At 44.5% G+C, this 126,175-nt stretch overlaps 1 protein-coding gene across 1 annotated transcript; it reads right to left on the bottom strand.

The window, feature by feature from the left end:
* Positions 1-34,455: 34,455 nt before the first annotated feature.
* Positions 34,456-98,920, bottom strand: TTC21B (tetratricopeptide repeat domain 21B). Its single transcript, XM_073646121.1, has 23 exons — positions 98,894-98,920; positions 94,713-94,811; positions 90,619-90,811; positions 84,994-85,091; positions 84,557-84,757; positions 83,157-83,286; positions 78,635-78,792; positions 77,552-77,776; positions 75,638-75,876; positions 73,466-73,538; positions 71,900-72,010; positions 71,677-71,815; positions 69,530-69,636; positions 67,173-67,361; positions 65,755-65,865; positions 60,666-60,747; positions 55,200-55,350; positions 51,939-52,100; positions 50,202-50,397; positions 48,586-48,810; positions 46,321-46,441; positions 44,986-45,053; positions 34,456-35,597 (listed from the first exon to the last, which is right to left on the bottom strand). The coding sequence occupies exons 1-23, from the start codon at positions 98,918-98,920 to the stop codon at positions 35,520-35,522; spliced, it is 3,183 nt and encodes a 1,060-aa protein (XP_073502222.1). The 3' UTR covers positions 34,456-35,519.
* Between the last annotated feature and the right edge of the window lie 27,255 nt (positions 98,921-126,175).

Here is a 126,175-nt window from a genome sequence, read left to right as displayed (position 1 = left end):
GCTCTGCCGTCACTTGCCGTGACCACCCGCCTGCTAGCCTAGAGACTTCAGCCTGCTTGGCCGTCACTTGCCGTGACCACCTGTTAGCCTACCTGGAGGCTCCTGCTGTCACTTGCTGTGACCTCCTGCCTGGTAACCTAGAGACTCCTACCTGCTCTGCTGTCACGTACCGTGACCACCCGTCAGCTAATCCAGAGACTTCTGCCTGCTTGCTGTGTCCATCCGTCATACCGGTCAGTCCCAGCCATCTGACCCGTGGGAGCCACCTGCTCTCTTACAAGGTCGTCCACAGAGTAGCACCTGGTCCCTCTGCTCGGATCCTCCCTTGTCACGGAGTCGTTAGCCGCCGTCCTACCAGGGTCGGTTCGGGTAGATACTTAGTTACGCCCCTCTGGGTCCCTCCTTGCACCGCGGCACAGAGGTTCCACCACCCGGACCCGTAACAGTTTGCTCGTGCCATGGAACCCGGTGGCACCCAAGCTCCATCGCTCTCTGACCTATTCCAGGAGGTGTCCCGTCAGAGATCCCAACAGGAGACCATCCTAAACTACCTGCGGAGTGTCAACTCCTGCCTGGACACACTGAATGTTCCACCTGCGTCTGCTGCGAGTCGTACGACTCCCGCTCCGGCAGCACCGCTGTCCACCCATACCATGGCATCCAGCCCCGGTCCCCGGCTTTCTGCACCGCCTCGTTTTGGTAGAGACCCCGCCTTGGCTCGAGGTTTCATAAACCAGTGCACCCTGCACTTTGAACTCTTGGCACATCAGTTTATCTCCGACCGGGCCAAAGTGGCATTCATCATGTCCCATCTCACTGGGGAGGCACTGGCTTGGCTAAATCCCCTGTGGGAGAGAGGGGATCCCCTGGTGTCCGACCTGTTGTCTTTCCTCTCTGCTTTCCGTAAAGTCTTCGATGAACCGGGTCGAGAGACCTCATCAGCCTCCTCTCTGCTGCGTCTCCACCAGGGAAGTCTCACCGTGGGCCAATATGCCATACGGTTCCGCACCCTCGCTTCTGAGCTTGCCTGGAATAATGAGGCCCTGGTGTCCGTCTTCTGGGAGGGTCTTTCCGGTCGGATTAAAGACGAGCTTGCCGGTCGGGACATTCCTACCACCCTGGATGACCTGGTGTCACTAGCTGCCCGGATTGACATCCGGTTCCAAGAACGCACCAAAGAGACCACCCGTGAGAGAAGGTTTCCCCGCCTTGCTCCTACTTTCCAGAGACCTGTCTCCTCATCTGTCACTCCCCGGGTGCACTCACCCGACCCCATGCAGATCGACCAGACCAAGATGGTCAAATCTCGCCAAGAGTCACGCCGAGCCGAGGGGAGCAGTTTCTATTGTGGCAGTAAGGAGCACCTGATCCGTTCCTGCCCGGAGAGACCGGGAAACTCCAGTGTCTAGGTCCGCTCGGAGAGGTCGCCCTAGACAAAAGTAAGCCCTCTCCAACACTGACTTTGTCTGTCTCTATCTCCTGGGGAGAGAACCGTCACTTTGAACTCGCCCACCTGGATTCTGGAGCTGCTGGAAACCTCATCTCCCAATCCCTGGTTGAGAAATACCGTATTCCCACCAAATCTCTGGCTGAACCATTGTCAGTCGCCTCCGTGCATGGAAGACTCCTTCCGGTGATCATCCTGCTCGTCACGGAACCCATAACCCTGCAGGTGGGAATGCTGCACTCTGAGAAAATCTCCTTCCATGTGCTACCTGGACTCTCTCACTCCCTATTGCTAGGCCTACCTTGGCTCCAGACACATGAACCCGTGTTGAACTGGCAATCTGGTGAAGTACTCCGGTGGGGGCCGGACTGCCATAAGACCTGCCTGGTTCCGGTTCGCCCGGTTCGTCCACCACCTACCACAGCTAATTTACCTGGTCTTCCGGCTCCTTACTGGCCCTATGCAGACGTCTTTGGTAAAAAGGAAGCAGAGACATTGCCACCTCATACGCCATATGATTGCCCGATCGACCTGGTACCTGGTGCCACTCCACCCCGTGGCCATATTTACCCGTTGTCTGCGGCCGAAACCCAGGCCATGTCTGAGTACATTGAAGAGAATCTGGCTAGGGGATTCATCCGGAAGTCTACCTCCCCGGCTGGAGCCGGATTCTTCTTTGTCAAAATAAAGGACGGCTCGCTACGCCCCTGTATTGACTATAGAGGACTCAATCAGATCACGGTAAAAAATAAATACCCCCTGTCACTCATCTCCGAGTTGTTTGACTGCCTTAAAGGCGCCAGGATCTTCTCCAAGCTGGATCTACGTGGAGCATATAACCTGGTCCGTATCCGTCAAGGAGACGAGTGGAAGATGGCATTCAATACCCGGGACGGTCACTATGAGTACCGTGTGATGCCCTTCGGTCTCTGCAATGCTCCCGCCGTCTTCCAAGAACGGGTCAACGACATCTTCCGTGATCTTCCTTACTGCTGCGTGGTGGTATACCTGGATGATATCTTGGTCTTCTCTCCGGATCTTCCCACACACAGGTGGGATGTTCGTCAGATCCTGCTTAGGCTCAGGCAGAACCACCTCTACGCTAAATACGAGAAGTGCCTCTTCGAGCAGACCTCTCTTTCATTTCTGGGCTATGTTATCTCCCAGACAGGCTTGCGGATGGATCCCGAGAAACTCTCTGCTGTCCTAAAGTGGCCCCGTCCGGAGGGGTTGAAGGCGATACAGCGATTCCTGGGCTTCGCCAATTACTATCGTCTCTTCATTCCACACTTCTCGTCCCGGACTGCTCCCATATCTGCGCTCACCCGTAAGGGGGCAAATCCCAAGGTATGGTCGCCCGAAGCCGAGGAGGCCTTCCTTTCCTTAATGCAAGCCTTCTCCTCTGCCCCAGTACTGCACCGTCCGGACTGCAATAAACAATTCTACCTGGAGGTTGATGCTTACTCCTCCGGAGCCGGAGCGGTGCTCACCCAAAAATCTTTTTCCGGGAGAATGGTAACCTGCAGCTTCTTCTCCAAAATCTTCTCCTCATCTGAGCGCAACTACTCCATAGGAGACCGAGAATTGCTAGCCGTCAAACTGGCGCTGGAGGAGTGGCGCTACCTGCTTGAAGGGGCTCTGTACCCGGTGATCATCTATACGGATCACAAAAATCTGGCATATCTCCAGAACGCCCAGAGACTCAATCCGCGTCAGGCCCGGTGGTCTTTGTTCTTTGCCCGCTTCGACTTCATCCTACATTTCCGGCCGGCTGACAAGAATGTCTAAGCCGATGCCTTGTCCCGATCCTTCCTGTCCTCCAATCAAGAGGAGGAGCCTATGCACATCATCGACCCCTCCAAGGTGATGAATGTGGCCCCCTTGGATGTGACTCGTCTTCCACCCGGTAAGACGTTTGTAGCGGTTCCAGACCGTGAGAAGGTTCTTCGCTGGGGTCATTCTTCTAAACTAGCTGGCCATGCTGGCCAAAAGAAGACCTTCCTGCTCATTACCCGGCATTACTGGTGGCCTACCCTGCGTAAGGATGTGGTAGACTTAGTCTCAGCCTGTTCATCTTGTGCCCGCAACAAAGTTCCCAGACATTTACCAGCTGGTCATCTCCTGCCTCTTCCCGTACCTGCGGCCCCGTGGCAACACATTGCTATGGACTTTATTACCGATCTCCCTGTTTCTGCCGGTTGTACAGTCATTTGGGTGGTCGCGGACCGCTTTTCTAAAATGACCCACTTCATTCCTCTGCCTGGTCTCCCGTCTGCATCAGAGCTAGCTAAGGACTTCTTTCACCATATCTTTCGTCTCCATGGCCTACCCCTCCACATCGTGTCGGATCGAGGGGTTCAGTTCACCTCACGCTTCTGGAGAGCTACCTATAAACTGCTGGATGTCACCCTGGATTTCTTCTCCGCTTACCATCCACAGTCCAATGGTCAAGAAGAGCGGATCAACCAGATCCTTACCAGCTACCTCCGGCACTTTGTCAATGCCCACCATACTGATTGGGTGGACCTCCTACCATGGGCCGAATTCTCTTATAACAATCATGAGAGCGAATCCACTTCCATGTCCCCGTTCTTTATAGTCTATGGCCAACACCCCCGGATTCCGTTTCCCGTCTCCGCTTCTATGGACAATCCTGCTGCGGAGTCCCTGGTCAGTGATTTTTTCACCATTTGGGAGAATACTAGGTCCGCACTTCTTCAGTCTTCCGAGCGGATGAAGAGATTTGCTGACAAAAGACGTCTGGATCCGCCTCAATTCCGTCCGAGAGACCAGGTTTGGCTCTCCTCCAAACATGTGCGGCTCAAAATACCCTCCTACAAGCTGGGCCCTCGGTTCATCGGTCCATTTGAGGTCCTTAAACAGATCAATCCAGTGGCCTACAAGTTGAAGCTTCCACCCACCTTATGCATTCCCAACTCCTTCCACGTACCTCTCCTCAAATCTGCTGTCTTTAACTCTTTCTCCAATAATTCAGGTACTCCTCCTGCTCCGGTTTCTGCTGAGGACGTTTTTGAGGTAGAGAATATTCTGGCCACCAAGAGGGTAAGAGGGAAAATGTTTTTTCTGGTGGATTGGAAGGGGTTTGGTCCAGAGGAGAGAACTTGGGAACCCAAGGAGAACATCCACGCCCTGCTTCTCCTTGAAAAATTTCTTGCCAGCCTAAAAAAGAGGGGGCGTAAAGGGGGGGGGGGGTACTGTAGCATCGGCGTCTCTGCCTCCTGCCAGGCAGAGACGTCGTCCCTCTCACCTCCCCGCTCCCCGCACGGCATCCTCCAGCGCTCCTCTTCCTGCGGCTGCCGGCGCGCGCCGTCCTGAGGAGTCCCCGGCCAATTGCCGGAGGACCTCCCATATATAAGGCACCTCCTCCAAAATGGAGGTGCCCGAGCAAAAGTTGTTGCACAGTATCCTTACCTCTGCTTCAGCCCTCAGGTCCCATTGCCAGCCTGACTACCAGTCCTGTCTGCCAGCTTGTCTACTCTCCAGCCCGACAGTCTGTCTCCGGTCATCCGCCAGTCTGTCTATGGGCAAGTCCACCTGCTTACCAGGAAGCACCTGCCAGTTACCTGCCTGCTACCTGCCGTGCCTGCTAACCTGCTCACATGGGAGCGCTTGCCTGTTACCCGCCTGTTACCTGCTAGCCTACCTGGAGGCTCTGCCGTCACTTGCCGTGACCACCCGCCTGCTAGCCTAGAGACTTCAGCCTGCTTGGCCGTCACTTGCCGTGACCACCTGTTAGCCTACCTGGAGGCTCCTGCTGTCACTTGCTGTGACCTCTTGCCTGGTAACTTAGAGACTCCTACCTGCTCTGCTGTCACGTACCGTGACCACCCGTCAGCTAATCCAGAGACTTCTGCCTGCTTGCTGTGTCCATCTGTCATACCGGTCAGTCCCAGCCATCTGACCCGTGGGAGCCACCTGCTCTCTTACATGGTCGTCCCCAGAGTAGCACCTGGTCCCTCTGCTTGGATCCTCCCTGGTCACGGAGTCGTTAGCCGCCGTCCTACCAGGGTCGGGTCGGGTAGATACTTAGTTACGCCCTTCTGGGTCCCTCCTTGCACAGAGGTTCCACCACCCGGACCCGTAACACTGTGATTGCAATTGATAACACTCCCTTGAAATGTATTACTCACAAGGTTGCAAAGTTCCCCTAACTATCAATGGAGTTCACCAAGAAATTTTGGACTTTGTTGTGTTGGATAATTTACCCTCTCCAGTCGTTCTAGGTTTGCCTTGGTTAAAACTGCACAATCCTTTACTGGACTGGTCTATTAATGTGATTAAGTCTTGGAGTCCGAAGTGCTATGATAAATGTTGTAATGGTTGCATTGCGGCAGTGGAAAAAGGGGAATTACCGATACCTATTCAAGATTTTTGGAGGTTTTTTTCGGAGGAGGAGTCGCAAGTTTTATCTTTTCATAGGTATTATGATTGCGCCATTGAGTTTGTTCCGGGAGCTATTCTTCCCAAGAGTCGCTTGTTTAATCTGACTATCCCTGAAAGAAAGGCCTTGGAGGAGTACATAGAGACTAGCCTGGCTGCTGGTCACATTAGACCTTCTAAGTCGCCTGTGGCAGTTGGATTCTTCTTTGTTAAAAAAAAGGACGGGGGTTTAAGTCCATGTCTGGATTTTCGTGAAACTAATAAGATTACCGTACGCAATTCCTACCCATTGCAGTTAATTCCTGACTTGTTTAACCAGTTAGTGGGGGCCAAGTGGTTCTCTAAAATTGATCTCCGGGGGGCATACAATTTGTTACGAGTGAAGGAGGGTGATGAATGGAAAACTGCTTTTAACACTCCGGTAGGTCATTTTGAGAATCTGGTGATGCCTTTTGGTCTTACCAATGCACCTGCATTTTTTCAGAACCTTATTAATGACATCCTGAGACCTTTGATTGGTAAGAATGTGGTTGTGTATTTGGATGACATTTTGATTTATTCACCAGATCTAGAGTCCCATTGGCAGAGTGTACGTGAAGTTTTACAGTTATTGAGTGATAATTCACTCTTTGCTAAGCTGGAGAAATGTGAGTTCTCTGTGCAGAAAATTAGTTTTTTGGGCTACATTGTCTCCAGCGAGGGCTTTCAGATGGACCCTGTGAAGGTTCAGGCTGTGCAAGAATGGCCTAGGCCTATTGGTTTGAAATCTATACAGAGATTTTTGGGTTTTGCCAATTATTACAGGAAATTCATTAAGAATTTTTCTGTAATTGTTAAACCTCTAACCGATCTCACCAGGAAAGGTGCGAATACGGCCCAGTGGACTACTGAGGCCATTGAAGCGTTTAAGTATCTCAAAGAGTGTATTCAGTTCTGCCCCTATCCTTATGCAGCCTGATGAGACCAAGCCTTTTTTGGTCGAGGTCGATGCTTCATCGGTGGGGGTCGGAGCAGTTTTGTCTCAGGAGAACAGGGATGGAGTACATCCTTGTGCCTTCTTTTCGAAAAAAAAAATTCGGAAACCGAACTGAATTATGATGTTGGAAATTGGGAGTTGCTGGCTATTAATGTCGAGTTTGAATATTGGTGTCATTTTTTGGAAGGCGCTAGATTTCCTATTCAGGTTTTCACAGATCATAAGAAGTTGATCTATCTGGATGCTGCCAAGCACTTGAATGCCCATCAAGCTAGGTGGGCACTTTTTTTTTCTCTGTTTCATTTTTCTGTTACCTATATCCCTGGTACTAAGAATGTTAAAGCCGATGCTTTATCTCGCAGCTTCTCTCCTACGGTCGGTGCCGAGGAGGAGAGCATTTTACAGAAGGGAGTTGTGGTGGCGGCATTGGACTCCATTTTGGAGGATGGGATTCTGAAAGCTCAAGATGATGCCCCATCTAACACTCCCCATGGGAGGTTGTTCGTGCCTAGAACCTTTAGGAGAGATTTGTTTGTGGAGTGTCATGAGTCTCGGTTGGCAGGTCATCCAGGAATTTCTGAGACTAAGAGACTTATCAGTCGCAGTTTTTGGTGGCCTGGATGGCAGAAAGAAGTCATCAAGTGGGTGCGTCAATGTACTGTGTGTGCTAGGTCAAAGGCTTCACATACTCCTGCTGCGGGGTTGCTTTGCCCTCTGGAGGTTCCTAGTGTGCCTTGAACGCATTTCACAATGGATTTTATTATTGATCTTCCTGTGTCTGAGGGTTTTACTGTCATCTGGGTGGTCGTGGACCGTTTTAGTAAGATGTATCATTTGGTTCCATTCATTAAGTTGCCCTGCGCCAAGACACTCGCTAAGGCGTTTGTTAAGGAGATTGTCAAGCTTCATGGCGTTCCCACGGATATTGTTTCTGATAGAGGACCTCAGTTTGTGGCTCGCTTTTGGCATGCTTTTTGTGACAGGTTGGGAGTCCATTTGTCATTTTCGTCTGGTTATCATCCTGAGTCTAATGGACAGACTGAAAGAAAGAACCAGGATGTAGAACAGTTTTTGCGTTGTTTTGTGGCAGACAAACAAGAGGTGTGGTTTGAGTTTCAGCCTCTCGCAGAATTTGCTCTTAACAATCATACGTCCTCCTCTGCTGGGTGTTCTCCTTTTTTTTGTTGTACTAGGAGACATCAGTCTTTTGGTTCGTTCTCCAAATTGGGGTCGGCGGTGTCGGAGGAGGAGAATTTTTCTGGTGATTTGGAGAGAGTTTGGACTAATGTACATTGCAACCTTCAAGAGGCTAACAAGAAGTCCAAGAAGTATTTTGACAGGAAACGTAAGGAGGTTTTGTTTACTGTGGGTGACATGGTTTGGTTGTCTTCAAAGAACCTGCAGTTGAGGATTCCCTCTAAAAAACTGGGTCCTAAGTTTGTGGGTCCATTTAAGGTGCTTCAGGTTGTTAACCTGTCTGCTGTTAGGTTGGATGTCCCTACTTCCTGGAAGATTAATCCTGTGTTTCATGTTTCATTGTTGAAAAAGGCTGATGTGTCAGATAGGGATGCCACTGTCACAGTTCCTCCTGTGGTGGAAGATGGCGAATATGAAATTTGTCGTATCTTGAATTCTAGATGGCATAGAGGGAGATTACAGAATCTTGTCTCCTGGAAGGGTTTCGGTCCCGAAGACAACTCCTGGGTAAGGACGGATGATGTCTCTGCTCCTAGGCTTGTTAAAGCTTTCCACAAGAGGTTTCCGGATAGGCCTGGGCCTGGAGGATCTGGAGGATCCTCATAAAAGAGGGGGTACTGTTAGAACCCTCCTGTTTGTTTTTTTCTATCTTGTGCTTTGCGGTCACGTGACCATCTGCCTTTATATTCCAGCTCCGCCCTTTTGGCTGTGCTGGACTTCAGTGTTTGACTGTCTCTCTAGCCAGGTGCTTCGGTGCCTTTCTCTGTCAGTTTCTTGGTCCTTCTGGGACCTCTAGTACCTTTTTGTTAGTTTGTCTTTTTGTGTTCTGCAACAACTTCTCTGTTTAGGAGGTGTGCCATTTTTGTCCCAGTCCTTAGTTCTTTTAGGGACCCCTCCCCTTATGCTATAGGTCTTCGTTCAGACTAGCCGAGGACTAAGACGGGTCTGTTCGCTAGGAACAGGCAGCCCGCTACATCGTAGGGATTCAGCTTAGTCTTACTGTAGGGACAGCTTTCCCCTATCTTTCCTTAGTACATGTTGCAGATCATAACAACTATACTGTATACATTTGGAGGTGCACAGAAAAGTACAGTATAGGCCATTAGTTAGCAATATAAGGCCACATTCATAAAATCAGTATTTTAGTCAGTATTTATAAGCCAAAACCAGGAGTGGGTGAAAATGCAGAAGTGGTGACGTGTCTCTATTATACTTTTTCTTGTGATTGCTCCACTCCTGATTTTGGCTTTCAAATACTGATGTAAAATACTGAAAGTGTGAACGTGGCCTAATAGTTGGCAATTTTGGCATACCTTAGTTCAACCTCCACCTCAATAATTTATGACAAATTTTGATGCAATCTCAAATTGTGCAAGGTGTCACAATTTAGGTGAGAAAATGCAATTACGCCATTGTTTTTCGGCCTTATTTCAGGTCAGTATGATTACAGTGATACCAAACATGTAGGTCTTATACACATATATTCTAAAAAAAGCAGCACCATATAAAACTGATATAACAAATGCGTGCAAGCCTCAGGGTACCGACCCAGTATCCCTCATTACAAACAGAGTGATCTATAAAACACGGTGGACCTACACCAGCAGATGACATGGCCCCCCAAACCATCACTGATTGTGGAAACTTCACACTAGACCTCCAGCAGCTTGGATTGTGGCCTCTCCACTCTTCCTCCAGACTCTGGGACTGGGACCTTGATTTCCAAATGAAAATTGGAACTCTGGGACCTTGTGGAGTGTGTCAATGACTGCCTTCTGGACATCTGTCAAGTCAGCAGCCTTCCCCATGATTGTGGAGCCTACTGAAACACACTAAGAGACCTTTTTAAACGCTTAGGAAGCCTTTGCAGGTATTTTTGTTAATTATTCTAATTTCCTGAGATAATGACTTTTGTGTTTTCATTGGTTGTAAGCCATAATCATCAACATTAACAAAAATAAATACTTGAAATAGATCACTCTGTAATGACTGTATATAATATATTAGTTTCACTTTTTGTATTGAAGAACTGAAATAAATTAACTTTTTGATGATATTCTAATTAAGTGAGATGCACCTGTATATATACATACATACGTACTCACACATACACATAGTATATATATTTAGTTAAAATACTGCCAGAACTTTGTAAAAAAAAATTGGTTTGTATCGCCATTTTCTGACACACGTCCATTTTTTTAGAATTTTATAGCTAGGACATCAATCAATTCGAGGAACTCATATGTTTTTTTTTATTTTTTAACTTAAACTTATGTTGAGAAGAGGAGGCTGGGTGATTCAAACTTATATATATTTTTTTTAATCCCCCCAGGGGTGGGGGTTGAATCTGCGATCGTTTGACCGCTTGCTCTGCATATTGCAATAATACGGTATTGTACACTGCTCAAAAAAATAAAGGGAACACTCAAATAACACATCCTAGATCTGAATGAATGAAATATTCGCATTGTATACTTTGTTCTGTACAAAGTTGAATGTGCTGACAACAAAATCACACAAAAATCATCAATGGAAATCAAATTTATTAACCAATGGATGCCTGGATTTGGAGTCACCCCCAAAATTAAAGTGGAAAAACACACTACAGGCTGATCCAACTTTGATGTAATGTCCTTAAAACAAGTCAAAATGAGGCTCAGTATTGTGTGTGGCCTCCACGTGCCTGTATGATCTCCCTACAACGCCTGGGCATGCTCCTGATGAGGTTGCAGATGGTCTCCTGTGGGATCTCCTCCCAAACCTGGACTAAAGCATCCGCCAACTCCTGGACAGTCTGTGATGCAACGTGACGTTGGTGGATGGAGCGAGACATGATGTCCCAGATGTGCTCAATCAGATTCAGGTCTGGGGAATGGGCGGGCCAGTGCATAGCTTCAATGCCTTCATCTTGCAGGAACTGCTGACACACTCCAGCCACATGAGGTCTGGCATTGTCCTGCATTAGGGGGAACCCAGGGCCAACCGCACCAGCATATTGTTATGGTCTGCAACATAAACTAAGGAAAGATGGGGAGAGCTGTCCCTACAGTAAGACTAAGCTGAGTCCCTACGTTGTAGCGGGCTGCCTGTTCCTTGTGAACAGACCCACCTTCGTCCTCGGCTAGTCTGAACGGTGACCTATAGAATAAAGGGAGGGGTCCCTAAAAGAACTAAGGACTGGGACAAAAATGGGATACCTCCTAACAGAAGTTGTTGCAGAGCAAAAAGACAAACTGACAAGAAGTACTAGAGGTCCCAGAGGACCAAGCGAACTAGAGAGAGATAGGCACAAAAGCACCTGGCTAGAGAGACAGTCAAAACAACACTGAAGTCCAGCAAAGCCAGAAGGGCGGAGCTGGAATATATAGGCAGATGGTCACGTGACCGCAAAAGACCAGATAGAAACAAAAACAAACAGGAGGGTTCTAACACATATGGTCTCACAAGGGGTCTGAGGATCTCATCTCGGTACCTAATGGCAGTCAGGCTACCTCTGGCGAGCACATGGAGGGCTGTGCGGCCCTCCAAAGAAATGCCACCCCACACCATTACTGACCCACTGCCAAACCGGTCATGCTGAAGAATGTTGCAGGCAGCAGATTGCTCTCCATGGCGTCTCCAGAGTCTGTCACATGTGCTCAGTGTGAACCTGCTTTCATCTGTGAAGAGCACAGTGCGCCAGTGGCGACTTTGCCAATCTTGGTGTTCTGTGGCAAATGCCAAGCGTCCTGCACGGTGTTGGGCTGTGAGCACAACCCCCATCTGTGGACATCAGGCCCTCATACCACCCTCATGGAGTCGGTTTCTAACCGTTTGTGCAGACACATGCACATTTGTGGCCTGCTGGAGGTCATTTTGCAGGGCTCTGGCAGTGCTCCTCCTGTTCCTCCTCGCACAAAGGAGGAGGTAACGGTCCTGCTGCTGGGTTATTGTCCTCCTATGGCTCCCTCCACATCTCCTGGTATCTGCTCCATGCTCTGGACACTGTGCTGACAGACACAGCTACCCTTCTTGCCACAGCTCGCACTGATGTGCCAGCCTGGATGAACTGCACTACCTGAGCAACTTCTGTGGGTTGTACCGTAGACACCGCCTCATGCTACTGTACGTCTAGGGGTGAGAGCAATGGCAAAATGAAAAAGTGACCAAAACAACAGCCAAAAAGGATGAGAACAGAGAAATGGTCTGTGGTCACCACCTGCAGAACCACTCCTTTATAGGTGGTATCTTTCCTATCATTTCTACCAGTTGTCTGTTCCATTTGCGCAACAGCAGGAGAAATTGATTCACAATCAGTGTTGCTTCATAACCGGACAGGTAGATTTCACAGAAGTGTTATTGACTTGGAGTTACATTGTGTTGTTTAAGTGTTCCATTTATTTTTTTGAGCAGTGTAGTATATTGTGAAGACGACAATCTCCTATGAAGCCTGGCCATGAGCTGGGCTTCATGGGAATCATGGTTGCCAACCATTCAGAAATTCCAGAACAGGTCATATATATTGGTAACTTTTTTGCCCTGCTCGTAAATAAAACATTTAAAGGTGCGCATGATTTCTTTGAATGCAGACATTGAGTTCATACCAGAATTATGGGCTGCAGACATGTATCACTTATAATCATAATGATTTATTATCGGTTCTCAATGTGTCAATTAAAAATATCATCTGTCCGTGATTTTTTTCATAATCCGTCCAGAAAAAAATAAAAAGTCAAGTTGGCAACCCTGCTGGGAATACATAGACATCGGTGATGGGGGACTTTAGTAGGCCTCTGGCTGTCATGGTAACCCATCAGGTGGAGGGTGGAAATATCGGTGCCTTATGGATAGCTATCATTTAAATGTCGCTGTCAGAGATTGCTTTCGCAAAAAAAGCTATTTGATTGCAACATGTGAATGTGCGCTAACAATTATTCTGCTTCCTGTACAGCCGCAAAGCGTGGAGGAGTTTCCTATTCACGACCATCGCTGACAAATTTTCTGTAGAGATGAATGATCTTTAAAGGTTATAAATTTAGCATAAAGCAGAATAAAATACGTGCAATTATTAACAGAATTATTGAATTGAATTCTTCACGGATTTCCCTTTAAGAAACCAACATTTCTGCTCCTCTTTTTCGAGGCAATCCTGGGCATACCGTATAATATGGGAAGTGCCGGAGCAGATCACACCTGGATTGTGTTTCCATGGAAACACCACACTTGAGTTTCAGCGAGCGGTCGGACTAAATGAATGAACGGCAAAGAGAGAGAGAGGAATAATGCGTTACTCCCTTTGCTCAGTCAAAGATGGGTGGGAGGGTTGCTAAGCAACAAGACACCATTGACTGGAGTCCTTTGAGATTAACAAAGCTGACCCACTCACAATTAGCCAACTTCTCAAAATGAAAGTTTTTTTGTTTTTTTTTAGTGTGTAAGTAGCCCCGGATAGAGGGGAGAATAAATGGATCAGAACAGGCATACAGGAGACGCTGAAATTATTATTACCTCTGATTCACATGCAGATATTGGAGTTTGCAGGACCCTGGGCCGGCGGTCAAGTCAGTGGTCAGTAGCCTGCGGACCTCCTCCTACCTGCCACCATCCCTGGCACCTCTCCAAATTAGTCAGCTCGGGGTCAGGCATACAATGATATCGTACCTGGCCTACTAATCAAAAGAGGCGCAACTGATAATGGCAAGTAGGAGGACATCGGCATGGGCTCTGAGCCGATGGCCATGGACTACCAGGGTTCTCCGAATCATTTTGCTAAACTTTAGCAGATATCCATCTGTATATCATATCTCCAAGCCCTCAGGGACAAGAACGAGGGACACCTTAAAGGGTATTCCCATCTCCAAGATCCTATCCCAGTATGTAGCAGGTGTAATAATAATAATAATATTAGCAAATACCTTCAATTAGAAATGTAGTATAGTTTTTCTGATTCTCTATGTCTTTTTCCTCATGTGCAGACATTGCAGGACCTTAAGTGTCCATGGTTACGACTGACAATATATATATATATATATATATATATATATATATATATATATATACATACATACATACACTCACACACATATATCTATATATACAGTACAGACCAAAAGTTTGGACACACCTTCTCATTTAAAGATTTTTCTGTATTTTCATGACTTTGAAAATTGTACATTCACACTGAAGGCATCAAAACTATGAATAACCACATGTGGAATTATATACTTAACAAAAAAGTGTGAAACAACTGAAAATATGTCTTACAGTTATATGAAAAAGTTTGGGCACCCCTATTAATCTTAAGCTTAATGTTTTTTAAAAATTGGTGTTTTTGCAACAGCTATTTCAGCTTGATATATGTAATAACTGTTGGACACAGTAATGTTTCTGCCTTGAAATGAGGTTTATTGTACTAACAGAAAATATGCAATCTGCATTCAAACAAAATTTGACAGGTGCATAAGTATGGGCACCCTTATCATTTTCTTGTTTTAAATACTCCTGCCTACTTTTTACTGACTTACTAAAGCACTTTTTTTGGTTTTGTAACCTCATTGAGCTTTGAACTTCATAGCCAGGTGTATGCAATCATGAGAAAAGCTACTTAAAGTGGCCACTTGCAAGTTGTTCTCCTGTTTGAATCTCCTCTGAAGAGTGGCATCATGGGCTCCTCAAAACAACTGTCAAATGATCTGAAAACAAAGATTATTCAACATAGTTGTTCAGGGGAAGGATACAAAAAGCTGTCTCAGAGATTTAACCTGTCAGTTTACACTGTGAGGAACATAGTAAGGAAATGGAAGAACACAGGGACAGTTCTTGTTAAGGCCAGAAGTGGCAGGCCAAGAAAAACATCAGAAAGGCAGAGAAGAAGAATGGTGAGATCAGTCAAGGACAATCCTCAGACCACCTCCAGAGAGCTGCAGCATCAACTTGCTGCAGATGGTGTCACTGTGCATCGGTCAACTATACAACGCACTTTACACAAGGAGAAGCTGTAAGGGAGAGTGATGCAAAAGAAGCAGTTTCTGCAAGCACGCCACAAACAGAGTCGGCTGAGGTATGCAAAAGCACATTTGGAGAAGCCAATTTCTTTTTGGAAGAAGGTCCTGTGGACTGATGAAACCAAGATTGAGTTGTTTGGTCATACAAAAAGGCGTTATGCATGGCGTAAAAAAAACACAGCATTCCAAGAAAAACACTTGCTACCCACAGTAAAATTTGGTGGAGGTTCCATCATGCTTTGGGGCTGTGTGGCCAATGCCGGCACCGGGAATCTTGTTAAAGTTGAGGGACGCATGGATTCCACTCAGTATCAGCAGATTCTTGACAATAATGTTCAACAATCAGTGACAAAGTTGAAGTTACGCAGGGGATGGATCTTTCAGCAAGACAATGATCCAAAACACCGCTCCAAATCTACTCAGGCATTCATGCAGAGGAACAATTACAATATTCTGGAATGGCCATCCCAGTCCCCAGACCTGAATATCATTGAACATCTGTGGGATCATTTGAAGAGGGCTGTCCATGCTCGGCGACCATCAAACTTAACTGAACTGGAATTGTTTTGTAAAGAGGAATGGTCAAAAATACCTTCATCCAGGATCCAGGAAATCATTAAAAGCTACAGGAAGCGACTAGAGGCTGTTATTTTTGCAAAAGGAGGATCTACTAAATATTAATGTCACTTTTCTGGTGAGGTGCCCATACTTATGCACCTGTCAAATTTTGTTTGAATGCAGATTGCACATTTTCTGTTAGTACAATAAACCTCATTTCAAGGCAGAAACATTACTGTGTCCAACAGTTATTACATATATCAAACTGAAATAGCTGTTGCAAAAACACCAATTTTTAAAAAACATTAAGCTTAAGATTAATAGGGGTGCCCAAACTTTTTCATATAACTGTATATTCTAGGTTCTTCAAAGTAGCCACCTTTTGCTTTGATGACTGCTTTGCACACTCTTGGCATTCTCTTGATGAGCTTCAAGAGGTAGTAATAGCAGGATTGGGGGTGAGGGGAGCATGCATACTAGGATTGTGGGATAAGGGGGCCACACATACCAGGATTGGGGGATGAGGGGGCCACACATAACAGGATTTGGGGATGAGGAGAACCATGCATACCAGGATTGGTGGGTGAGGTTGCCACACATACCAGGATTGAGGGATGAGGGGTACCATACATACCAGGTTTGGAGGATGAGGGGGTCACGCATACCAGGATTGGGGATGAGGGGTGCCATACATAGCAGGATTGGGGGTGAGGGAACCTTGCATACCAGGATTGGGGGCTGAGGGGACCATGCATTCAAGGATTGGGGGGTGAGGGGAGCATGCATACCAGGATTGGGGGGTGAGGGGTACCATGCATACCAGGATTGGGGGGTGAGGGGTACCATGCATACCAGAATAGGGATGAGGGGTACCATACATACCAGGATAGGAATGTGGGGTACCATGCATACCAGGATAGGGATGGGGTACCATGCATACCAGGATAGGAATGGGGGGTACCATGCATACCAGGATGAGGGATGGGGTGCCATGCATACCAGGATGAGGGGTACAATGCATACCAGTATGAGAGGTACCATGCATACCAGGATAAGGAATGGGGTGCCATGCATACCAGGATAGGGATGAGGGAGCCATACATACCAGGATTAGGGATGAGGCATGCCACGCATACCAGGATGAGGGATTGGGTGCCATGCATACCAGGTTTCTGGGATGAGGAAGCCATACATACCAGTATTGGGGATGAGGCGTGCCATGCATACCAGGATGAGGGATGGGGTACCATGCATACCAGGATGAGGGGTACCATACATACCAGAATAGGAATGCGGGGTACCTTGCATACCAGGATAGGAATGCGGGGTACCATGAATACCAGGATGAGGGATGGGGTGCCATGCATACCAGGACTGGGATGAGGGGTGCAATGTATACCAGATTTTGGATGAGGGGTGCTATTTATAGCTGGATTGGGGATGAGGGGTGCCATGCATAGCAGGATTGGGGATGAGGGGTGCCATGCATAGCAGGATTGGAGATGAGGGGTGCCATGCATAGCAGGATTGGGGATGAGGGGTGCCATGCATACCAGGATTGGGGATGAGGGGTGCCATGCATACCAGGATAGGGATGAGGGACCATGCATACCAGGATGGGGATGAGGGGTGCCATGCATACCAGGATAGGATGGTGGGGACAGGATGAGGGCAGCACAATTACCAGGATGGGGCAGCAAAAATACCAAGATGGGGTCAGCACATGACGTGCCCAGGGGATGGGGACGACTCGGCGTCCGGGCCTTGTTGTTGGTTTTGGGGATGCCACGGTGGCCGGCTCCCGGGGCCGTACCCTGGGGTCACTCTTAAAAGCAAGGAATAATGGTGGAAAGGTATATGGGAAAGGGGAATGTTCGTGACGCCACCCGTCGTGTCTGGTGAGGATCACCAGCGCTGCTACAGTCCTCTGAGGCCGGTGATCAGGCAGTTTAGTTGGTGCAGCTCCCCACAGGTGGAGCAGGGCCTCGCCAGCGTAGGAGAAGGGATGCAGGACAGAGGGGACCCAGCCGGGTCAGAGGAAGAATAGGCACATGCACGACAGTTCACTTCAGTACCTTTACTGGTAGTGTTTCAGGCACGTTCCAGGGCACTGTAGGGTGAAGGGTGCATATCGGGACTCTCCCCAGTGAGCGGGTGTAGGGCCTCCTGTTTCTTGCTTTTTCCTGATAAGTTTATGACCTGCCAGGAGCTAGGCCTAACTTGGTCTCTGTCTTGCACCGGCTGACCTGGTGGTAGGGCCTTCTGTTGGAATTCACACTCCCTGGTCTCTTGGGCCTCAGTGACTCCTGACCCTGGTAAGACAGTCAGCTTTTGGTGTTCCTGGGACATATAGTTCGCCAGGGGTTCCGGTTGTTTCTGCTGGTCGTAGAGATCCCTGCAGACGCGGACCCGGTGTCCGGTATATGGTCTTGGGGTGAGCTGGCTAAGCTCCTCTGCCCCCTATGTAGCTCGCTTACTCCACTTGCCTTCGGCCATGCTCGGGGCCCTCACTAGGCTTCACACTGGCAGTAGGCCTCGCTACTGGTGAGGCATCCAGGACAGGGCATCGGCGTTGGCGTTCTTGCGGCCCGCTCCGTACTTAATAGTGAATTGGTAGTTTGACAGCCGAGCCATCCATTATTGTTTCATGGCTCCTAGCTTGGCTGTTTCTAGATGAGTCAAGGGGTTGTTATCAGTGAAGGCAGTGAACTTACTGGAGGCTAGATAGTGCTTGAACCACTCGGTGATGGCCCAGACGAGGGCCAGGAAGTCTAACTTGAAGCTGCTATAGTTCTCCGGGTTCCTCTCGGTCGGGCGGAGCTTCCTGCTTGCATAGGCGGTCACCTTTTCTCAGCCATTCTGCTTCTGACTCAGTACAGCTCCTAATCCTTCGTTGCTGGCATTAGTGTACAGCAGGAACGGTTGGCTGTAGTCAGGGTACGCTAGGATCTCTTCGCCAGTCAGGATCCCCTTCATCACCTCAAAGGATTCAGCTTGCTCCTTACCCCACTGGAACGGGGAGTTTCTGCCTCTCCCGGACTGTCCTACCAGGAGATCTTGCAAAGGCGCCACTTTCGTGGTATAGTCCTTCACAAACCTCCGGTAATACCCGACTAGTCCCAGGAACTGATGTACCTCCTTGAGGCTCTTCAGCTCCGGCCATTTCTGGATTGCAGTGACCTTCTCCGGGTTTGGTGCTACTCCCTCTGGACTAACGATGTGCCCCAGGTACTGTACCTTTCGCTTGAACAGGTGGCACTTTGAGGGCTTCAGCTTCATCCCATACTGGGACAGCGACTCAAATACCTCCGCCAGGCGCTTCAAGTGGTCCTCATACGTTTTGGAGTACACTATCACGTCGTCCAGGTATAGTAGTACAGTCTCGAAGTTGCGGTGTCCCAGGCAGCACTCCATCAATCTCTGGAACGTTCCGGGGGCGTTGCAGAGTCCAAACGGCATGCTATTGAACTCGCAGAGTCCCATCGGGGTGGTGAAGGCAGTCTTCTCCCGATCCTCCTCAGCAACAGCTACTTGCCAGTACCCACTAGTGAGGTCAAGGGTGGAGAAGTAATTTGCAGACTTTAAGGCAGCCAGGGATTCCTCTATATGTGGTAAAGGGTATGCATCTTTATGTGTAATGCGATTTACTTGTCTGTAATCTACACACATTCTGATGCTTCCGTCCTTTTTCCTGACTAGAACTAGGGGAGCTGCCCAGGGACTACATCTATCCCTTACTACCCCTGCCTTCTTCATGTCGTGCAATATCTCCTTCTGGTAGTGTGCTGGTGGTATAGGCCTGTAACATTCTTTGATGGGTGGATGGTCACCTGTGGGGATATGGTGTTGAACCCCCTTAATCCTCCCAAAGTCAAGTGGGTGTTTACTGAATACCTGCTCGTATTCCTGAACCACCCGGTGTACACCCTGCTTCTGATGGGCAGGAGTGGTGTCTGTCCCAACATGGAGCTGTTGACACCAATCCTCCACCTGGGTTCCCGGGTCATTATCCTTCACTTCATCTGGTGAGGTTAAGGACTCCGCCATGTGTATGGAGTTATTTAGTGTTTACAACTGGGCAACAGTGGCGTAGCATGGTACTTTAACCTCGTCCTCCCCATAGTTTAGGCGGCTCTTTGCTCGCCTGTCTTAGAGTACATGTCCAGTATACCGCATATTTTCCTTTTAAATCCAGACAGGGTATCTGGTTTGCCGCTGTACTGGGGGAGCCACTTCGCTCCAGGGATGTACGGTAGGGCCATGGGTATGACAGGGGTTACAAGCCCTGCTGGGGGAGTGGCTGCTTCGGCCTGCTCGGCGCCGACCGCGGGTTGAACATCAGACCGGTTAACCGGTATTCCAGCATTGTGCTGTCCTTCGGACATTCTTTTCTTCCGGTAGGCCGCAGCTCCGCAGGGTACGGTCTTCCTTCAGGACCTTGCGTCGCTTGCGTCCTATGTGTGAGCCTAGGGTGTGCCGACGCCAAAAGAGCGGTGAAGAGTAGCGAGGCCTACTGTCAGTGTGAAGCCTAGTCAGGGCTCTCAGCATGGCCGAAGGCAAGTGGAGTAAGCGAGCTACATAGGGGGCGGAGGAGCTTAGCCAGCTCACCCCAAGACCATTTACCGGACACCGGGTCCGCGTCTGCAGGGATCCCTAAGGCCCAACCGAAACAACCGGAACCCCTGGCGAACTATATGTCCCAGGAACACCAAAAGCTGACTGTCATACCAGGGTCAGGAGTCACTGAGGCCCAAGAGACTAGGTAGTATGTTCTCCAACAGAAGGCCCTACCACCAGGTCAGCCGGTGCAAGACAGGGACCAAGTTAGGCCTAGCTCCAGGCAGGTCATAAGCTTATCAGGAAAAGGCAAGAAACAGGAGGCCCCACACCCGCTCACTGGGGAGAGTCCTGATATGCACCCTTCACCCTGAAGTACCCTGGACCGTGCCAGAAGCACCACCAGTAAAGGTACTGAAGTGAACTGTCGTGTGTGTGCCTATTCTTCCTCTCACCCGGCTGGGTCCCCTCTGTCCTGCATCCCTTCTACGCTGCCCTGAGGCTCCGCTCCACCTGTGGGGAGCCGCACCAACTAAGCTGCCTGAACACCGGCCTCAGAGGACTGTCGCAGCGCTGGTGATCCTCACCAGACACCACGGGTGGCGTCACAAACAATTTCCCCTTTCCCATACACCTTTTCCCCCATTCCATTCCTTCCCTTGCTTTTAAGAGTGACCCCAGGGTACGGCCCCGGGAGCCGGCCACCGCGGCATCCCCCAAAACCCACAACAAGGCCCGGGCGCCGAGTTGTCCCCATCCCCTGGGCGCGTCACTTTATTCATGGTCAATTGGGACTGCCGAAATACAGGAGAGTTGTACTCTGGCAGTATCATAGACAATGAATGGAGTTGAGGTTGACCATATGTTCTATTCAGGCCATCGGTGAGACCTCCAGTGATCAGCAGGTTATTATTTCCTATCCTACGACAGAGAAGTTCTGGGGTGAAACTGACAAGCGTCTCCAATCTCATTATAGGATCTGTCACCAATATTAAATTGTAGGGGTCTGACTCTCAGCATCCCTGCCAATCTGCTGTTTAAAGGGGTTGCAAGTGCCTTCGTTGTTTACACTACTCCATACAAAACGCTGCCATACTTTTAGCAGCTGCTACTAAAAAGCATTGTATTCTAGCGTATGGCGTAATATAAACAATGTTAAGGCTGCAACACTTGGGCCCCTTTAAACAGCTGAGGGCGCCAAGAGTCAGAACACCACTAATCTAATTTTGATGGCTAATCCTAAAGAACTGGAAAACCTGTTTACAAAAAAAACAGCAGGGAGAGGAGGTGGTTGAGCAAAGCAGAGCAAGCCAATTAGTATTTGAAAGAGGGAGAGTTTGCAAGGGAGAGATCACAAAGGCAGTAAGAGGAATGAAGTCAGTGCAGAATCTGCAAAGGGAGGGGAGCGGGATTACACGCAGACAGAATAAGTGCAGAGAGTGGAAAGAACCTACAGCAGAATCTGCTGGGGAGGGAGGGGAGAATTCACACGGACAAGCAACATTAATATCCATGGCACAGAGATCACACAGGGCCTGTATCTCAAAGGGAAAGTAGCACAGGAAGACAGCTGAGCTAGTACATAAGAGAAGCATCCTGGCTTCACAGACCTCACATCCAGCATGTATTACTGGGAGGGACAAGCCAGAAATTCCTGAACAACCTGTAAAAATAGGGCACTTTTTTGCTCTGTTCGAAATAAAAATTAGATGTCTCTGATTTTTTTTTTTAAGCTGGAGAGACTTCTACAGATATTTATTGTATTTATTACCCTTTTAGGGTTTGTGCACACATTCAATATTTGGTTGCAGAAATTTCTGCATCATTTGTGCATCTCTTGTCAGGAAAAAAGCAGCAGCAAAAAACAAGTCTTTTTGATGCATTTTTGCATGCTTTTTTTAAACTGCGTTTTTCTAGCATTTTGGAATGAAAAAACGCTGAAAAAACTGACATGCTGCCGATTTTTTTTGTGCACCAAATCTGCAAGTTAGAAATAAGCAACATGTGCATGAGACTTCAGGGTTCTCATTGACTTTGCTAGCATCAGGATTTCCATCAGGTTGTGTGACAAATCTGCAATAAAAAAATGCATCAAAAAACGCGGCAAAAACGCAACATGTGCACATGTTTACAGTTCACAGTGAATGTAGCTGATGTCTTCATATAGGAATTAGGTCTATAGATATGCATCACTTAGAATCTTAATGATTAGTAGGGTCACCTAATGTGAGCGTAAAAAATATTGTCAGTCCATGACTTTTTGAGAAGTCGTCCAGAAAAAAAATAAAAAGTTAAGTTGGCAACCCTGGGACAGGCTGACCTGAAAATGATCTGAAACTAGTAGAAGGCAGCACAGGTCACAAATGTTTCCAAATGTGTTAAATTTTCTGTTACTGGTCGCAAATCGGTGTGGGATTTTTCAATTTAAAAAAAATCGAACAAACAAAATTGCTGCTCCTAAATAGTCACGCAACAGCAAGTTGCACAAATGTTTTGGAACACCCAAACGCAAACCTGGGCAAAGTGCGTCCCGTGGGTCACATCCGGCTCAATGGCTGCTCCAGTGCGGCTTGTGGACTTAGACAGCAAAAAGGTTGACAACAGTAGCTATCATCCTCGGGATGCAGATAGCGGTGAATACATCGGTGGAGGACGGAGCCGCTGGCTCCTTCTTCCTCCAATTAGGGTATGCTACCGAGACAGCAGACCCGATAATGTCACATTGTGTCTGCTGTCCGGAGAGTCAGGGCACTGGAGTAGAGCGCCGGGGGAGCAGGAGCGAGGTGAATGTGTTTTTTTTTATATGTGTATTGGATATGTGCCTATATATAGGGGCTACGTGAGTGCTCATACTGAATATAGGGGGCTATGTGGGGGCTTATACTGTATATAGATGGGCTATGTGAGGGCTCACACTGTATATGAGGCTACGTGGGGGCTCACACTGTAAACAGTGGGCTGTGTGTGGACTCCTACTATACATAGGGAGGCTATGTGTGGGCTTATATGGTATATAGGGGGATGTCAGCATACTTAATTCTGCTCAATATTATGTGATACAATTAATATTAATATAATATTATTATAAAATGTTAATATTAATATTGAGAATTTCAACCTATTGGTTTGGCCTTCCACACAGTCATGGTCTCTCATGTGGCCCCTTGAGAAAATTAATTGACCACCCCTGCCCTAATGCGTATCAGAGCACTGAAAATTAATGAAGATTGCATCCAGAATGCAATATTTTTTAACTTAAAATAACCACTAAAATATATACATGTATATAAAATTATTATCAAAGATGCCCATAAATGTTAAATTGAGCCCTAATATAATTGAATCGTGAAAGTTGCTCCGATCTCAAGTTATCAATACCGGTCTTGGAGCCCAGCAGCTGCGCTTGACTCATGATACAGCTTACAGCGTGGACTTATCACTTATGTGTGAAGGGGGTTGGAAGACTTATTTTAATAGCTAAGCCAGCCCCCTTCCCATCCATGCTTCAATCATGACAGAGAAGTCTTTTCTGTTGAAATGACCCAGTCAGGCCCCTTCATACAAAACCCAGGGAGAAGGTGGAAGTTCTCTCAAGTCAAAGCCAAGCAGGAAGTGGCGCAGCTTGGACTTAATATTGAGACTTAAATGTTGAGAGAGGAAAGGTTTCTTAATTTGTGTATATTGATAATTTATATTATTATAATACTGTGTAAAACTTTTTTTTTTTTTTTTTGCTTTTAACTCCTTGTAAAAAAATGCTTGTGCATCTCCAGAATCATCAATGTGTGGCAATCTCAGTGCCCACTGATGACTTTATGATCTGGTCTACTGTCATGAGGTCATTGGTGCTTCAGTGATGAAAAATATCAAGTTTAGGGCATCACCTTACTACAATTAAATTGATATGTAGATAGTGGTTGTAAGTATGCCAGAAAGAGGATGATCTCAATCCTCCATAAGGTCCAAAGGTGAAGAGAGCGACAACAGCATCCACTGTAGCAAAAAATAATGTATAAATAATTCGCAGAATACAGGGAGACAGCAACGTTTCGATCTCACAAAACAGATAGGTCTTTATCCAGTCATAGCTGATCCCACCAATGTTTCACTGCAGATCTAGCAGAGCTTGGAATGCTGAGCTCTGTATGACCCCGCCCACACCACTGATTGGCAGCTGTGTCAATATAGAGTGTGTACAGAAAGCTGCCAATCAGTGGTGGGGGCGGGGCTACACAGAAAAGTTGACCAGGAGGCACGAGATACCTAGTCTTGGAGTGATAATCTCCTGCTGATAAAACATTGATTTTATTGAAACAGCAACATGCAGCCTATTAAGTGATACATCACTGGAATCAGGGTCTCAGCCCTTACATCATTCTGCTCTCAGATTACTTAGCAAAGACATACTGACAGTGCCCTTTAATGCCCCAGGTATAGCACAATTATGTTTGCAGCAAGCTTTCAAATCAATTAAAATTAATAGATAGGGGCTGCCTATAGGTTGTACAATACCCCTATAACACAATTATTGCTTTTGTAGCCATTTGGATTGTATACATGAATTCCTTTTTAAAAATATATATATATAGACGGTGTATTTTCAACTAATTACAGGGCAGCATACATCACAGGTGAGCCCTAGTAGGTGTTATGTACAGTATGTGCCTCTAGATCAGGGTTCCCCAACTCCAGTCCTCAAGGCCCACCAACAGGTCATGTTTTCAGGATTTCCTTAGTATTACACAGGTGATGGAATTATTGCCTGTGCAGGTGATGCAATTATCACCTGGGCGATACTAAGGAAATCCTGCAAACATGACCTGTGGGGGCCTTGAGGACTGGAGTTGGGGAACCCTGCTCTAGACAACACCCCATTCCACCACCAAATGTTAAAGCTCCAACGAGACATCTATATTGGCTAAATGTTTTCATCTAGTTCCATGAATACCGTGTAACCGCACTTTCAAGTACCTTTTCAGAATAAGCCGTCCTATGTGTACAAAGATTCAGGTCATTACATTGACATGTAAAAGTTTGGGCACCCCTGGTCAAAATTACTGTTATTATGAGGAGTTAAGCAAGCTCAAGATGAAATGATCTCTAAAATAGCTAAAGTTAATGATGACACATTTCCTTTGTATTTTAGGCAAAAAAAACATGTATTGTCATTTTTTACATTTTAAAAATTGCAATAAAGGAAAATGGGCCAATGCAAAAGTTTGGGCACCATTGGAGATTTATGTATTCAGATAACTTTGACCAAGGCTTCAGACCTTAATTAGCCTGTTAGGGTTATGGCGTGTTCACTATCATCATTAGGAAAGGCCATGTGATGCAAATTTCCAGGCTTTATAAAAACCCAGTCTTCACTAACCTTGTGCCAAAGAACAGCAGCCATGGGTTCTTCTAAGCAACTGCCCAGAACTCTGAAAATGATGGAGGCCACAAAGCAGGAGAAGGCTAGAAGAAGATAGCAAAGCGTCTGTTAGAACCTTCCTGTTTGTTTCTTCCATCTTGTGTTTTGCGGTCACATGACCATCTGCCTTTATATTCCAGCTCCGCCCTTTTGGCTGTGCTGGACCTCAGTGTTGTTTGACTGTTTTGCTAGCCAGGTGCTTCGGTGCCTTTCTCTGTCAGTTCGCTTGGTCCTTCTGGGACCTCTAGTACCTTTTTGTCAGTTTATCCTTTTGTGTTCTGCAACAACTTCTCTGTTTAGGAGGTGTCCCATTTTTGTTTCAGACCTTAGTTCTTTTAGGGACCCCTCCCCTTATGCTATAGGTCTTCGTTCAGACTAGCCGAGGACTAAGGCGGGTCTGTTCGCAAGGAACAGGCAACCCACTACATCGTAGCGATTCAGCTTAGTCTTACTGTAGGGACAGCTTTCCCCTTTCTTTCCTTAGTACATGTTTAAGATCATAACAGCATCTTCAAGTTGCCCTTTCCTCAGTTCGAAATGTAATTATGAAATGGCAGTTAACAGGAAGATTGGCGATCAAGATAAGGTCTGGAAGACCAAGCAAAATTTCAGTGAGAGCTGCTTGTAAGATTGCTAGAGAGGCAAATCAGAACCCCCACGTGACTGCAAAAGACCTTCAGAAAGATTTAGCAAACTATGGAGTTGTGGTACATTGTTTTACTGTTCAGAGACACCTGCACAAATATGGCCTTCATGGAAGGGTCATCAGAAGAAAACCTCTCCTATGTCCTCACCATCAAATTCAGCATCAGAAGTATGCAAAAGAACATCTAAACAAGCCTGATGTATTTTGGAAACAAGTTCTGTGGATTGATGAGGTTAAAATATAACTATTTGGCCACAATGATCAAAGGTTTGTGTGGAGAAAAAAGGGCACAGAATTTCAGGAAAAGAACATCTCGCCAACCATTAAGCATGGGGGTGGATCAATCAGGCTTTTGGGGTTGTGTTGCAGCCAATGGCACGGGGAACATTTCACAGGTAGATGGAAGAATGGATTCAATTAAATTTCAACAAATTTTTGATGCAAACATAACACCATCTGTAAAAAAGTTGAATATGAAAAGAGGATGGCTTCTAGAAATGGATAATGATCTTAAACACGTCAAAATCCACAACAGACGACCTCAAAAGGTGCAAGCTGAAGGTTTTACAATGGTCTTCACAGTCCCCTGATCTGAACATCATTGAAAATTTGTGGCTAGACCTCAAAATAGCAGAGCATGCAAGACACCCCAGGGATCTCACAGAACTGGAAGAATGGATGAAAATCCCTCAAACAAGAATTGAAAGACTCTTGTCAGGCTACAAAATGCGTTTACAAACTGATACTTACAAAAGGTGGTGCTACTATATATATATATATATATATATATATATATATATATATATATATATATATAGCCTAAAATACAAAGGAAATGTGTCCTCTTTAACTTTAGGCCTTTGGGCTCATTAAAGTCCATTTTTTTTCAAAAATTTCCCGCTGCCTCTTTATATTTTTTATATATCTATATCTATATATATCTATATCTATATATATATATATCTATATATATAAATATCTATATATATATATATATGTATATATATATATAGAGCCTAAAAAACAAAGGAAATGTGTCCTCTTTAACTTTAGGCCTTTTAGAGATCATTTCATCTTCAACTTGTTTAACTGTTCACAATGACAGTAACTTTGACATGGGGTGCTCAAACTTTTACAGGTTTTTAGTAATGTTCCCTCTTTGTACTACAAGTTCAGCAGTTTGCCTTTGTGTATGCAGCCTTTTTGCCCCTCCCCTCTCCATAGACTTTTATAGGCAGCAGGTGTAAGTTGATCCCTCACTGTAAGACAGGTGTGTTCAGTTTTTGAGAGTGAATAATCTAATCAGAACAGGGAGATAAGAAGTGGCTGATAAACGGGGAATGGGTTATTATTCTAATAAGATATATTACAAAGTTTCTAATCTTCACTTATATGGCTGAAAAATGAAAATAAATGAAAGCGTAGGTACGCCTTAATTTCTTGACCAAGCAGAAATTCATCACAAACCACAGACCATACCAATTACAGAGAGAATAAAGAACAGAGAAGGAGCAGGCAGGAGATTTGTTCATAGGATTGCCTGCCGGGGTCCCATGTGATCCATTAAGAAATCTGATGGAGAAGTCATTAATCCTCTTGGATCATCTGTGCTCATAAACATGAATTTACAGATGAACAAAACAAAACTGACAACACAATAATTAAGAGTGAAACTGAGCAATGAGACCCTCCATCTACTTATGGACATATAGATGTTGGGACTTGCATAACAAAGATGTATATAACTTGTAGGCATAGAAGAGCATCAATTTCTTGTATACATTGCACTCCTGGCATCGTGCCCACAGTAATGTAATAAAAAAACATAAAATGAATCCACATCCTACTTGGCGTCGTTCCCAGAGTTTTATTAGAACCACTTTACCAGGGATGAGTAACCTTCTGGTAACTGCTCAAGTGCCAGTTGTGGATCATGTCTCCAGAGCTACAAGCTCAGCAAGATCAATTCCTGGGTCACGGCAACACTCGCTCGACGTGACCAATATAGTGACACCCAATACGCTGACTGATACATACTGACACGCCAACAGATACATGCCACAGACCAACAGATACACGCCACCCAATAGACTGGCCGATGCATGCCACACGCCAACCTATACGCTGACAGATGCATTCCACACGCCAACCTAAGTGCTGTACGATACATACCACCAACCAATCAATACATGCCACCAAATACGCTGACCGATACATGCCACATACCAACTGATACATGCCAACGAAGACACTGACCAATGTATGCCACATGACGACCTATATGCTGACCGATACATGCCGCCAGTACGCTGACCGATGCATGTCACCCTATACGCCGACCAATGCATTCCACACGCCAACCTATATGCTGACCGATACATGACACCCAATACCCTGACCGATGCACACCACAGACCAACCAATACATGCCACCCAATATGCTGAGATACATGCCACATACCAACTGATATACGCCAACCAAGGCGCTGTCTGATGCATGCCACATGATGACCTATATGTGGACCAATGCATTCCACAAGCCAACCTACATGCTGACCAATACATGCCACCAATATGCTGACCGATACATGCCAAGTTATACGCGGACCAATGCATTCCACACGCCAACCTATATGCTGACCGATACATGCCACAGACCAACCAATACATGCCACTCAATACGCCGACTGATACATGCCAACCAATATGCTGACCGATGCATGCCACGTGCCGACCAATATATATCATAAACCAACAGATACACGCTACTCAATACGTCGATTGACGCATGCCACCCGATACACGTCACCCAATACACTGACCGATGCATGCCACACACTGACTGATATAATGATCGATACATGTCCCAAGTTGCCCAATACTTCATACATGATGACACGCAGACCAATACACTGACCGGTGCAAGCCAAACGCCATTCGGTACTCACTACCAAATACTCCACGTCAGCATGTATCGATCGGAGTATTGGGTAGTGTGTATCGGTCGATACGTCAGCATGTATTGGCTGCAGACTGATACACGCTTCACCATATGCTGACTAACAAATATCACATGCTACCCAAAACTACGATTGATACATGCTGCAATACAAACCGATACGAGTCACTCAATACTCCAACTGATTGATGCCGACACGCAGGCCGCTACACGCCAGACAATGCGCCGACCGATACACCGGATTAGACACTCATTATCGAGGCGTTCCAAACCATTACATGGCACAATGTGTCCATGTGGCTTCATCCTACTGAACATGATTGAATGCACGGATTCCTCCAAAGTACGAAGGTCTATGTTTATGAGGCTTTATTACTATAGTTATGCATGTATAAAATGTAATATAAGATCAGTGCAGAAATAATACACACATATTATCTATCTACAGGTTAGTTGATAGATATACTTTAGCTGGGAATCAGATCACTGGGATCCCCACCTATTATGAAGCCCCAATATGAATGGAATGCTAGTGAGCATGTGTGACCACTGCTGTAGAAGTGATGGTCGCACATGCTCACTAATGCTCTATTTATACATGGGACTTCGGCCTCTGTAGCCAGGCCCTCAAACAATTATACATTTATTTTCAATCCTATGTATGGGTATAAATATTATTTATAGGACAAACCCTTAAAGGGGTGTTACAGGATTAGGAAAAAAAGGAACTGTTCATGGGTTTTGTTTGTTTGGTAGTCAACCACCAATAACTTGAGAATTAGAATGAAATACCAGATGCTGCCCATGGGTGGAGCTGTCTGAAAAAAAAAAAATCAGACCTGTTTTCTTATCTTGGACAAGCTCTTTAACCCCTTATTGGCTGCTCATTGTTTTAAAAGTGTGGGTTTAAGCTTGCAGCGACGCTTTTTGGCATTGCTGCATTAATATTCCTGCAATCTATCAGGAGTCAGATACATAGGAGCACTCAATCAGCGCAGTGTAGTGAACAGAAGCATGGGCATTGCCTATATTTGTACTGGAGCAAGCAATGACATTGACACAGGCTTTCTGCCATGAATAGCAGGGCTGGTGGATCTAATCAGCCCCAGAGCTGCTCTGCCACTGACAAATATATATATATATATATATATATATATATATATATAGCCTTTTTTCATATTTTTGTTAATAGTTTTTTTTAGGGGGGAGGGGTGGTGGTTAGTATACTTATTATTACGAATTTGATATACACACACACACACATTAGGTATTCATATATCAATTCACCTAACGTAAAACATGAACCATATAAAGAATGGATTAAAAAAATTCCAAAAATAGTTTTTACTTTGTAAATGTTTTTTTCCCAGCAATATGCGCTCCTGAAGGATGATGATGAAACTAGAAATTCGAATTCAAAGAGAATTTTTATTTGAAACTAAAATACTCCCTATAATCCCCTCGTCTCAAAAATTGTTGTTAAAAAGTTACAGGGAAAAAAAATATATATACAGTTAGGTCCATATATATTTGGACAGAGACAACATTTTTCTAATTTTGGTTCTAGACATTACCACAATGAATTTTAAACAAAACAATTCAGATACAGTTGAAGTTCAGACTTTCAGCTTTCATTTGAGGGTATCCACATTAAAATTGGATGAAGGGTTTAGGAGTTTCAGCTCCTTAACATGTGCCATCCTGTTTTCTAAAGGGACCAAAAGTAATTGGACAATTGACTCCAAGGCTATTTCATGGACAGATGTGGGCAATCCCTTCGTTATGTCATTCTCAATTAAACAGATAAAAGGCCTGGAGTTGATTTGAGGTGTGGTGCTTGCATTTGGAAGGTTTTGCTATGAAGTAAACATGCGGTCAAAGGAGCTCTCCATGCAGGTGAAACAAGCCATCCTTATGACGGTAACAGGTTGCAAGCTTTCGAGGCTACTCAGAGGTCTCTTCATCAGGCTAGTATAATGCAAAATCTGAAGAGTCACATATTTATTGTCCTGTGAGGTCTGGTCCAGGGTTGTGATGACCCCACAGGTCTGATGAGCACATTCCTTAGTTGATGTAGAATGAAATAAATCCATGCGACCGTCCAACGTACCTGGCATTATACTAGCCTGATGAAGAGAGCTGAGTAGTCTCGAAAGCTTGCAACTTGTTACCATCTTTTCTGTTAGCCATTAAAAGGTATCAACCACTCAGGACTCTCAAATCTAAATATTTTTTTAAAAAAGTTAAAAATAAATCAGTAATGTCCCCCCCAAAATAGTGCTGAAAGTTAAAAGAATATCTCCTGCATAAAACATCACTGAAAAAAGAAAAATAAAGTTATGCCTGTGAAAATGTGGAGAGGAAAAAATGGAAAAAAAAAATTGGCTGGTCATTATCGCCTTTTCAAGGCAGGTCATTAAATGGTTAAACAGAAGCTGCTACGGCAGGCCTTATTAAATGAGGATATTAGCAAGAAATCCTAATATTATTATTGCAGTGGTCACAATTACACCCACTGATCAACTCCAAAAAGAGGCATTAAATGGTCTAAAAGGAGTCATGTGATACCCCTGGTGGTCAGAGGCCGGCCACATCCACCATGGTTGAGCTTCCACAAAACACAGAAAATCCTTTATTATAAGGTAAGGGGATCAGCGTGTTATTACATTTCTCCTATGCAGAAACAGTAAATCAGAAGTTTTACCAAACTTATAGAATAAAGGGCAAAAAAACAGGCTACAGCTCCCTCTACTGGACACACTGGATTTCTACACAAACATGATGTCAAACAACAGCAAAAGGACCCCACACAATGCCGGCCTGGAATGAAAAGCGTGTGCGAAATAATATTTTGTGAAAATACATGCCGAGCAAGATTAGCCAAATGCTAATACAGTCTGTAGCTGCGCAATGATGCAGTGTTACATGATGTTATGCCAGCGAAATTAAGAGTTCTGACGTAAGTTAGTTTAAAAAAAAAAAAAAAGGAACTTTAAAAGAGAAAAAATTTAATTAAAAAAATATTTTAACTTTTTTTTTACCCTCAAAGAAACAGCAGCACTCTAATCCAGGGGTTGTGTCATTTATTGAAGCTTAGCCCACTTACTTGAGAAAATTCACCAATTCAGATCAATGTACAGGAAACACATTGTCTCTTTCCATAGAACTGTATATTTTATTTTTGCGTTTACTAAAGTTTTTGCAATGGAGTCCCCCAATTCAGACATGCTTTGCAAAGGAAGAACGAGAAGTATCTGCTGTTTAGAGCGTCTATAGGGAACGATATGAATATTCCATATTTCATAACACAAGTCATAATAAATGCACTTTGTAATATTTATAATCAGTAAACAAACAAAACAATCAGATAGATCAGAAAGTCCCATCAGGTCAATTTTTCTTCCCTCTCCTTCTTCTAAGAGCTATAACTTTTTATTTTTTATTTTTCTATCCAGATAATAATACGAGGTCTGGTATTCTGAGGGACGAGCTGTAGTTTTGAATGACACCATTCATATAACCATACAATGTACTGGAAAGTGGAAAACAAATTGTGAAATTGTAACCCATCGCCACCCCCTCCAAAAAAAAAAAAAAGAAAATCGCAATTCAATGTTTTTTTTGTTTAGTTTTTTTTATTGCGCTTATTGTGCAAAAACAATAACCTGACAATACAATTCTCCAGGTCAGTACGAGGAGGACGATATCAAATTTGTTTTTACTTAAATGGGCAAAAAAAAAGAAGTAGAAATTAGTAAAATAAATAAATTAATTAATTGGTTGGTGTCGCCATTTTCTGATCAATGCAACTTATTTTTCAGTGGATGGAGCTGTGTGAGGGATTGTTGTTTTGAATAGCGATCTGTCGCTTTTATCTATACCATTTTGGGGGTACATACATTCAATGCTTTGATCGCTGTTTATTGCTTTTCTTTTTTTAAGGGCAGGAGCGGCAACTGAAAAACAGCAATTCTCAAGTTTCACATTTTCTTTACGGCGTTTAATTAAATGAATATTTTTTATAGATCAGACTTTTACAGACAAGAAAATCAATTTTTTTTTTTATTTCTAAACTGGGAAAAGAAGGGGAAGTCATTCAGACTTTTAGATCTTTTATATTTTGCAAATCGTTTTATTTTTTTATTTATATTTTTTTCACTTTTTTAGCCCTCTTAAAGATTGTACTTGCAATACTTCAATAATTTGATCTATATGTTGCATATGGTCAAAATAAGATTTTCTTATAAAGCTCGGGATGGGCTTTACAGGAGGACCAAGATGGCAGTTATGGGAGCCTTCAGCAGGCCCTGGCCGGCAGCTCTGGATGGGCTTTACAGGAGGACCAAGATGGCAGTTATGGGAGTCTTCAACAGCCCTGGCCGGCAGCTCTGGATGGGCTGTATAGGAGGACCAAGATGGCAGTTATGGGAGCCTTCAGCAGGCCCTGGCCGGCAGCTCTGGATGGACTTTATAGGAGGTCCAAGATGGCAGTTATGGGAGCCTTCAGCAGGCCCTGGTAGGTAGCTCTAGATGGGCTTTATAGGAGGACCAAGATGGCAGTTATGGGAGCCTTCAGCAGGCCCTAGTAGGTAGCTCTGGATGGGCTTTATAGGAGGACCAAGATGGCAGTTATGAGAGCCTTCAGCAGGCCCAGGTCAGCAGCTCGTGATGGGCTTTATAGGAGGACCAAGATGGCAGTTCTGGGAGCCTACAGCAGGCCCTGGTATGTAGCTCTGGATGGGCTTTATAGAAGGACGAAGATGGCAGTTATGGGAGCTTTCAGCAGGCCCTAGCCGGCAGCTCTGGATGGACTTTATAGGAGGACCAAGATGGCAGTTATGAGAGCCTTCAGCAGGTCACAGCCGGCAATGACAACCTAGCAGCACTCATTGATTTTGTTGTGACCAAGTCCATTGAAAAGTCACTGTGAGATATTGACAGCGGAATGTAAATAGTTAAACAGCAGTGACCTGAGTTAGCTCCGGACGCTGCGGTCACACGCTGGCTGTATAACACAGCCGGCATCTGCTGGGTATGTTGCAGGTTCAGTTCCTGAGCCCGCTCCATACATCTGCACCAGAGTAGGATGTGCTTGTGTCACATGGGGCTGGGTTTTTTTCCTGTTAAAAAACTTGACATATTTTATCCATGTGTCAGAAGTTTTGATCACTGGGGACTGACACCAATAGCGGAAATGAATGGTCAGAAGCGCTCTGCTGATATTTTTTTTAGCCGTGGTGTAAATGCCGCTGTTCTCCTGAATCTGGCATGTTTTTTCTTTTGTTCTTGTGCCTTTCTGTTTCTGAGATATGGCCTCTTCTTCCTATATTTAAATTTGCTCTGTTTACCAAAGGGGGAGTGGTCATGAACACTTTACTCAGTGGACGTTTTTACGAGGACCACGCCTTCTCTGCTAAAGAGACCAGATTTAAATACATGGAAGAAGTCGCCATATCTCAGGAACGTAGAGGCGCAGAAACAGAAGAAAAACGTTGTCACATTCAGGAGAGCGGCATCATTTACACCAAATGGAAAAAAATTACAAATTTATTGAAAGTGACAGTTCCTCTAACTGTGCAATTCATCTCATTCCTCACACATATATCACCTTATTAGGAAAACAGGCAGCGGCGCACATCCCACAGGTTCTAGTTACTACACATCTCCAATTTACAGTTAGCATGTAAAGAACAGCTACTTTCCCTTTTCATTGACCTTTTTGTCCCAGAAGCTTAATCAAAATCATGAACAAATACTCATGATTCCCTATAGCTGACATCAAAAGCCAACTTGCAAAAAGGAGCGATCTCATTGGCAGCTATAAGCGCCTGCTCCACTTTTGTTTTATACTAGGTATACCTCGCCCCTGGTATGTTTGGGTAGAAGAAGAGGAGTTTAAGCTAAATGTTTTTTTCTGGCTGGGAGGAAGCTTGCTGTAGCAGAAACCTTACCCCACTACCATCAGCAATAGGGACCACGAGAGCTAAGCCATGCCCCTTTGGATAAACCCTATTGCTTAGTCAATTTTTTGACGGACTACGTCTTTCAGCAGTTTACAAAGAGGTAGCGTCATTCTGTTTTTCTCTTTCTTCTGGTACATTTTTAGACTTCTTACTTTTATATATGAAGCAGCACAGTCCTATATGTGACTTAGGTGAACACCTGCCACTGGTAATATAGTCAATAATCTGAAGGGTCTGAATAGGAGCCTGTACATGGTACTACAAGCCCCATAACTGAAGCTGTGATGTACATTACAGCTGCCGATGCCTTTATGGTGCTAATCTCTGCTTATACCATGTGGCAAATGTCCAGATAGTTATTTTTCTGTAAGTAAACTCTTGATAATTCTTTCTAGAAGTTCTCTAATATTTCCTCAAGTGCGCAGCGCAGCTCTGGATTTGTCAAGAATGTCTTTTCTTATCTTTGGGTAAGTTGGGTGAAGTTCTAAAACCTGTGGAAAGAAAACAACACATGGTGATTTAAAATAAAATTAAAGTTTATTCTTTAAATGTATTTTTTTTTAAATAAATTTGTCCAGCATGGAAAGCTCGCAAATCACTTTATTAAGAGGATTTGTCTTCATTACTGTAAAAAAAAGTGGCTTCCAAACCCCCTGCTTTTCCCCAGTCTGTTTCCCTGCTGTTGGCTGTAATGATATCAAAATGTGCTAACTTAAGAGTACAGATGATGGCAGTGAAAAGGTTAGCACCTGTGTCCTCCTTTGAGTGTCATTCTTAAGACCACATTCACACGTTCAGTATTTGGTCAGTATTTTACATCAGTATTTGTAAGGGAAAACCAGGAATGGGTGATATATACAGAAGTGGTGACGTGTTTCTACAGTGGCATGTAAAAGTTTGGGCACCCCTGGTCAAAGTTAGTGTTATTGTGAACAGTTAAGCAAGCTGAAGATGAAATGATCTCTAAAAGGCCTGAAGTTAAAGATAACAGATTTCCTTTGTATTTTAGGCAAAAAATATATATTTTTAAATCTTTTACATTTTAAAAATGACGAAAAAGGAAAATGGACCAATGCAAAAGTTTGGGCACCCTGCATGGTCAGTACCTAGTAGCACCCCCTTTTGAAAGTATCACAGCTTGTAAACGCTTTATGTAGCAAGACAAGAGTCTTTCAATTCTTGTTTGAGGGATTTTCATCCATTCTTCCTTGGAAAATCCTTCCAGTTCTGTGAGATTCCTTGGTCATCTTCCATGCTCTGCTATTCTGAGGTCTAGCCACAGATTTTCATTGATGTTCAGAAGAGGGGACTGTGAGGGCCATTGTAAAACCTTCAGCTTGCGCCTTTTGAGGTCGTCTATTGTAGATTGTGATGTGTGTTTATGATCATTATCCATTTCTAGAAGCCATCCTCTTTTCAACTTCAACTTTTTTACAGATGGTGTTGTGTTTGCATCAAGAATTTGTTGAAATTTCATTGAATCCATTGTTTCCTCTACCCGTGAAATGTCCCCTGTACCATCGGCTGCAACACAACCCCAAAGCATGATTGATCCACCCCCATGCTTAATAGTTGGCGAGATGTTATTTTCCTGAAATTTGGTGGCCTTTTTTCTCCACACAAACCTTTGCTCATTGTGGCCAAAGAGTTCTATTTTAACCTTTTCGGTCGCCAGAACTTGTTTCCAAAATGTATCAGGCTTGCTTAGATGTTCTTTTGCATACTTCTGATGCTGAATTTTATGGTGAGGCTGCAGGAGAGGTTTTCTTCTGATGACTCTTCCATGAAGGTCATATTTGTGCAGGTGTCTCTGAACAGTAGAACAATGAACCACAAAGCTAGAGTCTGCTAAATCTTTCTGTAGGTCTTTTGAGGTTAAGCGGGGGTTCTGATTTTCCTCTCTAGCAATCGTACGAACAGCTCTCACTGAAATTTTGCTTGGTCTTCCAGACCTTATCTTGACCTTCACTGTTCCTGTTAGCTGCCATTTCTTAATTACATTTCAAACTGAGGAAAGGGCAACTTGAAAACACTTTCCTATCTTCTTTTAGCCTTCTCCTGCTTTATGGGCCTCCACCATTTTCATTTTCAGAGTGCTAGGCAGCTGCTTAGAAGAACCCATGGCTGCTGTTTTTTTGGCATAAAGTTAGAGGAGACTGGGTTTTTATAAAGCTGGGAAATTTTCATCACCTGGCATTTCCTAACGATGGTAGTGAACAAGCCATAACCCTAACAGGCTAATTAAGGTCAGAAACCTTGGTCAAAATTATCAAAGCACACAAATCTCCAAGGGTGCCCAAACTTTTGCATAGGCCCATTTCCCTTATTGTAATTTTTAAAATGAAAAAAAAAAGACAATATATATATTTATTTGCCTAAAATACAACTGAAATATGTCATCTTTAACAATATGCCTTTTAGAGATCATTTCATCTTCAATTTGCTTAACTGTTCACAATAACAGTGATTTTGACCAGGGGTGCCCAAACTTTTACATGCCACTGTATTATACTTTTCCTCTGATTGTCCCTCTCCTGATTTTGGCTTATAAATACTGATGAGAAATACTGACCAAATACTGAAAGTGGCCCTATCAAAACAATCTCCTACAGAAGCTTTCCTCAGAGTTAGTTAGACACCGGTGCTAAGCTGGCCCATCACTGCAATCATCTGTACTCCAAATGAGCACGTTCTCATATCAATGCATCTAAAAGCAGGCAAACAAGACTGGGGAGTCCCAGGGGTTTGAAAGCAACTTACAAGTATTTTTTTTTCCAGGAATGAAGACAACTTCCCCTAATAAAAGTGTTTTGCAAAGTTTCAATGATGGAAAAAAATATAAAAAATGTAAATAAAAGTTTAGTTACTCTGTCTTTAACTATACACTAGACTTAATAACTATACACTAGACTTAATAACTATACACTAGACTTAATAGCTGTCTACAAATATGTCAAGGGCTGTCACATTGTAGAAGGATCATCTTTATTCTCATTTGCACAAGGAAAGACTAGAAGCAATGGGATGAAACTAAATGGGAGGAGACACAGATTAGATATTAGAAAAAACTTTTTGACAGTTAGGGTGATTAATGAGTGGAACAGGCTGCCACGAGAGGTGGTGAGTTCCCCTTCAATGGACGCCTTCAAACAGAGGCTGGACAGACATCTGTCTGAGATGATTTAGTGAATCCTGCTTTGAGCAGGAGGTTGGACCAGATGACCCAGGAGGTCCCTTCCAAGTCTACATTCTATGATTCTATGATTCTACACTATGCACAGTGAAATTTTCTTCCTCTGTTCAAAAAATCTTGAAATATCCTAAAAGTAGTTTGAAAACCAAAATGGAACCAATAAAAATGACAGATCATCAACACTCCACCAACATGAAAATAAAAGAGTCATAATTATCAAAATATAACAATAAAAAAAAAAAAAAAAAAATCATTAGCCACGCTGTGACATTTTGGGACAAATCACACTTTTTTTAATGCCGAAAACTGATTAAAAAGTATGGGCCAGGGGCGTGGCCTGGCCGGGCATGTGAGAAGACGTGAGGCAGAAGAGCTCCTATAACCCTGTCCTATAATCCTTCCTGCCCGAGGGAATCATTGCTTCTAAAAGATCTCACCAGGTGGCCTGGGGTCTCAGGAGTGCGGGGGAGCAGTCGGTGGTGCAGAACGAGATGACCCGGCGAGATAGCAAGCAGAGGCAGGCGGCTGGCTCATCACAGCACGAGGGCCAAAATGGAGCCGTGGCCTCTGAGGCGGGAGCTGAAACTCCAAGACAGCGGGAGAAGCGCATGGAGGTGGTGAACAGGCTCTCCAAATATGCGCATGGCGGAGGAGCTGAGGAGCCTGCACCCGACCGGAATGTGCAGACATTGAAGAGCACGGTAACTGAAGGGGATGTGGAGAGGGCAGCGGGGGAGGCACATGAGAGGAATGTGCAGGCTGCTAAAACAACAACTCCCCCCAGCAGAGAGGCTCAGGTTACCAGTGGTGCTGACTCACTGGCAGAGGATGATGAGCCTACTTTAAAAGACGTGCTGCTGGCCATCTCACATAGTAAAGCTGATCTCACTGAACACATAGGGTCTGTGAAAGTGGACATATGTCATATACGCCATGACATGCAGAAAATGAGGGAGCGCCTCACTGCAACAGAAGGCAGAGTGGGGGATTTGGAGGATACTGTGTCTCCTATGACTAAAACGCTTAAAACAGCTACTGACTATTAACTATTTACTCAATAAAGCGGATGATCTTGAAAATCGTCTGAGAAGAAATAACGTGCGTATTGTGGGTGTGCCTGAGAAGGCAGAGGGCAGGGAGGTGGTGGACTTTTTTGAGAAATGGCTGAATGTTCGCTATTGAGAGGGCACACAGGGTCCCCACCAGACCTCCACCTCCTGGGGCACTGCCGCGTACAGTTCTAATCAAAATGCTGCATTTTCGTGACAGAGATAAAATCCTACAATTGGCGCGGTCGGCTAATGACTTATGTATAGAGGGGGCGAGAGTGTCCTTCTATCCTGATTTTTCTGTGGAGGTTCAAAGGAGACGCGCCCAATTTCAAGATATCAAGCGCAGACTGAGAGCCCTTCAAGTACCCTATGCAATGCTATATCCTGCACGGCTGCGGGTCACAGCACTGGGTGAAACTCATTTCTTTGATTCACCAAAGGAGGCTGCAAAGTGGATGGACTTAAAAGAGAGGCAAATCCAGGCGGGCTGACACCAATTTTGAGAAGATTCTTGACAGATTATAATATAATAATTCAAGAAATTTGAATTCTAGTGGATAATACTCCGCTGTTGGCTAATGAATCTCTGTTTATAAATGTTATGATTATTATTTTTCAGTTTTTGTATACTGCTTATAACCTGGCTCTCATATATACCTCGGGCAGGCCAATATACTTATATGGTTGTTGAGGTGCTGGTTTCACCTACAATGTAGAGGCAGGGTTAAGACACTCTGCCGTTTGAATGTTCTGGGAACGTTGTGTTGGGGGGGAGTGAGGGAGTCTCTGATGCAGCTCATGTTGCGGCGCCTCGTGTGCTTAAGGCCTACTAGGCTGCATGAGGCTAAACACCAGACTCTACATAGTACGGCTGTTGGTATTCATTTGATTAATGGGGGGGGGGATGTTAAATGAGGGAGCGATGGGGGGTAAAAGAACAGAATTTACTTTGATTGGTGCAGACTGTGTATTATTACAATACCATAATCTTGATGATCAGACACACGTGTGGGTACAGAGGGGGGCATGTGACAGTTCATCTTCAATCGTTAAAACATGGTTAAGCAGATTAATGTAGTATCCTGGAATATTAGAGGTATGGGAGATCACAACAAAAGATTTGCGGCACTTAAATATCTTAAGAAATATCGGGAGTTGATAATCTGTCTGCAAGAGACGCATTGCAATACGGAGGCCGCTGCGGCACTGAGCAAGCTTTGGAGGGGGCCGGCATATCATTCTACACATAGTACTTACTCTAGGGGGGTTAGTATATTGATTCACCCGAATTTACCCTTTGAATGTGAGAGAAGTATTTGTGACAGGGAGGGTAGGTATGTATGTCTAGTGTGCAGAGTGGCTGGACTTAGAATTTGCCTAATTGCTCTATATGTCCCTCCACCTTTCTCTAGACAGACTTTGCGCCAACTATTCCCGTGGATAATGGAATTTGCTACTATACCCCTGTTAGTCATCAGGGATTTTAATATGTATCTACATGCTGAGCTTGAGAAGTATAGGGGTAATGTGGGGGGAGGGGCTGCTCAAGAGACATCGTTGGCAAGGGTCCTGCAGGAAATCAGTCTGGTAGATGTGTGGTGGGTTCGTTTCCCTAATGTTAAGAAGTATTCGTGTTATTCAGCATCCTATTCCTCTCTGTCCAGAATTGACCTGGCTCTGGGAAATAGTCATCTAGTCCCTCTAGTCACTAAAGTAGAATACTGCACAAGATTGTTATCTGATCATTCCCCATTATTGGTTGTTCTGGGGGTTGATCCTGGCACCATAAACAGAAGGGCATTGTGGAGGTTTAACCCCTACTGGCTGGATGTATTCGGGGAACAGTTAGATTTAGCAGGTAAATTGGAGCATTTCTTTAAAGACAATATAGGCTCTGCTCCTTTAGATACGGTATGGGAAGCCATGAAGGCGTTCTTAAGGGGGATCCTGATTAAGGAAATTTCCGTGATCAAATCCAAAAATAGGGCTCGTACTCAGGAGTTGCGGAGGGAAGTAGACATACTGGAACAGAGGTATGTTGGGTCTCCAATCATAGAGAATAGGGAACACTGGACACAGGCACATGCTACACTAAATGACCATATATTGAAACAAGCAGAGCATAAACGATTCTTTCTTAAACAGTTTTATGTGGAGGGAGAGAGTGCAGGACACTTGCTGGCCACTATAGCTAAGGCCCAAACTGGGGCTCCTATGATTGCAGCTATCAGGGATACTAGGGGTGCGGTAATTACTGATTCAAAGGATATAATGGAAGATTTTTTTTCAGTTCTATAGACAATTATACGCCTCCAAACTGACTAAGGCGCAAAGGGACATAGATCTATACCTTCATGATATGCAAATACCATGCCTAACAGATAGCCAGAGAGAACAACTAGATGCACCAATCACCCTGGAGGAGATGCAGGAAGCTTTAAAAGATTTTCAAAATAACAAAGCCCCTGGTGCTGACGGGATCCCCGCGGAAATTTATAAGGCGGCTGGGGGGGTTTTACTTCCCAGGTTACTGGAAGTGTTTAAAGAAGCGAGGGAGGGGGGGGCCTTGCCGGCTTCAATGAGGGAGGCTAACATAGTTCTTTTGCCAAAACCTGGAAAGGATGCACTAAACCCCGAATCATATAGGCCAATATCCTTTACTCTCAGTAGATGTTAAAATTTTAGCTAAGGTCTTGGCTACCAGATTGGTGGCGGTTATTACACATCTGGTTGCAGAAGACCAAACTGGGTTTATACCGGCCAAGTCGACGGCAATTAACTTGCGTCGGCTTTTTCTTAATCTACAAATGCAGTCACAAAATGCGGGTGGTAGGGCAGTACTATCACTTGATGCCACTAAGGCTTTTGATAGTGTCGAATGGGAGTATTTATGGGCTGTTTTGCGAAAAATGGGGTTCGGTACTGGATTTCGGGCCTGGGTACGGCTTCTATATAACAATCCGGTAGCTCGGATTAGAATTAATGGTAATCTTTCTGGTAGTATTGAAATGGGTAGGGGCACGCGTCAAGGCTGCCCGTTGTCTCCCCTACTGTTCACCCTGGCTGTGGAGCCATTGGCTGTTAAGCTTCGTTCCAGCAGTGAAATTCAGGGTTTCCGCTACAAAACACTGGAGGAGCGGGTGGCCCTATATGCTGACGACCTTCTGTTGTTTTTGGGTGACACGGAGCAATCTCTGACGACAGCTATGAATTTAATAAGGGAGTTTGGAGATCATTCCGGCTTACGGATTAATTGGGACAAATCAGTTCTTATGCCGGTTGATGGTTTGTCTCAGAATACTAGGGTAGGGAGTACTTGCTTGAAGGTGGTGCGAGAATTTAAATATCTCGGAGTTAGAGTGACCACATCTATTGGAGATTATATTCCTTTAAATTTACTTGAACTGCTTACTAAATTTCAACAAAAGGCCAATACTTGGAGCAAACTTCCCCTATCAATGGTAGGTCGAACTAACTTAATTAAAATGGTGTTAATGCCCCAATTATTATATATCCTTCATAATTCACCGGTTTGGATCCCCATGAGAATATTTTATAAATTTCAGGCACTGTTTCGGGAATTGATCTGGAAAAAAGGGGTGGCCAGAATCAGCTTGGATACACTTCAAAGGCCCAAAGATCAGGGGGGACTAGCCGCACCTAATCCATGGATATATTTTCTAGCTTCTCAAATGCAACAGCTCTGGTTAATCCAGGGGAACCTAGATAAACTGATACGTCTATTATCACACAATCTGCCAATTACCTCCTTTCTAGAAACAGGAATCTCGGGGTGGGATGCTAGGCGACACCTCCCGACCCTAACACTTATGGGGAAAATGTGGCAGAAAATCAAATTGTTGTTGGGAATAAAAGGCTTTACCCCGTTTACTCCGCTGTGGCATAATGCGGGCCTTCCAGAGATCCATAAACTGAAAGGATTTGGAATATGGGAAAAATTGGGAATAACTAATGTGGCGCAAATATTAGAGGGGGAAATATTTAAATCGTTCCAACAGATAAAAGAAGAATACTGTATTCCACAAACTAGTTTTTACTTTTATCTCCAATTGAGGCATGCATGGTTTGTACAGCCGCGACATATGCAAAGTAAAATCCAACATCATCTACTGTTTAACACATTATTATGCCATAGAGGTGGGAAGGGATTGATTTCCAGAATTTACGGGATACTTATGCAGCAATTTCAGTGGGACAGACCCTTAAATGTTAAGGAGAGGTGGGAACGCGACATTGGTACTATATCCTCAGAGGAGTGGGAAGATGTGGTGGGGAGCGTTCCGATACTATCTACATGTGAGGCACATAGACTTTCACAGTTGTATTTATTACATAGGGTATATAGAACCCCCAAATTTCTACAGCGCATTGGGGCAAGGAATGACAGTATGTGCCCGAAATGTGGAGAGGAAGGAGCAGATCTTATGCATATGATGTGGACGTGTAGAAGGGTCGCTGTATTCTGGAATGAGTGTGTGCAATACATTAATGATGTGTTTGAGTGTAATTTACCCCTATATTCTAAAGTGTGTGTATTAGGCCTTGTAGAAATAATAGGATGTGACGAGGATGAAATAATAGCTGTTAAGAGGACTCTATACCAGGTCAGAAAGCTTATAGCTGCACATTGGTTGGATCCCTCCCCTCTCAGGCTCCAGGAATTTTTGGACAGAATGCGCCTTTTATTGAGATTAGAAGAGGGAGTGTACAAAAAGCGGAAGGCTATACGTAAATTCGATAAAATCTGGGGTAAATGGAATATGTTTCATGGTTATCATATTATGTCTATTTTAAATATCACTTGAATTTAAAATGTTGTGGTCTCTCATGTTCTGTATAACTAATTACTGATTATCAGATACTAAGCTCTGTACCCATGGATCAAACTAGTAATGCTTTAACAGTCGGATAAGCTTTATGATGGTATACGGTTTGTAACAAAATTTGTTTTTTGCCATATGGTTCTTGGGGCTGTTATGGGTGGGGGGAAGGGGAACGGGTGGGTCTTGAGAGGCACTGCTAGTTTAGTGATGCCTCACTGTTGTTTATGTATAATGTTATAAAAAGTCTTTTAATAAAAAATATCTGATTTAAAAAAAAAAAGTATGGGCCATAAAGTTAAATGCTAAAAATTAGGCTATCTAGAGCCACCACTAGAGGGAGTTCATTGAATACAGTGTAATTTTTTAAAGTTCAGTGTATTACACTAAGCGCCCTCTAGTGGTGCTATCAGAAAAAAAAGAAAAATTGTCTCCTGAACCCTGAAGAGCATTTACAGAAGGAGATATTTATGATTCTAAACCAGAGACGGGTGCAAGTATAGGAAGGTTTACTGGTTGACTATAAGACTACATACACCAGTTGGATCTCATTAATTAGAACCAGTACCCTTCGTGGAGCGGTGTCAACCAGCTAGTACCCTACTCTACACTGACGAGGAGAAAGAACCCCTAAAAAGCTATCTGCAGATGTCTTCCTGATTTGAGTGACATCTCGAACATAGTTTAGACCTCCTTTATGCAGTTACTCTGCAGGAATAGCGGACATTGCACCTTCATTGCGACACCTGTACCCATCAGTTATTATTCTGTATAGATCTATAAGAGATCTTACCTTATGGCAAACATCGATGGCATCTACATATCTCTTTGCCTTCAGATAGTTAAACGCCAATTTGTACCCTAAAAACGAAAATACCAAATGTGATGAATAAAGCGCAAAGTAGTGTCCAATACCAATTCTAAGCGCTGAGACCAACCTGATCACCGCAGCAGTCATCAAACAGAAACAAAGGGCCGTATCGATCAACAGACTAAATGAATTCCTCCCTAGCACCCCCCTCCCCAATGGACAAGTCTAAGTTTTCTATGTGCTTTCCTTCTTTTGAGCCTATTTTCTCTGCCCTCCCCGAGATACTTTCTCCCCTCTCCACTGCATATCTATGTATAAATCTCTTCCCCACCCTTCTGCTAAGGCTAGGGTCACATAACCGTTTTCTCGACATCCGAGAAAAATGGTCTGATTATGCTAATAAAACTCTCATCAAACATTTTCTAACCTTCTCCATTATGTCCGTGAAAATCGGATTGCACTCAGGTGTCATCCGAGTGAGGTCTGATTTTTTTCACAGACCCATAAACATGGAATAGGCGAGCGCCATCCAATTCTCGGAGGCATATTATGCATGCTACGATTTTTTTTCTCGGACCACTCGGTCCAAAAAACAAAAATCGGACATGTGAACAACCCCATGAAATAACGTGTACGAGTACAATCTGTCAAGACCACGATTAAAACGGTCGTGTGCACGAGTCTGACACTGAAACAAACAATGAAATAAAATTCTGCATTTAAAGTTAATTTGGTGGTTCACTTCTGGGGACATTTTATTTTTAATGTTGCTATTTGGGTCTAAAAATTATCTTTGCTCTTTGGTTTTATGAATAATTTTGCACCGTTTCATTTTTACAGCCTCTTTGTTTCCTTGGAAATTCAACTTTGATGTGGTCTGCGGTCATTAATCAGCTAAGAGCAGCAAAAAAAAAAAAAAAGACAGGTACGAGTAAGAAATTCTCCCACTGGATCATCAGGACGCGCTCACTGACTGATTCTCAACTCGACAGCGCAACGAAGGCTATAGAAGGCAAACAGTGCAAAGTACGTTTTAATGAAGCCCGATTACAAAAATGATTTTTTTGCTAAAACTACATGCATTTAAGTAAGAAAATAAAAAAATAAACAACCCCTTTAAGACACCATTGTTAAATCCTGGAAAGCCCCTTTAAAAATATAGTTTTCTAGTATGGTTCCTTTACATACATATAAGTGATGCTTGTAATCCAAGACTTTTCTGTTTACTGGGAGTCCTGGAGTCCACAGCCTGTACCACCCTCCCAGATGACTAGTACTTATTCCCTCCCGTTCTCCTGTGATACAATTCCTCCTTACCGACGGTGGGGTTTGTTTGGTTCCCGTATTTCCAGGCCAGTTCATAGTTGCTGGCGGCGTCTTTATACGCCTGTTCTTTTTCCATGATGTAGCCGGTGTATTCATACGCTTTGCAGCAAGACTGGAATAAGAGCGTAGCGGGAGGAGAACAAAGGTGACATTACAACCTGTTGTGTCTATAATTACTAGAATTTGACTTTCCATTTCGATAGAAATGCACATTACGCCCATATTATACATGGAGACATTCCTGCACGATGGCATCTGAGAACACAGAATTACACATCTGGTGAAGGTTTCCAGCCCAGAACTGCACGGTCATTGCGAATTACAGGCCGGATCCAGAAGACAACACAGAGATCATCAATTACGTCATTTTCCCTTAAAGTCATAGCTGGATATTTTGCTTTAGCATACCAATCAAACTTCTGCTAATCCAGAAATTCTGATAATCCGGCATTTATTTTAAAATCACAAATTCATGATAAATTCGAGGATTCGGAAACAAATCGATAGCGACAGATTTTGCGTCAACATTTTATGTTCTCTACTTTTGTGTTATGTCGTTTTCTGTGACTGATAATCCAGAATATTTGATTATTCGGCACCTGGGAGATTAACCCTTAAAAGGATATGCAATTTTTCATTCTTGTGTTTACTTTTTTTTTTTTGCTTCTTTTCTTCTTCAAGCCATAACTTTTTATTTTTCAATCAATGCAGCCATATTCATTTTTTTATTTTTTTTTTAGGCGGGACGAGTTGTAATTTAAATTACATCATTCATTTTACCATATAATAAACAAAAAATAAGAAAAAAAATGACAAGTGCAGTGAAATAGTGCGAATAAAAATACAATACTGCCATGATTCTTTGGGTTTTGTTTTTATGCCATTCATCGTGTGGTAAAAATAATCTGGCATCAGGATCCTCCAGGGCAGTGATAACAAACTTAAAGTATTTCTTACTATTTTAGTGGTTACATTTTTTTTCGAAATTCTGTAAAAAAAAAAAAAAAAAAAAATCTATTTGTTTTTTGTCGCCGTTTCCTGAAACCCATACGTTTTTTCTTAGAGAAACTCTCACCAAAGAGCTGGGAGTCCCCCATACACATTACATGGTTGGCTGTTCCTGCTGAAAGCTGTGAGTTTGGGCCAACTTTTTTCTAAATTTCCTGTAATGAGGAACATCTGTTAATCCAGCACCTTTAACCCCTTATGAAAGCGCCCATTTTGGGCCTTTAAGACGAAGCATTTTTTTTATTTTAATTTTTTCATCATTGCACTCCAGAAGCCATAATGTTTTATTCTTCATTAAAATAGCTTTATTAGAGCTTTTATTTTTGCAGGATGAGTTCTATACATATACGTTAATACCTAACTTTTGTTAATTTATGTGTGCAGCATATACAATTTTTTTTATTGGGAAACCTGTGATTTTAAAGACTTTTATTTATGTAACATTTTTTCTTCACATACTTATTAGGTCCCTAAGGGGACCTGAACATGTGATCCTATGATGACGTTAGTAATACACTGCACTACCTATGTAGTGAAATGCATTACCTAGCCTGTCGGCTGAGGTATGTAACAGACCCGGATGCCATTGTTATCCATCTGCTCCCTGCAACTGAGCTGCAGGGGTGCCAATGGGCTGACAGAGGGAGTGCTCTGTCAAACTTTTCATGTGCCACTGTCAATATTGATAGCAAGGATTAAACTGCTGGGATCAAGGAGACCACCAATCCCAGCACTTACAGCAGAGACCGGCACTGGTACGGAAGCCTTACTGTACGATCAGCATGACGTATAGATCAGTCATGGAGCACAAAGTGACCGTTCTGCTTTCATTTTGACTGAGGACCGGCAAGAGTTTGACAATCCCAGAATATTTTGCAGGGATTGTTGTGGATAATATGGAGCTGAATACAGATGAGCTGCTCTCTGGAGCTGAAATCTGTGTATGAATGAGCAGAAGTCGGTGCGGCAGTCTGTATTGTCAGAGTAATTGCTTCTGGAGAGGGAACATTAGAAGCCCTTAGAGGATTCTTCTTCCCTCTGATAAAAGGTATTTCTCTGATAATGCTCGCCAGAGTCAATTATGAGAAACCTAATTTTTATTACAATCATGGACATGCGAACGAGTTTTACAGTTCCCTTAAATGCTTTTTCACAATCCCTAGCAATTTAAACGAGATGAAGATTATTTAACCAGTGACAAGCCAAGTGCACCATCCGCCCATCCCGCTCTCTATTTTTCATACACACCCTGTTATGTCGGAGGCAGCGCTTCAGCAGCTCGCCCGCCATGTCGTATTTTCCCGACTGAATGTAAATGTCGGCCAGCAGCAATAGACTCTTTTCGAACTCCTCTGCGTCCTTCGGGTTCCAGTTCATCTTGGAAATCCTTTTCAGCTGGTTTCTCGCTCGTGGGGTTTGCTTTAATATCATATAAGCTGTGGCCATACCCAAAAGTGCCGGCATGTGGTCCTTCTGGAAGAGAAAAAACACCAATTACAAACAACACTAAACATGTATGTCCATCATTGTCAACCTCAGTCATGAAGCGTGGAAGATGACACCCGTGGAAGCCACAGAGCCTGGAAGATGACAACCATGGGGGCCATAGAGCCTGGAAGATGACACCCATGGGGGCCATAGAGCCTGGAAGATGACACCCATGGGGGCCAAAGAGCCTGGAAGATGACACTCATGAGGGCCATAGAGCCTGGAAGATGACACCCATGGGGGCCATAGAGCCTGGAAGATGACACCCATGGGGGCAATCAAGCCTGGAAGAGGACACCCGTGGAAGCCACAGAGCCTGGAAGATGACACCCATGGGGGCCATAGAGCCTGGAAGATGACAACCATGGGGGCCATAGAGCCTGGAAGATGACAACCATGGGGGCTACAGAGTTTGGAGGATAACACCCATCGGGGCCATAGTGCCTGGAAGAGATGACACCCATGAGGGGGGTCATACAGCCTGGAAGATGACACCCGTGGGGGCCATAAAGTTTGGAAGATGACACATGTGGGGGCGATAGAGCCTGGAAGATGACACCGTGGGGACCAAAGATCCTGGAAGATGACACCGTGGGGACCAAAGAGCCTGGAAGATGACACCCACGGGGGCCATAGAGCCTGGAAGATGACACCCACGGGGGCCATAGAGCCTGGAAGATGACACCCACGGGGGCCATAGAGCCTGGAAGATGACACCCACGGGGGCCATAGAGCCTGGAAGATGACACCCACGGGGGCCATAGGGCCTGGAAGATGACACCCACGGGGGCCATAGAGCCTGGAAGATGACACCCTCGGGGCTATAGAGTCTGGAAGGTGACACCCACGGGGGCCATAGAGCCTGGTAGGTGACACCCACGGGGGCCATAGAGCTTGGAAGATGACAGCCATGGGGGCCATAGAGCCTGGAAGATGACAACGATGGGGGCCATAAAGCTTGGAAGATGACACCCATGGGGGCCATAGAGCCTGTAAGATGACACCCATGGGGGCCAAAGAGCCTGGAAGATGACACTCATGAGGGCCATAGAGCCTGGAAGATGACACCCATGGGGGCCATCGAGCCTGGAAGATGACACCCATGGGGGCCAGAGTTTGGAAGATGACATTCGTGGGGTCCATAGAAACAAGCGTCTGCCACCATGGAGGTATGTATATAGAGGAGTGGCGCTTTACTTGGTAGTTAGGAAAGGGGCTTTTACCACTGGTGTGGGTTTTGATTTTTGGAGCTGCCACCACGCGGGGTTATTGTCTCCGGTCAGCTGCGGTTGACCCACAGACAGTAGCGGAGACCAGTGCTGTGCGGCTGCAGCGTTCGCCTTCCTCCATAGATCCGTGTGCACATTTCATATCACCTCTGCAGCTGCCACTTCGGTAAATACGTTCAGGGCTCGCTCCACATTGGCTTTTTGCTTAGTCGCCACCAGGCAATAGTTCTCCATGATCCGTAGCTGGATGTGACCCTGAAGAATCTGCGGCTTCAGTTCTTTCAGAAGTTTCTCGGCCGTTCTCACGGCGAGTTGCACAGATTCCTGCTTCTCTGTGGAATTCCTGCACACGGAATAAAAATCGTCACTTTTACGGCAGATGGCGGACGCCGGCTAATTTAACCATAAGTTCAATAAATCTCTCTAGATAAGCACAAAACCTGAGGCCTCCCACCGTTTTTGCCGCATGTCTTTGAACCCATTTTTTTGGAAGAAAGATCTGCAGAACTGAACATAGTATTCCCGAGGTCTTACTACAGGCTCCATACTTTCTCTTTCTTCTGGTTATACCTACAGCTACACAGCCAACCTTCCAAATGCCTGGTCACCCTAGTGACTCATACTGAAGCTATCAGAGATCAGAACCCATCACCAGCAACGTGAACCCTATTACACCCTGTTGTGGTATCAGCAAAAAGCAAATCCGTACCCACCAAACCTTCTCGTGTCACATACGAATAGAATACTCAGGATCAAAAGGGGAAGGAGGAGGGAAGAGCATAAGGAGAGAACAGACAGAATGAGATACTGCTACTTTCTAGTAAGTGTTTTATCTCATCCGAGAGCTAGATTAACAGATACACTGCTCAGTATTGCTGTGTAAAGGCCTCCATGCTGCTGCTGTTTCTGAACATATGCTATAGACACAGGAGATCAGGAATCCCTCATGTCTCTGTTATGTCACCTCCTATACAAAGCACAGTTTCCACCCACTAGCCCAAGGATAACTGAATAATTAGAGACAGGGCCTGCAGAGAAAACTGGTGATAAATACCTAATACAAGTCATATATTGCCCTGAAATAGCATCTTTTCCTCATTCTACCTATTCTGAAAAGTAACTTCAGACAAAGCAGCCACCAGTCAAGTAGGAGGCGGCGGCGCTGGGCAGGGAGTAGAGCTGGAGTGACAGAGGCTTCAGCTCTACCATAGCTCTTCAGTCTCATTTGCATATCAATTCAGATGCTGATTTCTCAGGAACGGACTGGCCATGTAAAGGTACTGCTGGACTTGTGTTTGAAAGAGCTACATGTCCATATAAATAGTCTGGGGAGGGGGGCTGAAAGCCTGCTGACAGATTCCCTTTAAATCACCCCAAAATACAGTAACCTATCCAGAGATTAACTTTGATTTTGAAATGTGCAACTTCATCTATAATATCAGCCTCCAAACACGTGAGCTGGACTCTTAGGGCACAGTCGTACAAAGGATTTTCCTGCAGATTTCTGTGCGGAATCAGCACCAATGTTCCAGCTAAATCCATCGATGATTTGTGTCCCATTGATAAGAAATCTCCATGGAAATACATACAACATGGAGTTTTCCCAATGGCAATTTGAAATGTGCATCACGGAAAATAAATAAGCGTCATTCATGTCACTGGATGTTGGCTACACAGTGAATACACTTCAGAATTTTCAGCTTTTCAAACAACAAATCAGCAGCAGAAATCCAAGCGGATTCCCTTGCCAATCCAAGTTTTTCAGCGTAAAAAGTCATAGTGTGAACTTATCTTTACACTTAAAGGTAATGAGGCGTCGGAATAATTTGGACTACTCATGTGCACTCCGCTCACACAAAGAAACACAAGTGATCATTTCCGTACCCCATGTCTCCATCCAGATTGTCAAAGACTTCTCCTCCTACAGTCTCATTGTCAGGATTCAAGCAGATCTCAATCATGTTGTAGATGGCGTTCTGCCCCCAGTCACTGTCTTTTCGAGCTTTATTGAAATGTCGGAGTGCGTCATTAGGCTCCCCGGTGTACCTTCACGAAACAAAAAGGAATTCAATGATTACATAAGGTCTCACTTTTTAAAAGGGGATCGGCAAGAAAACAGTTTGGAAGCAGAAAAATATGTACAATGAATATATGAGATTCTGCGGACTTGTCGCTGGTACGTGACAAAGGCGCGACGGATGCAGTCACTGGGGTCTGGCTGCAATTCTCACAAGCAGACAGCAAGCCACTTTCTACAGAACCCACCAAATATTTAAAGGGGCAGTCCCCTGCTGCTCATGTCTGCATGGAAGGTAGGGGGCGCCGATGATGTTCTGATCCCACACATGTATAATAGCAGCAGATGTCGTGCATATCTGAGCTTTTGTAATAAGCCGGATGCGTGCAGAATATCTGACGATCATGCACGTGTCTTGGCAAGTACAGTACAGACCAAAAGTTTGGACACACCTTCTCATTTAAAGATTTTTCTGTATTTTCATGACTATGAAAATTGTACATTCACACTGAAGGCATCAAAACTATGAATTAACACATGTGGAATTATATACTTAACAAAAAAGTGTGAAACTACTGAAAATATGTCTTATATTCTAGGTTCTTCAAAGTAGCCACCTTTTGCTTTGATGACTGCTGTGCACACTCTTGGCATTCTCTTGATGAGCTTCAAGAGGTAGTCACCGGAAATGGTTTTCACTTCACAGGTCTGCCCTGTCAGGTTTAATAAGTGGGATTTCTTGCCTTATAAATGGGGTTGGGACCATCAGTTGTGTTGTGCAGAAGTCAGGTGGATACACAGCTGATAGTCCTACTGAATAGACTGTTAGAATTTGTATTATGGCAAGAAAAAAGCAGCCAAGTAAAGAAAAACGAGTGGCTATCATTACTTTAAGAAATGAAGGTCAGTCATTCCGAAAAGTTAGGAAAACTTTGAAAGTGTCCCCAAGTGCAGTTGCAAAAACCATCAAGCGCTACAAAGAAACTGGCTCACATGAGGACCGCCCCAGGAAAGGAAGACCAAGAGTCACCTCTGCTTCTGAGGGTAAGTTTATCCGAGTCACCAGCCTCAGAAATCGCAGGTTAACAGCAGCTCAGATTAGAGACCAGGTCAATGCCACACAGAGTTCTAGCAGCAGACACATCTCTTCAACAACTGTTAAGAGGAGACTTTGTGCAGCTGGCCTTCATGGTAAAATAGCTGCTAGGAAACCAATGCTAAGGACAGACAACAAGCAGAAGAGACTTGTTTGGGCTAAAGAACACAAGGAATGGACATTAGACCAGTGGAAATCTGTGCTTTGGTCTGATGAGTCCAAATTTGAGATCTTTGGTTCCAACCACCGTGTCATTGTGCAACGCAGAAAAGGTGAACGGATGGACTCTACATGCCTGGTTCCCACCATGAAGCATGGAGGAGGAGGTGTGATGGTGTGGGGGTGCTTTGCTGGTGACACTGTTGGAGATTTATTCAAAATTGAAGGCATACTGAACCAGCATGGCTACCACAGCATCTTTCTGCGGCATGCTATTCCATCCGGCTTAAGTTTAGTTGCACCATCATTTATTTTTCAACAGGACAATGACCCCAAACACTCCTCCAGGCTGTGTAAGGGCTAGTTGACCAAGAAGGAGAGTGATGGGGTGCTACGCCAGATGACCTGGCCTCCACAGTCACCAGACCTGAACCCAATCGAGATGGTTTGGGGTGAGCTGGACCGCAGAGTGAAGGCAAAAGGGTCAACAAGTGCTAAGCATCTCTGGGAACTCCTTCAAGATTGTTGGAAGACCATTTCCGGTGACTACCTCTTGAAGCTCATCAAGAGAATGCCAAGAGTGTGCAAAGCAGTCATCAAAGCAAAAGGTGGCTACTTTGAAGAACCTAGAATATAAGACATATTTTCAGTTGTTTCACACTTTTTTGTTAAGTATATAATTCCTCATGTGTTAATTCATAGTTTTGATGCCTTCAGTGTGAATGTACAATTTTCATAGACATGAAAATACAGAAAAATCTTTAATGAGAAGGTGTGTCCAAACTTTTGGTCTGTACTGTATGCAATGTCGTAACATCATCAGCACTGCAAAATTGAGTGCCACCGGATTGCCCTTTAAATTATTTGCACAAGATTACAAGAACATGGTTGCTTTCTCCCCATGGATTGTAGCCGAGCTCCAATAAAGAAAATGAGGATGAGCTGCAGTACTGACTGCAACCTGTGAACAGGTAAGGCGCTGTTTTCAAACAAAGAATTCATGTTTTCTAATCCTGTACAATCCCTTTAGGCTTTTAGTGCCTCAGCCCTGAATCTAGATTCAACCTTAGGCTATGTTTACATGTAGATTTTTGTGGCATTTTTTGCAGTGAAAACCTGCTCTATTGTTAGTAAAAACGCTTATTTTAACGGCAGTCATGTAATCCTCCATACTAATGAACTCCGTCTTCATCACTAATTGGCAGCTTTTTGTCTATGCACAGTGCACATGGAAAGCTGCCAGTCAGTGGTGTGGGCGGGGTTATACAGAGCTCAGCATTCAGAGATCTGCTAGATCTGCAGCAAGTAAAACAGGGATTTTATTAAAGTACAGCAAGCAGCCCTGTAAGTGATACATTGCTGGAATCTGGGTTTCTGCCTCTACATCATGCTGCTCTCAGTTAGGGCAACAAAAACGTGCTGACAGATTCCCTTTAAACAGCTTTTTTCCTAAGAATTCTCCATTATTTTTTCCTTTTAGATTAGAACAAATTTTCAATTAAAATCAATTTAAAAAAAATTATCCTGTGTCTAGATATTGCCGTTACGTACAAGAAGTCTCTGGGAGACCACCCCCTCATCTAGAGCAGATGTTCTCACATGTCCTATGTATACTGGGCATCTTCTATGAGAGCAGCACCCCTCTAGAAGGCGCCCCCTGGTGTCCAAATAATTCCCTCTCAAAATATCCACCACCTACAGTATGTGGTCACACATGCTCAGAATCCTAGTCCCCCCACCTGCATGCCCCATAAACTGGCGGTGGGGCATAATCCACTATTGTGCAGCACCGAACAATGGGGGGGGGGGGCGCCATAAGAAGTATGTACAAGCCAAATCTAGCCTTGTGTGAATGGACTAGAAATAAACGTACCACAGATATAACCCTCTGCAGTAGTGAAAGCCGGGTTCTAGCTTTGCTCTCGATGAGCATTTTTCCGCCATGTCAAGAAACTTTGGTATTTCTTCAAGTTTTCCAGCTCTTCTCAAGAGGTCAATCAATCGAGAAAGCGTAGCGTAATTGTCTGCAAAAGGAGAAGGAATCAGCTGATCATTACAAGTTTTAGCTTATTTGCAGAAGCCGCGGGGAACTGCTCAAATAACAATTCCCGGACATGATTTTATCAGTGAGTCTTTGAGTGATCTCCATCTCCTGTCAGTAGGCTTCACAATTTTCAATAATTTATAGGAGTCATGCGGACCAGACGTAGTGTACGGTATTTACGGTGGCCGATCCAAGTCCTTCAAACTCACAATTTTGCATATTTCCAACCCAGGTTTAAGGCAAGTCCCCAAAAAATAATTTAAACTAACCTATAAGGGACAAAGCCCCTATAAGTCTCGTACTTGCAGTAACGATTTAGTTATATGGTTTTGTTACATATGTAACTGATGGGTCTTCGGTGCACCTTTGGTGTGGCCAAGGGCTCAGCACTCCTCTACGCTTTGGTGCACCTTTGGTTTGGTCAAGGGCACAGCGCTCCTCTACTCTTTGGTGCACCTTTGGTGTGGCCAAGGGCACAGCGCTCCTCTACGCTTCGGTGCACCTTTGTTGTGGCCAAGGGCTCAGTGCACCTCTACGCTTCGGTGCACCTTTGTTGTGGCCAAGGGCTCTGCGCTCCTCTATGCTTCGGTGCACCTTTGGTGTGGCCAAGGGCTCAGTGCTCCTCTACGCTTCGGTGCACCTTTGGTGTGGCCAAGAGCTCAGCGCTCCTCTACGCTTTGGTGCACCTTTGGTGTGGCCAAGGGCTCAGCGCTCCTCTACGCTTCGGTGCACCTTTGGTGTGGCCAAGGGCTCAGCGCTCCTCTATGCTTCGGTGCACCTTTGGTGTGGCCAAGGGCTCAGTGCACCTTTACGCCCCCTTAGCTTGATTGAAAGCGCACACTTTCCCTGAGAAAGCTCTGCCTAAACTGAATCCCTGGCCATTCATATCTGTACGGACACTGAAGGGGCCCAGCGAGTGTGTAGTGTCAGTGGGGGCGCGCTCTCATCCCTCTCACCTGTCTGCAGCAGTCACTCGCTACTGTGTGATCCTCTATGTGCGGCCGCTGAAAACAGGAGAGTGGAATGAGAGGGCACCTGCACTGACAATTTGTGTGCTCACTGGGATCGTGCAGTGTCAGTGCGGATGTCCAGGGCAGGGGATTCTGTCAATGAAGCTGAGGGAAGGGGCGCTGCAGGGCTTATTGAGGGGGCATAATGGTGCTCTGAGCCCCTGGCCACGAAAATGGCGCATGGATGACAACTCATTTACATATGAAATAAATCAGTGTTTCTGTACAACTAAAGAAGTGAAATCTATACTGCAGGTATGAGATTTGTAGGGGCTTTGTCTCTTATTGGCAAGTATAATTTTGGAGGGGTGACAAAGCTGGCAGCTGCTTCTATTGGTCAAGCACAGGTGAGGCAATAGGAGGCTGCTGGATCTAACTAGTTAATATTCCCTGTAACATTGCAGATTACCCCTCCACCATGGGCGGTTGTACATTACTAGCATATAAAGAGCCATAATGGGTTTTATTTATATTAAAAAAAAAATAATGAAATAAATAAAGACATAAGATGTTCACCCTTAAAAAGACTATTCCCCCCAATCATTACTGTGACACTAATTATGCAAATTGCCTCTTTAGAGAGAAGGAGAACTAGAACTCTAGCGCCACTTATTGGGAGCAGCGATCCTAAAAGTCAATATCGAGTCTTGCAATATGACTTAGGATAAAAGCCAAACCAGAATCTCAATTTGCAGACACTGTTTCTCGGGGTGTTGCCCCTCATTAGTGCAAAGTATGAGATTTGGTTTGGCTAGGTGAGAGGCTCTGGACTGGGGTCTAATGGGTAACGTTTCTCCTTGAGGAGAGTGACAAGCCAAGCCTGGCATGTCAGAGTGAGGAGACTTATACACCATGCAAGATCATGCGTGGCTTATAAATCTGCTCACTCTGACATGCCAGGCTTGGCTTGCCACTCTTCACACGGAGAAACGTTACCCATTAGACCCCTGTCACGCTAGTTCTAGTTCAAATCCTCTCATGTCATAAAACATTACTACTGAAAAAAAGGGGTGCAAAATTCCTATTGGCTAGCTCAACAAATAAAGGTAGAGGTGTTTAACTAAATCATACTTAAAAACTGTGTCTGGTCCTTAAGCCCCAAATCAAAGGGTTGTTCAACTGCAGGGAACCGCACAGATCCCAAAAACAGAATTCTTCCCCATCTGAATGGAGTGGAGGTCAAGCATACAGCAGCATTTAATCATACCGGGATAACGCCAAATCTTCTGATTACATCATCACAAACACATCTCCCGTGATGTCATTCAGTTTCATCATTTTTAATAATAATTTCTATTGAGTATCTAGTTGATCTAAATGGCATTTTTAGGATACGTTGGCTTCAATTAAAAGTTTTTGGTTTCTTTTAATTTTCAGTTCTTTATAAGTGAATAGATGGAAGCCATGCTTATAAAAGAAGAAAAATCCATCACTTCCAGCCCGTTAGAGAGGCAGCATTGCAGCGGTGGTAGGATTCCAGTGGTAAGTATGGCTTCTTTTTTTTTTTTTTTAACTTTTACCGGAAAACCCCTTTAACCTCTGTTCCAATAGCATTAACTTTTTTGAGTGGAGAGATTATTTTTATAGTCTTGTGTACTAGTCTACCCAACTAAAGGAAAAATGGACAACTTATACAGGGCATTAAAGTTAAAGGGACGGGCTGCATCTCAATAGGGAGGGTGCAGCTGTGCTGGGGGAGAAAATGGCTAGAAGGTTGGAGGAGTGTTTAAACTAGGGATTGGGGGGGAGGGTATTCATTTTATAGGTGGGGAAGATAGTGACCTGGACACAGATAAAGAAATTGGGGGTGGGGTTAGAACAGTCAATATAGTAAGAAGGAATAGAGGTACAGAGAGATACATAAGATGCATGTACACTAATGCCAGAAGCCTCACCAACAAAATGGAGGAATTAGAATTAATTTTGTTGGAAAATAATTATGACATGGTGGGGATATCTGAGACATGGCTGGATGAGAGCCATCACTGGGCAGTTCATTTACAGGACTATAGTCTGTTCAGAAATGACCGTACAAACAAGCGAGGGGGGGTGTGTGTTTATATGTAAAATCAGCCTTAAAACCCATCTTGCGTGAGAATATATGTGAATCTAATGAAAATGTAGAGTCCCTGTGGGTGGAGATAAGGGGAGGGGGAAAAAATAATAAATTACTGATAGGGGTTTGTTATACAGTACAGACCAAAAGTTTGGACACACCTTCTCATTTAAAGATTTTTCTGTATTTTCATGACTATGAAAATTGTACATTCACACTGAAGGCATCAAAACTATGAATTAACACATGTGGAATTATATACTTAACAAAAAAGTGTGAAACAACTGAAAATATGTCTTATATTCTAGGTTCTTCAAAGTAGCCACCTTTTGCTTTGATGACTGCTTTGCACACTCTTGGCATTCATACAGAGCTGATAGTCCTACTGAATAGACTGTTAGAATTTGTATTATGGCAAGAAAAAAGCAGCTAAGTAAAGAAAAGGGAGTGGCTATCATTACTTTAAGAAATGAAGGTCAGTCAGTCCGAAAAATTGGGAAAACTTTGAATGTGTCCCCAAGTGCAGTTGCAAAAACCATCAAGCGCTACAAAGAAACTGGCTCACATGAGGACCGCCCCAGGAAAGGAAGACCAAGAGTCACCTCTGCTTCTGAGGAGAAGTTTATCCGAGTCACCAGCCTCAGAAATCGCAGGTTAACAGCAGCTCAGATTAGAGACCATGTCAATGCCACACAGAGTTCTAGCAGCAGACACATCTCTACAACAACTGTTAAGAGGAGACTTTGTGCAGCAGGCCTTCATGGTAAAACAGCTGCTAGGAAACCACTGCTAAGGACAGGACAGGAATGGACATTAGACCAGTGGAAATCTGTGCTTTGGTCTGATGAGTCCAAATTTGAGATCTTTGGTTCCAACCACCGTGTCTTTGTGTGATGCAGAAAAGGTGAACGGATGGACTCTACATGCCTGGTTCCCACCGTGAAGCATGGAGGAGGAGGTGTGATGGTGTGGGGGTGCTTTGCTGGTGACACTGTTGGGGATTTATTCAAAATTGAAGGCATACTGAACCAGCATGGCTACCACAGCATCTTGCAGCAGCATGCTATTCCATCCGGTTTGCGTTTAGTTGGACCATCATTTATTTTTCAACAGGACAATGACCCCAAACACTCCTCCAGGCTGTGTAAGGGCTATTTGACCAAGGAGGAGAGTGATGGGGTGCTACGCCAGATGACCTGGCCTCCACAGTCACCAGACCTGAACCCAATCGAGATGGTGTGGGGTGAGCTGGACGGCAGAGTGAAGGCAAAAGGGCCAACAAGTGCTAAGCATCTCTGGGAACTCCTTCAAGATTGTTGGAAGACCATTTCCGGTGACTACCTCTTGAAGCTCATCAAGAGAATGCCAAGAGTGTGCACAGCAGTCATCAAAGCAAAAGGTGGCTACTTTGAAGAACCTAGAATATAAGACATATTTTCAGTTGTTTCACACTTTTTTGTTAAGTATATAATTCCACATGTGTTAATTCATAGTTTTGATGCCTTCAGTGTGAATGTACAATTTTTATAGTCATGAAAATACAGAAAAATCTTTAAATGAGAAGGTGTGTCCAAACTTTTGGTCTGTACTGTATATACTAGATTCATTGATAGGGCGTTGATCCAGGGAACTAGTCTGATTGGCGTATGGAGTCAGGAAGGAATTTTTTTCCCCAATGTGGAGCTTAGTGTTTGTCACATGGTTTTTTTTTTTGCCATTCTCTGGATCAACATGTTAGGCTATGGGTTGAACTATATGGACTTAGTCTTCTTTCAACCTTAAAAACTATGTTACTAATAATAATATTAGGAAATATCTCCAATTAGAAATGTAGTATAGTTCTTAGGATAAGCTATCTCACTTACCCTATGTGCAGGGAATTGCAGTAGCTTAGGTATCCATGGTTAAGATCACTCATATAGTGGTCGTAATCATGGATACCTAAGCTGCTGGCTGCAATGCCTTGTACATAGAGTAAGTGACATGGCTAATCAGAAGAACTAAACTACATTTCTAATTGAAGGTATTTGCTAATATTATTATCAATTCACCTACTGCATATTAGGATAGGATCTTGCAGATGGGAATACCCCTTTAAGGATATCTGGATTGCGATGGAAGTCTGATGTAGCAAAAATAGAAGCCTTGAACGAGATGTGATTGGAAGTTTTGCACAAACTTGCATGGGTGCGATCTGAAGCCAAGACACCACCCGAGTGCAGCGCTTACCTGGCTTGTGCTCCAACAGCTGCTGGAAGTGAAATACTGCATGCTCGTAGTCCTGCTTCCTGAACATCAGGTCAGCCATCATCTGTGGGGTTAACAGGGACCGAAAATCAAATCAAAATGCATTGAAACAAAATATCTCCAATATTATAAATCAAGGTGTGTAGCAGAAAAATATGAGGCTTTCAAGTGGAAATTGCATCAGGAAACTAATTTTTTTTACATATTTCAAATAAAAAGTTGTATTGCTGTAACAAAGCGACCTATGTAATATACATTTATTCTTTTCATATGTATATAATATATCTATATAATACACATTTATCATTTTCTCTATGGAGTGTACTACACTGCTCCAAAAAGTAAAGGGAACACTTAAACAGCAGAATATAACTCCAAGTAAGTCAAACTTCTGTGAAATCAAACTGTTCACTTAGGAAGCTACACTGATTGACAATCAATTTCACATGCTGTTGTGCAAATGGAATAGACAATAGATGGAAATTATTGGCAATGATCAAGACACCCTCAATAAAGGGGTGGTTCTGCAGGTGGGGACCACAGACCACATCTCAGTACCAATACTTTCTGGCTGATGTTTTGGTCACTTCTGAATGTTGGTTGTGCTTTCACACTCGTGGTAGCATGAGACGGACTCTACAACCCACAGAAGTTGTTGAGGTAGTGCAGCTCATCCAGGATGGCACATCAATGCGAGTTGTGGTAAGAAGGTTTGCGGTGTCTGTCAGCGTAGTGTCCAGAGGCTGGAGGCGCTACCAGGAGACAGGCCAGTACACCAAGAGATGTGGAGGGGGCCGTAGGAGGGCAACAACCCAGCAGCAGGACCGCTACCTCCGCCTTTGTGCAAGGAGAAACAGGAGGAGCACTGCCAGAGCCCTGCAAAATGACCTCTAGCAGGCCACAAATGTGCATGTGTCTGCACAAATGGTTAGAAACCGACTCCATGAGGGTGATATGAGGGCCCGACGTCCACAGATGGGGGTTGTGCTCACAGCCCAACACCGTACAGGACGCTTGGCATTTGCCACAGAACACCAGAATTGACAAAGTCGCCACTGGCGCCCTGTGCTCTTCACAGATGAAAGCTGGTTCACACTGAGCACATGTGACAGACGTGACAGAGTCTGGAGACGCCGTGGAGAGCGATCTGCTGCCTGCAACTTCCTTCAGCATGACCGGTTTGGCAGTGGGTCAGTAGTGGTGTGGGGTGGCATTTCTTTGGAGGGCCGCACAGCCCTCCATGTGCTCTCCAGAGGTAGCCTGACTGCCATTAGGTACCAAGATGAGATCCTCAGACCCCTTGTGAGACCATATGCTGGTGCGGTTGGCCCTGGGTTCCTCCTAATGCAGGACAATGCCAGACCTCATGTGGCTGGAGTGTGTCAGCAGTTCCTGCAAGATGAAGGTATTGAAGCTATGGACTGGTCCGCCCGTTCCCCAGACCTGAATCCGATTGAGCACATCTGGGACATCATGTCTCGCTCCATCCACCAACGTCACGTTGCACCACAGACTGTCCAGGAGTTGGCGGATGCTTTAGTCCAGGTCTGGGAGGAGATCCCACAGGAGACCATCCGCAACCTCATCAGGAGCATGCCCAGGCGTTGTAGGGAGGTCTTACAGGCACGTGGAGGCCACACACAATACTGAGCCTCAATTTGACTTGTTATAAGGACATTACATCAAAGTTGGATCAGCCTGTAGTGTGTTTTTCCACTTTAAATTTGGGGGTGACTCCAAATCCAGGCCTCCATTGGTTAATGAATTTGATTTCCATTGATGATTTTTGTGTGATTTTGTTGTCAGCACATTCAACTCTGTACAGAACAAAATATTCAATGAGAATATTTCATTCATTCAGATCTAGGATGTGTTATTTGAGTGTTCCCTTTATTTTTTTGAGCAGTGTATATTAGCAGTGAACTCAAGAAGTCACTTCAGCAAGCCCCTATACTGCCCCCTAGTGGTGCTTGCAGATAAATCCATCATATAGTATTTCATACAAAATAAAGTCCTAATGTAATCTTTTATGTTAAGTATTTTACAATTTAATTACATTTTAGCCCCATTTTTTTAGGGATTGGAGAATCTATTTAATAAAATCAAACTGCTGTCCATAGCTCTACAAATTCTAGGATCGTACCCATCCCCCGTGGTATACTATATTTTGTAGGTTTTGCCCGGTCGGCCTTTATTAACACTGATCCTTCACCCGGCACAGTTTTCTATCCTGCATTTTCCTATTTTGCGCATTGGTCGGCAGGATGTATGAAGAGCTTTTACCGTGTTCACCTGGATAGGATTTATAGACTTTTGTCCACATTTTTAAGCGCCGGTCATTGTCGTACTGGAAAATTTAGCCTCATTTTATTTGCAACCAGCAAAATGTTAAACAGCAAGAAAGATTATGTGATCCACAAAAACAAGCGACTGCCCGGTAAACACACAGAAACTGCCAAATCCGGCGGACAGAATGACGTCATGTCCGTACATGGAAAATATTCAGGATTTTTTTCTTGCAGCTTGGCTCGAGGTTTCCCTGAATAATATAATGATAAGACTCAGATTTGCTGCTTGATGTCTCTCTGGCGTGTTTAACATCACATTTATTTATTTGGGCTCGAATTTAGGGCACAACATGTTCTCCTCGCTCGCAAACACGACACTGGCAGCAACGACTCCCGTTACATAAACCTGACGTATCAAAACTATTTCCTTTGCCCAGTTACATTTTCCGGAGGAATAACAGAGGAAAAGCATAATGCGGAGTTCTAAGAAAAGTGATGACGTTTTCTTTAAAGTTGTAGTTCTAACTATCAGGTGGAGGAGCAGCAAATATTCTGGATTATTCAACGCTTATACAAAATTATAGAACATTTAGGAAGATGAAAATTGTTTGTCGCACACTTTCTTGGTCTTTTGACTTCACATTGTGTTTTGTAAGACAACAGAAAAAAGAACTGAGAGCCACCTCGGTTTAGTTAGAATGATGAAACACTTCCCACAATATAATAAAATAGAATTTTACTAAGTATATTAAAAAAACATGAAAATCCAAACACACTATAAACAAGGGAAATCCTAAAAAAAGGTATGTTGTCAAATTTGTATGAGCCAAATGTCATTTACCAAGCCTCCTGATGAAGATGGGCGAAACGTGCGTTGGGGCGCTTGTTTGATGGGTGTACATGGAGACATTAAGCTAAGTCATCTATCACAAAGTTTAATGGCTGGGTCTGTAAGTTTTGATTAGTTGCTATTTAATTTATGAGTTTACTTATTATATTACATTTCTTTATATAATTCTGTCATTAGATTAAACTGCATTTTTTTAGGCACATAGCCTTTATATCCATACCTGTTCAGACCCCATCATTGACATGTTAACTGCTATATACAGAGTTTATATTTATGGTTGTTACAATACTGACCTTTTTCCACTGGGTACTGATATTTCTACAAATTACAATTTTTTTTTTTAATTTGGCTCATGCCAAATTTTCCTTTTCCTTGCTTTTAGTGTGTTGTTTGGATTTTCAGGTTTTTTCATATACTTAACAAAATTATATTTTATTATATTGTGTAAAGTGTTTCATCACTCTGACCAAACTGAGGTGGCTCTCACTTCTCTTTTCTGCTGTCTTATTATATTTCAAGAGTGTTTTTCCCATTGCTTTGATGGATTTGTATTAGGCTTTCCGTATATTTTGTTTACATTGTGTTTTATGCCGGACTAAATTCTGGACTATGAGATTTTAGATTAAAGGTCATTATAATCAAAATCTGCATATCTTGGTGAAGAAAAAAATATCCAGCTTAATAAACCATGTAAACTGTTTATTTAGAAAATAGGTTAAAAGGATTCCATATCATGATTGTCAAAAGCAACGCGTTTTGAACGCAAACTGCGTTCTTTGTCAAAGCAATTTTGTCCGGCCCATTTTTGGGGTTTTGTGTGAAATTATGTCCAATTTGCCTTTTTTCTGTTGTTCCACCAATACACGCAAAGGAAAAAAGACATGTGTATAATAAAACGTGTGTAATTGAAATAATTTTCTGGGAGAAATACTTCATTATCTGGAACAATTTCAGGGGCTCCAGCACTTTCGGTCATGACTGTATATATATATACAGGGTGGTCCAAAAGTGTAATAAGGTTATGAAGGGGGAGATTTATCAAACAAAAAACAGTAATTTTAGATAGCATTATGTGGAGTGATGAAGCTTCTTTCAAATTATCCGGCCATATTAACAGACATAATTGTATTTACTGGTATAATGAGAACATGCATTTAACATTAGAGCAACAACTAAATGAGCCTGGTGTCAATGTTTGGGGGGGTATTTCAAGTTTTGGTGTTTTAGGACCAATATTTTTTGATGGAACAGTCACAGGAGATAAGTATCTCGAAATTCTAATGAATCAAGTTGTTCCCCAGTTACAGCAACAGCCTAATTCAAATGACCTTTATTTCCAACAAGATGGGGCCCCTCCACATTATTCAAGAGTAGTCCGCGAGTGTCTTGATGACACATTTCCTAATAAATGGATTGGCCAAAGAGGCCCACTTGATTGGCCGGCACGTTCACCAGACTTGACCCCAATGGATTTTTTCTTTTGGGGAGTACTCAAGGACAAAGTTTATAGTCGAAAACCAAAAAGTGTCAGTGATTTGAAAAATGACATAAGAGATGCATTTCAAGAAATTAATACCCAAAGAGACTTGTGCAAAAAAGTTTGTCGAAGCGTAAGAGGCAGACTTCAAAGCTGTGCAAATTGTAATGGAAAACAGTTTGAGCCCCTGCGTTGATAACATTTAAGGGCTTTTGTATTATTGTAATAAAATTTAATTGTCAATGTTAAGCTTGTGTTAGTAAATATAATTTTATATATAAATCAAAATAAATGTTATTATTTTCTGTCCACCTACTTTTGGACCACCCTGTATATATACACACAGAGATAGCTATATCTATACACATGCATACAGGTGCATCTCACTAAATTAGAATGTCATCAAAAAGTTAATTTATTTCAGTTCATATTCATATATACCTATATGGCACTTACCATAGTAGCAGCCTCGTTGTGCTGGTCGTTCCTCAGTAGAAGAGCGCACTGCTGCTGACAGGAGTCAATGTCGTCCTGCGCCAGGTACAGATGCGCCAGCTCCATTATAACCTGCACAGTGATGGAAAACGGGTATAACCACAACACACCGCAAAATATCCAAAGTGCATCGGATCCTGCTCTGATGTAGGATTTTATAGCGCTGCCTGGAACAATACACATCGCAGCTTTCTTATGTGGATGTAGAAGTGAAATCCAATGAAAATTCTGCTATTTAACCCCATATTGAGCAGGAGATTTTTGCCTTTGTTTTTTTTTTCCTACTCTTCTTCCAAGAGCCATAACTTTTTTTTTTTTTGGTTTCTCCATCCACATAGTTGTTTGTTGCGAGACAAGTTGTAATTTTGAATGACTTCATTTATTTTGTCATAAAATGCACAAGTAAAAAGAGAAAAAAAATCTCACTGCGGTGAAAAGATGAACATAATTCCATCACTGTTTTTTTGTGTTTTGTGGTATTCTTTGTGCGTTAAAAATTACATGACAACATGATTTTCCAGGGCAGTATGATTATGGCGACACTGTGTGTGTGTGTGTATGTGTGTGTGTGTATGTGTGTGTGTGTGTGTATGTGTGTGTGTGTGTGTGTGTGTGTGCGTATATATATATATATATATGTGCAGGGCTTGTTTTTTAAGTGGTGATCTGCTGTTTTTATTGATACCATTTTGGAGTACAAATAATATTTTGATCGGTTTTAAACTGCATTTTTTGGGTGGAGGAGCGGTGACCAAAAAACCCCCAGCAATTCTGGCATTTTTTTGGTTTATGCCATTTACTGTACAGTTAAATCATTTTATACACTGATAGATCAAATTTTTGTGGCAATGCAGAAATACAGAATGTGAGTTTTTTTTTTCAATTTCTTAACATTTAAAGAGGGGGAAATGGATGGAGGGGTGTCATTGAATTTTTAAGATGATTTTAAATGCTTTTTTTTAACTTTTTTTTTGAAACTCTATATTCTCTTTTTAGTCCCCATAGGGCACTTAAAATCTATGATTACCTGCTCTATACCACAGTATTACAATAAATAGCAAAAAATCATAGAAGACACAGCCGGCACCCTCCGTGCGTGAAGCAGGTACAGCTCCTGGGCCAGCGCCACATACCCACACCTGTATGTGCTATTACAGCCTACATTGGGGAGAAGCAATATGGAAATGAGCGGAACCAGGAAAATCCCTGAACCCCACGGAGAGACGCTGTTATGGGACCTAAAATAAGTAGATTATGTATGAAAGGCAAAAAAATTGTCTATATGGATGTATGGCCCCAAGTCATCTGCATCTGTGTTCTCGAGGCTCCTGATGTCAAAGTGAGCAGAATGGACAGCAATGCCTGGTGACACTTCTCACCTTGTTGTCCGTCTCGCAGTAGACTAGTGCTTCCTTATAAAACTTGATGGCCTTCTCATAGTCTCGCTGGACAGCGGCATGTCTTGCAATTTCTGTGGAGATTTCGGCTGCCAGAGACTTTTGGGCAGGGACAGCATCTGGCTGCTCGAGCTGAGCTCTCTTCAGCACCCTGGCTTGTATCTCCCGGGACTGGTAACACAATACAGAGTATTTAGAATATATGTCTGTCAATCAAAGAAGTCCTCCATCTCTGTAAAAGTGATGCCCTTAATTAAGCTGCAAGTACCAGGCAGAGTCAATTAAGGTGCCTTAAATGCTGCTGTCAGAAATCGACAGTGGCCTATACAGTCATGGCCAAAAGTGTTGAAATTGAGGTATTTCTCCCAGAAAATTATTGTAATTACATGTTTTATTATACACATGTTTATTTCCTTTGTATGTATTGGAACAACACAATAAAACAGAAAAAAAGGCAAATTGGACATAATTTCACACAAAACCCCAAAAATGGGCCGGACAAAATTGTTGGCCCTTTTCCAAAATTGTGGGTAGACAACTTTGTTTCAAGCATGTGATTCTCGTTCAAACCTGTGGCAAGTAACAGGTGTGAGCAATATGGAAATCACACCTGAAACCAGATAAAAAGGGGAGAAGTTGACTCAGTCTTTGTATTGTGTGCCACACTAAGCATGGAGAACAGAAAGAGGAGAAGAGAACTGTCGGAGGACTTGAGAACCAAAATTGTTGAAAAATATGAACAGTCTTAAGGTTACAAGTCCATCTCCAGAGATATTAAATGTTCTTTTGTCCACGGTCCGCAACATAATCAAGAAGTTTACAACTCATGGCACTGTAGCTAATCTCCTTGGATGTGGACGGCAGAGAAAAATTGGTGAAAGGTTGCAACACAGAATAGTCTGGATGGTGGATAAGCAGCCGCAATCAAGTTCCAAAGAAATTCAAACTGTCCTGCAGGCTCAGACTGCATCAATGTCAGCACAAGCTATCTGTCGACATTTGAATGAAATGAAATGCTATGGCAGGAGACCCAGGAGGACCCCACAGTTGACATAGAGACATAAAAAAGCTAGACTGCAGTTTGCCAAAATGTACATAAATAAACCAAAATCCATCTGGGAAAGCATCTTGTGGACAGATGAGACCAAGATAGAGCTTTTTGTTAAAGCACATTTTGTACTGATTACCGAAAACAGAATGACAAAAGAGCACAGTACCTACAGTCAAATATGGTGGAGGTTCAAATATGTTTGGGGTAGTTTTGCTGCCTCTGGCACTGGGTGCCTTGACTGTGTGCAAGGCATCATGAAATGTGAAGATTAGTAAAGGGTTTTGGGTTGCAATGTAGTGCCTAGTGTCAGAAAGCTAGGTTTGCGTCCTAGGTCATGGGTCTTCCAGCAGGACAATAACCCCAAACATACTTCAAGAAGCACCCAGAAATGGATGGAAACAAAGTGTTGGAGAGTTCTGAAGTGGCAGCAATGAGTCTGGATCTAAATCCCCTTGAACACCTGTGGAGAGAACTTAAAATTGCTGTTGGGAGAAGACGCCTTCACATATGAGAGATCTGGAGCAGTTTGCAGAAGAAGAGTGATCCAAAATTCCAGTTGGGAGGTGCAAGAAGCTTGTTGATGGTTATAGGAAGCGATTGATTGCAGTTATTTATTCCAAAGGGCGTGCAACCAAATATTAAGTTGAGGGTGCCAACAATTTTGTCTGGCCCATATTTGTGGTTTTGTGTGAAATTATGTCCAATTTGCCTTTTTTTCTCTGTTTCTTCATGTTGTTCCAATACACAGAAAGACAATAAACGTGTATAACAAAACATGTGTAATTGCAATTATTTTCTGGGAGAAATACTTCATTTTTTGAAACAATTTCAAGGGTGGATACACTTTCGGCAATGACTGTAAGTTGTTAATAGCAGGGATCAGAGCCAAGCTCCGATCACTGATGTTAGAGGCAGATGTCGGCATCCCCAGGTATGGTGCCTGACATTTACAGATGAAGTCCGGTAGAGGTTAAAAGTGGTTTTCAGGAATTTTTTGCAATACCCGCCTATCTTTTTCCATGATTTCCTTTCCTTACCCAAAGACTATAGTACATTTTGAATATTTAGGTTCCAGCTAATAGAGCGTATTCAGTATATTTTAAGATGTCACACAACTTTCCACTATATTTTATTTAATTTTTTCAGGATTTTTCAAGATCACCGATTGCCGTCATCCAGTAAGAACCTTCATTGTTTACTAACAAGCGTTATCTGCCAGATCTGGAATACCCCCGTAAGTTACGTTACATGTATGATGTGAGCAAACATAACAAAATCTGAGGCTTACCCTCTGTAAAGACACAACTGCATCTTCGGTCTTTTCCATCTTACTATAAGTTTTAGCAAGAAGAACCAGATAGCGGCTGTCCTCCATGAGTGGTGATAATTCATTGACTAAAGAGGATGAAGGAAAAGTGATGGACGGGATTAACCCTCACACACGACACAATAGACTTCTAGTTAAACATTACAAGATTGTTGCCACCCCCCAAAAAAAGTATGGAAAAGCAATAGGGGCGTGTCAAAGCGTTCTAAATACATGGACACGGCCCAAATGCACTTCCAGGCTAATTTGCATGTGGCTTCAAAGTTTAATTTTTCGGCATTGTCCGTGTATAAGACCTAAACCCAGGTCTGTGTATAAGACCTAAACCCAGGTCCGTGTATAAGACCTAAACCCAGGTCCGTGTATAAGACCTAAACCCAGGTCCGTGTATAAGACCTAAACCCAGGTCCGTGTATAAGACCTAAACCCAGGTCCGTGTATAAGACCTAAACCCAGGTCCATGTATAAGCCCTAAACCCAGGCACATGTATAAGACCTGAACCCAATGATTTTGTACAATTCATAATTGAGAAACAAATGCAACATTACCTTTAAATTACCTGAATTTTGATAAGCTCTCTGACCGCGACAGTTTGGGCTCGTGCACATGACCGATTTTCTCGGACGAGTGCTATCCATGGTTTTCACGGCTAGCGCTTGTACCCGAGATATTTTATGTGGCTGTGCACGTCTCAGACCAAGTGGCCCGCGGAAAAAAAAGTAGACATGTCCGATTTGATCCGAGTGGCGGATCAAAATCAGCAACGCTAGTCTATGGGTCCGTGAAAAAAAAATTGGACAGCACTCAGATGACATCCACGTGCAGCCCGATTTTCACAGACTGACAGAATGGAGAAGGGATTTTTTTTTTCTCTCCACGTCCGAGAAAAACTGATGCCACTGATCAGAATAATCGGACCGTTTTTCTCAGTTGTGGCGAAATCGGTTGTGTGAACCTACCCTAGAAGGGATTCAAATGTGTGCCCGTGAGGGACCTTTTCTGCAGCCAAAATTTGCACTGCGATAAAAAGTGGGAATTTGCTGCAGATTTCACCCTTTGCAATTAACTCCGCTGCGACGAACGCAGCATAAATCAAAATTTGCAGATTTCAAATTCGGCAGCGCTGGCCGATTTACTCTGAGGTTAATCTCCGCGGGGTGTGGAAGACATTTCGTGTATAATAAGCAGATTTCCCGAGAGCAAACTCACAGTGGAAAATTCGCTATTTATAAGACTCATTTTTCATTGATGACCTAATCCTTAGGATTGGTCATCAATGTCTGATTGGCCGGGGTCCGACACCCTGCTCCCCCGCCAATCAGCTGATATCGGAGGCGGCCGCAAGCACTCACTAGTGGCTGCCACAGGGTACTACACATCCACCTCCTATTCAAATCAATAGGAGGCGGATGTGTAGTACCCCACGGCAGCCACTACAAGTAGACGGACATCTCCGCCATCTCTGCAAGTAAGTACTTCCTGCTGGCGGCTGCTGACACTGATCATAGCTGATCGGTGGGGGTGCTGGACCCCGGCCGATCAGACATTGATGGCCTATCTAAATGATAGGCCATCAATGTAAAATAGTGGGCAACCTCTTTAAAGTTAGTAAAAAATATCCCTTAATTTTCTGATAAATCACATGCCATTCCAACAGTGCAACTACGCTGCTCCCCGCCGGTCTCTGTTTAGGAGTCATGTGCTATTTATTTACCCACATGCCCACTGCAGTCAATCACTGGTCACAGCGGCCTTATGCTATCCACTGGCCAATGTTTGGCTGTGGCAGCCGCACAGTCAGCTGGAAGCAACACAGCAATAACTCTGAGCCTGTTGGACATTTATCAAGTAAATGTTTTTTTTCTTTATTTAAAAAGGGTTGTCCCATTCAAACCAAGGAGACCAATTAGCGGTGGAGACTCAGCGCTGGACTAGGGGAGGGCAAGTAAAGAATTTTAGTTTTAGGGGAAAGTTTTCTAAAAGGGGACAACTCATTTAATACCACTTAGACTATTATGGAGGCAACAATGAATTTGTTATGGATACTGGAATAGTCACTTCCTCTGGGCCCCTGACATGTTTGGACCCTAAGTAGCCCCCATCATACCCGACTCATGATCCAGCGCCTGCTGAAGGACCCGCTCTGCTTTCTCATATTGCTTAAGTTTAAGCAAGAGCTCAGCCAAGTCGTATCGGAGGAAGTTCTGATGGCCGCTCTTCAGGGCGGTTTCATAGTAGCTAATCGCCTAGTAATATAAAAACAGAAATATTAATATTAATACATCCTACAAGTTACCTGAAGAATAAGAGAAAGCAGGGAGAGGCAGCACCTTAGCGTAATTATGAGTCTTGATCAAGGCTTTCCCGATCTTGCTGGCCAGCGCTCCATCTTTAGGATTCTTCTTTAATGCCTGTTCATAGACCTCAATGGCTTTTTCGGGCTATTATGGCATTAAAAAAAATCATCATCAGTAAAACATGCCCCAAAAAAATTTGACATGGAAATCAATAATAACACACATTACATAAACTCCAGTACCCAAAACACTAAAGAAATGCATACATATAATCCACTACAAGTGATCTGCAATCATTTGTTTCCAGATTGCTTCCTTCGTGAAGACTCAAAAATGCTCATAAGATCTGACAGTATTTACACACAGTGGACACCGATGCATTTAAGCTTTTTTTTTTTTAAACAGATGCAGTCTGTTTTAAAAATACAAACAGTTCTAAAGTTCTTTCCTCACCCTCCCCAGGTTCAGTGCTCAGTCTCTGCTGTTGTAGTCATTTATTGTCTGCAGTGTGGATATCATTTTGACAACTGCTGAGCTCAATGATTGGTTGCAGCGCTACTGTCTCGACACTGTTGTTTGATATCCCAGGGCTCTTTCCCTATGCCTATATCTAGGCTCGGCCTACCTATCCCTGCTCCCCGGATTACTTCTAATGGTGAAGACGCCAGGGCCACGTGCCTTGCTGAGCTCCTAAATCGGCCTTTATCTGTTCCCTCCCCCACCGAGGGAAGTGGGGAGTGTATAATAATACACAAACCAGACTAACAGGGGAAGCCGTACAGGGATAACTGAAAATACCAATCATCCAAATATGCACTCAAACAGCAGAGTGGAACAACGGGAAGTAAAGAAAGGAAAAACCAAACAGGAGAAGATGAGGATATGCGCACAGAGAAATCACCAAGCAACAGTCTTTAGAGCAATACTCCAAATGCCTCCTCAAACAACCAAAACCTCCAACACCAGACCCAAGCAGTATGAAGCTAACAGAGGGGAGTGGCCAACACTGAACAGCTGAGATCATCCAGGCAGGAAAGCTTCAGAGACTCTCAACTGAACAAATTAACCCCTGCACTGCTAGCAGAAACCTGCACTGTTTAATATGTCGGTGAAGTGCTTTTAATCAGTGCAGGAGTATGTTAAATCAGACCCCGCGGTCTTCTGGCCCCTATCTGTCACGGTAAACCAGTGACAGCTATCTGAGAGACGTCAGTCCTGCAAACAATAACAGACATCGGGAGCAGCGGCGTAGACTCAGTGCTGGACCTGCCGGTTGGCAGAGACAGAAGCGGTTAATAATCCTGTCTGTCTTCTCTTTTCCAGTGTGCACTATGCAGAGACTACAGATGGCCTCCAGATCTGCTCTGCTGTTCGGGGCTGTATTTCCTCAAAGCTGCGGCTCAATGTATTTCCTTATAAAACATTATAAAGTCGCTCTAGTTGTTAAAAGGGAGTTTGCATTTCATGAAATGATGGCATGTCGCTGGGATATACAGTCACTTTATGATAGGTGGGTGTCAAATCTCGGCTACCCTAAATGCAAACGATCTTGTATCTACCCGGTCAATGAAACATCAACACACTCGACACGAAACGTACCTCCTGAATATTCATGTAGGCATCGCCGAGCAGGAGGTATGTATGGGAGCTGGGCACTTTCTCTAACAAATCTCTAAAGGGAAAAACACAGATATGACGTGCCTACTCAGCTTGTATCTGTTTATAAGGCATCAAAAATTATACAGTCTCCAGCAGTCTGACAAAACACTACATATATTTGTATTAAAAAGTAAAAAAATAATTAGATCAGTTGGAGCTCTACTATTCCCATACTCATTAAAATTCCTACATATATATAATAGAATGATTAAACCACTAGGGGGAGCTAACCACATTGTGTATATACACTGATAATACCAGTATGCAAGTAACTCATAAGTTCCCTCTAGTGCAGGAGCGGGCAATTAATTTTCCCGAGGGGCCACATGAGACACTGTGACTGCTGTGGAGGACTGAACCAATTAATTAGTTCTGCTCAATATTAACATTAATTATAATTATTATTTCATATTAATTGTATCACTTAATACTGAGCAGAATTAAGTATGCTGACATCACCCTATAAGCCATATGAGACCACAAACAGCCCCATACACACAGTATGAGGCCCCACATAGCCTCCTAAATACAGTGGGTCCCCACATAGCCCCCTGTATACAGTATGAGCACCCACATAGCCCCCTGTATAGAGTGTGAGCACCCATATAGCCCCCTGTATACAGTGTGAGCACCCAAATAGCCCCCTGTATACAGTGTGAGCACCCAAATAGCCCCCTGTATACAGTATAAGCCCCCACATAACCCCCTTATATAACATATGCACACCCACATGGCCACTCTATCTACAACATGAGACCCCATATAATCCCCTGTATATAGTATGAGCCCCCACATAGCCCCCTGCATACAGTATGAGCCCCCACATAGCTCTTGTACACAGTGAGCCCCCCACATAGCCCCCTGTGTACAGTGAGCCCCCACATATCCCCTTTATATATAGTATGAGACCCCACATAACTCCCTTATATACAGTATGAGCCCTCACATAGCCTCTCTATATAAAATATGAGCCCTCACAGTCCCATCTATACAGTATGAGCCCCCACATAATCCCCTGTATAGTGTGAACTCCCAGATAGCCTCCTGTATACAGTGTGAGCTCCCACATAGCCTCCAATATACAGTATGATCCCCCATTTAGCCTCCTATATACAATATGATCCGTAACGTAGCCTCCTATATACAATATGAGCCCCCATATAGCCCCCTGTGTACAGTGAGTCCCCACATATCCCCTTTATATATAGTATGAGACCCCACATAACTCCCTTATATACAGTATGAGCCCTCACATAGCCTCTCTATATAAAATATGAGCCCTTAGATAGTCCCATCTATACAGTATGAGCCCCCACATAATCCCCTGTATAGTGTGAACTCCCACATAGCCTCCTATAAACAGTATGGCCCACACACAGCCCCTCTATATACAGTATGAGCCTCCAATATACATGTAAAGTCCCCATACACATATGAAAAAAACCTGACATACTCGCCTCACTCCCGTTCCCCCGCTGCTCTGCTCCAGTGCACTCACTCTCGGCACAGCAGATGCGATTAAGTGACGTCATCGTGTCAGCTGTCTCACATGGTGATTGGTGAAAAAGGAGCCGGCAACCCTTCCTCCACCAATGTATTCACCGCTGTCTACCCCTACGTCCTGATGATGCGGACAGCAGTGACAGCGGGTGGCTGAGGGCATGGTGCGGCCGGTGGGCCACTGTTCCAGCCCTTTGGCTGTCTCGGTTCGTGGGCCGGACTGGGACAGCCAGAGGGCCGGATGTGGCCACAGTTTGACCAGCTCTGCTCTAGTGGCTGCAGTAATAGAATCATCTCACTTGATTCTTCATATTGGATCTCTGCAAAATAAAAATGTAGCTTTGCATACTAGAGAAATCTTATACCGAGTAATGGTGTTCACGGGTGTTTTTTGCCACCTTATATCACTAATTTCCTTGCTAAGATAACATTCTCTGGAACGTTTTCATTATCCTGACGCCTCTGTTATCAGTGCTGGCACATTACGGGTGCTATAAGCAATAAACCCCTCACTTTTGTGGCTTAAAAGTAGTTTACTGGATGAGTGGTGAATGGAAGACCCCTGTAACAAATGCATGAGAGACACGCGGCGAACATTTCCCTGTAAGTCACCTGTAGCAGCCGATATAGAGCTTCTTATCTTTCCTGTGCTGGAGATATATCTCAGCCATTTTCTCCTTGGTCTGGACAAAATATGGCTGCTCTGGAGAGACATTTCGGAGCATGGACAAAGCTTGTTCCACGTCCCCGTGAGACAGGGCCAGCTCAGCGTTGGCTATCATGAGGCGCAGCTCCTCCGCTGTCCCGGAGAATTCATTGATTGCATCTTGTAAGACTTTGGCAGCTTTGTGCTGTAGATATAAAAGGGAAAGTGGAAAAGATTTATTATAAGAGGCAGGACAGATGCAACACACTCGCTAGAAGAAAAATATTCTGGAAATTAAAGGTGGTTGTCTCCTAAGAAAAAACAGCTTTCAGAGTGCAGCTCCTGGGGGAGATCTGATAATCCGGCACCCGTGGCCACAGCCGGCCGACTGCAAGGCAATAATAATGACCACTATGAGCAAGATATGGGGGTCCGACCTCTGGCACCATCACAGAAGACTGTGAATGAGAATGAAGAGGCCATTTCCCCGTTCTCTGGATGAGTGGGGGGTACTAACGGTTGGACCCTCAGCAATCAATACGTTACTCTAAACAGTGGTGGCCAGTTTCAGCGGTGCAGGGAAAGAGTTTAGAGGGACTGCAGAGCTGAAACACTTTCTCCATTTTTATGATCTATGATTGTGGGGATCTTACATTTAAAGTGTAAAGAAACTTTTGTAAATTTTTTATACATATTTTACACCCTTTAAATCTGAGCAGATAGGTGGGGGTCCAGGTCCTGAAACCCCCCGCCAACTGCTTAAAAAACCTTTTAAAAGTGCGCAGCTCAGGTGACAGTAGAGCAAGTGCACAGCAGAGTATGGATTAATTAAAAAGTCATAGGAGCACAGAACTACTGCCAGATCGTAACCCCCCCCACCCCCCCGGCTGAGCGCACAACCCCCTGACTGAGCGCACAACCCCCTGACTGAGCCCACAACCCCCTGACTGAGCGCACAACCCCCTGACTGAGCGCACAACCCCCTGACTGAGCCCACAACCCCCTGACTGAGCCCACAACCCCCTGACTGAGCCCACAACCCCCTGACTGAGCCCACAACCCCCTGACTGAGCCCACAACCCCCTGACTGAGCCCACAACCCCCTGACTGAGCCCACAACCCCCTGACTGAGCCCACAACCCCCTGACTGAGCCCACAACCCCCTGACTGAGCCCACAACCCCCTGACTGAGCCCACAACCCCCTGACTGAGCCCACAACCCCCTGACTGAGCCCACAACCCCCTGACTGAGCCCACAACCCCCTGACTGAGCCCACAACCCCCTGACTGAGCCCACAACCCCCTGACTGAGCCCACAACCCCCTGACCGAGCCCACAACCCCCTGACCGAGCCCACAACCCCCTGACCGAGCCCACAACCCCCTGACCGAGTGCACACAGAGCAGACATGTAGTAGGAAGCTTAACTTTCTACTGAAGCCGTACTCATCTGAGCATGCATGCCCAGACAGGAGTTGGCCGCTCCTATGACTTTCTTTTGAAGCCGTACTCCATGATATGCGAGCTCCATGAGCTGCCCACTTCTAGGAGGTCTATTGAATGATGTGTGGGGGTCTCAGGACTCAGTCCCTCACCAATCTGCTCAGAATTAAAAGGCCTAAAACATATACATTTTATTTTTTACTCTTTAAATGTGCCAATAAATCCCTTTTTACTAATACTCTGCAGGTATACAGTTCTTATTACCGGATTACAGAGAGGAGTGATGTTTTCTATGCAATTGCAAACCTGACATGTAACTGTAAAGGCGGCTTTATACGTCCGTATGTAAATGATAGCAAAGTATATTTCTTACAAACAAGATACCAAGTTCTCTAGTAGTGATGAGACCGGAGTGAGTGGACGCTTTCCCTCCGTTACCTGCTCCCCGTTCATGCTATGACAATCGACGAGCTCCAGGAAGATGGACACTCGGTCACTTGCTCCGATTTCTACTTTTCTTCCTTTTGCCTTTAGAGAAGATCCGGCCTTTTTCATTCCCGGTAAGCTCATTGCCATCTGCAGTGTTTTAATGGCCTCCTGAATTTCTCCCATTCGTTTCTGGGTCTGCGCTTTCAGGAGATTGTACAATGGATATTCACGTATCTGTAATAAAGAGCACAAACTTTTATCTGTCACTAGACTGAGGGTCATGAATCTTCATTGAGTACTTTGATTAAGGGTCCGCTCACATTAGCATATAGCATCGGATGCGATTTGCTAATGACATTCGGCTCCATTTCCTCCATTGCTGGCGTCCGAGGGAATCGCACTGCACTCGGATGACATCTGAGTGCAGTCTGATGTTTTGCAAGCACCCATATACTTGTATGGGTGCATGCCATCCGATATAAGCTGCCAATTGCAGCATGCAGGGATTTTTTTTCTCACCGACTCGGCTCCATAGTATAACATTGGACCAAGTCCTATCTGATGAAATATTGGCTAGCACTCGTCCGAGTTATATGATGGTTATACACCCTAAAGAGGCAATACACAAGCGCAGGTTAAAGAGGTGTTGTAAATTTAAAAATGTCCTGACTTAAAGGGGTTTTCTCATGGCAAGAATATCTGTCCATAGGCCCAATTAAGTTGGGACCCCTCTCTCATTCTCTTTCAGACCAGGTGCATTGTATGGGAAGCCGGCGAGGTCCCAGATCTATTCAGTTGAATAGGGGGCGGATGTGCAGTACCTGGCCGCGGCCACTATACAGTTGACAGCACTGTGCTGTGCAGCTCCACAACTGTGCAGTTCCGGTCGCCACTGACTTCAGAAACAGCTGATCGGGGGGACTGCCGGCTGTCACACCCCCACTGATCAGACATTGATGTTCTATTCCAAGGATAGGCCATGAATGTTAAAGTCCCAGTTAAACCCCTTTAGACATATTTAGGAAGGATTAGAGAATAACACTTTTGTCGGGAGTGCTTCTTTAACTATCACACTTTTTTTAAACAACTCACCTCAAAGCTGTAACTCAAGCAGAGATCTAAAGAGTGAGAACACAGCTTTAAGTTGTCCTGGTATAAGTAAACCTGAGCCATCAGAAGATGTGCGTCAGCGTACGACGGAGTATGTTCAAGGCAGTGCTGAAGGCTACTCTGAGCGGCATCAACGTCCCCTAAAGAAAGAAAATCATCAGTGATATGGCACTAGCACCGAAAACCCACAAAGGTAAAAGTAACAGTTAGGCTGAGTTCACACGATGCGTATTTCATGCGTTTCCGCGGCGTTTTTGCAGTTGCGTAAACGCCGCGGAAACGCATGAAAAACGCATGGTAGAAGGGAAGCAATGTTCCCCAATGGAAATCCGCATGTGCTGTGCCCATGATGCGGATTTTTCCGCAGCGTGAACGCTGCGGTCAAAAATCCGCAGCATGTCCATTAATTTTGCGGAAACGCGGCGATTTCGCCGCCATTGACTTGCATTAGAACGCGCCAATTAAGCAAGACTGCATCTGTACTTGCGTAATTGGTGCGTTCTAATGTGCGGATGGTACCCGAGTGTGGAGAAGAGGAGAGTCTCATCCACACCCAGGTACCATTAAAAAAGCTGTAAAAAAAGAATAAAATAAAAAATAAATGTATTCTTACCATCTGTCGGCCCGCGCAGCGCTCCTGCTTGGTTCTCGGCACTTTGCAGTGAGTTATAGGACCTGCGCTGACGTCAGAGTCATGTGACGGGTCACGTGACGCTGACGTCGGCAGGTCTTTCAATTCAAAGTTGCCGGCAGCCAGGAACTTTGTAAAGCAGGACAGCGCGGGCCATCGGAGGTAAGTATATACACTCTGTCGGGTCACACTATATAAATCCATGCTGTTTGCATGGATTTATATAGTGTGACCTAGTTGTCAAGCACTTTCCAGGTGATGCTAAAATCGCCTGGAAAGCGCTTGTCAATCTGCATGCGGAAACGCATGTGAATCTGCATGTGGATCCGCATGTATTCTGCAGGAAAAACGCATGCACAATCTGCATGCGTTTTTTCTGCCAGGGAGATGCAGAAATGATGCAGAAATTTTCTGCTTCATTTCTGCATCGTGTGCACATACCCTTACACACATTTATTTTAAGGCGAGCCTGTCACTTCCCCCAAATGCAAATGAAACTAAGCGGCCCCTATAAAAAAAAAATACCCTAAGGCTATGTGCACACAGAGCATTGTTTTTGTTGTTGAGGTAGTCAAAAATGACAAGTTTACTAAAGGAATCTGCTTCATGATATGCTAGTCCTTTGAGTTTGTGTTGAAAAGTTTTTGAAAAGTTTTGCTTTGCAGTCTTCTGATTGGACAGTGTCTATTTTGGGGCGAATTCCATCAGGAGACGTTTTTGTAGAAGTGACATGAACTAATTTTTCAAAACTTGAAGCGGAGGGGAAAAAAAAAAGCTCTAAAGACTGAAAGTATGAACCAGAAAAGTGGTTTTACAAAAGGAATGAAGAGGAAGAGTCTTCCAAGAGTTTGTGAAGCAATTGTTCAGGAGTATTTTTTTAAGTGGACTCGTTCTAAAAACTCCTCAATAAACTCAGTGTGCAAATAGATGCCATCGGTTGTCAACCCACCTGAAAATATCAAGTCAATTTTAAGAAATCTAAGTGTATTACTCTTTGCTTTAATGTTCAAAAAACGTTGCTTAACCCTTTCAGCCCCCACAGCCGGTTTTCACCTTCCTGGACAGGCAAAATTTTACAATTCAACGGATCCCACTGATTCTACAGATTTTACATTTTCACACTGGGGAATGGGTAAAAATGGCACTATAATTTGTCCCACAATTTCTGCTGAACGTGGCAATACCCCATATGTGGCTGTACAGTACTGCTTAGCCATACGGTGAGACTCGGGAGGGATGGAGCGCAATTTGCCTCCTGGAGTGCAGATTTTTCTAGAATAGTTTGCAGACTCCATATACAGAGCCCCGGGGGCTAGAAGAGCAGAATTTCCCCTCACGTGACCTTATTTAGGAAATTACGCGCCTCTGGGAATTTATCTACAGGTGTAGTGACGATTTTGACTGAGTGTTTTACAGAAACAAGCAGCAGTGGATGTTGCCAAGAGAAAATTACAAATCTGACAGTGTAGTGCCCAGTACATTGAAGTGCTCAGTACATTGAAGTGCTCAGTACATTGTAGTGACCAGTACATTGTAGTGACCAGTACATTGTAGTGACCAGTACATTGTAGTGACCAGTACATTGTAGTGACCAGTACATTGTAGTGACCAGTACATTGTAGTGACCAGCTCATGCTTCTGGAAGCATCCCCCATAAATTAAGCGGCCTCTCATCACTAAAGAAATAACAAACATGTGGATGCAAAATGTGGTTTAAGCACACTGGGGCTCAGAAGGGAGGAGGGCATTTGGATTTGGGAGTGCAGAATTCACTGGGGGCGAGGAGCCATTTCACTTTTCTAGAGCCTTTGTGCTAACAGTAACATGGAAGCCCCCTATATTTCCATTGACAGATGACAGACCTGAGTGGAGACTGGCTTTTTTTGTGGATTGAGTTGAAGCTTTTATTAGGAACATTATACATAACATTTTGTATCACATTTATCTTGCGCTCTACACTGAGCACTTATATCGGGGTTTCCAGCTAAATCTCCAAGTAACGTGATTCAGATGAAACCCCCGAGGGATCCATTCACTATAATGAGGCAGCAGAGTTACTCTGCACTCCCTCTGGCCTCTGTTCAGCGCTGTCCTTTTCAGAATTTCACAAAATTGTGGCGGACCGCGCTTTTATGCATGCTTAAAAAGATGGACAAGTATTCAGACCCCTTTAAATTTTTCACTCTTTGTTTCATTGCAGCCATTTGGTAAATTCTAATAAGTTCTTTTTTTCTCATTAAAGTACACTAAAAATAAAAATAGCTAAAACAACAAAGGAGTGGCTTCAGAACAACTCTGTGACCATTCTTGACTGGCCCAGACAGAGCCCTGACCTAAACCCAATTGAGCATCTCTGGAGAGACCTGAAAATGGCTGTCCACCAACGTTCACCATCCAACATGACAGAACTGGAGAGGATCTGCAAGGAAGAAAGGCAGCCGATCCCCCAATCCAGGAAGGAAAAACTTGTTGCATCATTCCCAAGAAGACTCATGGCTGCACTAGCTCAAAAGGGGGCTTCTACTCAATACTGACCAAAGGGTCTGAATACTTATGACCATGTGATATTTCAGTTTTTCTTTTTTAATAAATTTGCAAAAATTTCTACATTTCTGTTTTTTTTCAGTCAAGATGGGGTGCAGAGTGTACTTTAATGAGAAAAAAATGAACTTTTTAGAATTTACCAAATGACTGCTATGAAACAAAGAGTGAAAAATTTAAAGGGGTCTGAATACTTTCCGTACCCCCTGCATGTTGGCTGTTGTCACACACTAAAAAAAAAATATATATTTTCTTTTACAAAACAAAGTTTTTGTATCTTGATATTTTGAGAACTATAATTTTTCCATATTTTGTCCGACAAAGTCATGTGAGGGCTGATTGTTGCGGGACGAGTTCACGCTTTTATTGGTACCATTTTAGGGCACATGACATTTTTTGATCCCTTTCTATTCTGATTTTTGAGAGGCAAAATAAACAAAATCCAGCCATTCAAGAATTTATTTATTTTTTATGCCGTTCATCGTGTGGTAAAAGTGATAAGGCAGCTTTATTCTTCGGGTCAGTAAGATTACAGCGATACCAGTTATATAATTTATTTTATGTTTTGCCGCTTTTACACAAAAACATTTTTTAGCTGAGAGCTATAACTTTTTCATTTCTATGCTGACTGATTGCAACTTGTATTTTGCAGGACAAGATAGCGTTTTCAGCGATATTAATTTTAATTACATTTGTCTTTTTGATCGCGTTATATATTTCACTTTTTGTTAGGCGGTAGGATGAAAAAGCATAGTTATTTGCCCCATTTTTTTACGGCATTCACTGTAGGGGTTAACTAGTGTGACAGTTTTATAGGTCGGGTCATTTCGGATGCGGCAACATCAAATATGCGGACTTTTTTTACATAAATATATGTATTTATTGGTAAAAAAAAATTCATTTTTTTGTTCTTTATTTTGTGATTTTTAAAAAAAATATTTTTAGAATTTTGTAAACTTTTTTTTTTTCACTTTTTTATTTAGTCCCTCTATGTGACTTTATCTTTTTTCACGCTGATCGCTGGTATAATGCATTCCAATGCATTATACCTGTCAGTGCTGCACTGACAGATCGCCTTTTCGGCCATGCTGCTGGCAGACCTGGGGGTCGTCATTTGACTTTGGGTTGCCATAGCAACAATCGGGCCCCCGCGATAACGTCACGGGGGCGCCGATCGGACGTGAGAGGGAGACCTCTCCTAAATGCTGTGATCGCTATTGATTGCAGCATTTAGGGGGTTAAACAGCCCAGGGCGGTGCAGATGACAGCCGGGTGTCAGCCATCACTTAGGCCGAGCTCCCGGCGGCGATCGTGCTATATGCTTAGACTTACCTGCTAAATATTTCACTTTTGCAATCAGGAACACGGCTTGTTGAAGACCAGGAGCTGTCTTTACTAACGTTTCCAGGACGGAGGTGCAGTTCTTCAGCAGGGGAGAGACCGGCTGCCCAGCAGCAGGAGGCTGGAGAAAAGAACAAACTGACTTAGGACTTTCGCTGTGTAAAACAGAATTGGTAATTAATTTAAGTTAAATACAACAAGTAAGGTTACAGACTATTTTAAAAGATACCCCCATATAGAACTGGGGTGATGTTAAAAAATAATAATAAAAAAACAACTTCTACTCCCCTCCTTCACTGACACTGGTCTTCTGCACTCAGCACCATGTTAAACACAAGGAACGAGGGGGCCGGACGCTATACACCGGGGACGAGGGGGCCGGACGCTATACACCGGGGACGAGGGGGCCGGACGCTATACAGCGGGGACGAGGGGGCCGGACGCTATACACCGGGGACGAGGGGGCCGGACGCTATACAGCGGGGACGAGGGGGCCGGACGCTATACAGCGGGGACGAGGGGGCCGGACATTATACAATGGAGACGAGGGGCCGGACGTTATACACCGGAGACGAGGGGCCGGAAGTTATACACCGGGGACGAGGGGGCCGGACGCTATACACCGGGGACGAGGGGGCCGGACGCTATACGCCGGGGACGAGGGGCTGGACATTATACACCGGAGACGAGGGGCTGGACGTTATACACCTGGGACGAGGGGGCAGGACGTTATACACAGGGGACGAGGGGGCCAGACGCTATACGCCGGGGACGAGGGGTCCGGACGCTATACGCCGGGGACGAGGGGCTGGACATTATACACCGGAGACGAGGGGCTGGACGTTATACACCTGGGACGAGGGGGCAGGACGTTATACACAGGGGACGAGGGGGCCAGACGCTATACGCCGGGGACGAGGGGTCCGGACGCTATACGCCGGGGACGAGGGGCTGGACATTATACACCGGAGACGAGGGGCTGGACATTATACACCTGGGACGAGGGGGCAGGACGTTATACGCCGGAGACGAGGGTACGGACGTTATACACCTGAGACAAGGGGCCAGACGTTACACACCGGAGACGAGGGGCCGGACTTTATACACCGGGAACGATGGGAATGAATCAAAAACCTGAATTCAACAAGTATTAGGTTTGTCCTAATATGTTTGTCCATATAAAGCATGTTTGCTACGGAAACAATATCACAGTGCGGTGGATGTATGAAACACCATCACTTAAACCTAAGGAATTCACAACAGGGACCAGCGGTGAGCAAAGGAGAGCACAAAAGAATTCAGATAGAAGCCATTGAACAATATGCCAAAGATCAAAAAATCACTTATTTTACCAAAACTACATCTTTTTTGCAATGACATATACACTTTACCTGGTTGGGACAAAAGTTTAAATATTCCCTTATTATTTCAAGCAAGAAATCTGGGTTCAACATCTCAAAGTACTGGATACTAAGAGGCAATCCTTGCAAAGAGGAGAAGTGATTGTCCAGGACGTCATTTAACAAATGGATAACCTCTTCTTGGTTCTTCTGCTTCTTCATAGCCAAAACAGCCCGTAGGTAAGACAATTCCTGATAAAGAAAAGACTTTACGTTTAGCAGAATAGGCATAGATAGGGAATTGGGAGAGACAGCGAGGGCTGAAGGATCATTCGGCTACCTAATGTGTATGGCCAGCTATAGTTTAGTTTTGATGTATGATAAGTTACATTTAAAGATTATTTCTAAATTAAGTACCCCAAAAAAATGAGGTAGCGCTTTCAGCCCACATATAAGATGCAGCTTTCCAGGATGTTTTTCTGACTCACCCCAGATTTTCCAATAGACTGCTGAATCTCCATTAGAAATTCCAGCTGCTGGTCGGCATCTTGTAGCTGTCCCTCCAGTATCTGACATCTGATGATACCTATGAAACGTAGAAAAATTGGTCAGTTTCTGCCAAAATATTACAAGATGTCTTAAAGGGATCCCGTCATGTTGAAAATGGTCTCTGATCTGCAGGTGGAAAGCTATAGAGCAGTAGGAGGTGATCAGATCGATATACATATTACTGGGAAAAGTTTCTATAAAACTTATATTTTATTCATTGAAATACCTGGTATTTTTTTTTGCACATGAGTCCGGTGGGCGGTGCTATTCGGTGATTGACAGTCTTCCCTGTATTATTTCTGACAAAGTAGGAAATATTTCCATTTGAAAAACTACCTATTCTCTTCTTTAGCAAAAGAAAGCAGGAGATTCCAGCCGAGAAATAGTAGATAAAAATCCGTTTTTATTAGAAAAATCTTAAAAAGACGATGGCACTATATGTCCAGCAGGCAAACTGACAAACCAACGTGTTTTAGCTTTATGAAGCCTTACTCATGATTAAAATGGCTTCATAAGACTGAAACGCGCTGGTTTGTCAGTTTGTCTGCTGGACATATAGTGCCATCGTCTTTTTAAGATTTTTCTAATAAAAACGGATTTTATCTACTATTTCTCGGCTGGAATCTCCTTCTTCCCTTTGCTATGTGATGCTTGGTTGGATCCCAGACCACTCTGTATGGAGTCACCACCTGTTTCCAGTCTCCACATCTCCGGTGAGCTGATTCTCCCTCTCCCCTTCACCTTACCTTTTGCATTACACAATCTCTTCTTTGCAGCATAAATTGATTAACCCACCTTTAGGCTATGTGCACACAGTGCGTTTTGGTGCATTTTTTTCCACGCAGAAATGGGCCAAAAAAGCATTGCAAACCTTATCCCATGATTTCCTATGACATTTTGCAAGTTCTGTGCACATGATCAGGATTTTTCCTGACTGAATTTCATGTGCAGAAATAGAAGCAGCATGTCCATTCTTTGTGCATTTTGGCCTGCGTTTTTCCAATACAATGCACTAGAAAAAACGCATGGCAAAAATGAACAAAAAACGTGTGAAAACGCATCAAAAACGCTGCGGATTTCTGCAAGTAATTCCTGATCGTGCGCACATAGCCTTAGACCTTTAGTCTATTCCCTGTATTACTGTGCATGAATAGATAGTTGTCAATCACTGAGTAGCACCGCCCACTGGACTCATAACCAAACACCAGGAATTTCAGTGAATAAAATACAAGTTTTATAGAAACTTTTCCCATTAAAATGTATGTACAAGTTACACTGAATCTTTTCCAACCAATCTGCTCAGCCGCTGCTTCTCTACACTGAGCAGTGTTCAGATTGGATTGCATGAATAATGGGACAGGTTCTCTTTCATTAATCTACTACTGAGCTCTTGGAGAGGGCTGGTTGAAAAAAAGTGACATTCCTGTGGATTAACCGACTCCTTAGCGAAATGACGTAAGAAGCAAACAACTGAAGCAGAGATTACAGTGAAGAGCGTGTTTTCCATACAGTGCAAGATTAGGTTCATAAATATCTAATATGTTACTTGTTGGATTTGTGCCATGCTTTTTTTAAGCTATCCCCTATTTCTAGGATAGGGGATTATTTCTCAATTTATAGGACCCCCACTGATGCAGAGAATGGAGCTCGGAAGACCTGAACAGAGCAGAGGTTGAGCATGCGTAGCTCCGCTCCATCTATTCACTATGGGACTGCTGGAGATAGCCAGCACTTTATTTGGCTATTTTCGGCATTGCCATAGAGAAAGAATAAGCTGATGTGTGTATGCTCGAACCTCAAACCAATCGATCTTCAGATTCTCAGGATAAGTGGAGGTCCAGGGGATAGACCCCCAGTGATTAGGAAGCTATGTCCTATCTTTTGGATGGGCGATAAGTTTAAAACTTGGACGACTTCCTTTTATACAGTTATCTCCCAGGTTGCAAGTTACATTGTTTACAGATATACTGGTCAAATTGAATCCTAAGTACAAGCTAAGGACTGATGTGATCGGTGAATGCCACTTTCCCATCATTCCTTACATAAACTGCCCCTGTAGACTCAGATCAAGAGGGAATCGTTTGGGTTTTAAAACCGCATAAAATTTTTGCAAGCAGTATAAATTAACAACAGGAGAGATACTTTACGGATGTTCTTCTGCTTCTATGCCAATGCTTCCCTGTAAGCATGTGTTGATATGTATCCACCAAAAACCACTGGCTGCAGCGGTGACATGTTGACACTGATGGGGGCACAGATACAGCCTCTGATGGTCTGCAGTTCCCACAATACTGGCTCGGGACCAGGGAAGAATCAAGGCAAGCAACTGGTAAGGTATTACTACGATATGGCTGGCTAAATATTCTGATAACTTAATACATGAAAATGTATTATTAGCAGCTGTTTAGGTTTTTGTGGTTGTTTAAATCACCTCTTTCCAAAGCTCAATTAAGATCACCAGAGCTGCCGGAAAACTGGAAAATATCTCCAGGACACATCCATTTAAAGCTTTTGTTGTGTTCGCCGCTCTTAGAATGTTCTTGGAAAACTACAATCTTTACATGAAGTTGGCAGTCATACGAACACCCCCTCATGAGGCGTCTCCAGCGTTCATTTAGTTTCTTTTCCAGAATGTTTTGAATTACAATAAAATGGACTTATCAACGGGACGTTTTCTTCTCCTAAAAAGTAATTGTTCCAGTTTAAAGCAAGAGAACGTGTTTGTTTAAAGGGAACCTGGCAGCTGAAGCACGTTGTCTGATCCACGGGCCGCAAGTATCTCAAACCAGCTGTGTGATTTCAGACATGTATGATTGACCCTGAAACATGGCAGGGTTTCAGCTGCATGTGTGGCGCCCCTGAGGGTTCAGTTGCCACAGGGGTACTGCACCTCAGAACGAGGTGTGGTATCTCCTCTCCCAGGTAAGGATGGAGTACCACACAGGACCCCAACCACACACTCAACACTACACCACTCCAGTTCTGTAGGGGACCTAAAGCACTATAGTGCTGCCCCGGGCCTGAATGGAGGAGTTGGGGGGAACCAAAGTTAGGGGGAACCACGTAGTGAGTGAGGGTGAGGAAGCATTTACCTAAGCACTTTATTAGAATGCTATATAACTGGAGGCCATCTTTATAACAAGGTCTTTGGTCGTGGGTCCTTGGGACGACAAGTCGGCACAAGGCTGCAGCCGGCTGAGGGTCCACGGTTCCCGGTCTCAGGCCTCGAGACGGGGGGTCGGGGAAGAGTTATAACCGGCTCTGTCCCCGGTCAGGGTCCAAGCAAGAAGGCCCAGGAGGGAAGCAGTAGAGATAGGCTCCACAGGCGAAAGGATCTCAGGGGGTGCGGACGGAGCGGAGTCGCCACCTGCATACCTTATTCTGGCCCAGCCAGAGAGACCCTGCCGCAAGAGGGGGTACCGGTCCCCGATTATCTGACTTTGCACTTTATGTCTCTGTCGGAAAAGTCCGGAGGCTTATGTGGATCCCAGGGGGATACGGACGGAGCGGAGTCGCCACCTGTATGCCCTAATCTGAGTTTATCCAGCGGGACCCGGCCTTACGCCACGTTCTCACCAAAAGTCACCAAAAAGGGCACCCAGTCGGTCCGGGAACTACACGTTACCCACAAAGGACATCGCAGTACCCGTACGGGACTCCGTGGGGTACACAAGGCGGGAGAAGTTGAACAAGAGAGGAACACACTAGAGCGGGGATCCTGTCAAGTGCCTCTGAACTATCTGGAGAGTGCTGAACCCCACCCTGGCGGCCGCAGCTCGCCGTGTGACAGCAGAGAGAAGCTCTGAGCTGAGTAATTACCAAAGTGAGTAAAGACTTGGATGACTTAAACGACTGCCTCAGTCTGTTCTTTCCTCCGCGGCTCTGCACCCGCCAACGCTGTACTCTACACTGCCCTGGGGTCCCGCTCCACCTGTGGGGAGCCGTACCAACTAAGCTGCCTGAACACTGGCCTCAGAGGACTGTTGCAGCGCTAGTGATCCTCACCAGACACCACGGGTGGCGTCACGAACATTCCCCTATCCCATTTAACTTTCCCCCTTCTTTTAAGAGTGACCCCAGGGTACGGGCCCGGCCACCGCGACATCCCCCAAGATCAGGCAACAACAAGGCCCGGGCGCCGAGTTGTTTCCCCATCCCCTGGGCGCGTTACATGGGAGACTAGTGAGACTGGCGGGTCCCAGGGGCTTCTGCTCGCCCGCTGTCAGTGACTTACATGCCTCTCCCAATACAAGCAAGCAAAGGTAGATTTGTCTGTCACCGACAGCGGGCGGGAAGAAGCTGCCGGGGACCTGTCTTTCTTTACTAGTTTCCCATGTGGCTTGGTTCCTGGCGTCTTTTAAAGTATGTTTTTCTCTGGAGAGTTGCAGCATTTCCGAGTCACATATACCTGTGGATCGGGCAGCATATATCAGCTGTCAGTTGAAATAAAACACAATTACAATTTGTATTTTTTTTGTCAGTTCCATATTTTTTCTCTCTCATATCATGCATTTCGATGTTTGTTATATTCATGGCTTACTTATGCTAATTTTATTTTAATTGAACTCTTTTTTGTCCATGAGATTTTGTTTCACATAAGCCAAATTTCACATGGCTATAATCATATTTTTAAGATTGAACAAAAATATATATTAATGAATAATGGCAAACATCAGGTGTTGGCGCTCAGACAGAATAATAATAGATGTCATTTAGTGAATTTTTTTAAATGCAGGAAAATCTTTTTGTAATGTGTTTAGGGTGGACTCGGGATAATTGGAATAAATATGATGTAGAGTTCAAAGCTTGCCGCGCCCCAGAAGAAGCTGCAGTGGTGAAACTCGAGTTGGGCTTTACATTTTTTTTTTTTTTTACTCCCTTATATAGCGCCATTAATTCTACAGACATTATCGGCACTGTCCCCATTGGGGCTCACAATCTACATTACCTATCGGTATGTTTTTGGAGTGTGGGAGGAAACAGGAGAACCCGGAGGAAACCCACACAAACATGGGGAGAACATACAAACTCCTTGCAGATGTTGTCATTGGTGGGATTTAAACCCAGGACTCCAGCGCTGCAAGTGCTAACCACTGAGCCACCGTGCTGCATGAAGTTTTATATGCTGCTTTTTATGGATCTTTTCTAAGAACAATAAAATATCTGTATTGCAGTACCTCACTATTGTTGGGCTTTTTGACCTGTGCACTCTATATTTGTTTCAGGGCGATAAGAAGGCTAAGCTGAACAATATTTCCCCATAAGAAGTATGACAGAGAAACATATAACCTGTTTTGGGAGCCGGTCACACCTTAGAAGTGGACTCATTTGATTGCTGAATCCGAATCTCTTGACCTAAGTTCTTAGTCTGCGCAAGACGCTACATTATCTTTGTATGTTTTTAGAACTGTTTTGAAAAATAACTTGATAAATGCCCATACATATAGAACAATGTTTCAATCGCTTTAACAGTCTTGGGAAATTGTGAGGACACCAAAAACTAGGTGGTCATACATTAATAACTGTGAAGATAATAAATAATTATTCCAAGTCACCCCACTCACCTGTTAGTGCAGAGACGCTCGACTCATCCAGAGTCATTGCTGCTTTATACCACTTTAAAGCTTCTTTAACCCGCCCTTGTAGAACAAGTTGATAGCCTAGCTCTGTGGCAAATGTAGCATCTTGAGGATCCAAATTAACTGCACGTTCCACCAAGGTTTGGGTTTGCTGAAGGATGAGTTGGTTACGCTCACTCTAGAGAAGAATTATATTAAAAAAAGGGGGTGTTCAGATTTCCACTTTGGCTTAATTGCAATAGAACTTATGAGCGGCACTTCCAGTCACATCCACACAATTCCAGCATTACATACAGTACAGACCAAAAGTTTGGACACACCTTCTTATTTAAAGATTTTTCTGTATTTTCCTGACTTTGAAAATTGTACATTCACACTGAAGGCATCAAAACTATGAATTAACACATGTGGAATTATATACTTAACAAAAAAGTGTGAAACAGCTGAAAATATGTCTTATATTCTAGGTTCTTCAAAGTAGCCACCTTTTGCTTTGATGACTGCTTTGCACACTCTTGGCATTCTCTTGATGAGCTTCAAGAGGTAGTCACCGGAAATGGTTTTCACTTCACAGGTGTGCCCTGTCAGGTTTAATAAGTGGGATTTCTTGCCTTATAAATGGGGTTGGGACCATCAGTTGTGTTGCGCAGAAGTCTGGTGGATACACAGCTGATAGTCCTACTGAATAGACTGTTAGAATATGTATTATGGCAAGAAAAAAGCAGCTAAGTAAAGAAAAACGAGTGGCCATCATTACTTTAAGAAATGAAGGTCAGTCAGTCCGAAAAATTGGGCAAACTTTGAATGTGTCCCCAAGTGCAGTTGCAAAAACCACCAAGCGCTACACAGAAATTGGCTCACATGAGGACCGCCCCAGGAAAGGAAGACCAAGAGTCACCTCTGCTTCTGAGGATAAGTGTATCTGAGTCACCAGACTATGAAATCTCTACAACAAGTGTTAAGAGGAGACTTTGTGCAGCAGGCCTTCATGGTAAAATAGCTGCTAGGAAACCACTGCTAAGGACAGGCAACAAGCAAAAGAGACTTGCTTGGGCTAAAGAACACAAGGAATGGACATTAGACCAGTGGAAATCTGTGCTTTGGTCTGATGAGTCCAAATTTGAGATCTTTGGTTCCAACCACCGTGTCTTTGTGCGACGCAGAAAAGGTGAACGGATGGACTCTACATGCCTGGTTCCCACCGTGAAGCATGGAGGAGGAGGTGTGATGGTGTGGGGGTGCTTTGCTGGTGACACTGTTGGGGATTTATTCAAAATTGAAGGCATACTGAACCAGCATGGCTACCACAGCATCTTGCAGCGGCATGCTATTCCATCCGGTTTAAGTTTAGTTGGACTATCATTTATTTTTCAACAGGACAATGACCCCAAACACTCCTCCAGGCTGTGTAAGGGCTAGTTGACCAAGAAGGAGAGTGATGGGGTGCTACGCCAGATGACCTGGCCTCCACAGTCACCAGACCTGAACCCAATCGAGATGGTTTGGGGTGAGCTGGACCACAGAGTAAAGGCAAAAGGGCCAACAAGTGCTAAGCATCTCTGGGAACTCCTTCAAGATTGTTGGAAGACCATTTTCGGTGACTACCTCTTGAAGCTCATCAAGAGAATGCCAAGAGTGTGCAAAGCAGTCATCAAAGCAAAAGGTGGCTACTTTGAAGAACCTAGAATATAAGACATATTTTCAGTTGTTTCACACTTTTTTGTTAAGTATATAATTCCACATGTGTTAATTCATAGTTTTGATGCCTTCAGTGTAAATGTACAATTTTCATAGTCATGAAAATACAGAAAAATCTATAAATGAGAAGGTGTGTGCAAACCTTTGGTCTGTACTGTATACTGTAGATGAGAAATACATGTTGTTGGTGCATTTTAATATTGGGATATCCACTTTTCTACTTTTTGTGGACAATTTTTTTTTAAATTATATATTTGGGGCTCAAAAATCATTTTTGCAATTGGATTTCATAAAAAAATGTACCATTTGTTTTCTATTGTCTGTATGTTGCAGTGTTTATTGCTGGCTGCAGAATGAGTTACCCGATAATACATCAGTGAGCTCCTTCTGAAAGTCTCGCAGGGAGTTTCTAACTTTTTGTTTTATCAGTCTAAGGCCACGTTCACACGTTCAGTATTTGGTCAGTATTTTACATTAGTATTTGTAAACCAAAATACAGAAGTGGGTGAAAAATACAGAAGTGGTGACGTGTTTCTATTATACTTTTCCTCTGCTTCTTCCACTCCTTGTTTTGGCTTGCAAATACTGATGTAAAATACTGACCAAATACTGAACGTGGCCCTATTCTGACCTCCTCTCAACTAATTTATGACAACAGACCACATCAAAGTTAAATTTGCAGGGAAACAAAGAGTTTGTAAAAGGCAAATGATACTACATTTTTTAATGAAACCAAAATTGAATTAAATATTTTTAGCCTGAAATACATGTATTTAAGACAAAAATAAAGTCTTCAATGGTGGACAACACTTTTGAAGATATTAAGGTATCTTCTTTAAAAAATAATGACACGTGACATCAATATGCCATGCCACCTGACAACTGATGGTGAAGCGAAACACGTCCTTCCCAGTTGTACCGGCACACGTCCTCCCTAGTTGCACCGGCACACGTCCTCCCTAGTTGCACCGGCACACGTCCTCCCTAGTTGCACCGGCACACGTCCTCCCTAGTTGCACCGGCACACGTCCTCCCTAGTTGCACCGGCACACGTCCTCCCTAGTTGCACCGGCACACGTCCTCCCTAGTTGCACCGGCACACGTCCTCCCTAGTTGCACCGGCACACGTCCTCCCTAGTTGCACCGGCACACGTCCTCCCTAGTTGCACCGGCACACGTCCTCCCTAGTTGCACCGGCACACGTCCTCCCTAGTTGCACCGGCACACGTCCTCCCTAGTTGCACCGGCACACGTCCTCCCTAGTTGCACCGGCACACGTCCTCCCTAGTTGCACCGGCACACGTCCTCCCTAGTTGCACCGGCACACGTCCTCCCTAGTTGCACCGGCACACGTCCTCCCTAGTTGCACCGGCACACGTCCTTCCCAGTTGCACCGGCACACGTCCTCCCTAGTTGCACCGGCACACGTCCTCCCTAGTTGTACCGGCACACGTCCTCCCTAGTTGTACCGGCACACGTCCTCCCTAGTTGTACCGGCACACGTCCTCCCTAGTTGTACCGGATACACGTCCTCCCTAGTTGTACCGGCACACGTCCTCCCTAGTTGTACCGGATACACGTCCTCCCCAGTTGTACCAGATACAACAAAGACCTTTCCCATGCATCATGACCAACAGGGCTGAGCTGTAATAATCCACAGCCTTTCGATGAGAGTGGCGTTGTGTCCTTAAAATAAAGACGTAATCTGGATCCACACACTGTTTAAATTGCCTGTGACGTCACATGTGCGGACATCTACGAGTCACATGCATACATGAGAGGTATCGTTTAACTGTCCTGGTCATTAGTATAGGGTAGGTGTGCTTTACTCGCGGATCATGCCTGCAACTCAGCAAATATCATGGGCTCAGCTCACCTCCTGATGCAAAATAAGCAGAGCCTTAATACCCCTTTAACAGGACTTTGCTGCAATTCCCGACAATGTCTAAAATCAGACTTTTTACTAATCCAGGTTGTTAATGCAGGTAAGCAGCAAATTTTCCAACCAAACAACTGCAGATAGAAAATCTACACAAATTTCGCAATGTGTGAACATGCCTCAAAAAATCTTGAATCTATGCAGAAATTCTGTTTTGGGTCCTCTTCCTACAGTACTGGTTCTTTTATCTGTAGTATCAGGGTAAGAGTGCACTGAGTTATGCAGTTTTAGGAAAGGTGCACATATGGTAGATTTAGCCAGTGCAAAACTAAAGTAAATTCCTTTACTCTTTGTGCCTAGTTGGCCGGATGTGTGGATGAACTACCCCTCAACTCACAGCATTTCATAAGTCTATTCTGATTTCCACCTCTCCATTGCCGGCTCCACGCTGAACAGTATATTAGGGCACTCAAAAATGATAAATGTAAAGTGCATGGCTTACCATTCTAGAAAAGGCTAATGACATGTTATAATACAGATCAGCATTGTGCGGCTCAAACCGGTCCAAAGCGTTGATTAAATCTCCCAGCTTCGTCGTGGCCTAGAGAGAAAACAGCAAATCAGAAAATGCAAACACCACAAACAGATGTCAAGTACTCGTGCTACATCGCTGTCTAGAGGAACGTACCCTTCTAGAGATACAGTTGTGCTCAAAAGTTTACATACTCCGGCAGAATTTTTTGCTTTCTTGGCCTTGTTTCAGAGATTATGAATGATAACAAAAAAACTTTTTCTCCACTCATGGTTATTGGTTGGGTGAAGCCATTTATTGTCAAACTACTGTGTTTTCTCTTTTTAAATCTTAATGACAACCAAAAACATCCAAATAACCCTGATCAAAAGTTCACATACCCCAGTTCTTAATACCGTGTATTGCCCCCTCTAACATCAATGACCGCTTGAAGTCTTTTGTGGTAGTTGTAGATGAGGTTCTTTATTTTCTCAGATGGTAAAGCTGCCCATTCTTCTTGGCAAAAAGCCTCCAGTTCCTGTAAATTCCTGGGCTGTCTAGCATGAACTGCGCGCTTGAGATCTCCCCAGAGTGGCTCAATGATATTGAGGTCAGGAGACTGAGATGGCCACTCCAGAACCTTCACTTTGTTCTGCTGTAGCCAATGACAGGTAGACTTGGCCTTGTGTTTTGGATTGTTGTCATGTTGGAATGTCCAAGTACATCCCATGTGCAGCTTCCGGGCTGATGAGTGCAAATTTGCCTCCAGTATTTGCTAGTAACATGCTGCACTCATCTTTCCTTCAACTTTTAACAAGTTTCCTGTGCCTTTGTAGCTCACACATCCCCAAAACATAAGCGATCCACCTCCGTGCTTTACTGTAGGAATGGTGTTCCTTTCATCATAGGCCTTGTTGACCTCTTGCACAGTAATGGCTTTCTTCTGGTGACTCGACCATGCAGCCCATTTTTCTTCAATTGCCTCCTTATTGTGCATCTAGCACCACTAGTTTTCAGAGAGTCCTGAATTTCAGTTGTTGTTATTTGTGGGTTTTTCTTTGCATCCCGAACAATTTTCCTGGCAGTTGTGGCAGAAATTCTTGTTGGTTTACCTGACCGTGGTTTGGTTTTTACAGAGCCCCTGATTTTCAATTTGTTAATCACAGTTTGAACGCTGCTGACTGGCATTATCAATTCCTTGGATATTTTTTGTATCCCTTTCCTATGTTATACAGTTCAACTACCTTTTCCCATAGATCCGTCGTAAATTTTTTTGCTTTCCCCATGACTGACAATCCAGAAACGTCAGTGGCTGGATGAAGGATGCAAGAGTCTGTCTGGATCCCAGAAACTCACTCAGCTTTTATGCACACATACTGATTACAAGCAAACAGGTCACAGGTGAGGATGTTACCTTTAGTAGCCATTCAACCCATTTGTGTCAAATTCTGTGCATGATATCAGGCCAAAATTACCAGGGTATGTGAACTTTTGCTCAGGGTCATTTGAATGTTTTTTGGTTGTCATTAAGATTTAAAAAGAGAAAACACAGTAATTTGACAATAAATGGCTTCATCCAACCAATAACCATGAGTGGAGAAAAAGTTTTTTTTTTATTCATATTCTCTGAAACAAGGCCAAGAAAGGAAAAATTCTGCTGGGGTATGTAAACTTTTAAGCACAACTATATAGAAGAGCAGCAATAATGGGAAATGTATCGTTCATTTTTATCATACTTTCAACAATGTTAATTCTCTCAGGAAAACAAATGAATTTCAAAATAAAGCAAGTGCATCTTCTCTAAAGCCGGGTGTTAATAGCTGTTATCATGGGTAGCCACCAATATGATGTTTAAAAGGGGATGTCCATTACTGAACAACCATTTTGGAATACCAATAATGTGCTGAATTGTCACATCTCCAGCAGGACCTGCTCTTGTGACGGCGGCACTAGTGATGGAGGAGAGGTTGGAACCAGAAGCTCTGGGCGGTGCAGGCTCTGTCCTGTTACTAAGTTTAGGGTAGGTGGGCGTACAGTACCGTCCAGTTTGGTAATATGGATATGTGAGCTGTTAAGCTGGAGAAATCTGCTGTCTGCTTCATCCAACTAGAAAGCACCACACTCTACTAAAGCTCCAGCATGTTGTAAGAACTGCCAGATATAGCCTTGCTCTCCTCTGGTTCTGTCCTGTGTGCTCAGCTTTTGTCTAGTTTATTGGTTCCTTTTTTTTTTTTTACCTCGGCCTGTATACTGACTACTCCTGCGTCTTCTGATTTTATGCCTTCTCGGCCCTCCTGGTTCTGACCCAGTCATCTAACCACTGCTGCCAGCCTGCATCACCGGCCAGCAGCAGACTTCGTAGCTAAAGCCCAGGGTCTCCTGTGTAAGTCCAGATTCCTGTACAAGGGTTAAAGGGTGAAGGACAGCCCCTGGGATCTGGTAAAAGGAGTGGCTTGCGGTAAGTCTGTCAGTGGTAGCCATTTTTAGACCTGCTAGGCGACAACTTACAAAGAAACTTTATATTAATAAGATAACAATAAGTATACTTACCTTACAAACCAGCACCGCTCCTCTGCTCCGAGCGCTGTGCACTACACCAATCTCATGATATTGTTTATGTCATGTGAGCGCTGCAGCCAATCAGTGGCTGGGTATGGGTTGCAGTGCTCACAGTTTGACAGATGTATCTGCACCATCCACCAGAACTGTGAAGGGTTATAGCACTCGTGTGATAAAATAATAATGATATGATATCACTGGGGGCTACTATACTCTTTTTGTTCTTTAAATTAAGCACACTGACTGCTTTCAAAAAGAGTTGTCCAGTAGTGATTAACCCATTTAAAGACAGACATGCTTTTTACAACAGAGAGGCACAACCTATGACCCATGATGCCTCAATGTGGCAACCCCAATTAACTGGATACAAACAGGGTGTAAGGTGGCTGGTCACGTATATTTTTCATGTCAGAGAGCAGAGTAATAACACACTGCAGAAGCAAGGAGACGCAAGTACTAATGACATACACTGTGGCCACCATTTCAAAAGACTGGGGGCACTAGACCCGTTAAAGGGTGTTTGTTACCCCCGAAATGAAAATTAAACAGTTATATAAGAGACTTAGTCCCTACAAAAATCATACAATGAGTATATATTTCATTGCTGTAATTACTTTTGAAATTTCTTTCATTCCATATGCAAACGAGAGGGCTTGAGTGGACCCTTGGCGTGGCCAAAAGCTCGGTGCACCTTTACAACTCTTAATTTGCATTTTGAGCAGTGCTCCTGACTCTGATTAACAGCACTAGCTTGGCCAGAGAGAGTGCTGCCTGAACCCCCACATCAGTGCTGTGTGTGCACACAGACTATGCAGGAGTCAGCGGAGGGCACACAGCAGCCACCACTCCATACACTGATGCACACACATTGATGTGGCCGCTATCAGGAGGCAATGATAATGGGGGGGACCTGAACCTGTACTGGGTGAGTGCCGCTGACTCCTTCATGGGAGCCCCTTTAACTGTTTCTTTTGTGTACAATGATAACCAATGAGTTAATATAACTGCAGTCCTATGTAAAAATTCCAAATAACACATTCTGATATTTTATCACCATAAGCTGTGCCACAAAACAAGTTGATCTGTTACATTTGTATCAGACTATAATAAAGAGCCTCGCAAACTACTTTTCATTGTTGTCATGTTTCATGTTTTTAACAAAATTTGTAATAAAATTAATTAGAATAAAACTGTCTATGATGAGTCTACGGGGGGAGGGTTTTTAAATAATCACGCTCCATGTTGCTATGATAGTCAAATAACCAGCCAATCAGCTGCCAGCATACAGTGGAAGATACCATATTTTACATTATAGGGGGAGCGGAGTGTCTTCTATATGTTTAATTATGTATTATTTTGATGAAGAAACATGTGAAAGTCAATACATTCTTCTTCACATGATATAATAATATTATTATCATTATTAATATTCTATGTGACTGCATCCACAAACAGTATTTAGAAGACAGGGGCACTTTAAATAAGAGGTGAATACGACCCTGCAGCAAGTAGTGGTGACCAGTGAGCGATGGCATCACAAACTGCCTCATGATGCAACAATCCAAACATTCCATCTCTATGGCAACCGGACATTCCGCCAGTAACCGCTTTACTGACACAGTGAAAACGCGACATTTCATATTCGCTTTCTGTGAAGTGAGAACCAAAATCGAGATTGTTATCCCCAATTATGACTGAAAGAAGGTCTACCAGAGCAAATAAAGGGGCCAGATACAAGGAATATGCATCTACAAAAACACGTACGTGTAAAATGAAGACATAAAATAATTGCACAATAAAATTCCTTTAATAGGAACTGGGTCATTAGATTCAGGGACTTGAAAAAGTATTTTTACCCTGTGAACTTTTCCACATTTTTTTCACGTGACATCTCCAAACTTAAATGTTTTTTATTTGGATTTCATGTGATATATCAACACAAAGTAGCAAGTATTTTGGGGTCTGTCTCTACCAGTTTTCATATCTAGAGGCTGAAATGTTTGCCCATTCTTCTTTGTAAACTCGCTCTAGCTCAGTGAGATTGGATGGAGAGCGAATGTGAACAGCAGTTTTCATGTTTCGTCACAGATTCTTAGTAGGATTCCGGTCTGGACTATGACTGGGCCATTCACACACATGAATATGCTTTAACCTAAACCATCCATTGTAGCGCTGGCAGTATGTTTAGGGTCATTGTCCTGCTGGAAGGAGAAATTACGCCCTAGTGTCTAACAGGTTTTCCTCCAGGATTGCCCTGTATTTAGCTCCATCCATCTTCTCATTAACTCTGATCATCTTCCCTGTATGAATACATTTTCAAAGCACTGTAAATGCTGTCCGAGCTACGGGCAACATGAATGAGACCTTGACTGCACGGCCGCAGACAGGTATGTTATTTCTCAAATGATCCGGAGATTTTTCCCCGCATCACTCTTTTTGATTGACAGATCTCTCAAGTGTGAAAATAAGAAGCGATCTGTCAATCACCTGGAGCAAGTCACCAGATGGTGGCAGGAAGATGAACAGTTCTTTCAACTATATTTTTTCTGAAACGCCAGAGCATTTTTAGAGAAAAACATACCTGTCTGCAATTGTACAGCCAGGCACTGAATTAATTCAGACTAGAAATAAGGGCAGCCTGATAAGTGCTGGAATAACAGATGTTTGCTAATATTTATTATTACCAATATTCCTAGTAAAATCAAAATTGTTGATAAAAGGAAAAAACCTTGTGGAGAAAAGTCCAAGGTAAAATGTAAGCCACAAATCGGCAGAAAATTCTCCTAATATTTCCCATTTTCTCCACTATTAGCTGTTCAACGTGCTAAACCAACATATAAAAAGAGAAGAACACTAAAATTCTTCCAGGAACAGACCGCCGTACTCCCCGAGATCGGAGATCCCGATACAGAAGTAGACGGCAGACTGTACACAACGTAAGTCACCATTTGTATAGTACTGTACCTGCTGTGTCAGAGGGTCATTAACTTTTATGTCCATGTATCAGGGGTAGAAGGGGTCTTGTTTCTTTATACATTAAGTGCAAAATCTCACAGTTCTAAATGCATTCATTGTCTTCTCTAAATAGAGAGGAGATTGACGCATCGCTCGCTCTTGTGGAAATGTCAAGACAATTTGAGAAGAAGAGAATCCCTAACCAGTGAGTTACACTCAGCGATGGCCCCGGCTTCACTCTATAACTTCATCTGAACTTCTTATTTCTTGTTCGTTACACAGACTCACTGAGAAAGGGATAAAACGTAACTTATAATCATCATAGCATTAAACAACCCCAATAGAGTCCCGATTCCCCAATATGTCACTCAGGAGATGACTGAGACATAAATATACAAAATACATACAAATACCCGACGTCTCTTAAGCCTCATAGCTGGTGTACGTCAAAGCAGCAACTCTCTCCCATCAGACCCATGACTGAATGCGATTTGCTGCGTCTGAGCCAAATGCACGGCTAACCCTAATGTATTCATTGTCTTCTCTAAATAGAGAGGAGATTGACGCATCGCTCGCTCTTGTGGAAATGTCAAGACAATTTCAGAAGAAGAGAATCCCTAACCAGTGAGTTACACTCAGCGATGGCCCCGGCCTCACTCTATAACTTCATCTGAACTTCTTATTTCTTGTTCGTTACACAGACTCACTGAGAAAGGGATAAAATGTAACTTATAATCATCATAGCATTAAACAACCCCAATAAATAACTACAATTAGAGCAGTAAAGTACAAGTCCTGATTCCCCCATATGTCAATCAGGAGATGACAGACATAAATATACAAAATACATACAAATACCCGACGTCTCTTAAGCCTCATAGCTGGTGTACGTCAAAGCAGCAACTCTCTCCCATCAGACCCATGACTGAATGCGACTGGCTGCATCTAAGCCAAATGCACGGCTAACCCTAATGTATTCATTGTCTAATCTAAACAGAGAAGAGATTGATGCAGCGGTCGCTCTTATGGATTTATCAAGGAATTGGGAGGAGCGCAGAGCAACTGAGCAGTGAGTTACAGCGATGGCCCCGGCCTCACTCTATAACCTCATCTCAAGAGCTTATTTCTTCTCCGTTACACATGTAGAACGTCAGGACTTTTTATTCATTTTTCAGGGCAGAAAAACTAAAAAAGAAGAAAAACTCAAAGAAAAGAGCTAATAAGACCAGCAAGCCGCCCCCCAAGAAAAGAGCAAAGAAGAATAGTGATGAGGTAAGGCAGAGCGCCGCTGCCTTCATTTCTCTGTGGGGGAAGGGAGAGGAGGACCGAGCGATTGGGAAACACATAAGATAATGACATGCAACATATTGTAACAAAGTCCGACACATCACAGTGGCCAGGAATGGTGAAAAGAACCATAATTATATGTTTGCTGCGAATGAAGATTTCACTAAACTTTGGTTTTCTTTTTGTTTCTTGTTCTAGGTGGTGACTGCATCACCAGCTATGACCACCAGCCACTCCAACCATACAAGAAAAGCTGCCACTAAATGCCAAGATCAACCGCCAGCTGCCACCATCATTTAGGATATTTCTAATATCTATTTTATTTATAGAGCTAGTTTTTTATTCATCCATTGATATTTTTAGATTTAGTTAATGTTTCAGCATTTATTTTAATAGTTATAATGATTTTTATATTTTTTATTCTATTTCTATTTTTGTATATATTTATTATAAATAAGAGATCTATATTTTTTTACCAAAGTGGCTAACATCCATCTGCCACCAACAACTATGCCTAATTACCACCAGCCAGTACCATGAACGCCTAACTACCACCTGCCAGTACCATGAACGCCTAACTACCACCTGCCAGTACCATGAACGCCTAACTACCACCTGCCAGTACCATGAACGCCTAACTACCACCTGCCAGTACCATGAACGCCTAACTACCACCTGCCAGTACCATGAACGCCTAACTACCACCTGCCAGTACCATGAACGCCTAACTACCACCTGCCAGTACCATGAACGCCTAACTACCACCTGCCAGTACCATCGGCTAACTACCACCTGCCAGTACCATCAATGCCTAAGCTCAACCTGCCAGTACCATCAACGCCTAACTACCACCTGCCTGTACCATCAACACTTAACTACCACCTGCCAATACCATCGGCTAACTACATGCCAGTACCATCAACGCCCAACTACCACCTGACAGTACCATCAGCTAACTACCATCTGCCAGTACCATCAACGCCCAACTACCAGCTGCCAGTACCATCGGCTAACTACCACCTGCCAGTACCATCGGCTAACTACCACCTGCCAGTACCATCGGCTAACTACCACCTGCCAGTACCATCGGCTAACTACCACCTGCCAGTACCATCGGCTAACTACCACCTGCCAGAACCATCAATGCCTAACTACCACCTGCCAGTACCATCAACGCCTAACTACCACCTGCCAGTACCATCAAAGTCTAACTACGACCTTCCAGCACCATTTACGCCTATCTTCCGCCTGCCAGTACCATCTATGCATCATTTCCACCATCTATTGTTATTTTTACTGAGTTTTCTATTTATTTTTATATTTTTACTCTATTGATATATTTTTTTATATTTTGTACATAGTGTAAATATTGTAAATATTGTAAATAAGAGATATATATTTTTATACCAAAGCCCTGGTGTCGATTGTGTTCTTTATTCGTCTACAAAAATTCTCTGTTCTAAGAGATGATGAATTGATGATCCTTTACTTGCCTAAAACTTGTTCCCATTGTTAACACGACGGCTGACAGGTTAGGCTATTAATGTCGTGTGCCACGATGCATTACACAATTTGTGCAGTGTGGCCCCATACACCGATAGTGGTTTTCCACAGAAATTAATAATCCTGCCGATCCCTACTGATTCTGATCTCTATTGTTGCTTCCCTGCGCTGCTCTCAACACAACATAACAAAGCTCTTACACTAACTCCGGCAGGAGGAGAGAGCAAGAGAAAAAGGTATCAGAGGGTAAGATGGGGTTGTAGGAAATAACCAGAGGTGACAGGGGGCGATGGGGAATAACAGGGGGGTAATGAGAGATAAGAGATGGGAGTCACATATGGTGGCAAAGAAAAAAAATACGGAGCAGAACCAACGGCTAAGGACCACAGACCCTGGACTATGAATAAAGTGCGACCCTGACCCCCGACAGCCCAGAACATAAATAGTTTTTTTATAATTTTTTTTTGCAAATTACTTTCTACATTTGAAAAAAAAATAAATAGAAATCTTGTAATTTTCACACTGGCAACGAGGCTTAATATTAGACTCATATTTCCTTTCTTTTCAGCAGGAATAGACTGACTGACCCTATTGACCTGTATAGGAAAGCTTTCTATGCATGCTCTGACCTAGGCAAAGGTCATTGCGGAGGGAGGAGGAGTAGGTGAGCTGTAATATCACCTATTTAAATGGTGGGTTCTGAGTTATTTATCTTGCATCAAGGTGACATTTGTCATGTAACCCTGTCTGTGATGATAATGAGACTGCTGTGAAGTATTACAGAACAGAAAGGATGAGTCTGCTTTTAGGTTTAGCGGCCAATGTGAAAATCGCAAGGATTTTTTTTAAAAGTAGCAACATAGAAAATTTGAAGGAGGAAAAAAAAAGGAGATTTTTGTGTACTCACCGTAAAATCTCTTTTTCTTAGCCTCTAATTGGGGGACACAGGACCTTGGGTGTTATGCTGCTGTCCACTAGGTGGCGACACTATGCATAATCTGAAAAAGATTAACTGTGGCTCCTCCCCTGCAGTATACACCCCTAGACGGCGTCAGCCATCTTCAGTTTTGTGCAAAAGCAGTAGGAGGAACGTAACATAGTCATGCCTATGAAAAGGCAACTATATAAGAACTCAAAGGAAAACCAATATGAGAACTCAACTTAACGGCCCCGAAGGGCAACAGGGTGGGAGCTGTGTCCCCCAATTAGAGGCTAAGAGAAAGAGATTTTACGGTGAGTACACAAAAATCCCCTTTACTCTCTCGCCTCATTGGGGGACAAAGGACCTTGGGACGTCCCAAAGCAGTCTCTGGGTGGGAACCAATGGACGAATATTGTATAGACGGGTCCCTATAATTAGGGTACTGCCGCCTGCAGAACACGTCTGCACAGGTTTGCATCTACTGAGGACTGGGTATGAACGCTATAGTGATTGGTAGATGTGTGTAGGCTGGTCCAGGTGGCCGCCTTACACACTTGTTGTGCCGAAGCCTGGTGCCGAATGGCCCAGGAGGCCCTTACCGCACGTGTCGAATGTGCAGTAATACCTACTGGAAGAGGAGAATTTTTGAGGCGGTAGGCCTCTTGTATGGTGGATCTGATCCACCTGGCAAGGGTAGCTTTAGAAGCTGGCAGACCCTTGAGGCCACCTTCCAGAAGGAGGAAAAGAGAATCAGATTTCCGGAAGGGCGCAGTGCTAGACACATAGATACGCAATGCCCTGACAAGGTCAAGCGTATGGAAAGCCTTTTCCACTCTATGAACCGGAACCGGACAGAGGGATGGTAGCGAAATTTCTTCATTGAGATGGAAGTTGGACACAATCTTCGGAAGGAAGGATGGAACCGTACGGAGGACTACCTTGTCCTGGAAAAAAATCAGGAAGGGCTGTGTGCAGGAGAGTGCTGTGAGTTCAGACACCCTGCGAAGCGAGGTGATTGCCACGAGGAAAAAAACACTTTCTGTGATAGAAGACGGAGTGGGACTTCCCTAAGGGATTCAAAGGGTGATTCCTGCAATGCAGTCAGCACCAGGTTGAGGTCCCACGTTTCTAGTGGTCATCTGTAGGGGGGAACCAATTGGGAAACTCCCTGAAGAATGTTCTTACTTGCGGTTTGTGAGCAATGCACTTTTGAAAAAGCACTGAAAGCTGACAACTGGCTCTTAATGGAGGCCAGGGATAATCTGGTTTCCAGGCCCGATTGGAGAAAACCGAGTACCCTGGGTAGGGAATAGGGTAGTGGGGTTTGGAAAACCGAGTACCCTGGGTAGGGAATAGGGTAGTGGGGTTTGGTTACGAGATTCGCACCAGGTAAAGAAGGCTTTCCAGGTACGGTAGTAAATCTTGGCAGAGGTTGGTTTTCGTGCTCTGATCATGGTTCCAATGACATCTGGCGAAAAACCTGCCTGGATTAGAATCCAGGTCTCAATGGCCACGCCGTCAAATTGAGGGCCTCTAAGTTCTGGTGGTAGAACGGGCCTTGTGATAGAAGATCCGGGCGGTCGGGAAGACGCCAGGGAATGTCTGCTGTGAGTCGTACCATGTACGCCTGGGCCAGTCCGGTGCAATTAGGATGGTTGGTACTCCCTCCTGTTTGATCTTTCTCACCACTCTGGAAATCAGGGGGAGAGGTGGAAACATGTACAGGAGCTGGAACTGGGTCCAGTCCTGAACCAGGGCGTCCTCCTCTAGCGCTCGCGGGTCGCGTGATCTGGCCATGAAGTTGGAGACTTTGGCATTGAGGTGAGACGCCATTAGGTCCACGTCCGGAGTACCCCAACGATGGCAGATCTGTTGAAAGATTTCGGGATGGAGAGCCCACTCTCCCGAGTCCATTCCTTGCCAGCTGAGGAAGTCTGCTTTCCAGTTGTCTACACCCGGAATGGGGACCGCAGAAATAATGGAGTCCGTTTTTTTAAGCCCAGTGAAGAATGCGTGTCACTTCTCGCATCGCTCGGACACTGCGGGTCCCCCCTTGGTGATTGACATATGCCACGGCCGTCGCATTGTCTGACTGTACCCTGATGTGGGAGGCTGCCAGTAAGTGATGGAAGGCTCTCAACGCCAGGAGGATGGCACGAATTTCCAGAATGTTGATGGGCAAGGTTGCTTCCGCTGGGGACCACTTGCCCTGTGCTCTGTGGTGTAGGTGTACTGCACCTCAACCCATCAGGCTTGCGTCGGTGGTCAGGACCTTCCATTGACCTGGGAGAAAAGATTTCCCTTTTGTTAGAGAGGTCCGGTTGATCCACCAGTGAAGGGACTTCCTGGTTAACAACGTCAGCTGGAACTTCCTGTCGAGAGAAGAAGGGTTCCTGTCCCATGACTTGAGAATATCTAGTTGGAGAGGTCTGAGGTGAAGTTGGGCAAATGGAACAGCTTCTATTGCCGCCACCATCCTGCCAAGGACTCTCATGGTAAACCGGGGAGATCAAGGGGGTTTGCTGAGAAGGGTGGGAACTCCTAAACGGAGAGGCAGTGCCTTGTCCTTGGGAAGGAGTATTAGACCCCTGGAGGTATTGAATAGCATTCCCAGGAATGTCAGAGACTGGTTTGGGGCTGGTGACGACTTTTGTAGGTTGACTAACCAGCCCAGGCGACTCAGAGTGTCGATCGTGATTGAGACACTGAGCTCGCAGTCCTTGAAGGTGGGAGCCTTGACGAGGAGATCGTCTAGGTATGGAATGACCACTATGCCTCTGGAGTGTAGGACGTGCATGGTGGCTGCCATGACTTTGGTAAACACTCTGGGGGTCGTGGCGAGTCCGAACGGGAGAGCCACGAACTGGTAGTGGTCCTGGTCGATTGCGAACCTGAGAAATCTCTGATGGGCAGGTGCAATCGGTATATGCAGGTATGCATCTTGTATGTCTATATTCTCCTTTTTCCATGGATGCGATGATGGAACGAAGAGACTCCATACGGAAGTGACGTACTCTTACATATTTGTTGAGCTGTTTTAGATCCAGTATGGGCCGTGCCCCACCTCCTTTCTTGGGGACTACGAATAGATTGGAGTAGAACCCCTGGAAGCGCTCGGCTGTTGGGACACGTATTATGACACGTGCTTGAAGGAGCGAGGCGATAGCTTGGTGAAAAGCTTTTTCTGGTGGTTTTGGGGGAACAGATATAAGGAATCTGTTTGGTGGGTTGGAAGTAAATTTTATTTTGTATCCTGAAGATACTAGTTCCCTGACCCACCTGTCTTCTGTAATACGTAGCCAGACTTGATGAAAGAGTAAAAGTCGGCCGCCTACAGGTGGAGTGTCTTTTTGAGTCCGTGAGTCATGATGAGAAGAAATTTTTTTGATTTCCCTCTTTTTGATTTTGATTGGCCTGCATTTGACGGCCAGGTCTTGTCCGACTTTTGTGTCGATCTAGAGTCTTCCCTGCGTGTGAAGCGGCTGTTATTTTGTGCTGGCCGAGAGACGGACCAGCCGGAAGAGTTCCGAAAGGATCGGAATCTAGCTTAGTTACGCTTGTTATAATTGCGTTTGGGTTTCAGTTGGGGAAGAGAGGTACTCTTACCCCCCGGTGGCGTTGGATATCATTGTGTCCAACCTTTCACCGAAAAGCCGACCGCTGAGGTATGGAAGCTGCGTGAGGGACTTCTTAGAGACTGCGTCCGCTTTCCATTCACGCAGCCAAAGGATACGCCGAATAGTGATGGCGTGTGATATTGCCACCGCTGCACCTCTTGCAGAATCCAGAGCTGCATGAAGCAAGTAATCTGCCACAACTGGTATTTGAACTGCTTGTTCCGACAGTTCAGGGGCAGAAACTTGAAGGCCAGTTTGTAAATTTTTTGCCCAAGCCAGTATGGCCTTGGCTGCCCAGACTGAAGCGAACGCGGGAGCTAGGGAGGACCCTGTGATTTCGCAAATTGAACGAGCCATACTTTCTACCTGTCGGTCTGCTGCATCCCTGAGGGTTGAGCTATCTGGCAGTGAAAGAAGTGTCTGTGCTGCCAGCCGTGAGACTGGGAGGTCCACAGCTGGTGGGTCTGTCCATTCTTTGAGGATAGATTTTAAATTCTGAATGATTCAAGAAAAACTTAGGCGGCTTCAGGGCTCCTTCAAATGAAATGTTATCTTGTGGTGCGTCCGGGGTCGGATCAGAGATATCCAGCACCCGATGTATGGACGAGATTATGTCCTCAACTAGCGCTGTATTGCTAGATGGGCTTAGAGTTAGGGATCCATCAGTTTCTTTGTCTGAGTCGGAATCTTCTGACTCCTGTGTGTCACAAAGGTGTCTCCTAGGTGAATCAGAATGGAGTATTTCTCTGGACGGAGATTGGTGCGGAGAAATATAATCCCTGTCCCTGGTAGGGGACTGTCTAGATGACCTGGGACTACGGTATCTGTCCCTAGACAGGGATGACCGTGTGCTGACGCAGATGAGCGTGACCTATGGGTGCGCTTGCGTCCTTACCCTGACCTGGATGTGCCTGGGTCAGTATGTGGCTGAGTCAGACTTTCCCTTTCCTGGGTAGTCTAGCAGAGGTATGACTTTGCAGAGCCTGAATCAATTGTCGGTCATGTTATCTATGAACTGTGTCATAGATTGTGACATTTGAGTGGCCCATTCCACTGAAGGGTAGTAGGGCTGCTTGGGACTCCGGCACAGTAGTCTGCGTACAATCCTTGCAATGCGGATATGCCGCTGGGAAGAGCATTACTGCAGGCTTCTCACCACTCTGGAAAAGCAGTTCTGCTTGGTTTTCTTAGACTTTGAGCCCGGCATAGTGCACCTGGAGTGGCTATGCAGGGGGGCTAACTGTGCAGAGGAGGATACAGAGTATTAAAAAATTCACAGCTGAGGGGTAACTCAAGCTGAGAACTTACCCCACCAATGTGCCCCTGTGAGTAGCGCTGAAAAAGCCTGGTCCTGTGCCTCCCCGGAGACCTGGCTGGCCTGTGAATGTCCTGCAGCTTTAATGGCCGCCGTAACTCTTCTCCTGTATCCTGAGGTGAAAGAGAAGGGGGCGGAACGCTGCAAGGGCGGCAGTTTCTATGGAAATGCGCGCCCTGCAGCCTAGATCCGCCCCCTGTGTGACACCGCAGAGTGTCAAAATAGTCATCCGGGGGGCGGGCGGAGAATGGGCGGCAGCTTCGGCTAGGCCGAAGCCGCAGTCTAAATTTATTTTCTATGCCCAAAAGGGCTCCAGGACGGCACGGTAGTCCGGGGTGGGGGGGGCCGGATCAGAACCGGAGCCCCCCGGATTGAAAGGCAGAATGGCGGTGGGGGCATAAATGGAAGGGGGGCTCTGAAGAGAGTCCCCCTTAGGCGCTTTTAGGGAGAAAGCTGCCGCAGGTGCAGGGCCTGTGAAGGCCTGTGCCTGTGTGTGCCATGACTGCCTGCACTCCCCCCGACTCCTACAGGATTCCACAGACAGACTGGGGCTCCTGTATTGCTGCTGGTCCTCGGCTGCAGTGTGCTGGCTGGTGAGAGCTGCAGATACTGCCGTCCAGGCCCTACCTGATGGTGTCTCAACCTAATACCCCCAGGGGGGATTAGGGAGGGTGCCGCTGTCACCGTCAGGGGGCTTTGTCCTCGCCACAACTTCGGACCAAGACCGAGGGAATTGGGGAAGGAGGGGGGGTTCTCAACTTCGAGCCTGACCCGAGGGGCCGGAGAAGGAGCAGCATGGTGGCTACGCCATCTCAACTTCAACTGTGCACCCCATAGTAGGGGGCAGAGGAAGGAGCCATGCCGGGGGTCTCTTAAGAGACCCTCTTTTCTGTAATCCCGTGCTGAAGCGAGGGACGAGTGAAGGTCTGATGTGTGCCTCCTTGCGACACTAAGCAAAAACTGAAGATGGCTGACGCCGTCTAGGGGTGTATACTGCAGAGGAGGAGCCACAGTTAATCTTTTTCAGATTATGCATAGTGTCGCCTCCTACTGGACAACAGCATAACACCCAAGATCCTGTGTCCCCCAAATGAGGCGACAGAGTAAACTTGATTTTTTTTTTTTTTTTTAACACAGAAATAACAAAATCAGGTTTTTCAGTTTATTGTGGCTCTTGAAAATGGCTCTAGCAAAAATAAAAAAAATATATAAGTTGAATTTAACCCCTTAACAACATCTGACGTACTAATAAGCGTCTGTGCCCTGGGACTTAAGAGCCAGACACGTATTAGTACGTCATCGCGATCGCGCGCGCACACAGGCTGTGCGGGCGCGATCGCCGCCGGGTGTCAGCTGATTGTCACAGCTGACACCCGGTACTATGTGCAGGGAGCGGTCCTGCACCGCTCCCAGCACATTAACCCCTGCGATGCTGCGATCGAAGTCGATCGCGGCATTGCGGGGGCAAGGGGAGGTGATCGCCGATACTCACCTCCTCTTCCGGCTTCCAGCGCAGTCTGCAAAGGCTTCCCGGGTGTTGCCATGACGACCCGATGTCGTCATGACAACATCCGGGTCACCAGACAGCAGGAAGATTGTTTGGACATGCGCAGTGCATCTCCAAACAATCTTCACACTGTGCACCGCTGACAGCCTGCATGGCATAGGGATGGTGCTCCATTCCTATGCCATGCAGGCGATCAGAGAAAAAAAAGTGCAAGTCCCAGAGTGGGACAAAGTAATAAAGTATAAAAACTGTCAGTAAGTGAAAAAAAATAAAAAAATAAAACAAAAAATAATCCACCAAAAATAAAAATATAATGTACCCATCAATAAATATTATTATAAAAAAAAAAAAACAATAAAAGTACACATATTTGGTATCGCCGCGTCCGGAACAACCTGACCTATAAAACTGTCCCACTAGTTAACCCCTTCAGTGAACACAGTAAAAAAAACAATGCTTTATCACCATACCGCCAAACAAAAAGTGGAATAACACGCGATCAAAAAGACGCATATAAATAAAAATGGTACCGCTGAAAACGTCATCTCGTCCCACAAAAAACAAGCCGCCATACAGCTCCATCATCCGAAAAATAAAAAAGTTATAGCTCTCAGAATAAAGCGATGCTAAAAAATATTTTTTTCTATAAAATAGCTTTTATTGTGTATAAGCGCCAAAACATAGAAAAATGATACAAATGTGGTACCGCTGTAAACGTACTGACCCGAAGAATAAAGCTGCCTTATCAATTTTACCACATGCGGAACAGAATAAAAAAAAAAAAAAAAAAAATTCCTGAATTGTTGGTTTTTGTTTATTCTGCCTCCCAAAAATCGGAATAGAAAGCGATCAAAAAATGTCACGTGCCTGAAAATGGCACCAATAACAACGTCAACTCATCCCGCAAAAAACGAGCCGTCACATGACTGTCTGCCAAAATCTGGAAAAATTATAGCTCTCAAAATATGGCGATGCAAAAACTAGATTTTACAAAAAATGCGTCTTTTAGTGTGTGACAGCTGTCAGTCATAAAAACCCCATATGATTCTGGCATTGCTGTAATCACACCGACCTGAAGAATAAAGTCGTCTAATCACTTATACCGCACAAGGAACGGCGTCAAAAATAAACTCTTGGGTTAGGATTGGGCTAGGGTTAGGGCTGGGTTTGGGGCTAGGGTTGTGCTGGGGCTAGGGTTGTGCTGGGGCTAGGGTTGTGCTGGGGCTAGGGTTGTGCTGGGGCTAGGGCTGGGGTTGGGATTTTTTTCAAAAGTAAGAAAAAAAGATGACGATATGGCGACTAGTGTTGAGCGCAAGTGCTCGCTACTTGAGTTTGCATCGGGTGCTCTGGTATGCATTGAGTATCGTGGGTATTTGAGTGACATGCTCGAGTCTCTGCCCCATATGCTTCGCAGCCAAAAAAACTTTACGGGGATTGCCTACCATGCACGAGCGAACAAATTGTCGGCTCAAATTGTTAGCGGACACCATGTTGCGTTTGGAGAGCCCCTGTGTGCCCAAACTTTGGAGCTCCCCCACAAGTGACCCCATTTTGGAAACTAGACCCCCCAAGGCACCTATCTAGATTCATAGTGAGCACTTGGAACCCCAGGTGCTTCACAAATTGATTCATAAAAATGAAAAAGTGTTTTTTTTTTCACTTTTTCATTTTTACGAATCAATTTGTGAAGCACCTGGGGGTTCCAAGTGCTCACTATGCATCTAGATAGGTGCCTTGGGGGGTCTAGTTTCCAAAATGGGGTCACTTGTGGGGGAGCTACAAAGTTTGGGCACAGAGGGGCTCTCCAAACGCAATGTGGTGTCCGCTAACAATTTGAGCCGATTTTCCATTCAATTTGTTAGCGGATACCATGTTGCATTTGGAGAGTCCCTGTGTGCCCAAACATTGGAGCTCCCCCACAAGTGACCCCATTTTGGAAACTAGACCCCCCAAGGCACCTATCTAGATGCATAGTGAGCACTTGGAACCCCAGGTGCTTCACAAATTGATTCATAAAAATGAAAAAGTGTTTTTTTTTTCACGTTTTCATTTTTACGAATCAATTTGTGAAGCACCTGGGGGTTCCAAGTGCTCACTATGCATCTAGATAGGTGCCTTGGGGGGGTCTAGTTTCCAAAATGGGGTCACTTGTGGGGGAGCTCCAAAGTTTGGGCACACAGGGGCTCTCCAAACACAACATGGCGTCCGCTAATTATTCAAGCAAATTTTACAATCAAAAAGTCAAATGGCGCTCCTTCCCTTCCGAGCCCTGCCGTGCGCCCAAACAGTGTCTTTTCCCAAAATATTGGGTATCTGCGTGCCCAGGGGAAATTGCACAACAAATTTTGGGGTCCATTTTTTCTTGTTACCTCTGTGAAAATAAAAAAAATTGGGTCTAAAGTAACATTTTTGTGAAAAAAGTTAAATGTTCATTTTTTTCTTCCACATTCAAAAAATTCCTGTGAAGCACCTGAAGGGTTAATAAAGTTCTTGAATGTGGTTTTGAGCACCTTGAGGGGTGCAGTTTTTAGAATGGTGTCACTTTTGGGTATTTTCTGTCATAAAGACCTCTCAAAGTGACTTCAAATGTGATGTGGTCCCTAAAAAAATGTTTTTGTAAATTTTGTTGGAAAAATGAGAAATCGCTGGTCAACTTTTAACCCTTATAGCTCCCTAACAAAAAAAAATTTTGGTTCCAAAAATTGTGCTGATGTAAAGTAGACATGTGGGAAATGTTATTTATTAACTCTTTTGTGTGACATATCTCTCTGATTTAAGGGCATGAAAATTCAAATTTTGAAAATTGCAAAATTTTCTAAATTTTCGCCAAATTTCCGTTTTTTTCACAAATAAACGCAAGTGATATCGAAGAAATTTTTCCACAATCATGAAGTACAATATGTCACGAAAAAACAATCTCAGAATCAGGGGGATCCGTTGAAGCGTTCCAGAGTAATTACCTCATAAAGTGACAGTGGTCAGAATTGTAAAAATTGGCCTGGTCATTAACGTGCAAACCACCCTCGGGGCTTAAGGGGTTAAAGGAAAGAGCAGCCAGTATACAGCCGGCCGGTCTGAGCACCGACACCAGAAACAGTGCAGAGCGGTTTCTTCTCTTACCTCGGGAATATTTCCTTCTCTGCACAAGTAATGAATCCCCAACATCCTGATGGCTTCCAGGTTATGGCTGTCCTTGTGTAGTAACCTATGGGAGAAAAAAGACAATGTCAGATTTTTATTCACTATCTGTCTGGGAATAGTTTATATTTTTTTACCATCCATGTACAGAGACAGATATATTAGAAGAACTGTGCATGTGATCAGATGAAAGCAGCGGAGAACAGTAAACAGATCTGTCACCAGATTTCACAATATAAACTGCACACATTATTTAATCTTCGCCCTGATGAGGCTGATGTACTTACTTTGAAAAGCCACATCAGAATGGTTGTATAGTCCTGAGTACAAAATCAGTAGTTTATGAGTCCAGCCACAAAAAGAACTCATGAGTCCAAGTGTTTTCTGTCTCTGCCCAACCACTCAGTCAGCCTGAGAACTGCAGATTGTACTGAGCAGTGTAAGAATTCAGCAGCAGCATGCAGGAGGGACACTGAGGAGCTGTCAATCAGACCAGTTGGGCAGAGATTGAGTTTAGACTTTCAAAAAGTATTGTATACCATTCTGACGATGATTCTCAAAGTAAGTACACCAGCCTCATTGGGTTTAAGATCTATTGAAAAAATGTGTGCAACTTGTACTGTTAAAGCCGGTGACTGATTACATTTTATGTAAAAAAAAACAAATAAGCAATGTCCTGTCAGCCAATGCTTCACAAATATCTCAGATAACGTGTGATGTAGCTACAGGACAGCTACATCCAACTTACTGTTCGGTGAGGGTCCGACAACTTATACCATCACTGATCAGCAAAACAGGGAATTTTATCCCTAATGGGGCATTTTACCCCCTTTACAAAATGGAGCAGCAGGTCGGACACCCAACTGACGATCAATTTACTCTCTATGGGGTTGGCGGAAAAAGCCGAGCAAAGCGCTTGTCAGCCCCAGAGAGGAGTTAACGGTCCCAGCGGTAGGACCCCATTGATCAATAAGTTATCACCTTACCTACGGATTGGTGATCAGGGGTTTCTTGGATGAACATAAGTTAAGACATAACTAAAAAAAAAAAAAAAACCTTTCAATAGAATAAAAATTGTGAAAATGTATAATATTACTGTTGGGTGGAAAATGCTTTACGTTACTCCATCTTCCCATGACACATTGCATGAGCATCATAAGAATAAGATGGTCTGGGTCACCCCAACACTGCAACTGTGACCTTCTTCACAGCATAACTGTCCAAATAAAGGAAAGAATGAACCTGATTCCTCCCACAGAGGAATAAAAAATAGCACAGGGTAATTAGATTCACATTGACTCTCAATACTGCCACATCTGTCACAGTGACAGGTAGATCCTATCATTTAATATGGGGTTGTTCTATAGATATTAGCAGGCGGGAGATGAATAGTGACGTTTGCATGTTATCATCCAGGAAGGTATAGAGTGTGCTGCCCATCTCATCCTGTGCACTGTATATACTATGACGCTGGATCTATATATCGCAGTGTCTGCATTCTTTATACGAAAGGAAGGAGTCAACAGAACATAAAGGAGCGGATTTCACCTACAACACTGCCACCCAGTGGACAAGCATTGCCATGCAGCTATCAAAGTAGATCAGCTCCTGCTAGTAGGGCAGGCTCGGGCCACCCTTGTGTCACAAGGAAAACTATTCTGAATAGATGCAATGTAAAACTTTATTGCCTCAGTGGACTTAGCAATAGAAATGCTGCATCCACTGGCAAAATCAGACGTTTGCCAGGGGTGCCAGGATGGGAGAGGTTGTTCTGATTAATCCCTTTCCCTCCACACCAAGTATTTATTTTTATCTCCATCACTTTTTTTTATTTTTCCATGGACACAAGCCGTTTTTTGTTTTTTTTTTGTAAGAGGAGTTGTACTTTTCAATGAGACAATTCAAATTACCATGTAATGTACTGAAAAAATGGGTTTTTGTTTTTGTGGTTTTCATTTCGCATTATTGCACTTTTGGGAAAAAGGTGCAGCGACTGAAATACTACAATTCTGGAATTTCAATATTTTTTCTCTCTGCCGATTCTTTGTGTTGAATTGTGGACGGGATGGTATAAATGTTATATTTTTCAAATATCTTTTTAATTAATTTTCCCTAGAAAACTTGAATCCGTGAGGAACTACTACAATAATCGACATCATAGGCGCACCAAGATGGAGGCGATAGGTTCCTTGTTAGCCCAGTGGCTACACTGACTACCCAACTGATCATTCAGCTACTAGAGATGAACAGTTGCATCCAAATAGTGAAACAGCAGCGACTGCAGTGTTCTCTGGTCGTTGCTTTAAAAGCAAGTATTGGCTGAAAAAAACAGTATATGGAGCAGGATCAGCTCCGGAGACCACCCATACAACCTCACCCGCCATAGGACGCCCATACAACCTCACCCGCCATAGGACGCCCATACAACCTCACCCGCCATAGGACGCCCATACAATCTCACCTGCCATAGGACGCCCATACAACCTCACCCGCCATAGGACGCCCATACAACCTCACCCGCCATAGGACGCCCATACAACCTCACCTGCCATAGGACGCCCATACAACCTCACCCGCCATAGGACGCCCATACACCCTCACCCGCCATAGGACGCCCATACACCCTCACCTGCCATAGGACGCCCATACAACCTCACCCGCCATAGGACGCCCATACACCCTCACCTGCCATAGGACGCCCATACACCCTCACCTGCCATAGGACGCCCATACACCCTCACCCGCCATAGGACGCCCATACACCCTCACCCGCCATAGGACGCCCATACACCCTCACCTGCCATAGGACGCCCATACACCCTCACCTGCCATAGGACGCCCATACACCCTCACCCGCCATAGGACGCCCATACAACCTCACCCGCCATAAGATGCCCATACAACCTCACCCGCCATAAGATGCCCATACACCCTCACCCGCCATAGGACGCCCATACACCCTCACCTGCCATAGGACGCCCATACACCCTCACCTGCCATAGGACGCCCATACAACCTCACCTGCCATAGGACGCCCATACACCCTCACCCGCCATAGGACGCCCATACACCCTCACCCGCCATAGGACACCCATACAACCTCACCCGCCATAAGATGCCCATACAACCTCACCCGCCATAAGATGCCCATACACCCTCACCCGCCATAGGACGCCCATACAACCTCACCCGCCATAAGACGCCCATACAATCTCACCCGCCATAGGACGCCCATACAACCTCACCCGCCATAGGACGCCCATACAACCTCACCCGCCATAGGACGCCCATACAACCTCACCCGCCATAGGACGCCCATACAACCTCACCCGCCATAGGACGCCCATACAACCTCACCTGATACAGGACGCCCATACAACCTCACCCGCCATAGGACGCCCATACAACCTCACCTGATACAGGACGCCCATACAACCTCACCTGCCATAGGACACCCATACAACCTCACCCGCCATAGGACGCCCATACAACCTCACCTGATACAGGACGCCCATACAACCTCACCTGCCATAGGACGCCCATACAACCTCACCTGATACAGGACGCCCATACATCCTCACCTGCCATAGGACGCCCATACAACCTCACCTGCCATAGGACTCCCATACAACCTCACCTGCCATAGGACGCCCATACAACCTCACCCGCCATAGGACGCCCATACAACCTCACTTGCCATAGGACGCCCATACAACCTCACCTGCCATAGGACGCCCATACACCCTCACCTGCCATAGGACGCTGATACAACCTCACCTGATACAGGACGCCCATACAACCTCACCTGCCATAGGACACCCATACAACCTCACCCGCCATAGGACGCCCATACAACCTCACCTGATACAGGACGCCCATACACCCTCACCCGCCATAGGACGCCCATACACCCTCACCCGCCATAGGACGCCCATACACCCTCACCCGCCATAGGACGCCCATACAACCTCACCTGCCATAGGACGCCCATACAACCTCACCTGACATAGGATGTACTGGTTCTGATATTAAGATGAAAAGTTTTTTGGTACAGATATAATGTGAGACCTCATGGATCCAAGTAAATTCAGTCACTACCCACCCAACTTGACTAACAGCTGCAACTTGTTCTGAGCAGGGTGAGATCTCAGCAGGGGAGAGGGACAGTGAGGAGCTGTCAATCAGGCACATTGAGATAAAATTTCATGAAAGATTATACTGCTATTCAGCTATAGATATACAAAAGAAGCACACCAGCCACATCAGTCTCAGGGCCAATAATAGTGTATGCAGTTTGCATTGTGAATTCTGGTGACAGATCTGCTTTAAATGTAGTACACTGACAGGAGCAAGTGCTCTTAAGGAGACGGTGACAATAGATAGCGATGTTTTTATATGCAACTCGCACACAATCTACAAGGTTTCCGGTAAAAAAAATGTTTAAACTACTGATGACTGTCAGATTCAGCCATTTACTTCCATAATTGCTTCTTCTCTGTTTTCCTAGCAGCTGAAATGCCGGCAGCCCACACAATTCCCAATATCTGTAACGCTCTGCTGGCGGTGCGAGCGCTGCGTACTGAACCTTAGTGCCGTCTCCACTGTCTGGTCCCAGTCCTGCAGAGCGAGCTGGAGACTCATTTCGTTAATGAGAGCCGGGGTGAAGCCCGGATGGCTGGCCAGGATTTTGTTCACGACTTCCAAGGCTCCGGAATAATTCTGTCGTAACTCGTAATAGTGAGCCTAAAATAAAGCCATGTGCATGCATTAAATGCTCTATGTAGCAAAAGCCGTATACTGCTTCTGAATAGTAATTGTGAGAAAAGCATACATTGGACGAGCACTTATGGTGTCTTACAGGGGCAGGAAATTAGATATTGATCGCCTATCCTAAGGAAAGGCCGTGAATATGTAATCAGTGGGGTCTGACACCCGGCGTCCCACCGATCAGCTGCATGCGGCTCCCATGGAGGTCAGATTTGCAGTGTGATCAGTGCAGCGCCGTACACGTGTAGTGGCCGTACTTGGTACTGCACCTCGGGCACTATTGAAGTGAGCTGCTTCACCCAAGAACAGCCACTCCACAGAGCCACTGTGGGATCCACGGGTGACAGACCACCTCCGGTATGATACGTCATCAATATACAAGTCCTGGACAACTGCTCCCATTTACCTGGTCATAAAGGTTCTCAAGTATTAGATAGACTGAACAGTCAGTGCTAATAGCGGCATTTTCCATGTTATGAACGATTCTTCTCATGGACAATAATGAGTCTTTTTACATTGCTATCTGTGTATATTTTTCAAGGGAGGTTTTCCAGCTGACAACAAGATCTAGATCTGATAACTGGACCGGTGTGATCACGTCATGAACAGAACAGATCACATTCCCTTGAAATACACCGTGACAGCAAGCAGAGATCTCAAGAAGCATGAAGAATTCCTACAGAAAGTCAATTCTAAAATGGCAAAACGTTTAACTGCACAAAGAATTAGGTTTGTGGGAATATTCCCCAGAGACGACCAGTCAACTGCAATAAATGTATATGTGATATTTTATCCTGGTGTCAATCCTGCAATGCTCCTGAATTTATTTTTTATTTATTTTACTCACTTATATGGCGCCATTAATTCCACAGCGCTTCACAGACATCATCACTGTCCCCATTCGTGCTCACAATCTACATTCCCTATCAGTATGTCTTTGGAGTGTGGGAGGAAACCGGAGAACCCAGAGAAAACCCACGCAAACACAGAGAGAACCCAGCGTTTTTTCTTTTATTCCTACACGTCCTCATTCCTGAGCTTTATTGCCAGTATATGTCATAGAGATCTGATAGAAAGGGTCACTGGGCTAAACCGGGGGTAAGCCACTGGGCTATATGGGGGGGAGAGGTGGGTAGGGAGTCACTGGGTTATACCAGGGGAGGGGGGTCACTGGGCTATACAGGGGGTCCACTGGGCTACACCGGGGGGGAAGTCGCTGGGCTATATCATTCCCTGACTCCCGTTTACTTCTATGGGAGTTCTGGAACTACAATAGTAAAGCTCATCTCCGTTCACTCTTGCGGCAGGACGTGGCCAGGGATCATTGTTCTAGGGATAAGTGGGACCACATCTATGAGACATTTATGGGCCGTCCTATGAGCATGGGAAAGCCTCTTTAAGTAGGATTTAATGACGTTTCATAAGGATCTACTTATAACTTAGACGGTTTCACATGTCCAGCATTCACGGTCTGAGTATGGACCGCTATGTCTGGACCGGCCGCGGGTCTCCTGACGCCACTTTACAGACTCCTAGACATATATAAGGCTCTTAAGTTCATACATGGAGACTGCGTCCAGCCCGGGTACTGCGGTTGGTGCTCGGACCGTTAATGTCGGACGTGTGAAACCACCTACGTTGTAAGTAGATCCTATGTGAAGCGTCAGAGAAGCCTACATTTATAGTACTGGTACTCATTTATGTAGAAGGACTGATGGGGCCTTTCAGCATCCCCAATATGAATGCTGCTGCCCAATATTCAGTAATGCACCTACATCGGTGAGGATCCGTCGGTCAGCTGTTTGTAGCTGCAGCCAGCTGTATAGGAGCAGAGGAGCACAGCTCTATGCGCTGCTTTATGACCACTCTCGGGTGCGGAAGCTCCTATAGAAGTGAATAGGAGCGGAGCTGCAGCATCCAAAGATGGTCACTACACTGTGCACATCTGTCAGTGAAGAGGACAACAACTGATCGAAGGGTGCACTGAGGAACAGACCCCCACACATCCAATATTGATGGATAGGTCATCAATATACAAGCCCCCCTTAACTCCCCTCCTTTCTGGATGCTCCTAATAAACTTTACCTTTATGACCAGATTATCTACAAGATTATCCAGATGTAAGTTAAAGGGGTTTTCTCACTAACAAAGTTAATTTTAAAGTTGATTTTAATCAATAAATCTTGGAATAATAATAATTTCCACAATTGGATGTGTTTAAATAAAATGTTCCTGTGCTGAGATAATCTTATAAATGTGCCCCTGCTGTGTACTGTGTAATGGCTGTGTCTGACCATACAGGAACATGGTCTGATCATACCACAGCTCCTGGGCAGGGGAGGAAGCAAAAGAGTATACAGACATTACAGCAGGGGATCACAGCTGATTCTTTCTGTGAGATAAAATATTTCTCTGCATCTTTTTAAAAAATGCTTTATCTCACAGAAAGAATCAGCTGTGATCCCCTGCTGTAATGTCTGTATACTCTTTTCCTTCCCCCCCTGCCCAGGAGCTGTGGTATGATCAGACCATGTTCCTGTATGGTCAGACACAGCCATTACACAGTACACAGCAGGGGCACATTTATAAGATTATCTCAGCACAGGAACATTTTATTTAAACACATCCAATTGTGGAAATTATTACTATTCCAAGATTTATTGATTAAAATCAACTTTGTTTGTGGAAAAACCCCTTTAAGTAAAACTGCATCGATAGCAAGACATTTACTAGAACAATGAACTCGGCATTCACGCCACCATTTTTGATGATCTTACCCTTCCCATCATTGCGAACACGTCCGTGTCATCGCTCTGTCCGTCCTCAAAGTACTTCAGAGCCTTTTTAGCATTGGCTTCCCTCCCGCAGGTCAGATCCAGCCACCCTTTCAAAACCAATCCCTGCAAGACCAGAGCTCGACATTTCATTTCATCTTGTCAGACAATAAAACAAGGCGTCCATGCTGTTCAGGACTAACGTGATGACGGTGCTCGGCTTCAGAGAACCATCTCTCCGTCTTTACCCACCACCCACCCTGTAAATACCTGGATAAGCCAAAGCTGGGAAAATTACTTAAGGCATAAAACACAAGATTTGATTTATATAGATGCAAAACGTTTGGTTATAAATGTTGTACTCGTGCGCTCTCTGTGTACAAAGTCCATAGACAGAGAGCTGCTTATCACAGGAGGGGGCATTGCCGGACTAGTGTAGTCCCAATGTTAATCCCTTAGTGATAAATCCTTCACAGTTAGTAGACAACAGCACGCACTTTGTCAAGTGACACATCCCTGAATTCTGTGTTTCAGCCTCTATCTCTTGCATAGTAAAAACCTGCTGACAGTTTCCCTTTAACACTTTCCCATTTTTTTGCTTTTAAGTTTTTCTTCCTTTTCTTCCAAAAGCAAAATTATTTATTTCTCTGACCACTTGGCCACATGAAGGCTTGAAGTATACGGGGACGAGCTGTAGTTTTGTCAGATGTCGCACTCAGGCTGCGCGACCTTATATCTCCACGGAGCACGCTGCTGGTTCAGTTTCTGTAAGGAACATGATATGTTGCGGAGGACTGTAGATTGTGAAAACTTGTAAACTGATGTATAAAAAAGAAAAACATAAGGGCCGATTCATCAAAGCTTTTACGGCAGAAAAGTGACGTAAAAGCTTTGAAAAGTCATAACATTTTTGCACAATGGGGTGTTGCGTAAAAACGTTGAGATTTTGGACATTTTGACGCTAGTCTGAATCAACTCTACCGGAATGGTCAAAGCTGGTGAGACGAGGTGTGCCTATACCCGCCCACCAAATTCCTCAAATGTACCGGCCTCTTAGAAGAGGTGTCAAATTCATGAAAGTGACGTAATAAATTCAGCCCCTTCTACTCCAGTAAGACTAGCATGGGCTACTCCAGTCTTGATGAACCGGACCCATTATTTTGCAGGTTGCAGTGCACCATAATGGCGCACAACCTCAGTCAAGCTATTAGGAGAATATATCAGTCTGAGTGGCAACGAGCATAACCCTGAATATAAGTTTGGATGGGGCTGGCTATAGTTCCTTGCATATCGGCGGACGGCAGGAAAAACTTAGAAGGGGACTCAGTGGTAACGTGGTCTCTTCATTCTCTGGAAATCCCACAGAGGTCGCACCTTCACTGATCATATAGTGATACCAATCCCCACTTTATGGCACGGCATACTGCCCAGTGAGTGTATGAGGGTATTGTTGTATTATGGCGCTGTGTTACTTACATCTCGGTCTCCGTTTGATATCTTAATCATCCTGTCGACATACTCCCGCGCTTTGTCATGACGCTCCACGTGCCACAGGAACAGCCCGGCGTAGTATAAGGCTCTGGGCGCTGCAGTCTTTCGCTGCTCTTTCATCCTCGTTTCCAGATCCTGAATCGCTTCTCTGTCTGCACAAAAGTAAAAGGAACTTTATTGTCTTTAGACACAGAAATATAATTAACCGTTTAAAATAAGAAAAGAAAGAGAATATTGATATAATGTCAGGGGTCTCTATATGTATGTTATAGATTCCCAAAATATCCATGTCCTAGTGAGGCTGTGTCCCAGAGGACCAGGCTGCTACACAAAAATAAACGTCCATCCTAATTATCTGTCATCTCAGTGGGGACGATATTGGACTGACTACATGACCTGTAGGAAAATTATACAGGTGTATTCAGTCTCTGCCCACCCAGCCTGACTGACAGCTGCAGCTTGTACTGAGCAGTGTGAGATCACAGTAGGGAGGAGGGACAGTGAGGAGCTGTCAATCAGGCCAGGTGGGCGGAGATTGAGCTAAACTTCATAGAGGATTATACAGCCATTCTGACATGGATTTTCAAAGTAAATACCGTACAGCAACCTTATAAGGTCACATAGTGTTGCATATATTTCTGATATTAAAGAAATCAGAACAACAATGTATAAGCCTGACGTCAGTATAACAATATTAAGGGAAAAATAAAATATTAAAATTATTAATGCCATTTAATTTAAAACAAATAAATGTAAAAAATATGGCAAATGTTGTGAATGGATTAAAATGTTTTTCCAGCATTTGGAGAGAGCAGACGAGACAAGAGAGAGAGAGCAGACGAGACAAGAGAGAGAGAGAGAGAGAGAGAGAGAGCAGACGAGACAAGAGAGAGAGAGAGAGAGAGAGAGCAGACGAGACAAGAGAGAGAGAGAGAGAGAGCAGACGAGAGAGAGAGAGAGAGAGCAGACGAGACAAGAGAGAGCAGACGAGACAAGAGAGAGAGAGCAGACGAGACAAGAGAGAGCAGACGAGACGAGACAGAGCAGACGAGACGAGACAGAGCAGACGAGACAGAGACAGAGAGAGAGAGAGAGAGAGAGAGAGAGAGAGCAGACGAGACAAGAGAGAGAGAGAGAGAGCAGACGAGACAAGAGAGAGAGAGAGCAGACGAGACAAGAGAGAGAGAGCAGACGAGACAAGAGAGAGCAGACGAGACAAGATAGAGAGAGAGAGAGCAGACGAGACAAGAGAGAGAGAGAGCAGACGAGACAAGAGAGAGCAGACGAGACAAGAGAGAGAGAGAGAGAGAGAGCAGACGAGACAAGAGAGAGAGAGAGAGAGAGAGAGAGAGCAGACGAGACAAGAGAGAGAGAGAGAGAGAGCAGACGAGACAGAGAGAGAGAGAGAGAGCAGACGAGACAAGAGAGAGAGAGAGAGAGAGCAGACGAGACAAGAGAGAGAGAGAGAGAGAGCAGACGAGACAAGAGAGAGAGAGAGAGAGAGCAGACGAGACAAGAGAGAGAGAGAGAGAGCAGACGAGACAAGAGAGAGAGAGCAGACGAGACAAGAGAGAGAGAGAGAGCAGACGAGACAAGAGAGAGAGAGAGCAGACGAGACAAGAGAGAGAGAGCAGACGAGACAAGAGAGAGAGAGAGAGCAGACGAGACAAGAGAGAGAGAGCAGACGAGACAAGAGAGAGAGCAGACGAGACAAGAGAGAGAGAGAGAGAGCAGACGAGACAAGAGAGAGAGAGCGCAGACGAGACAAGAGAGAGAGAGAGAGAGCGCAGACGAGACAAGAGAGAGAGAGCAGACGAGACAAGAGAGAGAGAGAGAGAGCAGACGAGACAAGAGAGAGAGAGAGCAGACGAGACAAGAGAGAGAGAGAGAGCAGACGAGACGAGAGAGAGAGAGAGAGAGCAGACGAGACAAGAGAGAGAGCAGACGAGACAAGAGAGAGAGAGAGAGAGCAGACGAGACAAGAGAGAGAGCAGACGAGACAAGAGAGAGAGAGAGAGAGCAGACGAGACAAGAGAGAGAGAGAGAGCAGACGAGACAAGAGAGAGAGAGAGCAGACGAGACAAGAGAGAGAGAGAGCAGACGAGACAAGAGAGAGAGAGAGCAGACGAGACAAGAGAGAGAGCAGACGAGACAAGAGAGAGAGAGAGCAGACGAGACAAGAGAGAGAGAGAGAGCAGACGAGACAAGAGAGAGCAGACGAGACAAGAGAGAGAGAGAGCAGACGAGACAAGAGAGAGAGCAGACGAGACAAGAGAGAGAGAGAGCAGACGAGACAAGAGAGAGAGAGCAGACGAGACAAGAGAGAGCAGACGAGACAAGAGAGAGAGAGCAGACGAGACAAGAGAGAGAGAGCAGACGAGACAAGAGAGAGCAGACGAGACAAGAGAGAGAGAGCAGACGAGACAAGAGAGAGCAGACGAGACAAGAGAGAGAGAGCAGACGAGACAAGAGAGAGAGAGCAGACGAGACAAGAGAGAGCAGACGAGACAAGAGAGAGAGAGCAGACGAGACAAGAGAGAGCAGACGAGACAAGAGAGAGAGCAGACGAGACAAGAGAGAGAGAGAGCAGAAGAGACAAGAGAGAGAGAGCAGACGAGACAAGAGAGAGCAGACGAGACAAGAGAGAGAGCAGACGAGACAAGAGAGAGAGAGAGCAGACGAGACAAGAGAGAGAGAGAGAGAGCAGACGAGACAAGAGAGAGAGAGAGCAGACGAGACAAGAGAGAGAGAGAGCAGACGAGACAAGAGAGAGAGAGAGCAGACGAGACAAGAGAGAGAGAGAGCAGACGAGACAAGAGAGAGAGAGAGAGCAGACGAGACAAGAGAGAGAGAGAGCAGACGAGACAAGAGAGAGAGAGAGAGAGAGAGCAGACGAGACAAGAGAGAGAGAGAGAGCAGACGAGACAAGAGAGAGAGAGAGAGCAGACGAGACAAGAGAGAGAGCAGACGAGACAAGAGAGAGAGAGCAGACGAGACAAGAGAGAGAGAGAGCAGACGAGACAAGAGAGAGAGCGCAGAAGAGACAAGAGAGAGAGAGAGAGCGCAGACGAGACAAGAGAGAGAGAGAGCGCAGACGAGACAAGAGAGAGAGAGAGCGCAGACGAGACAAGAGAGAGAGAGCAGACAAGAGAGAGAGAGCGCAGACGAGACAAGAGAGAGAGAGAGAGCAGACGAGACGAGAGAGAGAGAGAGCAGACGAGACAAGAGAGAGAGCAGACGAGACAAGAGAGAGAGCAGACGAGACAAGAGAGAGAGAGAGAGCAGACGAGACAAGAGAGAGAGAGCAGACGAGACAAGAGAGAGAGCAGACGAGACAAGAGAGAGAGAGAGCAGACGAGACAAGAGAGAGAGAGCAGACGAGACAAGAGAGAGAGAGAGAGCAGACGAGACAAGAGAGAGAGAGAGAGCAGACGAGACAAGAGAGAGAGAGAGAGCAGACGAGACAAGAGAGAGAGAGAGCAGACGAGACAAGAGAGAGAGAGAGAGAGAGATCAGACGAGACAAGAGAGAGATCAGACGAGACAAGAGAGAGAGAGAGCAGACGAGACAAGAGAGAGAGAGAGAGAGCAGACGAGACAAGAGAGAGAGCAGACGAGAC

This window comes from Phyllobates terribilis, unplaced genomic scaffold, assembly GCF_046119375.1.
Source record: "Phyllobates terribilis strain yellow unplaced genomic scaffold, ASM4611937v1 Scaffold_9__5_contigs__length_417890890, whole genome shotgun sequence".
Classification (NCBI taxonomy): domain Eukaryota; kingdom Metazoa; phylum Chordata; class Amphibia; order Anura; family Dendrobatidae; genus Phyllobates; species Phyllobates terribilis.
The sequence above is the reverse complement of the archived record's forward strand: the minus strand, read 5'-3'. Positions and strand labels throughout refer to the sequence as shown.

Bases quoted from the DNA above. Each gene is read 5' to 3' on its own strand.
- TTC21B (XM_073646121.1), bottom strand. From the start codon at position 98,920: ATGAAATGTCGCGTTTTCACTGTGTCA. The intron at 65,866-67,172 runs GTGAGAAGTGTC...ATCACTGTGCAG, and splicing joins ACTGCGAGACGGACAACAAG to GTTATAATGGAGCTGGCGCA. The intron at 50,398-51,938 runs GTACGGAAATGA...TTCCGTGTGCAG, and splicing joins AATCTGGATGGAGACATGGG to GAATTCCACAGAGAAGCAGG.